This window comes from Anopheles arabiensis, chromosome 3 (genome assembly GCF_016920715.1).
Source record: "Anopheles arabiensis isolate DONGOLA chromosome 3, AaraD3, whole genome shotgun sequence".
Classification (NCBI taxonomy): domain Eukaryota; kingdom Metazoa; phylum Arthropoda; class Insecta; order Diptera; family Culicidae; genus Anopheles; species Anopheles arabiensis.
The window spans coordinates 68,605,105-68,738,867 of NC_053518.1; the positions used below are offsets into that span (position 1 = coordinate 68,605,105).

Sequence of the window (133,763 nt, forward strand, 5' to 3'; positions counted from 1 at the left end):
CAGGAACAGCTTCGCATTGTCCGCGTATCGTAGGTGGATTTCAGGAGAGATCAACCGAGTTCTTCTTCTATTTGACGTTACGTCCTACGCGGACATGCCGGCCTATACAAGCTTTCGAGACTTTATTCATTACCACGCAGCCGGATAGTCAATCCTTGCTACGGGGGGGACGGTCCATTCTAGGCTTGAACCCATGACGGGAGTGTTATGGAGTCGTTCGAGTTGACGGGACGACGGGACAAACGGGACCGCCCCTGTTACATCATTCAATCGAGTTACATCATTCAGAAAAATGGCGAGCAGCACCGGCCCGAGGTTACTCCCTTGCGGCACCCCCGAAGAAGCAGCAATACGGTGCGATGTATGGGGTCCCATTTTCACGCAGTATGAACGACCGGCAAGGTATGAGCGCATTCAGGACTCTAATGACTCTAGTTACAGCTTCTAGGAAATAAAACAGCCCCAAATTGCCTTTTTCCGAGGCAGCATTTGCTATTTATTGCATTAGACTCTTTCTTCAAAATTGCATATCTTCAGGCGTATTGCACAGAAGTTCATCATCATTCAGCTCTTATCATTATCGTAGTTGAGAGCTTTATTTGATTTCATTTAACAATCAAATACATTAGAAACACATTTGTATTTTGCACATGGATTGTCTTGTTTAGTATTTACATGTGTATCAAGTTTCGCATTAAACTTTACGTTATTTTGTGATGTGATATTTCTTTCAAAAGTATTATACAACAGTTTACTATGTCATTTTTATATTTTCGCTTTATTTTTAACTACTAAAACAGCTCGTTTAAATACTCCCGAATAAAACAGTCGTGCGGCTGGTCGCTGTTTGCCCCGTATGTACAACGAACCGTTGCGAACAGCTTTACTAACTACAAATGCCGTGCTTTAAATATATCATTTAAAACAGTAACCCTACGCACCAAACAACCCCAACGATTGGTAATTGCATCTACTCTAGCCATACACGTACACAAAAATCCCTACTGCCATTCGACCATCCCACCGAAGCACTGAGATCATACGCCGTATCAGTGGGGACAGGTAGGAAGATTCACTGGGAAAAACACGTTCAGCTCTATCAGGCTCGACACGGTCAGGAAGCCGATGTACATCGACAGACAGGTGAGGCCCACTTTCCAGTCGAGCTTGAAGCGATTGCACCAGAACGCCAGGTACAGGCCGCACAGTGTCGACAGGAGCGAAATGGCCGAGTAGGTGAGCCCGGACGAGTTAAGCGCAACCCACCGTTCGCCTGGGACGGCCGGGAAGGCAAGTGACTTAATCAACCAGGGCAACCCCAGGCACAGCAGTATGTCGAACGTGTTCGAGCCGATCGAGTTGCTGATGCCCATCTCACCGTGGCCCTGGTTCGTGACGATAATGCTGGACACCGCCTCCGGTACGCTGGTGCCCGCCGCCAGGAACGTCAGGCCCATCACCGAGTCCGGTATGTCGATCGTGTCACCTTGAAAGTAGCGAAAGAACGGTTGATTATCTTTGAAAAGGTGGTTACCCTGCATCCGACCAGCTCGTGGCGGTAGTGACCCTGCCAGCTTACCGACGACGGTGATGAGGAACGCGACAAAGTAGGACGTGATGCCAATCCAGAAGATGCAGGCAAAGAAGGTGACCAGGCGCAGCCGGGGATAGCGCCGACAGTCGGGGATGGTCGCCCACAATACCAGCGTGATGGGCCAGCGGCACACGAACGCCGTCAAGCTGTCGTCCCGATGGTTCCACGGTGAGGTCGCCAGTTCTGGGGGGCGCGTAAACATCGAAAGTAACAGGCGAACTTTTGTTAATCGAAAGAAAGCGCTCTTGGTCGAGTTGGTCGGAGGTCACAGAGTGACGACACCACTTACCGTACTCCTCGAAGCTGTCATCGCTAGCGTCACTGTCGCAGGCATGCTGACCGTTCGTGCCGTTCTTGGCCGCTCCAGGGGCTGACTTTGCGCCCGCTCCATTCGAAAGCAGGGGCGAAATTTCCGTCACCTCCGTGTACGGGCGTATGTAGGATTTCCGGCGGAACGTTTTCGACATGAAGCGGTTGATCGTATCGTTGCAGTACATCGCTATCGGAATAGAGGAAGGATGAAGTGGGCATAATAAAATACTACTTGGAGTATTTGATGTCTAAACTATTATACATTTTAGTTGATTGAGAGTTAAAGTTCATTAGAAAATCATCAAAACAAAGTTATGGATCATCAATAGACCAAGTAAAGCAATACTTGATGCTGTGTCAAAGTAGATTTACCTGTGTGTCTCCTCATCCATTTGTCTACGTCAATTCTGTGACCGTTCATACGTCACTGGCGTTGTACCAATATTTGTATAAGATATAGATCGTCAAAGCTCGGCTCTATTTCGTGTCCGATTGTTGGCTTTTGAACTTATGGCTGGAATATTCCATTCACAAATGCTACTTCCATCACTTCCAGATGATAAAGTTCACCGCCAGCAATCACGAAAATGCTTCCCGTCTTTGGAAAAGTACGAGAGATAATTTAATCTCCCGTGTTCCGTGTTCATCCTCACAAAAATAGACTTCTTATTCCAACATGTCGGTCAGTGTCCGAATTATTGCTCAAAAGAACGGTGCTTACAGATGTGGCTTATATCAAGTTCAGTGCCATTTCAACTCTTACTCTCCATTTCAACTCTGCGCTTCGCGGTGGCAACTGAAAGATTAAGATATTTATCCTAGCCAACCCCACATGTCCGAGCCAGCTTGCTTACATTGTTGCGTTCAGCTAGAGGGCACAATAAATTGTTCGGTCCGCCTTATCGGCCACATCAAGTGCACCGTTGGATGGTGGATGGTTACCGCAACCTACATTACGCAGTTAACAGGTGCAGTGTTGGGCAAACAGCAATGTTAAAGAACCAACTGGGCGCTCACCTCGCGTTCCAATTCGGCAACCTCCCTAGCCTCAACCGAGCATTAGATAGCATTTTTTGGCCCGCGGGGCATTGAGCTTGACAATGGCGGTGCATAAAACCCCTGGAGCGATAACGTACAGATCTGGCAAGATATTGCAACTTTATGGCAAGTTTCGGAAGTTTGGGAGATAAGGGAGCTGATATCATTGCATTGGCACTCAACTCATCTCAGGAGAACGGAACTGGGAGGAAACTAGTGAAGAGCTACTCCCCAAGGAGCTTAGATATTCTATTGTACATCAGGTTTAATCGTTTAATGATGGAATAGCACTCACCGGTAATGTAAAACACGTAAGCAGACACCAGTACAGTGGCCTCGTACCACATCACTTTGCCATCATACAGGACTCCAATTAAACCCATCACCGCTATTCCGTACATCATGGAATCGCGCGTTACGGGCCACCATCTTAGCTGTACGACCTACAAATGTATCAAGTGGGGACGATTAATTCTAGAGATCTATGACATTCTAACGGAAGCCAACAAATCGACACCTCACCTGACCACCTAAAAGTCCACAAACGGCTGGCACGGCCAGAATGTTAAAGACGGCCGATCCTACCACAGCACCCACGCCCAGATCGCCCTTCGTCACGAACGTGCCCACGCAGTTGATGAAAAGTTCCGGGCTGGAGGAGGCCGCCGCCATAAACGTAGCACCTGCCACATCTTCCTTTACCTGCAGTTCTACGTAGAGAAAATCAATTATTACGTCTTCCATTACGACCCAGCAACTAGCCGGATGCTTGAATTACTTTTGCACATCAACTCGATCGCCGGGACAAAGTAATCATCGCACACGATGGCAAGCAGCCAGAAGCAGTAGCAGGCGATCACTATGTGCACCAATATCCAACCATGTCGGCGATCCTCGCGCGTAAACCCATCCGAAGGAAACTCAAAGATGGCGGCCGGAGTACAATTACGCTCAGTTGCTGCAGGTTCGGTCGCATTGTCGACTCCATCCACGGTCGACTCTTCCGTGGTGGAGCTAAACTCGGATGGAAGTGTTCCGTTAAGCAAATCCAACAGTTCCACCTCGCTCTGTGGTATGGTTAGCAGCCTTCGACCACCGGCTGCGCCAACCGAGCGCAAGCCATCGCTCGTTCGTTTGCTGTCTGTTGGCGCTAAAGCAAGATTGAGCACATGTAACGACCCTAGACACAGCACAAACAACACACGCAGCACAAACGCTATGCGCACGCGTCGATTGCGGATGCCACAGAACGAACTATCGCTTGAGGTTTTAGTCCCAGCTTTGACCATCTCACGTGCCGACACTCGAACTCGAGTTTGCTTCTGCCGAATATCCCAAAGGCAATAACTTCGCTTCACTTGTCGTTCGTGCTGGGATCACTGCTAAGATTACTGTATGTGCCTACACAACTCCTACGATTGCACTGTGCACCGTATCCTTGGGATCGCACCGCTCTTCCACACACAACCACTGCCAGTCTATGAAGAAAGTCAACCTGCCCGTTCCGGGGCGCTTTTATAGTTGTACCGCTCAATACATTGTCCACCATGGCTGCCCGATGCGACAGCATCCGTCCTGCTCGTTTGGCATCGGATTCTGCGCTTGGAGCAGACGCCGTGGGTCAAGATGCGGATGTTGTCAGATCGGTAAGCAGAGCCCGCTCGCCTCTGTGCATTGTTTGCAGGGTGGATGAGTATAAGTGTGTATGTGTGTGTATGTCGTGACCGTCATAAATCAACAACCATCCGTCGCAGCCCGGTTACTGCACCGCCGTGCAGCGTCGTTGTCCCTTTTCCATTTCAGCTGATCGTCACAGTTTGTGCGCGCGGCAGAGATAAGCGACAGGTTGTGCACCAAATGCGTCTTCGTTGGTTGCGATGATGCTACTGTATTGTCAATTCAGTGCCGAACTCTTTTATTTGGACACTTGATAAAGATCTTTGGCAAAATCACAATCATTTCACATCTGTTCAGCTCCTATGGATAACTTTTGAATTAGTGACAAAGCTTCACCAGGAAGTTAGATGCACTTGGCCGCAACGCTCATTTGGTTCCGCACATGTGCATTTGTTGATGTCTTGGAGTGATGTGAGTGCGGCTTCGCACAGTGCCTTCATGATCAATATTTGCTCGGCAGTGATAGAGCTTTTCAGTTCGTGCAGGTTACTTGGACGCTCGCGTGGAATGGAAAAGAGAATGTGATGGGAATTGCAGCGCCTTAGCAAGCCAAAGTTAAAGTACGGCAACGTGGTAGACAGTTGGGACCTTCCTTACTAAATGGATGCTGTTCTAGCCAGTAATCCACACGTGTGTAAACCAACTAAGTGACTTTGGGAGGAATGTTTTAAGCTACCACGTTCAACTATTCCATTTCGGGAGTCTGTAGGACTCATTTTAGATATTTGCTGTTGATACTGAATGATATTATTAAACCCACAGGAAAGTAAAACCAGCATGATCTGTACCTTAGCAACGTAACATGTATTTCTGTATATTCATAATTCACTACTACGTTTTGAAACACGCACAAACACTCTTTGTTAGTTTCATCTTGGTTTGCTTGTTTTGTCTGTTGATGTCTGTAATATGCAGTTTATTTTTTTCTCTTCTTAAGAGATCGTACACGACTAACAAGTGGAAAACGGAAACGTTGTTTTTTTGGAGTTAGAGCTTACCACCTCCCAGAAGGTACACTTGATCGCATGGAATCGCATTCGCGGGATGGAGGTTAAATATTTACAACAGATCAACGGTTATCGCTCCAGCACATGAGACACATCATCGACATCATCATCTCGTTTGCGGCAAACGAGGTTAGGGATTTTCGAGAAGCTCAAGTGCGCCAACAGTACGTGACGCGGTACACGTGCCCAACTAAGTCCAGCTTTGAGAAAAGAAGTTTGTGTTGGTAAAAGGTATGCTTGGCATCTACTGTCATAACCACACTATGGTGTGTTGATGCACAAAACTGATTTCTATGTGTTTGTAATTGTTTTCTTGCAGTAACTTTCGAAAATCAAATGATTTACTCTACAAATTTTAGTGATTGTGGTATCCTGTGTCACCTGTTTTGATAGATGCTTTACTTATAATTGCTTACAATTTACAAATATTCTTTTGTTGTTGTTCCTTTTCTTCTATTTTCTTGTGTGACGCTGTTAGTCATATCCCTGCTTTCCTGACAACAACATCCAAATATCCAACTCGAATAAACAACTAACGACGGTTTGACTTTATGGTTAAGTTGTTTTGTCGTATGAAAAGGGGAATGCTTACGCCAGCTGTGTGTTTTTTGTTAGTTGTGAAGAAAATACTGTGGATAACTTTAATGCTACTGGGTGATCCACAGTGTTGAGATGTGTTTGAGGCACCCGATATCTCTGGAATGTATAACCTGTTAACTGACCATTCGACAGCTTACTGCAGAGATTAACGTTGTCATAGGTAAACTAGAGAGCTTATAATACGCTGGCTGGGTTGGTAGATACATGGACAACAATGCATACAGCTTGATCTACATACCCGTCAGAGGGTTTTCACCTCTCAAGATGTGTATTCTTCCACTCCAAGAGGAGTGGAATCCAAAAAAATATGTTTGGACCTTAGCAAACCTTCGCTATGCTACCCGGTGCTAGTTCCGAATGCCACCAAAGGTTTGCACGCCCAATACCGCCCTCGATTCGATTCCCTAATCGCACAACTGCCCGCTCCTGGGCAGCACAACTTCTTGCAGAACTGCCACACCACAAACACATCCCAGCATCTACGCTGGCTCACCGTCCACAGGTCGGCAGGTTGACGCGGAAGAACACATTCAGCTCGATCAGGCTGGCCAGGATGAGGAATACCGCGTACATGATGAGGCAGGCGTTGCCGACCCGTCGGTCCAGCTTGAACTTGTTCAGCGAAAAGGCGATGTACAGCATTAGCAGCGTGGAGAGGAGCGAGATGGCCGAATACTCCAGCCCGGCCGAGTTGATGCCGACCCAGTGGTGGCCCGGTTCGATCGGTGAGAAGGCCGCCTTGATGAACCAGGGCAACCCCAGGCACAGCAGTATGTCGAACGTGTTCGAACCGATCGAGTTGCTGATGCCCATCGAACCGTGACCTGAAGGGTAAAAGGAGGGTTGGATCATTTCAGTTCGTGTGCTGCTCAGCCCAAAGGGATACTAACCTTGCTTTGCTACTATCACACTGGAAACGGCCTCCGGCACGCTCGTACCGGCGGCCAGAAACGTGATGCCCATTACGGAGTCCGGTATCTTGAGCGTATCGCCTGTGTGTGGAAAGCAGAAGTAGATCCGGAGGATTAGTTTATCGGATGTAGGTGGGAATCGGGGATGGTTGGGCACGGAAGGGGGCGACCCGCATGCCCATCATTATCTGATAAGTATATTCTTTTTGATGAGGATGTTTGACCTGTGTGTTGGTGTAGGTACTGAGCGATACTAGCAGCGTTATCGACCACGTTTTTCGAACGTGTAGATGATAGGCAAAACGGTCAAATTAAACTTTTTCTGCAATGATTGTACATGTTTGTCTCACTACGCCCTACGGACTATTACAGCACACTATCTATTTCGCGGGGGGTTAAGACCTGCTAATGCGCAATATGTTGATAATATTATTGTTTTATGTTGCAATGTATCTATTGGTTGCGCATTTTCATATTTTCTTAACTCATTCTAAAGTCGAAAGGTTAGTCGTTATTTTTGACTGTCATTTACTTTATCGTACAGGGGTTTTGCGCTGCTCTAGGTTGCTCCAAGATGGATCTGAAGTTTTCACGATATTGCGATCAAATGCGTAGACGGTCTCTTCTTTGTATTGTATTGTATTGTATTGTAGTATATGGAATTGATTTTTGAGCAAGTAATTGGCCGAGCGAAGTGGCCTTATTGCTTTATTAACCTGTAACTTAAATCTTCGCTTAGAGCTTCGTTAAAATTGTACCAAACAGTTCTGATTGCATGTAATGTAATGTAGAAGCAGTGGCGGATTATGGGTGTCGGGGGCCCTAGGCGGTTAGACGAGTTGAGGCCCCCTATAGGGGGTTGATACTGGCACTGAACTTGCTGTAGGGAGATTGAACAGTAAACTTGAAATGCCGTCGGGGGCCCCTTCGATAATCAGTCACAGGTCCCAAAATTTTTGCTTCGGGAAGGTGGGGGGGGGGTGTATACGGCAAAACTATACGGCCATACGGCATACTATGGACTAGCGCTCTACGGGGCCCCTAAATCGGCGCGGCCCCAGGCGACCGCCTAGTCCGCCTACCATTAGATCCGCCACTCTGTAGAAGCTAAGACCAAATTACTCATATTTAATTAGTAGTTTAACTTAAAATGGAAAAATATCGACTTGCACAGATATTCGAAGTGATATCTGGGGAATCCATTCCGTATCATAATGCAGTCAATTATGTTAATTTTCAATTTGTATGGCTACTTGTTTTTAATTTTGGGTGACTTTTTGACAACATCATAAAATTAAATTGATAATATCAATTTTTATTTAAAAAAAACTTCTTGTATAATTTATACCATTATTATTGCCATTAAATGTAATCGAAACCAAGAAGATTTTACACATATAAGCAATTTGTAGGAGACACCGGTAAAAAGTGGGCTGACCTCAAAGTATATAGGGTTTCTACGATTTTTTCCTCGTTTCCCATTGATTTTTGGTTCGTTCTCACGATTTATTGATATCGTCCCATTGGACATCAATACAATTAAACCAAAAAGTTTCTGGGGGATGCCCAGAATAGATGGAAAATTGTGGGAGCACACAAAAAAATATAAGGAAGCAGCCAAACATTTTCGGGATGCTACCAAAAAACTATTGGCAACCCTGTAAGCTAACAAAAGGAAACCATGAACATATCCCATAATGTCACAGAGATTATGGCAACTGTATTAGGCGAGGCAAGGAACCCTGTAATTGAGAGTCATTTATAAATTGCCATTGTCCAAAAAACCTAGAAGGTATTTTTTAACTGATTTGGCAACTTATTCAGTTATCCTGACCGTGATTTCCAATGTGACACCCTTTTTCTTTTATGTACACTCTTATACCTATATAACACCAAGTAGTTTTGGCTGGAATATTCCACAAAAACATCCCCACCTTCGTAAAAAAAGCTTCAAAAACCTACCAATGATCGTAATCATCCACGCGACGACGTACGACAGCGAGCCAATCCACACGATGCACATGATGAACGTCAGCGGGAACCAGTTCCGGAAGCGTGGCGTCTCGCAGTTCGGTATGGTGAACATGAACAGCAGATGGATCGGCCAGGTAATGATCCACGAGAACTGCGTGAACGCACTCTTGCCGAGCGGGTACTTTAGCAGCTTAAACTCATCCTCATCATCCTTCTCTGGCGCACTTTCCCCATCGTTGCCGTTAGCTCCGCCCTCAACGTTGCCATCGACTTCCGCACCAGTCCCACCACTTTCCAGCGCTCTAACAACGGCCTCCGCCACCGGACCGGTCGTGCCGTGCCCATTCTCACCGTTCCACTCCTTCGGCGGTAGCGTACCGGCCACCGTTTCCTTCACACCATTCACGCCGGTGTCCTGCTCCTGGACCGGCGGTGTGGCTGGACTTGGCGGTGGCGGTGGCCGCTCGGGCACATCGCCCACCTCACCCTCGGCTGGGGCCGGGTCGACCGACGATGGGCCGGCGCTTGGCTTGTGTGTTTCGAGATCGGTCGTGGCGGTTGCCGTCCCGCCCGGCGGCGCACGCAAGTCGATCGATGTAAATGGCTTAATTTGCATTTCTACGTCCACCCCGCCAGCTGGTGACGTCAATTCCGCGGGTGCATCGATATGGGCCACATTCTTCAAGTTGCCGTTCTGCTGGAAGTGTCCGATGCGCAGCGGTGTGCGCGCCTCAATTGCCTCTAAATTGATTGGTTCGTTGTGGTCGTCGTCATCATCGTCGTCGTTATACGTTATGCGGAGTTGATCATGTTGGACAGCAAGTAGGAAGATCAGTGGAAGAAAAGATGTACAAGATTTATTACTGACGGTCTCCGAAAAGAAAAAGATAGTTGTGATCAGGGTGCTATTTTGGCATGTACAACCCAAATCGAAATAGCTGGTAACACTACCTTGCGTTCGGCTAGAATCCGACTTGAGGCTACTGGAGGTATCGTGGGATCTTCGCTTTCGGGCGTGCTTCAAACCACCTGTGTTGCATGTAGAGGTGTGTATAAGCGAGGAAAGACAGGGTGAAGTGCATCAATTATGAATCCATAGGCCATTACCAGGTTTTAGTAACTATTGGATATTTACGATCTCTAATCTCTTGAACATAACTATCATGCAAACCATCACCATTTCACAATTCTACCTAGTATCTGATTGGTATTCAATCTCAAAATAAAATAAGATGTGTGAATGATTGTTACAGAAGAATATTTTATCATGAAACTGGATATATCATATTCTTGAATTCTAATATCTTGATGTTGGATATTTTGAAAAGCTATTTCAAACTCAATAATTCTTAATACCTGGTAGAACTGTGTGATATTCTCCTAAATGTTAGGCATCTATAATAAGTGTACACTTATGTGTAGTCTTTTTAAGAACTCTGTAGTGCAGTACAACACCGAAAGTACATTATGGCATTACCTCTGGCACACTTTTGGAACGACTTGTCATAGTACATCACAGCGATGTACACAATATACAGCAACACCAATATCAGTGCCTCGTACCACTCGACTCGCTCGTCATGGATGATGCAAATCAGGATGGCCACCGTAATGCCGTACGCCAAACAGTCCCTCGTCAGCGGCCACCAGTCCAGTGGCACTACCTGTCAACAAGACATCGGCAGCATGCAAATTTAATTAATTTGATTTGAAGTGAAAGAAGCGTGAAGAAATTAGCGTTAGGAGTTACCATGCCGGCACCGATGCCACAGCAGGCCGCCACGGCCAGGATATTGAAGACGGCAGAGCCCACGATGGTGCCGACGCCGATGTCACCTTCGGTGATGAACGTGCCAATCACGTTCACGAACAGTTCTGGGGCGGAGGTGGCCGCTGCCATAAACGTGGCACCGGCTACATCGTTGGACATGTTTAACGCTGTTGGGAGGTGAAACAAGAAAAAGCGAATCCTGTTACAATCAGTCGATTAGTGGTGTGATGGGCGTGCGTGTGTGTGCATATTGGTTTCGATTTAATTAAAACTCATGCAGAATCCCGCTAAGCGAGGCAAATAGTCAACTAGCAAGCCCAGCAGGGACGCTGTTTGCCGTTTAAGGTTGAGCGCACCTTGCGCAAGATTCACCGCACTTACCTTGGCAAATCTTCTCGACGGCAGGTACAAAATACTTATCACAAACTACGGCCAAAGCTACAAATAAATATAAACTAGCGATTGCATGTAACACTACTGCCCCATTCTGGCGCTGCTCCTCGGTGAACAGGTCCCGGGGAAAGTCATCGATGGCGGGTTGTGTGCAGTTCATCCCTGTGGAAGGCATGCAAGAAGGCATACACACACTTAATGTGAATAGCAAAACGAGCCTGAGTTTCTGGTGAATGGTGATAATATCTCTTGTTAAACTGATACTATAATTAAGCCATTGCGCGTTGTCAAAGTGTTTTACAAGCAAACAAATTGAGGACCACACATCTTCGCACGTTAACCTCTAGTCGGTTCGTTTGTTCACTTTACGACAGTGATAGTTCCGGGCGGCTTCTCATGATCATTACAGACGAGCAGAGGTACTACTCCTACTTTCTAGAGCATTGGGCAAGTGATTTAATTAGTCAGTACCGAGGCAAGCTTCTTCAACTCCATAACTCAACGCCATAACATATGGTAGAGCACGTCACTATGCCACTAAACCACACATACCAACAATATCTATCAGTGTCTTCACTAACATAATGTCCGTAGATTTAATTGAAACAAATAGTAATCGTACGGTGGCAGCTTCGCTTCATCCTAAACCCTTTCCATCTATGTTTCTTCCGTTGCACCGTCGAATTGTCAGCCTTGATCGTTTTAATTTTCGTTCCACTTAGCGTAGCGCCAGCTGACGCAAATCTCTTAGCTACACGTCATATGATCGAGGCAGTTAAAGAAAAGGGGACTTCTTCATCACCGTTAATTAACTGCTTCGCAAACGTACGGGGCGTTTTGCTGCTGACCTTTATATTAGTGGCATAAGCCGCTGGACGTCACATCGCTTGTTAGTGTGCTTCTAGATCAGTATCTATCTATTGATCGTATTTCACATGAAGAGGCCGAGGATTTCTATTAATTCTGTGTTGCCAGAATGGATATTGTTCACAAAAACGAAGAAACTAACATTTGCAGACATGACAAGAGCTTTTATGTCCCCAAAAAGGAACATTTGTTAACAGTGACATCAATCATACAAGAAGATTTCCCGCAAATAGCCTAGAATTTCCTAGTACTACTTCATTACAATGATTCAACCACTCTCTTAAACGCTTTATACCTACAGGCAAAACGGCCAAGTGATTCGTGTGACCATATTTGATTGGTACATCTGCAATGCACTGGTGGATTGTCACACATGTCCATCATGCTTTAATTGTTATGATTGTTGCAGTGCCAGATGCAAATGCGAATTGCGACTAGTCCCGTCAGATGACATTAGTTACTGCATATATCTTATGGACTCCGACGAAGAAGGAAGGGCTACAACACGATACTCACAGCGGTTGTTCTCATCAAGCATCAAGATTTACCTAATTTAATTTTCATTGTTGATGATAATTCATATCGTAATGACCGTAAATTCAGGGCCAGATTAAGCAGTACGCAAACTAAGCGGCGTGTGGCACCCCGACATTCAACACTTCAGAAAGGTCTACATTCGTGTGACCGCTTAGGGCCTCCACTCGTGTTAACTCAACTTTGGCGCAACTTTGTAAATCAAAATAATTTGGTTACATCTGAGACTTTCAAAAGCAAATTATTGCTCTCCTGCTGTTGTATGTATCATTTCACTGGTCTTTTGTATAATTATAGTGACTACAGACTGCCCTTAAAACACTTATATATCCCTCTTGCTAATCACTATTTCACCTGAAGCGTATGATTTATACGTGATTATTTTCTTAAGATGTGATCAAAAACACTACTAACACCGGATAGCAACCCGTAGTAAATCATCTACTAGTAACAAATCAAACAAAGGCCATCATTACATCGCAAAAATTATCCCTGAACTGTCAACACCATGATACGTGGCTTCCTGTGCTGTGTTTGTTTTACGCTCATCTTGCGCCTTCGATTAAATCTGGTACGGTGGTAAATGTACATTGGCTCAAAAATTTTCCTGTCAAGATTTGTCTTCAAGATTGCTACCGTTCCGAAAGGCAACATATAAATCAAAGTACTATTTGCCAAAGGTACAGATGTTAGATTCTAGCACTATAGTTGCTAGATGTTAGATTCCATTGTTGCTGTTGAGATTATTATATCATTTCAGCTAACAGCATTAATCCATAAAAGTTTACTAAAAAGTGTTTACTAAATTTTTATTAGAATATTTACACAGTCTTCTTATAACTAATCACAAACCAAAGCAATATTAGTTCTAAGACTGTTCACCACGTTTGAAAATCGTCGTAATTTTTTGTCGTTCTTCTGGAACTACCTGTTTGTTTACTATCCACCAGAACCTAACAACAATTCACCGTAATTGAGAAGCGCAACGACCTTTCTGTTGTTAGTGTATTTCTGGTTGGTGGTTGGTTGGTTGGTGATGTTGTTGTTGTTGAACCTCACCCTCGCTTTTATGTATCATATCGTACCCGTAGCTCATATTGCACCAATTCAATCAATCTCGTGTCGAACGAAAACAGCAAAGCCGGTTTGTTTACGACCCTCGAAAACGGGGTGCGTTTTGTTGACAAAAGGCCAATGACGCCGTAATGTTGTGTACGATGGCATTTTACGGAAAAAAAACATGAGCCTGCCGAGACAATATGCGAAGTATATGTGTTAAATGCACTATGATTTTTGCCGAATCTTACCGAATCGCATTCTTCTCGATCTTACAATCTGTATAATGTCCCACGAACTTAAAAGTTGTGCGAATAACAATCATATTCATTTGGTGAACGTTTTGTGAAATGAAAATGTTAAGCCAAAACAGTGTAAATCACGCCTGATCACATTTATCACACTATATTAGCAAGTTTCATGGCCTCCCAGAAACGATCATTTCAAATAAATGGTTGTATCTAGCTATTTTGCGTCGCTTCTGATGTTATTTTGGGCAGAATATGTTTTCAAATTAGAGTTCCTTTAAGGTAGATCACTTTGGGATCTCGTTTTGGATATGCTTATTTTTAATAACTTCCATACGTAAGTAAAAGTAAAGGCTACAGAATACATTAAGTTCATTCTAGAAATAAATATTTTAACCATAACAATACATAAACCTTAACACTTTTTTTAAATATAATTTCTAATAGTTTGTTGATGCAGAATTAACTGTTTCCTCCTAAAGGTCGCTTTAGACCTCACGTGAAAGTTATCGTTAAATTTTGTTTTTTTCTGCTATATTTTATTAAATATTAATCAGAATATGACTTATCATACACAAAGAAGAAAGGATATTGAAGCTTCACGGTAAAACAATAATAGTCAGCGGGGAATCACAATGCATTTAATTCAATATTTTAATATATTTTACAGTCTAAATAGTTGGGGAATTAAATATCCTTTCTTTTGATGTATAATGAGCCATAATCTGATTAAAATTGAATAAAATACAGCAGAAAAACAAAATATCACGGTCAGTTTCATTGGAAGTGTAATCCGGGCTTAATTTAGCGTGAGAATCTAAAGCAGCAAGGGAAATTTTCCTCAACCGTATGAATCATTTTGTACAAAAAAACAACAATTCCGTAAGATTTGGTGTATAAATCAATCAATTAAAACGTAACCTTCACACACTTCCCCGAGCATTTCCGGGCAAAAACATGAAGTGCAACAATGTTGCCCATCTTCCCGCACATGCAACATTGTAGTGCCGTACAGGAAACGACGAAGGAGGGGAGGGAGAGAGCAAACCCCTAAACCTAGCGCCAGTAAATAAATTACGAAAAGCTTCACCGGTGGAAAACAAAACAGGGGGAGTTTGAGTCATTGTCAAACACGAACCGATGCGACAACAATCGTACACACACCCCGTTCGGATCGGTGTTGCTGTTTAATCAGATGATTGATCTGCCACATACTGCCGCATATAAGCGTGCATACAATGGAGGGTGTGTGACGTGACGAAAAACAGGAACAAGAGCACACGTGTACAACAGGAGCAATAGTAGAAGTAGTTGTAGCAATTGTAGTAGAAGAAGTGCATATTATAAATACAAAGAATGTAAAAATGGCACGAGATTCAACGCCACAAAAAAAGATGTTCAACCAATGTGTTTCAGGGTGAAAATTGAAGGAGCAAATATGATCGACCTACAAATATTAGTAATAAAAACACACTTGTCGATAGGAAGTAAACGTCATCAATATACGCTCTAATGGCAATTTAAACCAAACGAGAAAAAAAAACCTTTTTCTCTCGCCACGCAGTGTGCAGTTGGCATGGTTGTGGACTCATTGATTTTGATCGTGGGATCTTCCCATACTACGGCGCAAGGTCGCTCCGACAACCAACAACAACGATGACGACAACAACGTCACAGCATCCCCCGCCAGTGGCTCCCCATCGTTGCGCTATCGATCCGAAACGATCGCTTGGGAATGGAAGGCGACGCCCCAAACAGAAATTGACGGGGAGTGTTAGAGGGAAGCGGTGGCGCATTGCACTACAGGACGGCATTAATTATACGGTGTGCACCCGCGTAAAGTTCCGCACACACCACTGTCCTTCTCTTTTTATCTTATTCTGACTCTCTCACTCTTTCTCGTTCTAGCCCGTTTGCCTACCTCACACAGCTGACAGCGTTCGCAGGGCGGTAGCTTCCCCTAATCGGAGCGGGCCAATCAGCAGATTATTGAATGCTAATTGTCAGTGTTGCAAGCGACCACCTTTCTGTACAGGGGTGTGGTGCGAAGGGGATGGGAAGTTGTTTTTTATTGCTTTTAAGGGGGGAGTCAACACAACCCGATCGTGAGTTTGTGTTGACCAGCGAACGATCTGATCGGAAGTTTGACAGTAACAAAACGTGTAAAAAAAACACACACACACACACATACGGAACACTTCCCTTTTTGAAGGTGGGATGCTACCAGTGTATTGATAACCGGCATGCTAAATGTGTCTATTTGTCGGTACGGTAAACTGTTAACAGCCAGCGCCACACAGCTTCCACACGCGGCCTGACAGGCGTGCAGGGTGCGATACGATAAGGTCAAACAAATTTGTCGTACATCCATGGTCGCTCGCGGAGGCCGGGAGCCGGTGGTTTTGTGTTAGAATCGCGTGGAAGCCAGTTTTTGCCAGTTGCCAGTTGCGTTTTATTTTTGGGTTTTCAATTATTTTTTTTAAATTTAAGTTTTTTGTATAAATTGAATAATATGTATAATATTGTTGTATGTTTGACTATTTCTCAACATAATTATTGCACAAGACCCAATTATTGCACACTACGTTTTAATTGTTGTTTTTCCACATATTTATAAAACATTGCTGAAAGCTAGCTTTTTTTTCTTAGATTTTGAGCATTTCTACCACAAATTGCACTATTTTTTAAAGAGTTTTTTTTCTATTTTTTACCAAATAGAATGAATTGTTTAGTTAAATCGCTAAGAATTATGCCTCACAAAATTTTAAGGTTTATTTCGACATGTGAAACACTTTAACTGTATATTTTGATGGCGATCAAACAAATATAGTTTATTGTCACGATTTGGTAGCAAACATTTTTAATGTTTGTAAAAAAAACACTTATTTAATTTATTTAACTATTTAATAATTAGAACAAAGAAAGTGCTTCCAAGGCCAAAGAAAGTCGCATCATTTTGACAGTGTTTTGTTTACCGTTTGGCGTGCGACAGTAGGTACAAGTTTGCTACCCATTTTGCGGAATTCCGGTTTGTACAAAGGACATACGTGTAATGTAACAGCGTTGCGAATTGTCCTAAACACTATTCGATAGTAAAACATCCAGTTTTAGGCTCTTTTTCGTAAGTTTCATTATACTGGAAAGTGTGCAAAAATCAGGTTTAAAGAGTGCAATAATAGAATTTTGAGTTTTTTTCTTATATTTGCAATAAATAGTTTAAAAATCAGCATTTCTTGACATTATTCATATTTTTTGCCTAAAATAAAATATAAAAACTATTTTTTTATAATAAAATGATGTATACTTGACACCCGTAACAAGAATATTGTGGTTTTGTCTATGTCAAAACATATGAAATACGTTGGATGTTCCCTTAAGTATCCAACAGTTGCTCTAATTAAGCAATAACAGATTCAATCAATTCATAAGTATTCCACACAACAGTTTAAAAATCATTACAATGTTTATAAACCCTTGTTTCAAAAGCATATTACTAATACAAAATTTGTTGAATTCTTGAGAATCTCTTGTCAATTTTTAGATTTTAAATTGCAACAATGTAGATTTTTTTTCAATTCATCAATTTTTATGAATAACGAACAATTGTTCTCTTAATTTTTTTTTGTTGTTGTATAGATTGTTGAGATAATTAAAATGGTATATTTTTTTATTCGAAAGTATAGAGCAAAATTGCTTTTCCAATTAGAGTGTGTGAAAATTTTCATCATTTTGTAATACTTTTCGATGTGATTACAGTAATTTGTAAAAAATCAATTATTTTTACTTTTTGAAACAAAAATAGCTTTACTCAAATTCCAACTCTCAACCCATTTTGCTGGTTATTCGGAATATATATTATTTGTTGTTTCAAGCAATTTATAAGCTACCAGGCGTCTCCATGCAATTCCTGTTTCCTGAAGTACGTGATACTTGATAGCGTTTCAAAAATCTTTGCCGATCACAAACAGTGATCAAGTTATTACACTTTCTCTCTCACACACAAACACAAACACCACGGTCCAAATATGCCACAATGACGCTTCCGAGAATTCACCCCCTCCGAGCAAATGGCAAAAGCATTTGTAAGATCGTAAAATTAACATCGACCCGCTCGAAGGGGTGTTGATGGCTGATTCAACTACTGCTACACGTTAAGGTTGTCCAATACGGTGCCCGAAACGGAGCTGGAAAGCCAAACCCCCGTTTGGGCGCAACCCAATCGAGCACGCTCTCTCGGGGGTCGCTCGGAGGATAGATGTTTAACGAAATTAATTGAATCTTATTGTGAAGAAATTGTGGAGCATTATTTATCAAATAAAACTGCCGCTCGGGCTCAGGTCGCCCGCTCACGCCCGCCACCGAAGGGTGTTCGGCAAATGGTCCGACCGGCGACCAGGCCTGATCGTTTTCCGGCTTGTCAAGCTTCTTGGGCCGAGCTTAATATAGCAATATGGGGAGCGGGAGGTGTACATTTGTATTTTGATTCGTGGAGAATCACGACAGGGGCAGCACGAGCAGCAAATTTGCATACATTCTTCGGTTTTGCTTTGTGGGGTTCGTTTCTTGCGTCGGAAGATCGAAAGACACCTTTTCTTGGAACAGCATAATAAACTGATGTACTGAGAGGGTTTCCTTTTAAATATGCACTTTTCCATACAATGTCTGCAACTTAACAATACCTTAAATAGGTACCACATTTAAATTGATACTAATTTTACCAAAACAATATTAATTGTTTTCTGGGTTTTTTTTTTCACCAAACACTTGATCACTCTTTGACATTGTTACATCCACACAAGCTCATTTGTCACTAGTTTTTGGGTGCTTTCAACAGCTTGTTCAACAACTATATTTGTCTTCACTTAACTTTTCGTAATAGTCAACTCTCATCCAACTCCAATTCCAATTTAACACACACACACGCTTGCGCTTGGTTCACCTGGAGTCGTTTGCGGGTTGTCGCTTCTTCACCAAACATACCCAAGCATCTAGCAACTATCTTCCGACGGTCGACCACATCAAACGAGAAGCGTTACACAATGGTCGTCAATTCAGGACGACAGGGCAAATTGAACCGGAGAAGAAATGTAGACACACACAGACACACACTCGCACACAGCCACAACTCAGGCACAACTGAGCGGACGAACGAACACTATGGAAGGCAGCTGTTACAGTTCCACAGGTTTCGGATGGGAGCATCCGGAGACATCCACGAGCGATGGCGATCGTTCCAAAGTCACTTGAAGTCGCTCGGATATAGATCAATTTGTGGAACTAATCATGTGGAGGCATATTTTAAAACTATTTTGGCAAGCATTAAAGATCTTATTAAGCGTTCTTCGTTTGCATTAAAGTACACAGCATCTCCAAAGTTCATGTAATATCATCTGTTCTGTTCATTTTCCGTACGATTCTCTTTTACTACCTTCGAACGGATATGCAGCATTGTGCAAAAGGGCACCACAATCACACACACTTTCTCTCACAAACACACACACAGACACGCGTCTTCACATGGTCTTTGCAAAGGTGGGTCCAATCTTCAATTCTTATTGTGGTCCAGCAGCGTTGTGTGCGTGAGCGTTTTCGATTCCGACCGCAGCGACGACGACGGCGGGTTTGGTTAGGACGGGTTGGTTTGTGACCACTTTATTCTTCAATCTTCCCATTTTCTTAAATTAAGTGCCATATTCTTCTCTATGATTATCCATAATGCCCCTTATCCGTCCACCGGGAGGGTTTTATCCGATACGATCGTCCGGCGAAGTCAAGCTGCTGCTGCTGCGGCAACAACCAGCGAGCGCTGGTGCTCGCCGGTGCAAACTTGGTGCTGGCCTCCCGCCTCCCCTACCCCACACACTCACTCAATTTCGTGTGCCACCGAAGCCGCCCGGGAGCTTCACTTTGCGTTCATGATTTGAATTTCGTGTGCCATCCCCCTTGCCCTTGCCGTCCCATGCCGCGGAGTGGATTTCGAAACATCCGTCATTCCCTTGCCGTTTCGCAAATGAGAGCTGCTCCGTCAGTTGAAGCAAGGCATCGATTATAGATCACGCAGGATAACTTCGAAAGGATTGCTTATTAAACTATTGATCAGAATTGTTGGAATGCTTTGAGGAAGCTAGAAAACAAAACTTGCTATTGTTTCACCAAACTAATAATCACTCTTATAGTTAGCACATATAGAGAGGCACAACACATAACGACAACACAAAACGATCGCACGATCGAATCTAGCGCGCAACATAAAACACTTTAACAGCAACGATCGTGTAAATTAGCTCGACTCTTCTCCTACTCCTAAACGGCTAAAAAGGCAAAGTGTATCCGTGTATCGCTAACCATTGCTACGCGCCAGCCCCCAGTAGTCCGATTCGTCCATGTTGATTAAATCACAGTCAAATTCCAACTGACCAACCGAATCCGTTTTGCGCTTATGTATAGCTCGCGCTGCAAAAAGTGTGACCAACGGGGGCCAGGCCAGGCGAATCGACGAAACCGACCCGCCATCCTCTCCCTCACCCCCTCTACACCTCTATGTATATCCGTATACATACCACCGGTCGGTCGGTCCATTCGCGTCGCGCTGCGGTGACACACACAGCGCTGTCAATGGCGTAATGACAGCCGGGCGCAACGGTACCGTCCGCCGCAGCTAAACTTTCATCGCGGGAGCGAACCGACGGGATCGAGCGAGGGGGAGGGGTCGAATACGGTGAACTTTAACACGCACATCGCAGCACAGCATCACATGGGCGCGGGCACAACACACCGACGAATTCCGGCACCGCATGCTGTGCTGTGTCCCACTGTGCGCGTCCGATTTGCGAGCGTGTTGATCATCGGTGCGCTCTCCCGCACACAGCGAAGACCGATCGGCTAGCACGTATGTATATATATATTGGAGATTGTTGTCAATTGTATTGTGTGCTCCCAGCATTCATCATCTGCCACCTCCACCTACCTATTGTGTATATTGTCGGAGCGCGACGGTTGGGCGCACGTTTGGAACGAGAATAGATCGGCTGTTGCTGCAGCGGACGGATGGCGTACTGATACCGCGTATCGGGCATACGAGCGGTACGAGAGCACTTGAGAGCGCGATCAGGTTCGGGAGCGAACCCCTACGCATTAGTGCGCTCGTTCTTTTAATCAATCAATAATGCGGGCTAGAACGCCAGCCAGGTTGTACACGATCAAGCCACGGTTGATCGCTTGAAGACGCGCGCACAGTGCTTGCAAAATATGTGGTCGGTTTGTGTGTGTGTGTGTGTATGTGTATGTGTGTGTATGTATGTGTTTTAAGGGTTAAATAAATTTTGACGAAGGTGTTTAGCAGTTCGAAGGAGACGCATGATGTTTCACGATGTCGCGAGTCGCGCAAACTGCATTCAGCGAGATTTCTGTTTCCCTACACTTCTAATGCCAGTGTTCGAGAATTATATTCGTGATAAATAAGTACAGAAACAAATTAATTGATTAAATAAAAAATAAATAAATAAATAAATAAATAAATAAATAAAAATAAAAAAATAAATAAATAAATAAATAAATACATAAATAAAAACATAAATAAAAACATAAATAAATAAATAAATAAATAAGTAGATAAATAAATAAATAAATAAATAAATAAATAAATAAATACATAAATAAATAAATACATCAATAATTAAATAAATCAATCAATCAATCAATCAATTAATCAACCAATAAGTTAAAAGATAAATAAATGGAAAATTATAGTAATTCTATACTTATTGGATCTATTGCGAGTTGGTACAAAAAACACAAGAAACAAATATATAAATAAAAAACAAATAAATAAACAAATAAATAAATAAATAAATAAATAAATAAACGAGTAAATCAATCAATCAATCAATCAATAAAAGGATAAATAAATGAAAAATTATAGTAATTCTATACTTAATGGATCTATTGCGAGTTGGTAGAAAAAGTCCGTTTAATTAACCGAAAAATCGTCAAAAAATAAAATTTCCTTACTAGCCGAATTTATTGCATTTGTTTGCAAACGCATAGAGCAGGCGTCGGCAACATTTTCATGAAAAAGGCCAAGTATGAGGAGGCTTTTGTTCAAATTTATGAAAGATACTCGTATTTCCTGATATATTATGCAACGAAGATAGAAAGATAGGAATAAAAGCAATTTTCACATTAAGCTTACGACTATTAAGCTTAAACGACAGGAACTAAATGTTCATACAAAAAATACTAAATTACTCTATAGATGTCACTTTTTACTAATCGTTTCATTTCTATCTTTTTTCTGAAAATATGTTTCGTCTACCTTCAACCGATCTTAGCCTTATCAACGCAAGGCTTGTCCATCTACCATTTTACTATTTTCTGAATCATCCAGTCGTTTACCGTTTGCTAAACGGAGTCTTTAATTCCTTTTAGCCTGAGAGGTTAAGTTGTTTAAACCACGATTAGGAGTCGTTGAGTGCAGTGTTCGGCAAAATGCGGCTTACGAGCCACATGCGGCTCTTTGATATCGAGACGGCCGCTCTTAACAGTTAATTCACAGAACTTTCACACATGTTTGCTCTTGGTTAACAATTAAGCTCTTCACGTGAAACTCTACGAACACTATGGTAGAATTTTGACTCTTTTGGTCGTAACGTTTACCGATAGTTGGTTTAGTGCATCTCTGGCGCTTCTGCAGACTTTGCCGACCCCTGGCTTAGAGCATCATTTGATTGCTCTCGGCGCCATGCCAACCACTGGTCTTCAGATAAAACCGTTGATGCAATGGGGCAAGTCAATTTCATATAAGCAGAGTGTCTAAAGCTGTTTACAGGACAGTAGTGCAGAGTGATACATTTTTGAACCGCCCATACAAAAGGCTGGAGCCTGTTACATTCATAAGAATAGAACCAACCTCCAACTTTTCAAGGACTAAAATAAGTCACTTATAATTTTGCAAATCACTATACAAATTCTACTAAATTTCCTACGCTATTTCCTATGCATTTTGCTTTGCCTGTCGGCTGGAAGAGGAATTGTATCGGTTCAAAACTCGGATCAGGTCTAAATATCGTTCCAAATCAGATTCCGGAACAGTTACAGGTACTGTTCCTAAAAATAAATGAAATCTGGAGCTATTTCTGGATCAGTAAGGGTTCATGATCGATTCCAGGACCGATATGGGTTCATAATCGGTTCATGTACCGGTATGACCAGTATTGGTTCCTGGACCAGTATGGGTTCATGATCGGTTCCTGGACCAGTATGGGTTTAGCATCAGTTCCAGGTTATTTATGGGTTTACTTTCAGTCCCAGGGCAGATATGTATTCATGAGTGGTTTCAGGATCGGAATGGATTCAGTTCCAGGATCGGTATGGATTTATGATCGAATCCAAGACCGGTATGAGATCATGATCGATTCTAGGGCAGGTATGGGTTCAAGATCAGTTCCAGGACCGAGATGGGTTCATGACAGGTTCCAAGAACGGTATAGGTTCATGATTAGTTCTAGGATTAGGATGGAATCATTATCGGTTCCAGGGCAGGTATGGGTTCATGATAGGTTCCAGGAACAGTATGGGTTCATAATCAGTTCATGGACCGGTATGACCAGTATTGATTGCTGGACCAGTATGGGGTCTTAATAGGTCATGTGCGGTTTGAACCAGAATAGATGAGATATTGATGTCAGAACCAGTATAGGTTTGATTTTGGTCTTACGTCTCTTAAGGGGTCACCATTAATTTCGGCGTACTCTGTACATTAAAGCGGATTTTAGAAATTTAGTTGCGCAGCCCTGTAATCTGGCCACATTAACTGGTATTTATCAAAATTTATATAAATTCCCTGCTTTGGAACACTAGTCAACCCATTGTTTAATAATTAATATGCGTGAAATTATTAATAATATCTTCCAATCATTCACATAGGTCCTATTTATTACTTAAATGTTCAATTTATCACAACGAATAAGAAATGAAACTGAAACTAACGATCCAAAATGTCTCATCACATCCAACGGTTTCGGTTTTGCCTATCGCGCTACACACCTTGACATTATCGAGCAGTTTGAAATCCTGCGAACTGCTCGACAAGCTGCTCGACCGCTCCGGTTGTTTGACGTTTCCCGTTTGTCGCGCGTGTATTCCGTGTTTCTGTCGGGCGCATAAAATTTAGTCTGTTATTTACCTCGTTTCGCAAAGAAACGCGCATTACCACAATGAACTTCTCGTTCGGAACGCCCACCACTACAACAGCCACGACCGGTGGGTTTTCTCTCGGCGCCGCTGCCACCAGCACTGCACCGACTGGAGGGTTCTCCTTCGGCACAACGCCAACCTTCGGTTCCACCGGTGGTACGGGTGCTGCGGCACCGACCCTGTCCTTAAACCCAGCAGGAGCAGCCACATCAACCGCACCGGCCGCCGGAGGTTTAGGAACACTTTCCTTCGGAGCATCACTTGGCGGAACTGCTGCTGGCACTGCTGCCACTCCCTCGCTGGCTGCTTCCGGGGCACAACAAACGGCAGGCGCAACGACAGCCACACTGCCAACGTTTGGCTCGCTGGGAGGAACCCCACAGCTCGGCACACCGTCGGCTACAGCAAGCTCGCTCGCTCCGGCCAATGCGAATCAACCGGCCGCCGGTACGACAACGGGCATTAACCCGCTCGGTGCAGCTCTTGCCGCACCGGCCACAACGACAGCCACCGCCGCCGCCGCTGCCCCTCTATCGTTGGGTGGATTCGGCCTGTCCAAACCGGCGGAACAGAACACACTGTCGCTCGGTGCGTCTGGCACGGCGACAACAACGCCGGCTGCCACTACCACCAACTCGGCAGCGTCCACCGCCGGCACCAGCATCGGCCTAGCGGCCAGCCTTACCACCAACACGCAAACGACCCAGTCCGCCGCCGTCGCCGCCAACCAGCAGCTCAAGTTCTTCCAGCTGGAAGAGTTCATCAACAAGTGGACGCTCGAGCTGGAGGAGCAGGAGAAGCTGTTCACCAACCAGGCGACGCAGGTGAACGCCTGGGACAACATGCTGCTCGCGAACGGCGAAAAGATCGTCGCCCTCAACGAGGCGGTCATGAAGGTGAAGGCGGAGCAGAACGCGATGGAGCAGGAGCTGGAGTTCATCACCGCGCAGCACACCGAGCTGGAGGAGTGCATCGTGCCGCTCGAGCAGGAGCTGTCGCGCATCGGCCAGATCGATCTCGAGCGCGGCCAGACGTACTCGATGGCGGAAACGCTCGACTCGCAGCTGAAGCAGATGTACGAGGACCTGAAGGAGGTGATCGAGCATCTGAACGACGCGAACAAGTACACCGACCCGAACGATCCGCTCGTGCAGATTGGCAAGATACTGAACGCGCACATGAACTCGCTGCAGTGGATCGAGTCGTCCTCGACCGCGATCACCAACCGGCTGGAGGAGATCAACAAGATGCACGAAACGCTGCGCAAGGATAATGAGCGATCGTTCCGCCTGACGTACTACGATCAGTAGTGAGGCTGTGGATCATGTTCTTTAGGGTTAAATGAACTTAAAATGAATTGTATTCCAATTGGACCGGTAACATTGTGTTAGGTTTTTTTTTTAATATCTTTCTCTTTATCTATCTTTAAAATATTTCATTATTTAATCCCTAACAACGACAATAATATGCATTGTTACAGTGTTTGCCACGATTTATTGATCAGTTTCTATGATTTTTTGGTGCGTTCGTACGATTTTTTGATCGTGTTCCATAGATTTTTGGTTCGTTCCCATAATTTATTGGTATTTTCCAATTGGATATCAATACAATTGGACCAACAAATTCTGGGAAACGGCAAAAAATCGTAGTAACGCACCAAAAAATATGGGAACCTACCAAAAATAGATGGGAACCAATCGATAATTCGCGGGAAACCCTGTATATCCCAGCTGAACGTTGTAAGGATGGGATAGGCATCCTAGACCTGTAGAGATTCGATTTCCTTTACTAGACTGATATAGATATCGTGTAGCAGTTTCGGAATAAATTCCTAGCACGCGATAGGTTCAGTTCCTGGAGCAAATTAAGCCCAGTCAAATACCTGTGCACCCTTTTAATCGCTCCAAATTAAATAGTTTTCATATTAAACAATACTAATAACCTTAACCCCATTAAACTTAACTCCGAATGACTCCGAAAGACTCCGGACGATTCCGGGCGATTCCGAACAACTCCGGAGTCGACTCCGGATTTTTGTCAACTTTATCCATTACTGACACTTACATCTACATTGCATTGTGGTTATTGTTCCGCAGGGGCATCAACCTCTTCCTGCTTCCGTACCCGATCGTGCTCCTTCGCGTGTACCCGCAAATCCGCTATCGCATGAAACGATGCATCGCACCGGTCGCACGGGTACGGTTTGCCGTGCGTTTTCATATGCTTCAGCATGCAGTTCTTCTGCGCAAAGCCACGGGCACAGTAGCCACATTTGTGCGGCTTTTCACCGGTGTGCGTTCGCATGTGTATTTTCACATGGTACGCCGACGCGAACCTAAAGAGAGGGAAAAGTGAAGCAAAGTTGGTAAAGAAGATGCGGTTTTTTTTTAATAGAAGCAACCCGATTCCTTAGTACCTCATCTTGCAAACTTCGCAGGCATAGTGACGCTCTCCTGAAAGCGCAAAGTGGAACATTACTTGTGGGTTGTGAATCGTGTTTGCACATCGAAAACAGTAAGCGATGCACCTACCTGTGTGGATGACCTTATGCTTCACCAGTGAGTAGTGCCGGTTAAACTGTGATCCGCACGTGTCGCAGCTGAATGCTTTCGTTTTTGTATGGGTGGCCAAATGTACCGTCAGATAGCCTGCACGATGGAAAAAAAATCATTTTGATCACATTTTTTGAAAAGTTCCTTAAACTGCAGTTCCCCCTTTCCATTTACCCTTCGTGCTAAACCGGCTTGGACACATGCTGCATGCCCAGGGTTTCTCGCCGGTGTGGCGCTGCTCGTGCTGGCGCAGGTTGCTTCGATCGCTAAACTCTTTGCCACACTGCGAGCACAGGAACCCGGTCCCGTGCGTGTGCGTCCGCATGTGGTTCTTCAGCAGCTGCTCCGACTGAAAGCCTTTATCACACAGCGCGCAAAAGAACGATCGCCCCGTCGCGTGACAGTACTGGTGATGCTCGAAGGCCACCTTGGTCATGAACACTTTCGGGCAGAGGTTGCAGCGCAAAATTTGATCCGCATGCTCGCTGTGCAGGTGCTGCGTAAGTTCCGCCGGTGCGGCAAACGCTGGTCGATTGCACAGTAGGCAGCGCAATTGAACGGGATTCAGTTTTGGTTGTTCCGTTGTTTCCAACAGCACGTCGGCAGTGTCGTCCTGCTTTCTTTTCGTCGTTTTTGCTTGCTTTACGTTTCTTTTCGTTGTCGCACGTGTTCGTGCATGTTTTGCTCTACTCGTTTCGTGCTTTACCTTGGCAGCAGGTATCGTTACAGTTTCCCCCTCGGAACACGTCGGATGATCTCCCTGTTCCGAGGCAACATGTTCAGCGGCATCTTCATCAATAAGGCTAGGAACCAACTCCACTATCTCACTTTCGCCTTCACTTTCCACCTTACGGTGTGGGCCGATTTCTTCCGTCGTTATCTCAACCACCGTTGTAGTGTGAGGTTTGCCACCTACCGACACTTCCTCCGTTTCGTACGCCAGCGGGACAATCAGTTTGCCCTCGGAACTATCCGCCCCGCCACTACCACCACCACCACCAGCACCGGTAATGTTCACGATGAACGTTGCGTTTTTCTTACGCGCTAAACAGTCGCGCAGCAGATCGCCACTCCTCACGCACTGCTCGTACAGCCCGTACGCCTCGAGCACTTTGGCTTTGCAACTGCCGCACACTTTCGTGGGAAAGGACATAAACTCGTCCACCTTTACCTGCTCCGCGTTGAACACCGAGGGAACTAGCTTTTCCATCATCGCGTGCATGCTGAGTGTGCCGGCACTGTACGCCACTTCGTAGATGCAATGCTCCTCCGTGCTGAGGACGGCACAGATGCGACAGAACGTTAGCTGTATCGTCATGGTTTGGTCTTGGGGCTGTTCCTTCTCCATCGTAGCTGGAGGCGGCGGCAGAGAAAGTTTTGCGACACTGTGGTGGGTAAGGCGAAGCAGCTGCGCTACAGCTGTGGGTTGTTTACATTCCGGAATGCATCATAACAGACTCAAGGTGTATAGATATTCAGCGGTAGCAACGATGTGTGATTATCGTGACTTTTAACCCTTCAAGCATCGTATCAACAGGTACATCTTAGGGAATTTACTAATCACAATACAAAATTCTACTAAATTTCCTACTAATTCCAGGACTGGTAAGGATTCATGAGTATTTGCAGTACCGGTATAGGGTTTTGATCGGTCCGGTATGGGTTCAGTATCATTTCCAGTACTTGTATGGGTTCATGATAGATTCCACGGCCGGTATGGATTCAGCATCAGTTCCAGGTCCTTTATGGGTTTACTTTCAGTTCCTGGTATGGATTCATGAGTAGTTCCAGTATTGATAAGGGTTTATGACCGGTACCAGGAACGGTATGGTCAGTAGTTCCAGTACCCGTATGGGTTCATGAAAGATTCCAGGAATGATATGAGTATAGCATCAGTTCCAGGTCCTGTATGGGTTCATGATAGATTCCAGGACCGGTATGGGTTCATGATAGGTTCTACAGCCTGTATGGGTACATCATCAGTTCTAAGACCGATATGAACAGTATTGGTTCCTGGATCGGTTTGGTATCAGTATCAGTTCCTGGACTTGCATAGACTTAGCGCCGGTCCTTTAGGCATCAGGTCATGTGCAATTCTTTAACCGGAAAAGGTGATGTATTGGTGTCAGGACCAGTTTAGGTTGGTTTTGGTCTGTAGGACCAAAGGACGGCTTCCACTGTAGTTTACTACAAAGTACTTTAGATGAAAACTCTTTAAACAAATAATTATGGACAACAAATAGTTTGGAAAAAATAGAAATTATTTCTTTACTCTTATCTCTCGTCTTTTAATAATAAAAAAAAAGTGTAATCCTAATACAACAACACTTTGTATCTTAACATACACCATCAACTCTCATACGTAAAAGTAATTTACTTGCACATTTCCTTTCCTTTGAAGCTTCTCTACGCAAAGTGGCAAATCAATTCTGGCTTTAAAAAAAGTGAAATAAAGTATAGAGAGATCTTCACTTTATAATTCACCGTTTCCCTGGGTACCATATATCATAATGCCTCCTAATGCTACCGATCTTCTCGCCAAAACCTCTCTACATCGTTTGATTGTGCCCAGCCGCCCGTACCTCCTGCTTAACCGGCCGACCACTGTTTCTTTCCTTTTCGTACCGAATTTTCAGTATATTCGTGCTGGTAAACCGTATCGTACCCTTGTCCTCCTCACCGGACAGTGCATCCTTGCCGCCCGGCAGATAGTGGTCCTTGTAGTGGTTGCGCAGGTCGGTGAGCAGCCGGAACGATGCTTCACACCGATCGCACTGGTACGGATTTTCACCCACGTGCGTTTTCATGTGCTTCACCATGTCGTTGCTTTGCGTGAAGCTGCGCTCACAGTACGTACACTTGAACGGTTTCTCGCCGGTGTGTGTAAGCATGTGCCGTTTAACGTGGTGGCTCGAGGTGAATCTAAAATAAAGGGAAAAGAATGTTAGCACACCAATAGTAGGTGGAGACTCTATCACACACTTACCGCATACTGCAAACCTCACAGGTAAAGTGACGATCTCCTGCAAAGATTGAGCGGATGGGACAATATTCAATAGATTGTAATAGTGCATCAAACAGCGCTACAGCAATCGTACCTGTGTGGATTAGTTGATGCTTCACCAGCGAATAGTGTCGGCTAAATTGTGACCCACACGTGTCGCAGCTGAAAAACTTGGCTTTCGTGTGGGTGTGCATATGTCTGTCCAGGTAACCTGAAAAGGAAGCAAGTAGCTCCTGTTGAATCCGTTTTTGGACGAATGAACACGCCATGTCTACTTACTCTTCATACTGAAACGACTCGGGCACAGATTACATTGCCACGGCTTCTCACCCGTGTGCCGTATCAGGTGCTGGCGTAGATTGCTCCGATTACTAAACTCCTGCCCACAGTGCGAGCACAGGAACCCGGTCCCGTGCGTATGCGTCCGCATGTGGTTCTTCAGCAGCTGCTCCGTCTGAAAGCCTTTGTCGCAAAACATGCAGAAAAACGAACGCCCCGTCGCGTGACAGTACTGGTGATGCTCGAAGGCCGCCTTGGTCATGAACACCTTCGGGCACTGCTTGCAGCAATGTATCTGGTCCGGATGTTCCTTCAGCAGATGGTCGGTGTGCTCCTTCGGCGAGGTGTAGGTCGGTGCATCGCACAGCAGACAGCGGTACAGGTCGACCTTCGTTTTCGGTTCCTCCGTATCGTTGTCACTTTCCTCCTTTGGTTGCTTTGGCTTCCTGCCAGGTCCCTTCTTTCCACGCGTTCGTTGCTCGTTGCTTTTTCCGGTAGCCGAACTGTTGCGCTTAGCGCTTGCGTTTCGTGCCGATCGCGATTTGCGTGCCACTTTTTCGCTCCCCACCAAGCTGCTGAGCGGTTTTTCGTCCTGTTCCTCCGAATCACAGCCAAAGTCATCGGTCGGCGATGGGGTACGCGGTTCCACCAAATCTGGCTTTTGTTTCTTGCCCGATTTTGGCTCTTTCGAGATTTGTTTTCTAACCCGCCGGCCGGTGGCAGTGCCGACGCTACTCTCCGTGCTCTGATCCAGCACGATCGGTTCGTCGTGATCGACAAAGTCCGACACTGTCTCCTCCACCGTCGTTTCGATCGCATAGTCCTGCTTCAGCTCATCGTCGTACGTGTTTTCAATGACCAGCGCACCCGGTTTGCGCGACAAGCATTCGCGCAGCAGATCGCCACTCCGCATGCACTGCTCGTACAGTGCGTACGCCTCCAGCACCTTGGCCCGGCAGTCTTCGCACACCTTCCGCGGCCAGCACATGTACTCGTCCACCTTCATCTGCTCCGGGTTGAACACCGAGGGAACCAGCTTTTCCATCATCGCGTGCATGCTAAGCGTACCGTCCTTGTAGATCGTTTCGTAGATGCAGTACTGTTCGACGCTGACCGTCGCACAGATACGGCAGGTCGTCGGTTTTAGGTTTAAAATCAAAAACTCTTCCTCCATTTCTGTTAGCTAACAATGCGCGGGGCCTGGCAGACGACGACGATGCGTGGATTTACAAAATAAACAAATTGTTCGCTTGTTGTGACATCTTCCCCATCGCTGTCAAGGTTGGCATAGTGCACAAGGTGTTGAGAGGGGTTAGATATGACAGCAGTTGCATATGAATGTCGCTATTGTTTTCAAATTGACCGTTGAGAACGGTGCACTGCAGATTCCAAGATTGCAATTATCCCAACGTGTTTTGTTTAGTTTATTGAGTAGACCGTTATTGGGAGCTCCGAATTAGTGATGGGACGAATAAAGTTTTCGTCGGAATCGATTCCGGCTAGCTTCAAAGTTTCATAGAATCGGTTCCAGATAGTAGGTCCGGAATCAGTTTCCGAAATCGGCTCCGAAAATAGTTTCCAAAATCGGCTTCGGAATCGAAATCGGCTCCGGAATTGGCTCCGGAATCGCAATTGGCTCCGAAATCAAAATCAGCTTCAAAACGGGGTCGGTTTCGGCACCTTCACCAGGCGTTTGGGTCCAATGACGCTATGTATCAATAGCCGCAAATAATCAAAATTCACTTGTAAACGATCCATTCTTAATGCGATTACCAGACTAATTTCGCTTCTGAAACTGCTTATTTAAATTAAAAGACTGATTTTCATTCCAGAGCTAATTCCATTTCTATAGTAAATCTTGATTAGGTGTCAAATTGCGATTCCTACGTCGTTTCCGATCCCGGAGCCAATTCTGATTCCGGAGACGATTTCGACCCCGGAATAGATTCCTGAGTCGACTCCGAAATCAGCTCCTGAGTCAACTCAGGAATTGCTCAAGAAATAGCTCCAGAATCGGCACCGGAATCGACGCTGGAAGGGGAATCGATTCCAGCATCAGAATCAGCTCTGGCATTAATTGCGAAAACGGAATTGGAATCAGATAGGTCCGATTCCGCGCTCCCACCACTACATTCTAGAGTACATCTTGAGTCGGTGGCAAAATGCGATTCCTAGCTCGATTCCGATTCCGGAGACAATTTTGATTCCGGAGACGATTTCGATCCCGGAATATATTCCGGAGCCGATTCTGGAGACGACTCCGGAATCGCCTCCAGAGTCAACTCCGGAATCGATTCCAGCAACAAAATTGACTCTGGAATTGATTGCGAACACGGAATCGGAATCAGATAGATCCGATTGCGAGCTCCCACCACTACTCCAAATCATGCCTCTCTTCTTGACTTCTTCTGCTATTGGGCGTAACGTCCTACGAGGACATGCCGGCCTATACAGGCTTTCGAGACTTTATTCAGTACCACGCAGTCGGATAGTCAGTCAGTCGTTGATAACGGGCATGTTATTCGAGTTGACGACTGTTTCAAGGGACCGCCTCTCTTCTTGGCATATGACCTATGGACACAACAATCTTACATTAATCGACCACATTACTTTATTTTATCATGTACCAGATGATAAAAACCACCAGTTAAGTTCTCGCCTATAATTTACCATTTTAAACTATCTAAAATAAGGGGCAGTTAAGTTTGTAGATCGGCACCTACACAACCGCATGAACTGGTGGGAACCGATCCGTTATCATCACCGCTTCAAGCTGCACCTCGTGAGCCATTCACAGATAGGATCTGGATCCGCCTATCCCGCTTATCAACGGCCGTCACTGTGGAACAAGTGGTCGCTTCTGTAAAGCGTCGCTTAGCCACCGATGACGTTATAGCGTATTGCCTGCTGAGAAGAGGGGTTAGTGTGGACAGCATGAATTGGCTTTCATTCAAAGTGAGGGTCCCGGCTATCCTTCGAGATGCGGCACTCACACCATCCACCTGGCCCGTCGGTATCGGTGTACGTGAGTTTTTTCAATCCCGTCAACACGACCACCAAACCTCATCTCCTATAGCCACCCGAAACCGCTTTACTACACGCACACCAGCTACTAGTACTGAACACCGCTACACCACACGCACACCAACAACGACTCACCGTTTAGCCGCACGCACGTCTACTCCACCTGATCCTGAAACAACATCATCACAACAGTGTCACCCCCCGGTGAATGATACCTTGGAAGCACCCAACTCAACACTTGTTTCTGGACCGCCCCAAAACCACCGTGCTTCATCTCCGCACCTACACCAGTCTACAATCGATCGCTTTTTTCTCAACTAGACGAAGTTCCGCTCATTGCACGCAACAAACACGCCAAGCCTCATGCTCTGACAACGCAGCTCAATTGACTTACCGTTTACCCGCTTTATCCAACCGCCACAATGACAACGCTACCGCTGAGTATTTAAGCTGCTATTATCAAAACGTTAGAGGTTTGCGTACTAAAACAAAAGAATTTCACTTAGCTGTATCGGAGGCTGACTTCGATCTCATCGCACTCACGGAAACTTGGCTTGTTGACAACATTCCATCTGCTCTTCTCTTCAACAACAACTTCTCTGTTTACCGCTGTGATCGCTCTCTCAGCGGCTCTAGCTCTCGCGGTGGTGGTGTTTTGCTAGCCGTTTCTAACGCATACGAGTCGATAGAATTACCTTCCCGTGATCGTTCTCTCGAGTATATTTGTGTGCGCGTCGCCTGTAATAACGCACATCTGTACGTCATGGTAGTATACATTCCACCGCAGCTTAGCTCCGAGATACCGACTCTTCGCTCTCTACATGGTTGTATCAGCAGCTTCACTCTCACACTGAAGCCTTCGGATCTGCTGTTTGTTATTGGCGATTTCAATCAGCCTAGCATAAGCTGGTCCACAGCTGATCCTTCGTCCTCGCCAGCATACTCATCAATCACGCACTATGAACCAACTGCGCGCTCACTGGCCAACAACACCTTTGTGGATGGATTTAAATTTAACGGATTAGTGCAACTTAATCACATCAATAATTCGCACGGACGCATGCTTGACCTGCTCTACGCTAACAATGCTGCAGCTAAATTGTGTTCGCCTGTCTTTCCAAGTGTTGTTCCGCTTGTACCTCTTGACTCCTACCATCCGGCGTTAGACTTCAATATACGTATTAACTCGTCGACCCGACGCAATTCGACGACTCGACAAAACTCGACGACAACCGCATTTTATCGTTATAACTTTGCTAAAGCTGACTATGTGAAACTGAACGACATGATATCAATGTTTAACAATAGCTTTCATTGTTCCAATTTTATTTCACTTGACGAAGCAGTATGTTCATTCTCGTCCTTCATGCTGCAAGCCTTTGTTGTATGCGTCCCAGTTCAGCGTCCTAAACCTAACCCCCCCTGGGCGGACCGCACACTCAAACGACTCAAACGTGTAAAAAGAGCTGCTTATCGTCACTACCAAACGCGCCGCTGCCAAAGATCTCGCTCGATCTACTTTGACACGCACTCTTTATACTGCAGCTATAACAGGTTTCGATATCGCAGATATTTGAGTAAAATTCAACGTAACCTCTGCAGGTGGCCTGACTCGTTTTGGCGCTTCTACAACAGCAAAACAAAATCCACGCATACACCGAAATCCATTACGTACAAAGGAGCAACAAGTGCCAACACTAATGAAATGTGCAATCTCTTCGCGGATCGCTTCGCAGATTGCTTTTCACCGGCCATGAATGATACCGATACCATTGATGCTGCTCCCGTCAACACTCCGGCTGGAGCAATTAACATGAGCACTCCTTTCATCGACAGTGAGATCGTTTTATCTGCCCTAGCGCAACTAAAGCCTTCCTTCGCTCCTGGACCCGACGGAATTCCTTCTACCGTGCTGAAACGCTGTCAAACGACAGTAGCACCTATCCTTGCAAAATTGTTCAATGCATCGCTAGCCAATGGCTACTTTCCCAAAGCATGGAGGAAATCTTGGATGGTTCCTATTTACAAAAAGGGCGACAGGACAGATGCCATCAACTACCGGGGTATTACATCCTTGTGTGCCATTGCCAAGGTGTTCGAACTAGTGATATACAAAAATCTGCTACATGCATGCCGCAGCTACCTAAGTCCGTATCAACATGGATTCGTGCCAAAAAGTCGACTACCACGAACCTGGTTGAATTTGTAACCTATTGCACTAGTCAAATTGATGCCGGAGCTCAAGTCGATGCAATTTATACCGATCTAAAAGCAGCATTCGACTCTCTTCCGCACGCAATTCTTCTCGCTAAACTCGATAAGCTAGGAGTTCCCAGCCCGCTCGTACAGTGGCTTAAGTCGTACCTAATTAATCGCACATACATCGTGAAAATTGATAAGCACATGTCCAAAGAAATAGTCAGCAGCTCGGGTGTGCCACAAGGAAGCAACATTGGCCCGCTTCTCTTCATATTGTTTATCAACGATGTTACCCTCGCTTTACCTCCCGACAGTATCAGTCTGTTTGCCGACGACGCAAAAATTTTTGCGCCTATTAACAACACAGGTGATTGTTCATTCCTGCAAGACTGCATCGAAATTTTCTGTTCGTGGTGCAAGCGTAATGGACTGACTATCTGCATCGAGAAATGCTACTGTGTGTCTTTTAGTCGATGCAGGAGCCCAGTGACTGGGACCTACTTCATGGACGGCACTGCAGTTAATCGACAGAATCATGCCAAAGACCTGGGCGTTCTGCTTGACTCTAGTTTGAACTTTAAACAGCATATCGATGACGTTGTAGCCAGAGGAAATCAATTACTTGGCGTGGTTATCCGGACAACTAATGAATTCCGCAACCCCATGTGCATCAAAGCTGTGTACAACTGTATCGTTCGTTCGGTTCTGGAATATTCGTGCGTAGTCTGGAGCCCAACTACCGCTTCTTCAATTGCTCGAATTGAGGCGATTCAACGTAAGCTCACGAGATATGCCCTACGCCTACTTCCCTGGCAGGATCGCAATAATCTTCCTCCGTATGCTGCGCGGTGCCGTCTTCTAGGCCTTGAACCTCTTTCGGTTAGAAGACGCAATGCACAGTGTTCTTTCATCGCTGGATTGCTAAATGGCTCTATCGACTCATCGCCATTGTTGCATCGAGTCGATATCTATGCACCATCCCGAACACTTAGGTCTAGAGAAACTCTACGGCTCGCTCAACCCCGTTCCAGTGCTGGTCGGTCAGACCCTATGTTCCGCATGTCGGCTGTCTTCAACACTGTCTCGGATTGCTTCGACTTCGACATCTCAACTCAGTGCTGAACGTCTCCGGCTTTGCCGTGGCCGCAGTGAATTGCGATGCAAATCTTGTTTTTGCTATGTATTTTTTTTTATTGAACTGTTACATCTTAATTAGGCCATACGGCCCGTTGAAGATTAATAAATAATAATAATAATAATCTATTTATGGTAATCCAAAAATCCGACTTTTCCTCACTGCTGCTGATTCATTTCCTTCTTGTACCTTAGCTGCAGAATGTCCTGGCTGGTAAACCGCATCCCTTTCGCATCTTCCTCGGTGGATGAGCCAGCCCCTAGCTCACCGGGCTGCTTATGCTCCTTGTAGTGGTTACGTAGGTCCACCAGGAGGCGGAACGAGGCATCGCACCGATCGCACTGGTACGGATTGCTGCCGACGTGCGTTTTCATGTGCTTCACCATGTCGTTGCTCTGTGCGAAGCTGCGCTCACAGTACGTACATTTGTAGGGCTTTTCGCCCGTGTGGGTCCGCATGTGCCGCTTTACCATGTAGCTGTTGGTGAATCTGTGAAAAATGAATGTTCAAATAATGAAACATTTCTTTGTGGAAATCTCAGCTGACCAGTCACAAACCTCATTTTGCAAATTTCACACCCAAACGGCCGTTCACCTGGGGAGGAAAAATGGACAATTTTTTAGTTACTTTTCCATTTACCAAACACAATCCCTCCCAGCTTACCTGTGTGTATCAATTTATGCTTGATTAACGAGTAATGTTTATTAAACTGTGATCCACAAGTGTCACAGCTAAATGCTTTAATTCGTGTGTGCGTATTCTGATGGCTCTTTAGTCCTCCTAAAACAACGAAAAAGTATTAAAAAGAAGCATAACGGTTAAGATAATCCGTAGTGAGGAAACTGTAATCTTTGCATGATCCTTACCTTTCGTGCTAAACCGACAGGGGCACAGCGGGCACGCCCACGGCCTCTCGCCCGAATGCATTATCATGTGCTGGCGCAGGTTGTTCTTCACATTAAACTCCTTGCCGCACAGCGAGCACAGATAGTCGGACCGCTGCGTATGCGTGCGTATATGGCTCTTGAGCAGCAGTGCCGTTTGAAAGCCCCTGTCGCAGAACGGACAAAAGTGTGACCGGCCCGTCGCATGGCAGTACTGGTGCTGCTCGAAGGCGGCCTGCGCTGCAAACACTTTCGGACATTGCTCGCACGCCCGTATCTGGTCCGGATGCGCCGCCTTCAGATGGTCGGTCAGTGCGTCCGGCCCGGTGAACGCCGGAACATCGCACAGCACACATTTGTAGAGATCTTTTTTCGTTTCGAGCTTCTCCTCTTGCGGGAGCGCTTCTTCTGCTGTCGTATCGTTCAATATTTCGATACTTTTCTTGCAATTTGGTTCGGTATCGTCATCCGATCGGGAGGTGGTGCTGTTGTCTAGAGTGGCGTTGCCTTTTTCACGCGTCGTTGTACGCCTGCCATCATTTATCTTGCTCTTTTCTTCTGGCAGTTTGTCCTCGACACTTTCAAGCGCTTTCATTTGAGTTAAGACCACTTGCCTCCGATTCCCCTGTCTCGTCCGTGCTGGAGCTTGAGTTTCAGCAACAACTCGCTCATTACTTGCCGAGGGCTGTATGCGTTTGTGTTTCCTCTTCGTTGCTGCAGCATTTCTACGCTTTTCATGCACCTTTTGCTTCGCTATGACGATTTCTGGGCGATGCAGCACTTGACCTTCTTCGAGCGACTCGTCGGAATTATCCTCCAGTGGGTTGCAGTTCGTCACAGTATCCACAATTCCCGGCTCCAGCTCAGATATAACAACTGCCTCCTCCACCAACACATCGGGCGTGTAATCCCCCTTGACCGTAATCATTACTTCATCGCACATCGTCGCATCCTCCTGCTCGTTGCACAACCTTTCCAGCTGCTCTGCACTTTGCCCACATTGCACGTACAAAGCGTACGCCTGTAACACTTTCTCGCCACAGTCCTGGCAGATTTTGGCCGGCCAGTTTGTGGTATGATCGTTGAAGATGGTCGGAAAGAGGATTTCCAGCATGCAGTGCAAGCTTAAAGATTCGCCCGGATCGCATGGTTCCTGCATGCAGTGGTTCATCTTCCAGGGCGTGACACAGATGCGGCAGAAGGTTGAGCGAAGCGATAGCTCGACTGAATTGTTTTCCTCGTCCATGGTGTGGTACACAGTGAACAATTGTGTAAATTGCTACAAAATAAAATCCTTCAGAATGGTTCAATTTACAAAAAAATTAGCTACATTGCACCTTTCCCGTACGAACACACAGAATTCCAATGTTTACATGTCATCAGCACGGGCAATTTCCAAAACAACACATTATCAAGGTTGATTTAGTTAAGGTATAACGAATAGTAATTGAGTGAAGGTATGACGAATAGCTGAACAAGTCTTGTTTTATTCATATTTCAAAATGGAACCCGACTTCCGTTGTTCGATGGATCATACATTTTGTGTAGGACATGTTAGCAGTGATTCGTGCTCAATTTAGAGTTCAGTTTCATGAATCTCTCGATGAAATTCATACATATGAATTATCAGGATGAGTGATTCGATTCTTGAATTCACTGATTCAGATTCATGAATTTGAATCTCGGTTGCAAAGATTCATGAATCTCCAAATATTCTTGAATCTCCAAATATTCTTGAATCACCAAAGATTGATGAATCTCGAAAGATTCATGAATATCAAAAGATTCATCTCTCCAATGATTCATCAACCCCATGAGAATGATACATCTAAAAAATTCATAGAGCTTAAGCTTCTCATTATTACTCTTTTTGAAGCAACAACCTACATGGTCATTCCAGCCTATACATGCTTTCGGGACTTCTTGGCAAGTCCACGCAGTCAGATAGTTTGTTTTGCTACGGGGAGACGGTCCATGCGCGGCTTAAATCCGCGACGGATTTATCATGTTATTTGGTGAGATCGCGCAAATTAATTATTTTGCAAATGATACATCCCTAAAGATTCATGAATCCCTCGATATATATGAATTTTAATGGATTTATTAATCTTTTAGGTTCATGAATCTTTGAAAATTCTTATAACTTTCGAGATTCATAAATCCTTGGAGATTCATGAATTTTTGAAGAGTCAATTCGAGATTCGAATCACTCATCACTGAAGATTCATATGAATGAATTTCATCGAAAGAGTCATGAAATCCAACACTAATGACCACTTAGGTTGTCATGCGAAGAAGAAGAATAATAAAAGCTCAAGATCTATGAATCCTTGGAGATTTCTGAATCACTAGATATTCGTAAATCTTTCGAGATTCATAAATCTGTCGACATTCGTGAATCTTTTGAGATTGGCAAATCTTTCCAACCGACATTCTGAATCTGAATCAAATTTACACAATACTGGTTCAATTTTTGTAAAATATAACCCGATATCATTATGGAAGCAATTGTTTAATAGAAACTTTGAGCCTCGCTACAACATTCGCCGTTATGCGGGTTTCATATCATTATTGGATACAAAATATATATTTCATACGATACAGGCGCGTTAGAATTACTGGCGGCATAGGTAGTCCTATACCTAATACGAGACTATTACACCATAATAAAAACAATAAAATAAAATAAAAAAAGTTACATTACCTAGAAAAATCACCTACAAACGCCTCTTCCCTATAAAGAATACAATTTAGCTTGCTCTATTCTTCCAGTTTGCAATTGATTCTGTAGCACTTTTTGCTCGCAATACGCAGACAACATCTTTCTCAATATCTCTCTTCAGTTGCGATTTCTGCCGGCTCAAGTTGTATCGTATTTATTCTCCTAAAAGTATGTGGTTAGTGCAAGTGTAAGCTCCGTAAAGCGCAAACTAGTACCGCGACTGCGTATATGCTATATCCCCAATTCCCCCTCATTATTACACACCCGTGTAAACTGCTACAGACCTGCTCCGCTCTGCTCAATCGTCACCACCGCTGCCCTCATACTTTTGGCTGTACTGGCCCATCTCTTTTTGGTATCGCAGCTTCAAGATTTCCGTGCTGGTAAAGCGTATATCCTTATCGTCCACGACCGGCGACGGCCCGATACCGTTCTCGCTCTCCACGTAGTGCTCCTGGTAGTGGTTGCGCAGGTCCTTCAGCAGCCGGAAGGACGCGTCACACCGATCGCACTGGTACGGATGGTCGCCGACGTGCGTTTTCATGTGCTTCACCAGCACGTTGCTTTGCGCGAAGCTGCGCTCACAGTACGTACATTTGTAGGGCTTTTCCCCGGTGTGCGTTAGCATGTGCCGTTTCACGTGGTACGGCGAGACAAACCTGTGAAGTGTGAGTGGCCCGTTAGGAGAAGTTTACAAATGCAGTTGGAAATGAATATGTTCTTACCTCATGGGACAAAGCTCACAGACAAATGGGCGTTCTCCTACGAAAAAAGAGGGCAAAACACACACTACTCGTTAGCAAACAAAAACACTTAACAATCGCTTTCTTTATGCAGTTTTCCTGTTACCTGTGTGAATGATCTGATGCTTCACCATCGAGTAGTGTTTGTTAAACTGCGAGCCACAGATTGGGCAGGTATAGATCTTCGTTTTTGTGTGCGTACGCATATGCACGTGCAGGCAGGCTGGAAACAAACACACACAGCAATAAATAATTACTTGTTCCCCTGCACTCACCACCTCTTCTCTTCCCGCACCTACCTTTCGTATTGAACCGACAGGGGCACAGACGGCACGGCCACGATTTGCTGTCCGTATGGAATGTCATATGCTTCTGCAGGCTGCTCTTGGTGGTGAACCCCTTGCCGCAGTACGAGCACAGGAACTTGGGACCGCGCGTGTGCGACTTGGTGTGGCTCGTCAGCAGCCCCTCCGTCTGGAAGCCCTTGTCGCAGAAGTCGCAGAAGAACGACCGACCGGTCGCGTGACAGTACTGGTGGTGCTGGAACGTTTGCTCGCTGACGAACACCTTCGGGCACTTGTCGCACGGCCGTATCTGGGCCGGATGTTCCGCCTTCAGATGCTCCGTCAGCTCGCCGGGCGTCTCGTAGGTTGGCCCCGAGCACAGCTGGCACCGGTACAGCTCCGTCTTGGATTCGAGCTTTCCCTCCGCGCCCGGCTCGACCTTTGGCTTACGCTCGCGCTTCTTCCTTTCCTTCGGCACCTTCTCGTCGGTCGGCTTCGCTTTCGGTGCGCCTCTCGCTTTCTTGGCCCTGCCGGCGGACGACGGTGGTGTCCATTCCGGCTCTGCGCTGTTGCTTTCCTCGGCAAACTCTAACTCCTCCTCTTCGAGCATTTCCACCTCCGGTTGCTGCTCCTCCTGCAGTTGCTCCTGTGGGTCCTCCAGCTCCTTCTTGATTTCCATCACCTCCGCAGGTGCGGTGTGCGCTTTCTTCGTCCTCGAGCCCTTCGGTGCGGGTTCGCTTTTACGCGCCTTCGCCGTACGTCGGCGCGATGAGGCGGGCAGTGGTTCGAGCTCCGGCTCGAGCTCCGTTTCCGGGATGAGATCGCACTCCAGGAACTCTTGCGCCTGCTCGTCCACCACACAGTCCACCGGCACGATCTCTTCGTCTGCGTGCATTTCCTCCTTGGCGGAACGTTTCTGCAGCCGGCCGCGGCTATCGAGACAGGTCTCGTACAGCTCGTGCGCTTCCTGCACCTTGCGCTTGCACTCCCGGCACACCACCATCGGCCAGTTCATGGTGTAGTCGTGCTGCACCTGCTCCTCGTTGAACACGCCCGGGAACAGCTTCTCCAGCACGATCTGCAGGCTCTGGGACCCATTTTCCTCCAGCGGTTCGTGCATGCGGCACGCGTCCGCCGCCTCCGTCTCTAGCACGCAGATGCGGCAGCACGCCGTTGCGTCGGTCGATGGCCATACCACGTCCACGTCCATCGCGGATCAATTGCACTTGCACTTGCGAACGGGGAATAAACGAAATGGGGCAAAGTGCTTGTTTTTTTTACCCCACAGATGAGCTTAGCGATTTGCCCACACAGCCCAAGCGAGGCGTCTTTCTCTTTCTTTTTTTTTTGTTGTATTGTGCGCTGTCAAACGAACGCGTCGAAACGTCATTTTAAGCGAACGAGGTCGTTACATGCAAGGTGTGCTGCATTCAAATGGGACGTTTTCCCAATTGCTCACAAACAAACTGCTTCTTTTTGAATTGAGAGAAATAAAAATGTATAAAATGCATTTATAAATAAGTGATTAAAAAAAAGTATTTGCGTTCTTATTTCTGGGCGATAATTTATGCGGAACAACATTTTGTTATATTTTTCAAAATATACAATCATTTGTTACGCGATTCAATTAGTAAAATGCCTCTTTTTGGGACTGTGAAAAGCTGTCGAACTCATAAAATAATTGCAGCTTTCCCACTGCTCCGGACGAAAACGAAACTGGAACATGGGTTTGGCTTCATCTATAAACTATTGGTGGCGACTCTTTTTTCCCTCCCTACTCCATTGCAGGAAACTCGGTCGCCTCTGCCATAACTTTCCGCTGGCCAGCGCTTTCCTCGTACCGCTGCTCGCTGTACTGGCCCATCTCTTTCTCGTATCGCATCTTCAAAATGCTTGTGCTTGTGAACCGTATCGCTTTCCCCTCGTCCGCGGACGAACCGGCCCCTTTATCGACCGGCGTGCACGTCTCCTTGTAGTGGTTGCGCAGATCGGTGAGCAGCCGGAACGATGCTTCACACCGATCGCACTGGTACGGGTTTTCGCCCACGTGCGTTTTCATGTGCTTCACCATGTCGTTGCTTTGCGCGAAGCTGCGCTCACAGTACGTGCATTTGAACGGCTTTTCACCGGTGTGCGTAAGCATGTGCCGCTTCACGTGGTAGGTCGAGACGAATCTGTAAGAGAGGGAAGGATAATTTTTAGTCCTTTGCACTGCGATGGTTAGCATGTCAAATCAAAACCGTACCTCATCGGGCAGAGATCGCAACTGTACGGACGTTCACCTGGAAATAGAGATGATATTTTAATAATAATTCACAAACACACACACTCATCACACTCGTTCATGCCTACCTGTATGGATTAGCTGGTGCTTGATCAGGGAGTATCGTGTGTGGAACTGTGAGCCACAAATATCGCAACTGAACGGTCTTAGCTTCGAGTGTGTTCTCTGGTGTAAGTTTAATGCACCTGCGCAAAAGAAAAACGAACAAAACATGTCAAGAACATATCATGCTGCACAAGATTCACCCCCTGAAACATACCCTTCGTACAGAACCGGCTCGGGCACTGCGTACAGGCCCACGGTTTCACGCCCGTGTGGCGCACCAGATGCTGCCGCAGGTTGCTCTTGTTGTTGAACTTCTTCCCACACAGCGAGCACAAAAACTCGGCCATCTCCGTGTGCGACTTGGTATGGCTTTTCAGCAGATTCTCCGTCTGGAAACCCTTGTCGCAGAACATGCAGAAGTAGGAGCGCAGCGTCGCATGGCAGTACTGGTGATGCTGGTACGCTGCCTCCGTCATGAACACCTTCGGACACTTGTCGCACGTGCGTATCAGGTCCGGATGTTCCGCCTTCAGATGCTCCGTCAGCTCGGTGGGCGACCCATACGTGTGCCCCTCGCACAGCTGACAGTTGTACACGTCCACCTTAGACTCTAGCTCAACGCCACTGCCACCCTGATCCGACAAATATTCGGCCGCTTCCACCTTGATCGTTGCGCTTTGCTTCCGTTCCTTCCTGCCTTCCGTGCTGCTTTCATCGCCTTCAGCTGGTTCGGATTTAATTTTGGGCTTCCGACCCCGTTTCTTTGCCACCGGTGGTTCGACGGTTTGTTCTGCCGTGGAGTCATCCAGCTGATCGGTACTTTCTGCCCGAATTTTGGGCTTTCGACCCCGTTTCTTTGCCACCGGTGGTTCGATTGCTTGTTCCGTGGTGGATTCATGCAGCTGATCGGTACTATCTGCCCGAACTTTGGGCTTTCGACCCCGTTTCTTTGCCACTGGTTGGGAGGTTTGTTCTCCCGTGAATTCATCCAGCAGAACGATATCTTCTTCCAGCACCATTTGCTCCTCTTCCGTGACGCTCTCGTTGGTCCGGTCCTGTTTACTCATTCGCTTCGGTCGCTTGTCCTCCTCCAAGAGCACGGTGGTGGTCTGTGGTAGTGGCCGGGTTCGTGGTCTGCCTCTTTTCCGCGGTACACTTTCCTCGTCCAACGCTTCCAACGGCCGCAAGGCGGGTGGTTCCTCCTCCCTCGACAGTGCTGTCTCGCCATCGTCAAAGCTACACTCGATCAGCACCTCGTACGGTGCACAGGATTGTTCCGCCTTCTCATCGTCCGTGCAGGACCGTGGAGCTTCCCCTAGATAGCGCTGCAGCCGCTCTTCGCTCTCTATCAGCAGCAGGTACAGCCCGTACGCGATCATGATCTTGTGCTTGCAGCTATCGCACGCTTTCGTTGGCAAGTGTTGCTGGGTGGTTTGTGAATCTTTCCCTTCCGGACTGGCAAACATGGGAAACATTGCCTCCAGCATCATGTTAAGGCTTACCGAATGGTCGGCGTCTATCATCTCGTCCATGCCGTGTATCGCCTCCGGCTCGGACACGCAGACCCGGCACCACTCCGGCTCGAGCGCCGCTGTGGAAGGATATTCCTCATCCTTCATGTCCATCGCGGGCGGTTGGGAACAATTTCTTTACAATTTACACTAAAATTTTGTTTATCGCTGTTGTTGTTTACGAGCCGATGCTAGCAAACTCGTCCACTTGTTTGTCGTCGGTCTATAAACAAACGTCATCGCGGTAACAAGCTGTTGCCAAGGTACATACAGGGTTGCAGGGCTGTCAAACCCGAAGCAGAAAGTGTGAGCATAAAGAGCATCGGAAATAAAGTAATTATGAGTTTATCTTTAATGTTTACGATATGATTGCACGGGATTATACAAGAATTGAGAGTGTAGAATTGTAGTGTTTTTGTTCGAGATAAAAAAAACATCATACTCTGAGTTACGATAAATATTAGATGTCATTTCCAGCACCCGGATTAACAAATACCCGGACAAACGGAATTCCACCATAGTATTTTTAATGATTGCGACTAAAAATTTACATATTAGATATCTTTCTCTTTAAAATTCGCTTGAAATGGAAAGCTATTGGCTCAGGAAGCTTAAGTTGTGTTTCAGGTCTAGTTCCTTCGGCCCTCAGGTGCTAGACGAGGATAGATTCGTGATCAATTTCAGCATTAGATTCAGATTTGATTCAGGTTTCGGACGAGCTTTGGGATCAGTTCCCGGGTCGGGATAGTTCACGGTTCATCAGTTCTGAGATCCAGGACTTAGATGTAGCACCGAAGTGTGGGCCCAAGATGTTATCAGTTTAAATTATGGTTCTACCTATACCAGCAAATTATATTTCGACTTGTTAATTTGACCTAGTTACAGGGCAACGCAACAAAAAAAAAACTTGGATGTGTAATGTAATGAATTTCGGAAAAGGGTTTTTTGAACTGAATTGATAGGTGCCCACTGCAATCCACAGGGCACATCCAAAGAGAATAATGCTGAACCATTACAGGAAGTGAAACTAATTCTAAACCCATACCAGTTCTGAGAGTGATCCTGAACCCATATTGGTCCTAAAACTGTACCCGAATCAATATCGGTCCTGATTTGGCCTGGAACTAATTCTGTCACTACTGTCCATATTAATTCTGGAGTTGATATCATTTCTGAAACATAATCGTTATCTCATACCGATGCTAGGATTGATCCAGAACTAGAGGTGGGCATTTCGGTTCTTTTAAGTGAACGTGAGTGAACCGAGTGGTTCATTGATGTGACCGTGAACGAGATTTCGGTTCATTCGCTCTTCGCAAACAGCAATACCTGTAAAATCTGTGAATCGGTAGAACTACAGTTTAATCCGTTGGTCTGATCGCATGAAAAGCAAGCCAATATTGACAATATTGATTGATTGATCTATCATTTGATCCTAGAAAGCGTTTTACACAAATAGATCAAAATCGACCATTTCTTGCTTTTTCTCTAAATTTGCGAATGTCGGATGTTTTTCTGTTCACTATTTCCAAATGATCATGAATCTTTGCACTCTTTTTCATGATTTTATTTTAAATTTCCATCTATCAAAATTACACACAGAACGTTTCCTATACCTACATTAGCAGAAGGGAGAGAGCAAATCGTTATGAATGTGCTCTACTTCATTTGCTCTCACTGAAAATGATAGGGGCACTCATCAAAAGTGAGTGACTCTCAGCTCAGTTACCTTGTGCCACTTCTGTTCTGCCTCACAAGGTGGGAACAGAATTGGAACCAAATTTTGCCCGTTTTGTATGGAAAAAGTTGTTCTGTGTAGGGAACGTGTCACAATTGTATCAATCCCCATACAGATTCTAAAACGGATCCTCAAACGAAACCGTTGCTAGAACTGATACTGGACTTTTTCCAATTCGAGAACAGTAGTACCTGGACCTTGTCTCAGTAAAGGAACGAATCGCGAAACTGCCCCGGCCATGGCCATACATTTAGAAACAATTTCAATACAAAAAGAAAACACCGCAACGCGAATAATTAAATCTCTAAATCTTATATTTATTTTACTTTAATTTCCCATTCCAACTTTGCCATTCTATCATTTTTCTTTACATTCCTATTTTGTTCTAACCGTTTTGGATCATTTAGTTGTGTGTTCACTGGTTGTTGTTTCTCTCTCCCTCTTTTTCTCTTTAACGCACGCAGAGTTAGTTCCTTCTTTGCCACAATGTGCTGAGAGACGTCGCTTGTTAACACCGCCGTGCGTTTTTTTTGCGTTACGTGCGCCTTCCTTCACTTGCCTTTAATCTCTTGTTTCCCCTCTAGTGTGTATTTTTGCGCCATATGTGGGGTGGGTGAGGGGTGTCGGTTAAATATCTTATTACAAGTACAATAATAAATATAATAATAAATTAATGATGCTTATGAAATTTTCTCCACACCTGCCAGTGCACACACAGTGCAGGTGTGGGTGTGTGTGTTTGTGTTTGCATTGTGATTTGATCTGATTGTAGATAGATGTAATGGGGGGGGCGGTTTTTTACTAGTTGCACTAATTCGACTGTTACATTCGGTTTGCTTGTATTTGCATGTATGCTTCTTACATGTGTGGTATTTTTGTTTGCTTTAACGGATAAACTAAGTTTTGTTTCGAGTTATTACAAAGCGGCAAAACGGATCCATACGGACCTTTTTTCGTTTTGTTTTGTTTTACTTTTCTTCACAATCATTACATGTGGGCGGGCTGCTCTAGGAGGATGTGTCATAATCATCATTCATCATTTACTTGCTCTAGCTTTCTCTCTCTCTCTCTCTACTCTATTACGCATACTATAGAATAATCCTTTCCCTTTGCATCATCATCATCATCATCATCGTTAGTTTGCTTGCTTTTGCATTCACACCACCATCGATTCGGAGCAAAGTGCGTTAAAAAAAACAATAAACGTAAGCTAATTGCACCTGCAACGTGTCTCATTGTTGGCCGTCGCTTTTATTTTAGGAAGCGGTTGTCGCGAAGAAAGCGCATGAAGGAAGGCGGGGCAACATATTTAAAAAGAAATCAGATAAGACTAAACCTGGCATGATACAATTAAACAAACAAAAAAAAACATGGTACAGTAGTAATGGTAGCCGAAAATACTTTCCAATAGCACGTGAATGCCACGTGGCGTGATAATGATTGGCGGTTCGGGGGGGAGGGGAAGGCGCAAACATCGGAAGAAAGTACTACCACTGAGTAACTAGTATAAAACACCGTGTGTTGGGGGTTCGCGAGTTTTTTTTTTGCTTCATCTACAGTATGGGGTGCAATAATGATAAAGATGCTGCTCAAACCATACACAACTAATCCTACACAGTTTTGTATAAGTTAGCATAAAACTTGTAATAAAATAAGCATAAAATAGGTTTCCACTCACACCGGCAGACACACCGGGGACCGATGGGCGAGACCCGCCGGGCAGCGAATGCGGCAAAAAAAAAGATTGATATGATATGATAAAGTAAAACTAATTCATAAAACATCCACTGCTCTATCTCTCTCTCTCTCTCTTGCTCAGTTCATGTACACGCGTTTGGAGGGTTCTAAGAAATTTTTAAAAATAATAATAATTAAACGCTTAACGAGAGGCGCCATCGCGGCGAAAAGGATTTGCCGGAACTCAGTCAGACACACAAATCATGTTGTTGTTCTTTTTCTTGTTGTTGCTTTGCAAAGCGGTTGAAAACTAAAACGAGAACAACGCGTGCAGTTTGCTACTAATACGCTACTAGGAGCAGCAACAATGCGCATGCCTAAACCACGTTCCTGTGGCGCAATCTAGTACACTACGCTGGCTTCATTGCTAACATCAGCACGCAACAGACGGACACTGTGATGCTGCTGCTGCTGCTGCTGCCGTGGAAACAAATGCATCTTCCTTCCTCCACAAGGCTGCATATATCTCATGCATGCTTGTTGCTTGTACGGCATTTCTACGCATTCATTTTTTCCCTTATTTAGTGCATATGTGTATGTGTGTTTTTTTTTTGCGCGCTTTATGAAAACACCACACATGCACAATGCATTTACACTTACAGTACTAATTACTCTTCCATGTTACAGGAATAAATCTATCGGTGATGTGTTGCTGCTCCCCTCTCCTAAACCAATGTTTCCAAAGAGCAGGTGTAAGAATGCACTGTTTCGACTTCCTCTTTCTACCTTTCTCTCTCTGTCTCTCTTTACAATTTCATGCATAACAATACAACTATAAGTAGGAATATGCTTATCCAATTTGAACTACTACTTTTCCTTGTTTGTTTGCAGTTGCAATTTTGCCGTTTTTTTTGTGTTGCTTTGTCATTTTTTTTTCAAATTTGTTTTTTTTCTCCTTCCTTTTTTCTTCTTGCTTACTGGGCCTCGTTCTATTTACGCACGCTTTCTTGCTTCATTGTTGTTTTCGTTTCGTTTTTTTTCTACATCTGAGTGTTTTGTTTTGTTGCTTGATACACGTACATGTTCTTTTTTTCTTTATGTCTGTTGTTTTGATTTGTTTCTCTTACAAACTACATGCTCTCTGTCTCTCTCGCTCGCTCGCTCGCTCTCCTCTACACGGTGTGTCTCGTTTCCCATATGACAGTTTATAGGCGATTTATATTCCTGCAAATGTTATTACTGTATGTTTTGTTTGTTTCCTCTGCTTTTCTACTATATGTATATGTATATATATTTATATATATGTATATGTATATATGTATATGTATATAATTTCTATCTTGATTTTGCTTATACAATACTTTTCTTTTTTGTTTCACTTTTCTTCCCTATCGACTAAACTTACACGAGCTTCGGCGCATATGTGTTGAGTATGTGTGAGTGTGTGTGTGTGTGTGTTGTAAAAAGATACATTATAGCTGCTATAATTTGTATTGTTTTAGCCACCACCGCTCGTTCTGCCGCTATCTCCCACCAAACGATCGGCGGTTTTTGTTTGTTTGTTTTTTAGCGTAAATTGTTAGCATTGCTTCAGTATATATATTATATTACTTTGTAGAGTGGTGTTCTATATTCCGGTTTCACTATTGAATGCAAACATGGTTGTCTACTTTTTGTGCGCTGTTGAAACTGTGGAATGAAAGCAAGAAATAAAAAAAAGAAGCTCGTTATTTTAGGTCATGTTTACCCCTCTATCGCTCTTTCCTTTTCCCTCGTTCGTGGGATGCTACTTACGTTTTCTTGCAGAAGCTGCACTTGAAGGCTCCATTACTGGCTTCTAGATAAGGACACAAAGACACAAGATAAGGAACACCCATTAAGATCACATTTGCAAATGCACCAATACACACAACCACACACACGCACAGTTGCTTCAACACTTACTCAAGTAATGTTCCTCTCGGTGAGTTTCGTAAGATTTCTTATAGCTAAACGTAGCCGGACACTTGTCACACTGGAACGGCTTCTCGCCTCGGTGCAACGTGTGCACGTGTGACGTTAGCAGAGCTGTTAGAAAGGACAAACAAGAAAAGAAAATGGTACAAATCACATAAAAACAATAATTACAAACAGTGCTGCAAAATATCATGAGCATCACGTGATGTTCACCAACGAAAACAATGAACATGTCCGTGGTAGCTTGATGCTCATTGCTGATACTCAATGAAAGTGCGCCATGACATGCCGAACACGACATGCGAATGCTTGTGTCCAACGCGATACTCTGACTGACAAGCTGAGCATAATGCCGGCGCATGCATAATGATTTTTTCTGCCTCTGAACAGTGCTGCCTAATGACACTGTTCTAAACATCAACAGTCATGACTGAAACGAAGCTTAAATCAGCTCACGTACACAACTGAGATGATCAGTGGTGAGACTCACACAGTTAGTGGATCAATCACATGCTGGGCGAGATTTTTTTTAGCACCCAACTCTTGATCACCCACTTCGTCATGACATTCTTGGCGTGTGGTCCCAAGTGAAAAAATGAGCATGCTTCCTCGCTCTGTCTGCTTTGATTGTATGTCGGGTCAAACAGAGAGAAAACATGCTCATTGGGTTTCTAGGAACCACTTACACGCACCGCACATCTCTCATGACTAACGTGATGATTACCGACACAAAATGTCACGACCAAGTGACTGACCAAAAGTTGGTTGCACACAATGTCACCAAGCATGTGATGATCGCAACAACTGTTGCTAAGTCTCACCTCTGATCATCACAGTACAGCTCGTGACGCTGACACGATTTTGTTTTAGCCGAAATTTATCATGCCTATATCAGTAACACTTTGCAGAATTGATCACAGTAAAAAAAAATCATGACATAGTTACTGACCAAGCGTTGGTCGCAAAAATGTCACGAAGCCTGCATTGGTCAAACCAATCGTTTTGAGTATCACCATTGATTATCACAATTGAGTACGTGACGCTGATATGGATTTTGTTCCAGTCAGATTTTTTTTATGACGTTGACGTTTTTTATGATTTTGCAGTACTGATTACAAAAAAAAAGAAAAAAAAAAATGATGTCAAAAAGCTCTGTCCACCACACTTACGTTTCGAGTCGAACGATTCGCCGCAAAAGTTGCAATCGAACGTTTGCGGTTCCGCCGGCGCCAGCAGCTCCTCCGCCATCTTTTCGTGCTGCTGCCGGATGTGCCGCTGCAGGTGGCCGACGTACTCGAAGCGATAGTGGCAGATGCGGCACTCGTGCGGCTTCTCCTTCGAATGGTGCAGCTGCTTGTGCTGGTTGAGATTGCACGGGTAGAGGAACTCCTTCTTGCACAGCTCGCAGACAATCTTGCCCTTCGCCGATGAGGACGACTGCGACGAGGAGGAAGCGGAGGGGGTCGCCTGCAGTCGGGCGGACAGGGCGGCCGTGGCCGCGAGCCGCGACCGGTGCGTCGCCATCAGGTTCATGTGCCGCTGGAAGCTGGCCATCGTCGACGCGGACGACTGTTCGCCCTCGTCCTCCTCCTCGTCGTCCTCGCCAGCGCCACCGTCCCCATCGTTCGTGTCCGTCACGTCGTCCTCGTTTTCCTCGTCATCGTCTTCCTCCTCTTCGCCGGCATCATCGCCACCGTCACCATTGTTCTGACCCGACTTGCCAGAGCGGCGCTTTTGCTGTTGCTGTTGCTGCTGCTGTTGTTGCTGCTGATATCGCATGCCAAAATCTTTATCGAGAATGTTATCCTCCAGCACGAGCTCCAGATTGGAGCCGTCGAACAGTGGATCACCGCCGCTACCGTCCTCGCCATCGTCCTGCTGATAGTCGCCGTCCGTGCTGCCACCCTCCGCCCGGCTGTTGCTGCCACCCTCGCCGCCCATACTGCTGTGATCTTCGCCGCCGAGCGCCCCGGCCGACGAGCCACCCTCGCCGCCCATCGAATCGTTGAACATATTCTCGTGCAGCAGATTGAACGCGCTGATACCGAACGGCACCTCCAGATCCATCGCCTCGCTGCCGATGTGCGTCATCATGTGCGTCTTCAGCTCGTGCGCCGTCGGGAACGTGCCGGCGCAGAACCGGCACACCAGCTTGTCCGCCCCCGTCGTCGGCGTGCCGGGCTGCGCCTCACCCGGCGGAGACGGGGCCGCCGTCGAGGCCGGTATGACGCGGCGCAGTTTCCGCCCGCCGAGATGTATCCGCATGTGCATGGCCAGCGAACGCGCCTTGATGAACTTGAGTGAGCACATCGGGCACTGGTGGGCCGACCCACTCTCCGACCGGGGCGAGGACGTGGTCGGCGCGATAATCACGTCGTCCGTCACCATGCCGCCGTACTTTGGCACGCTGCCGCTGCCCTGGCTGCTGCTGCTGGCCTCGCCCCCATAGCCGCCACCGCGCGCACCCCGCAGCGGGGTGGACGTAAGGTACGGGCTCGGGAAGTCCTGGTCCTCCTTCGCCTCGTTCGGATGGTGGTTGGCCCGGTGCCGCACCAGGTGGCCCTTGAACTCGAACCGATAGTGGCAGGTGCGGCACTCGAACGGTTTCTCCCGCGCGTGGTGCAGCAGATGGTGCTGCTTCAGCTGGCAGCTGAACTTGAACACCTTGTGGCACAGCTTGCACTGCCGATCGGTCGGCGCGATGCCGGCGTCCGCCGCCGAAGCGACCGCCGCCGCCGTACGGTTCTTCACCTCGTTGATGCGCTCGATGTGGGTCTGCAGATGCACCACCAGCTCGTTCTGCCGGTTAAACACCAGCGCGCACACGACGCACTTGAACTTCTTCGCCGTCCAGGACCGCCCGCTGCCGCCCGTCGTACCGTCGTCGGCCGCGCTCGAGCCATCCATTGCCGAGCCGGACTGATCGCCGTCGCCACCATCGTCTTGGGCGGTTCCGGCGGCACCACCACCACGTCCCCGACCGTTCGTCGCTTCCTCTTCCGTGCCGCCGGCCATCAGCACGAGCGGCTGCAGCAGGTGCGAGTTGTCCAGCTGATCGTCCTGATCCGCGTCCTGCTGCTGCTGCTGCTGGTCGAGCAGCTGACGGGGCGGTTCGCGCAGATGCGTCAGCTCGTGGCGCTTCAGGTTCAGCTTGTGCACGAAGCTGTAGTGGCAGATCTTGCACTCGTACGGCTTGCCCGGCTGATGGTGCAGCATCGTGTGCTGGTGCAGCTGGCTGCGGTACATGAACGTCTTTTTGCACAGATCGCACTGGATCAGGCTGCGGCCGCCGGTTCGCCGGCGCCTCGTTGGCGGCTGCTGCGCCATCCCTCCGTATCCCAGGTGGACGCCCGGGCGCGGACCACGCTGATGGGTGCGCATATGCTCGTGGAAGAGCAGCTCATTGTCGAAGATCTGCAAAGCACAGGCAAAAGAAAAATCATCAAATCGTGTCCGGACTGCCACCACCACCACCACCACCACCAAGTTATGCTTACCTGTCCACACACCGTACACTTGCTCATCTTGGGTTGGTCGCCGATCGCGTCCGGTCCCAGATCGGGCAGTATCGCCACACCGTCGCCCTGTTTCGCGATCGACCGGTGCGTCTGCAGATGCCAGTCGAGCGTTTTCTTCTTGAGGAAGCGGCCCGAGCACAGCTTACACTTGAAGATGAGCGTAAAGCCCCCGCCGACGGCGCTGGCCGCACTTTTCTGCTCCCCGTTCTCCTCCTCCCCGCCGTCCCCGCCAGCCACGACACGCTCCTCCTCCTCGCCCTCGGCGCCATTGTCACGCTTCTCTTCGGTCTTGACCGCAGCGTTGCCGTCGCCGTCCTGTGACGCAGTAGCTGCAGCCGCAGCCGCATCCAGCACATTGCCCAGCTTCTGCAGCACGTCCGCCGACACGCCCGCCTCCACCATCTCCATCTTCATGCCCGGGTGGGCTTCGGCCGCGTGCGCCTCGTACAGTTCGCGCGATTCGTACTCGTTGCTGCAGACGCGGCACAGGTAGCACACCTCGGAGTGTTGCAGCTGCGCCGCCTCCAGATTGTGCGTCTTCATGTGCCCGTTCAGCACGCTCTCGCGCGTGAACGACTCCGAGCAGATCGGGCAGGTGTGCGTGCCGCGGCCGCTGGTCGACCCGGGCTGGCCCGGCGACCCGTACATCGGGCTGCCCCCGTCCGACCAGCGCCCGTGCATGGCCGCCATGTGCTGGCTGAGCAGCTTGCGGCGCGTGAACGTTTCCGAGCACTTGGTGCAGCGGTACGTGGTCGGCTGGGTCGGATTGCAGCCCAGCTCGTGCCGCAGCATGTGCGCCGTGTAGCTGTACTTCATCGCGAACCGGTAGAAGCAGATGTGGCACTCGAACGGCCGGCCCTTGGGCGAATGGACGCGCTTGTGCCGGCGGAACTGCGACACCGTGTTGATCACCTTGCCGCACACCTGGCACGTGAACATCTGCTCGCCCGTGTCCGGATTGAACGAGATCTCGTCCGGATCGATCGGCATCTCCTCGGTCGTCGTGTCGTCGTCCTCCTCGGCCGCCTGCGGCTTGGCGCGTTTGGGGCGCTTCTCTCCGCCCGCGTTCTGCGACCCACCGTACTCCTCCTCCTCGTCGTCTTCCTCGCCACTGTAGTCGTCCTCGTCGGCACCACCAGCACCCTCCGCACCGTCGCCGCCCTCGCCGTCACCCGTTTCACTGTACGGCCGCTTGCTGGCGGCGCGCTTCATCGCCGCCACGTGCGTCTCCAGATGCGTGGCCAGCGACTGTTTTGTCACGAAGCGCGACTGGCACAGCTTGCACTTGTACACCAGCGAGCAGCCCTCCGGTGGTTTTTCCGCTCCTTTGGTTTCCTCCTCGCCCGCCGCTTCCTCCTGCTGCTGCTGCTGCTGTTGTTGCTTCACACCATCATCAGCGTTGTTTTGCTCGTTTTGCTCATCGTCCGCTTCCTCCTCCTCCTCCTCTTCCTCCCCTTCCTGCTCTCCTTCCTTCTTAACATCGCCCTGCTGCGAGCCGGTGCTCTCGCTTTCGGCCGCCGGCGGCTGCACCTTTTCCTTTGCCGCTGCTGCCGCCGCCTCCGCCAGCTCCGCCTCCGTGTGCGTGCTGCTCGTGTGACCCTCCAGGGCGGCCCGGTCGCTAAACTCGGCCAAACAGACGCCACACATGTACGCCACGTCGCTGTTTTGCGCCAAAAACGCGTCCGGATGCTGCTCGTGCAGGTGCTCGTTCAGCAGCACCTCGCGCGCAAACGTCACCGCACAGACGGAGCAGCCGTACTCGCGCTTCACCGCCGCACTACCGGCCGCAGCGTCCTCTCCCTTGCCGCCGCTCTCCTCCTGCTTGCCGCCGCTGCTGTTGCGCAATCGCTTCTGCTCCTTGTGCTCCTTCAGGTGGATCAGGAAGCTGGACTGGTTCGCGAACCGGCACTGACAGATCGGGCACTCCAGCCCGCGATGCTTGTCCGCGTGTACCGACAGCATGTGGCGCTTCTGCAGCGCGATCGCCGGGAACGTCATGTCGCAGTAGTAGCAGTCGAAGCCGCGCGCCCCCTTCCTCCGCTCCACGCTGCCGTCCAGCGACGAGTCGAACGAATCGACCGCACCGGCATCGGCCGCGCCCTGGGTCGCCGCCGCCGCCGCCGGGCCACCGGCCAGCGGCATCAGATCGCCCGCCGCAATGTGCGTGCGCATGTGCACGATCAGCCACCGCTCGGTCAGGAAGGTGTAGTGGCACTTGCGGCACTTGAACGGCTTGCTCGGATCGTGCTGGCTGATGTAGTGGTTCTTGTAGTAGCTGTGGTACTTGAACTCGCGCATACACTTGGTGCACTGGTGGCTACCGTTCGGCAGCACGCGGTGGAATGCGTTGTAGTCGTAGTTGGCGGCCGAACGGGCGGCGCCGCCCGCGGCGGACTGCTTCATCCGTCCGTCGTGCAGCTGGCGCAGCGCTTCCGGCCCGTTCGCCACCTGGTGCAGCTGCGACTGGTGGCGCTGATATTTGCCCCATCTTCCGTGCGATGGCTGCTGCTGGTGCTGGAAGCGGGACTGCAAGGCCGCGATGGTGGAGTTTCTGCCCGCGACGGCGCTGGCCGAATGCAACGGGTACTGCCGGTCGTACAGATATGTGTCGTCGTGATCGTTCACGCGCATCGAGCCACGCTTCGGCATGCCTAAAAGTAGAAGCGGAAGTTGGGGTTGAAAAAAAAAAAACAAACAAATCAGCAGTTTGAAAAGGGAGTGGGGGGAGACATGACGTACTGTCGTGCAGCAAAACAAAAAAAAATCGCACTTACGTGCGCCATTTTCTACGACACGCGTACGCTACTCGTTCCGTGTGTTCTGTGACGATTTCTTCGTGACGTTGTAATTTGTCTGCGCAGTTTGTCGCGTTCGGTAATGTATTCCTTCGCTTCCTATGCCCTGCTGCTGCTTCTTCTTCTTCTTCCTACTTATTGAATTTGCATTCGGCGTTCCGTTTTCAAAACAACATTTAAATTTCCATCGTTTTTGTTTTTTTGCTTCACGCAGCAAAAAAGGGCGTGCAACAGTAGTGAAACAAACCTCCTCCCTAAGGGTGGAGAAGAAAATAAGTACTGCACGCTTCAGTTTCAAATTAATTTCAGTTTGTACGCAAATTCAAATAAAACGGTAACATTTAGAGCATCGTGACGTCACAAACCACACGTCGAAGAAACAGAGTCAAACATCCGGTTTGGTGTAAAGGAAAAAAAGCAAAACGAAACAACCAAACCCCAACCGAACAAACACGACCACAGAGAGCCGGAATGTGACCTCAATCCATAAAAAACGAGCTGCAAGCGCCCAGCGTGAAGCGCGAACCGTCGAAAAAAAAGGCCCCGATCGATAATTGCTGCTCAATTATCTAATTAACATACTTCACACAGATTACTTTCCCCCCCAACCTCGACTTCGGCGAGACGCGACCCTTCGGACGCGCCCGGAAAGAAAAGAAAAAAGAAAGAAACACTTACCGCCACGGTAGTAGTCATCCTCGTCGTCGTGGTCCCCCCCGAGCGCATCGACACCGTTGTTGTCCAGCTTTTCCTTCTTGATGCGGCGCATCTCGCCCCCGCCGCCGGCCGCACTGGACGCGAGCAGCAGCTTCTCCTGGTACTTGCGGCGCAGCATCTCGTCGTTGCGCAGGCACATGTCGTACAGCTCGTACGCGGCCAGCAGCTTCGTCTTGCACGGGGCGCATATCCGGTCCGGCATGCCGGCGTTGCTGCCGAGATGTAGCGGGTGGCAGACGGCGACCAGGATCGAGTACAGGCTGCGCGACTGGTACTCCGGCACGACCGTGCAGTAGAGCGACTCCATCGGGCGCACCTCGCCGTCCTCGCCGGCCGGCTTCTCGTCGCACAGGCAGACGCGGCACACGTGCGCCACCGGCGGGATCCGCTGCTGCTCGTCGCCCTTCTCGTCGCCCGTACCGCTGGCCCCGCCCAGGCCGCCGCCGCCACCCTCGCTCATCTCGATTTCCGGCAGCAGCGGTTCCAGCTCGAGCTCAATCGACTCGCTGTGCTTGGGCGGCCGGCCCGGGCGATGCAGCCCGGACAGGTGGTGGCCACCGCGCCGCCCCCGCCTTCCGGACAGGCGGCGCCGGCTCCCATTGTCGTCGTCGTCCTCCATCTCCACCTCCTCGTCGTCGTTCTCCTCCTCGAGCGGTTCGTCCATCTCGACCAGCAAACTCTCCACCGGCGGCAGGTTCTGCATCAGCGACAGCCCATCCATATCGTCCTCCTCCTCCTCCTCTTCCTCCCCGCCCTCCTCGTCCTCCTCCTCGTCCTCCTCCTCGTCGTCCTCTTCCTCGTCCTGCTCGTTGTCGTCGGTGCGCTGGCCCAGCCCGAGCGGATGAGGCGACACGACGTTGCCGCGCGTCTGCCGCATCCCGTCGTACGAGTTCTCCTCGTTCGGCTCGACAAAGCGCACGTGCTTGACGGAGCGCTTGCGGGGCTGGTCGGACTGGGGCAGCACCATCGCCGGGGTCAACTGCTGCTGCTGCTGCTGCTGCTGCTGCTGCTGCTGGCCATCGCCACCCTGGGACAGCATGCTGTTGATGTTTGGCTTCGTGTCCGCCAGCAACTTCCCGTCCAACACCGAGTGCAGGTCGTTGCTGGTGAGCGAATCGGACGGAAGGCCCTCCTCGAGGGCGGCTTCCCCATCGCCGGAACCTTCGTTGGCGGCTAGCCGGGCCGCGGCCCGATTGTTCGCGGTGGACGAGCGTGTGATGCGTTCGTTTGGCGGTTCCGATCGGGCGACGGGTGCTTGGCCACCGTTGCCGCTGAGGGTAAGGGAGAGAGATTGTTGTTGCTGTTGTTGCTGCTGTTGCTGCTGGACATTGTCGCTTTGGTCGACACCCGGGAAGCTAAACTCCGACTCGAGCGACACCTCCATCGGTCCCGACCCTTGCAGCCCGTACATCTGCGTTGCCCTCGGCTGCTGCTGCTGCTGGGTAATGACCGGCATCTGGTTGGCCACCTTGAGCGCCTCATTGTTCAGCACCATCTCGGAGGGTTTCGAGCAGGAGGCCACTATCTGTCCACCGACGGCGGACGCATCGACCAGGCACGGGCTGGACGACGGTAGCGAGACGGCCGCCGAGAACGGCGATCTGGAAGCGCCGGACGAAAAGTCGGAATGCATCTGGGGAAGCTGCTGCTGCTGCTGCTGCTGAGCCCGCCGATGCTCCGGTACCATCTGTTGCTGCTGCTGCTGCTGCTGCTGGGCAACGAGCGAGCTGGCTGTCACCACGACGGTCGTTTGCATGGCGCCCATATCGCTCAGCCGCTGCATGCCGCTGGGCGACCCCTGCTGCTGCAGATAGGACGCCACGTGGGTCGGTGTACCGGCCGCATGGCCGTACGCATTGCCCCCGCCCATGCCGGGTACACCCGGGGGGGAGGCCGCGTTCGGGCTGGCCACCATCGGGCCGACCGTCCGACCGCCGCCGCCCCCAATGCCGCCCGTTGCGTAAGCGCCCCCGCCCGTCGCCTCCACCGCGACAAAGTGGCCCATCGCGGTGCCCACCACGGACTGGCCGTGGGCGGCCAGCTGATCGTGGAAGTACCCGGCGCCGGAGCCGCCCGCCGACCCGTCCACCACACGGCCGGCGGCATACTGTGCCACGCCGGCCGTCGCTATCATGCGCCGCTGGCCCGCCTCATTGCCGTACCCGCCGTGCGTGACGAAGGTGACGCCGACGTCCGCCGCCCCCTGATGGTGATGGTGCCCGCCGAGCCCGGGCGTCATCGGCGAGCCGACGGTGGTGACGACGGTCCCGCCCCCTCCGGCAATGACGCGCTCCGTTGCCAGGCTGTCGCCCCATTCCATCGGCAGCTGTCCGCGTAGTGTGCTGCCAGCGCTGTACTTGTCCTGCATGCAGGAGGTGGCAGTCTGGCGGGTGAAATGTTGCTGCTGCTGTTGCTGCTGTTGATACTGCTGCTGCTGCTGCTGTTGATGATGGTAGTGCTGCTGTTGCTGCTGTTGCTGCTGCTGCTGCTGCTGTTGGTGGTACTGTGGCAGAAGGTGCTGCTGCTCCTGAAAAACCGCCTGCTGCTGCTGCTGCTGCTGGAACAGCTGCTGCTGCTGGTGGTTGAGATACTGCGGTGGCACTTGTCCCGTACCGACAAAGCCACTGCTGTCCTGCTGAGGTTCCAGTACGAATGCTTTCGATTTCAGCTCCTCGGGATGCATTATGCCATCGTTGTCGTGCCGGGGCCGTGTGCTGGGGTTTTTGGTTGGTTGGCTGGCTGGCGCACGGCACGGAATCGACGGGTACCGATCGAAAACCGCGGTGTCTCTGTGTGTGTATGTGTGATTATCCTGTGCGTACAATCAATACGGCGGATTGATGGCTGCCATATGCCGCCGATTCCAACTGCTGCTGCTACCGCTAGCACACACTTCGCGACACACAATTACACTCGTGCGCGCACACACACACACACACGGTATGTGGCCCTTTTTTGCTTGAGAAGGGTGGGCGCAATGATGGCGGCGGCTCGCGGGCTGTGCGTGTGCACATACGAGGCCTCCCCCTTCGACAAGGTACGGTCGTTTCCGCGAGCGAGAGCGTTTTTCACACCCGCGGGCCGTCTCTTTTCCGACGTTTTCCGACCACCGAAACACCACACTTTTCCACCTTTATTTTCACACACACACACACTCCCTTCCCACCACCAAAAACCGCCCGCAAACACACACACACACACGGGGGGGAAGAGGTGCTGCTGCTGCTACTGCTGCTGCGTTTTCAGTGAAATGTGAAGATGCTGCTGCGATTTTTCGATGCACTTTTTTTGTTCGATGTCAAACGCACCGCAACACACGCACACACACACACGCGCGCAGCGACACTCGTGTACGCACACATGCACACACGGGTAAACGGCTGCTGCTGCTGCTGCTGCTGTTGGTGGTGTGTGGTGCTTCAATTGCACAAACAATCTTCCATCTTGATCCGCACCCGTGTATTATTGCAACGCATCGCTCGCTCTCTTTCACTCGCACACACACTCTCTCTCGCTCCCCGTTCTGTCGCACTCTCCGTCGCGCTTGTCTTCTTTGCACTCACACTCACACTTTCTCACTCTTTCCTTCTCGCTCTGGCTCACTCAGCTCGAGGTGTCGTCGGCGCTGGTTGCGCCCTCTCGTCGCTGGGCTTGTGTGTTCTTCTTGCAAGGGGGATAATAGCGCCGTCGGCAAAGCTGGTCCTACAGAATACGCATTTTTTTAGAACTTTCACACAAACCTACACACACGCACTCGCGGGCGCGTACGCACGCACGCACACACCTTCGCCCGTCCGGGAGTGCAAGGAATTCACACATTGGAATGGACGGGGAACTGGTGGTGCTGGTGGTGGAGAAGGAAGAAGAAGGAGAAGAAGGAGACTGTGGCTGGTGGCGAAAAGCGCAATCACACTCCTGTATTTTTTTTCTTTCTTCTTCCCTCCCCCCCCGCTCCCCTCAGCCCTGCTGGAAGAAACAATTACACACACACACACACACACCGACTGGCCCCGTCCACCAACCAGTACTACAAAACGCGAAAAGGCGAATAGGGAAATGGGGGTAATGGGGGATGGCCACTGTGAGACGGAGGCTTGACCGATTTCGCTACAACGCCATGGAACCACACCACGGGCGGCTCTCGCACATACACCCAAAAAAAAATGACAGGGAAGCGCTCGCGGTTTTCGCTTTACTGCTGCTGCTGCTGCTCCTGCCGCGACTGCTACTGGCTGTGTGAGCTTTAGTTGCTCGATTTAACACACTGCCCCTTTCTTCTTCTTGCGCACACACTCCTTCGCTGCCACACACCTAGAACCCACACACAACGTGTGGTTGTGATGGCGCTCGCTCGCTCGCTATGTGTCGGTCTGCTTCGCCTTCTTCGCCTTCTTCTTCCTCCTCTTGCTCCTCTTCGCCAGCGTTCGCTGAGCCGTCCCTTTTTGTCTCGCGGCTCCCACTGCCCCCCCTCACCCTTACCTTTATTCCCAGCGGCAGCTCACTGTCCTCTTTTCGTTTCCCCGTTTAAAAGCGCGACAGTACGCGAGCACACACACACACACACACACACTCGCACACGCATGCACACTCGCGCACGCACTTATGTGTCGTCCATACGGGAAGAAGAAACGGACCGACCGACCGTTCCCCCGCGGAGAAAGGAGAGCGCGAGAGCGCGGGGGGTGCGAACACCGCAAATGACCGAGGCGCACACACACACACACATACACACACACCACGGAAAACTATTGTTCCAAGCGCGCGTGTAACCTTCAATTAGATGGTGATAGAAAATGGCCCCCGCAGCATCCGCGGCAAGAGGTAATTGAGCGCGCGCGGCAAGCCCACCCAACTAAAGCCGAAACTAGCCAAGCGGTGATTGAGAATTAATACAACAAACAAGAAAAACCCACCACACGGGAAAACGGGTATGTCGCCCTAAACTTGTGCTGAACTGAATCTTCTTCTCCGCCGATCGTCGCGGCGACGGGATTCGACGTCGCCTTTTTTTACTTCTCTCTCTCTCACTCGGTTTCGCCTGTATGTCCCGTCCGTGTCCGTGTAAGTGTGTGCGTGTGTGTGAGCCGTGTGCGCTAAAGATGCACTTTTCGCCACTTCCTGCTCGTAGTTTTCTTCGCCGCTACACTTTTTTACGCTTTCCGTCCCGCTTTCGCCTGCAAAGGATGGCCCGCAAAAGGGGTACGCGGAACGGGCGCCAGGTTGGGCAAATGAGGTGCGTAACGAAAGTATGGCGTGTACGCGCACATGACAGTAGCGAAACGTTCGGGGGGCGGTGGAGGAGTTAAACGTGCGTTTGAAAAAGACGTTGGTACGTTTAGAAATGTGTCAATTTTAGAAAATTATGGCAAAAATGCAAACAAAAGTATGTTTTCAACTGGGTGCTAAGTACTTGGCTTATAATAGTAATTTGAATCTGAATTAATTTATTATATTTTGTTCATTTTGCTATCATTTGACAAGTTGCTTTCCCGTCGGTAGTTTTGAGTTCATGAAGCAAAGACTACATAATCTTTATAAACCAGGTGGTCTCGTCCCATGTAATTTGGTACCTAATTTTTGAATAAAAAAAGCTCATTTTGCCGTTCTGTAGAAAAATGACTTCAAAGTTTGTTATAAAAACATACTATGAGACTCCAAGTACCACATATCCACTAAACGATCACTAAACGGCTTCTTAACGGCTCAAGCTTTCAACCTAAACGGAATATAAAAATACTTCGTTTAGCAGAAAGCAAACGACTGATGCATTTTAAAAATATTTAGAAAGCTAGTGGCACCATCTGTTGGTGGGATGGCTACACAGTGGAGCTATCCTCACGTTGAAAGCTTTCTCCTTTGCTCTACAACTAAAACGGCGATACGATTGTTTAAATACTAAATTCCAAGATATTCAACCAGCACTGAAGCAAGTGAGATTTGAGTAATGGTCTTTGGTGTTGATATCCACGTATCTGACTACACGACCATACATATAGATCTTTGTTCGGAAAGTTAGAAGGCTATATAGTTGATTAGATGAAACTTGTCGAAACACATTCCAGGACAGCAATATAATGATCAGTTTTAATATGCCATCTATTGTGCAAACCAATGAAGCTAGGGAGCTTTCGTTTTTTTATATGATTTGACATTCGTTTTTCCAGTCGTTTAAGCTTAATCTAATCGGCGCTTGGGTGGTCAGAACCTCGTCGCATGCGATTTGACTTTAGGCTAAAATACACGGACCGAAATTTGGCGGCAGCGGAATTCCGCCTGCTGAAAAATGTATAGACATGGCAGTTCAAAAAAGTTGCCGTTGACAGTTTGTACATGTGTTTGAAAGCAGGCGTATATTTTTATCTATATTTATATTTTATATTTTTATTTTAGGCGTGTATCCGTTCCGTATATTTTTGGCCTTAAATTTCAAATGTTTAAAATCACCTCATATAATGATTATCCGAGAAGCAAAAAAACATCAAAAAAGAGGTTATACAGGTAGAAAATTGAGAAAACTAATTTCTTGCCGCATGCGGCAAGATTCTGACCATTACCAAAATCGTAGAAACCCAGCAAGTGAACCAAACATCAATCAAATATCACGTAATAGAACCAACGAGTAGGATCTTCACAAATTTCGATGGAATTGCAATTAAATCATGCATTTGAAAGTTATACACGTCCAAAGTTGAGCATGTTCTCGTATGCTCTACATGTCTGGAAAATGAAGATACATTTTTGCTTGACACCGAAAGGGTTAATTATTCGAACTTGTTCGCTCTGTTGTTCGAAAATGGCGTTCAAATTGTGTAGAATCGCTCCGACCGTGCGGCGAGTGTTGAATCAAATCATGAAAATACACAAATAAGTGGATTTCAGTACACTTAAACACTGAAGTGTCCCTTGCATCATGAAGATCTGCAAACGAAAATGCGAGAAATCAGAGCACATTCTCAAAACCCGTCCATCACGGCTCGACACACATTTAGCCGGGCACAGTGGAATAGAATGCCGTTACCAAACGGTCATAATCGACAGTGGAGCTCCAAAATGCGGCCACAGCGTAGCTGTCAGAGCGCACAGCAAATGTCAAATGCGCTTTTGTTGTAGTTGTCAGAATCCAGGCAGCGAAGCTACAACAGTGCCGAGCTCGTTCGCTTGATGCACTGATTGCATATTACATCCCCTGGAGCGACACTTGCTGGACGCATTCCTGTGTTCCGCAACCTTATCAAGTCTGCGCACATACAAACACATACACACATACAGTAAAGCGAAAACAGTGTTGCCGTGGTAGTGTTAGGTGTTCGCTTTGCTTTGTTGTTGTTGTTTACGGGGAGGCCCCAGGGCACCGCTGCAGGCGAGGGATGGAGGAACCGCCGCCGCCACCGCCACCACCCGCACCACCGTCGCCACACGGGACGAAAAGTGAACCGATGACAGCGGCCGCACCGAACGAAGCCACACAACGGTCGGCCGTTGCCGTCGGTGGCAGGATGGTGGTAGTGTGCCGGATCTGTCTCTCCACCCGTCCGCGCATGATATCCATCCACAGCCCGGTGCCGGAGTACGACCAGAAGACGCTGTACGCCATGCTGCTGTCCGTGTGCTTGCCTCTGAACCAGCGCGAAACGGTGCAGGGCTTGCCGGAGCAGATCTGCCGCAACTGCCAGTGGAAGCTGCTGTCGGCGTACGATCTGTACGAGACGACGCTGGCCAGCGACGAGCAGCTGCGCGCCGAAACGTCCCGGAAACCACCGACCGGGAAGGTGACGCTGGCCGGCGAGGTGTTGCAGCCGGCGGAAGCACCGCCAGCGGACGGCGGTTTGATCCGTGTGAAGGAAGAAACGCCCGACGACGGGTACGAGGAGCACGGGTACGGACCGGGCGGTAGGGCCGAAGAGGAGGACGTCCCGGGCGCGGTGTACGACGCGAGCGGGGAGATGAGCATGCTCAGCATTCAACCCGACATAAGCCTGCTGACGGAGGAGGGTGGCCGTGAGCCGGGCGAGGAGGAGGAGGGAGACGACGCAAACCTGCTGGAGGAGTCGAAAGCGGACCTGCCCGATCCGATGGAAGCGTTCGTGGACGAGCACTACCAGCAGGACGAGGACAGTGGCAACCACGTGTGCGGCCTGTGCAAGCAGGACTTTGCGTACAAGAGCCAGTGCCGGATGCACATCGCGCAAAAGCACAACCCGGCCAAACCGTTCAAGTGCGACGTGTGCTACTGCACGCTTACCAGCCATCTGCGCCTGGTGCGGCACAAGATCGTGACGCACGGCGCCGGCCAGATCAAGCGAGAGGACGTGATCGAGGCGCAGAACGACAGCACCGGCGAGATGACGTACACATGCCCGATCTGCCGCAAGGTGTTCAACTCGTCCGTGCGCTTCAAGCGCCACCGGAACGTGCACGTGGTGCACAATCGGCCGTTCAAGTGTGAGGTGTGCCTGTACCGGTTCGCCACCAAGCCGCAGCTGACCCAACACGCCAAGGTGCACGACGAGAAGAGCGTGTCGCCGGGCAGCTCGGAGGTGGGCGAGTACCCGTGCGACCGCTGCGAGGAGGTGTTCGTGGCGAAGCGCGCCCTCACGATGCACCTGAAAAAGGCGCACCAGGTGTTCCGGGTGCCGGGCGGGGCGCGGCCGGACGAGCAGCGCGAACGCAGCGAGTACGTGTGCATCATCTGCAAGGCGACGTTTGCGCGCGAAACCGTCCTCAACACGCACATGAAGATGCACGAGCTGCTAGCGGCGGAGAAGGAGAAGGAGCGGCGGCTCGATCTCGAGCGGCTGGTCAAGCAGGAGCTGCAGCAGCAGATGCAGCAGAGCGTGCCACCACTGCCGCCCCTCTCGCCGGAGCAAATCGATCAGCCGTCCTGCGTGCTCGATCCGGTGGCGCTCGGGCTGGTGCCGGTGGCAAAGGCGCAAGGCGGAGCGGCATCCGGCACGGACAATAACAACAGCAGCACGAGCATCAACAACAACAGTCCACCCGGCGGCTCCGGTGGTCCGAGCGGGCTGAAGCGGAAACTGTCCCTACCGCCGGCACCGCCGAGCGACATGGCGTACGTGTGTCCGGTGTGCGACACCGAGTTCGATGAGCGGGAAGCGCTGAAGAAGCACCAGAAGGAGCAGCACACCCGGCTGCAGGTTGGCATCGTGTCGTCGAGGATGGGTGAGTCCGGCACGCCGACCGGTGGGGGGGGACATTCGCAGCCGAGGATGATGCCACGGTTGACCGCCCTGCCCGGGATGAAAATGCGCCTACTGGATGGGAAGCGGATAATGGATAAAAAGCGACGCCTACTGCCCGACCCAACCGGTATGCATACTGTGTACTTGTAGAGTAGAGCAGGCGACATTTTATGCACTTCCTTTTTAACTTTAATTGTTCTTTCTCCTGTTCTCATATTTCCGCTTGTTAGCTTCATCATTTTTATTTTATTATGTACCCGTTTCTTCTTTTCATCTTATATAACACAATTTGAACCTTTTTTTTGGCTTTGCTTCCTTTTAACCTTTCTCTCATCCTCTCATTTTGCTTCTCGGCTCTCACTTGTCTAGTTTTAGTTCCATCAAGCTTCTAATTTGTGTTGATGTTATTGATTTACCATTAGCTTTAGTATAAAAATAAGTTCGACACACACACTCAAAACACAATGACGGGCTTAAAAAACGTTTTGAGGTAAAATTACATTACCCCCCCGAGAAAGGTGGTTGGCCGCTCAAGCCCAACCTGCGACTGCGATAAAGCTGAGTTTACAGAAAACAAAAAATAAGCACAAACCACCCTTGCGATACACAGATTTCATCATCGTCATCATCATCATATTTTCCCTCCCCGCGCATTTGTAGCTTGTATGTCTCTTTGTAGGTGGTGTGTGTGTGTATGATATATTTGTTGGGAAAAGTATTAACAGAGAAATGTTGTTTCCCAATCTCCGGAAACAAGCTCGTTTTCCCATATTTTTCCCCACCGCCAACCGAAACATTCCACTGAAATCGATAGATTTTAGCAAGTTTTATGCAATTTTTAAAAGCAGGGCACAACATACACACACTCTCTGTCGCTCTCTGTCCTCCCTTTTGCTGTGTGTAGAACTTGTCCACAAGACCACTTTGTCTCTGGCAGACACAGACACGCGCACATAAGTTTATGTTCATATTAAGAGGGGTGAGTGAGGTGGCGCTTGAATGGGCATAAAAACAAGCATCAAACACCACCCAGCGAAATTGATAAGACATTAAAGGAATAGAGAGGGAGAGAGAGAGAGAGAGCGATTGTGAGTGAGAGGGAGTGTTGCCACTATCTATTTCTGTGTTACCTGATAAAATGTATTGCTTTTTAACCATTTCTTTAACGTATTGCTGTGCCATCTTGCATTTGCCTGTTTGCTTTCCCTGCTTATATTAGATTCTCATAATCGTCTTCGTGCAATTTTCGGTCTCAAATTACGAGAGTCATCGTCATTGCCTTCATCCCCCCGGGTGTGCGCACGTTGTTAGTGACGGTGGTGGTCGTGTGGTGCGATTGGCTTTTGTTGCGACCGATGGGTTTTCTATTACATTCTTCGCTATCTTCTGCTAACGCTAGCAACAAACCTCGTCGGGGCAGGCCATGCTCGGTGTGCGCTTCCCTTGCACAAGTACACCAAAAGAGAACAAAACTATATAGATACAAATTCCATTTTGTGAGTGTGTTTGTGTTTGTATGTGTCTTTTTTTGCTTCTGTCTGTTTTTTTCTCAGTTTTTCTCTTTTTTTTCTTTTTATACTATTTGCATTTCCTGTTGACAGTGCGGGTTTTGTCGATTTGTCATATTGTATTGTTCAACAGTCTATGTTTTAATCTGTTTTTTCTCTTCTTCTTTTCCTTTGTTCTCCTTTCGATCGATCGATGGTGTGTGTGTGTTCGCTGTAGTGGTGTCGATTTTTCCCACTTTATTCATTAGCTTTAGCGAATGGTTTTACAACCACTTACGCGAGTACATCGAACACAGCGCCATTCTCTTTGTTTGCAATTAATAATCGATATCGTCGTTGCTTAATGCTTATGTGTTCGTTACTTATCGTTTATTAACTTTTCTTTTATATTGTTTTTTGTTAGGGGAAAGAGCGTTGTATTGTATTTTATTTCTATTGAATAGCTTTCTATTTATCTTTCGGCTAATCGCCTCGTTGCCACCTTCTCTTACACACTTTTCTTACCCAAAGTTTTCCAACCTTTTGTGACTCCCCCCATAGCACCTCTGCGCCATGCTGGAGGCGGGTTACATACTCTCCTACGAAACTTAAAACCAGTTTTATGCAGTCGTAGTTTCACCCCTCTTCCGGAGGGTTTGGTGCGCTGGTTTCACGTCCCTCTTCCTTCCGGCCATGGCCTATAGCGTGTGTTTTGCTACAACATAAAAAAAGAAAACAGCTAGTAGCTTTGTTTTACGTACCACCACCTCCACCACCACCCTCGCGTTCGGTTCGGGCATCCCAATCTACCTTCCAACCCTTCGACCCGCGGTTCAGTTTCCTTTAGGGGGTACATTTTTCCGTTGTGATGGTGATCGTGGTGGAATGGGTTTTCCCGGATAAAAGAGGCAGGACGATAGAAAGAGAGAGAGAGAGAGAGAGAGAGAGAAGTTATGGGAAATTGTTCAAAGTAAATAAATAGCTCGGTATCCTTTTTTTTCTCGTACTTCGTTGCTCAACTTAATATGTGACCGATGCTGCTGCTGCTACTGCTGCTCTATAGCCATTCATGTTCGTCGTTAGTTGTTTATTCTCGTATTGATTTTTGCTCCACTCTTATTGAGGGCTAATGCATTATGTCGCACTTCCGGGTGTAGGCTGTACGTTAGTGTTCGTTGTGGTATGTTTTCTTTTGTTGTTTTAAACGTTGTTAATTAAGCAACGTATTTGTTTTTTTACTTCTCTGTTTTGTCTCTTTTTTATCATTATTTTTCAGATAGTTTAGTTAGTTATTTTTTAAATTTATATTTTTAGGTTTACGCATATAGAGCTAAAATTTAGAAGTTTAGTTTCTTCTTGTAAAATTAATGATTATTGTGAATGTTTGACTTGTTTGAATTTTTTAATACATTTGCATACTTTTTATGCAAGTTGGTCGAAAGGTTATATTGGTTATATCTATTTATTATAACATGTCTTCAAACTTTGTGTTGATATCTGTGTTTTATCCTTATTTTCTTATATGGATTAAATGCAATTCAAGCTTATATTTTAATTTTTTTGTTAGTTTTTTTAAAATAAATTTTGTTTATTGCTAATTTCAACAAAGTAATGAAACTTATTTTTGCCTCTTTATCTATTGCTTGTTCTTTTGTTATAGTTAAATTGTTAGTTTGTTTGTTCTGTTCTTTTTATTTTTGTATGTCTAGGTACTGTTTTTTATAGTTTGTATTAAAGAAGTAAAAAGATTACTTACTTACGTTTGTACTTATCTGGCGCTACAACCGCATTGCGGTCTTGGCCTGTCTCCGAACTGCTGTGGAGTGCCTGAAACTGCTCACTCGAGATAATAATATTTTCATTTTTTTTTAAATATTTTTCCATTTTTATAATTTATTCTAACCTATGCTTTCATTTCACAGTGTGTCTAATGTCTTTTTCTATTTTTTTGTATATGTTTTTTATTCAGTTTGCGCTACCTCATTTATGTTATGTATGTATTATTTATTACTATTACTTATTATTTTTTATCTATTGTTTGTTTATTTGTTCTAGCTAAATGGTTAAGTTGCTTTGTTCTGTTCTGCTCTTATTTCGTTTGTGTCCCTATCATGTTTTTACAGTTTGGTTATAATGTTGTTAAGAGGTTTATAGTTCGTAACAATTTATTATTTAAATTTATATAATTTATTTTAGCATGCTTTTTTATAATTGTAATGTAAATTGTTTCATTTAATTTTAATATTTTTACAATTTATATTTGCATAGTTTTTCATTCCATAATTTTTCTCATTTCTTTTCATATTTTTTGTAACATTTTTTTACCATTTTGCACTGGAAAATTAATTTACTCCTCTTTTACTCTACAAAAGAGCGACTATTATATCACATATGATATATTTTATGTTCATTTTTTAATTGTTCAATTTTTCCAAATTTTAGATGATGACGTAGAGCTAATAGAGCACGACGATTCGCTAGACAACGACGGCCACAGCACTGGCGGCCTAATACCGATAGATGATAGCCCGCGGGGCCTTGAACGGCGGCAGACCGCATCCGGTGCTACCGCGTCATCGCCCACTGAAGAACCGTCCCAGTTCCAGTGCGACCTCTGCCATAAAAAGTTCCCCTACAACTGCTACCTAACGATGCACATGCGCAAAAATCACGACAAATCTAAACCGTACGGCTGCAAGGTGTGCCATTACCGTTTCGGGTACCGCGGTACGCTGCTGCGCCACCAGCTGATCCACTCGTCCCAGCGCGTCCAGCCCGGCAGCCACGGTTCAATCATCTTCAAGTGCCGCATCTGTTCGGCCAAATTTCTCGAGCTAAGGCAGCTGAATATGCATCTGAAAGGGCACCGGAAGGTGCCGGAAGAGCCAGAGCCCAACCAGCAGGTGCAGCTGATTCGCTGCAACGAGTGTCCGCAAATCTTTAGCAACCCGAACCAGCTCGCCCGGCACATGGTGAAGGAGCATCAGCAGGAGCAGCAAGAGAGCGAGGACGACGAGCTATACAATTCCGACCGATTATTTCAGCACCAGCAGCAAGCCGACCTGGCCATGTATCCGTCCTCTTCGTCGTTAAGAGGTGACGGTGGTGGTCGTACCACCACGAACGATCTCAAGCATAATTCCGAACAGTCGAAAGACGGCTACGGCGCTGCACTCATAAACGACGATGTATCGATTATCAAGCTGGAGCCAAACTTTGATTAAGCGTGGGAGATGTAGATGTGTTTTATTTTTCTAGGGGAATTCTACAACTTACTTCCTTTGTTTTCTCGCCCTCCGCGGATAGGGGCGAAGACTTTTAAACATAGGCAGGAAGGGATTTTTTTAGTGATAAGGTTGTGGTAGGTACGCAGGTAGGTACGAAGCACGATGGAATTAAATGGTGAAAACAAAAACCCGTCTGTACAATCTTAACCAAATAAACTGGAAACCAATCATCGAACTACAATGGAATATGAGCTGCGATAGCGACCATAGAGCGCACTTGTCTATGTTGTTTGGCCAGCCAAAGAGTATTTTAACGAGTGTATAGAGCGTTTAAATTGATGCAGTTTAGTAGGAAACTAATTAAGAAGTAAAAATGCTCTACTGAAATAAATGAAACATGTATGCATTATACGCGCAATAGACTTTGTTTTAGTACTCTATTGAGTGTGATCAAAGAAAAACGATAAAAAATCCAATTAGCGTCATGTGCTGTTTATCCGGGTAGCTTTTATCCGGCTGTCCGTTAATCTGTGCAGTTAGAGAGCGGTACTTGTTGCGACGCAATGCGTTGCGATTTTGCCAAAATGTATGGGATTTGACAGACGCATGCGTTAACGACGCACGACGCAGCGTGAAAGTAGAAAAATTTCTATTTCGACGCACGTCGTGATGCGTCTGTCAAAATGGTTTAACCATATCGGGTGAAAATCGACATTTTTTCACGTTAAATTGTTTCGAGCGCAATTGGACGTGTAATTGGACTACTAAATAATTTTATTAACAAAACAAAATAAATGTAGAGAAAGTAATTTCGTAATTGCTGCAAAACAGGTGTGTGCGGGTCAGTATGGAATATGCAATAAAAAAGAGAAAACATGCTTTGCACTGTTTTGAGCAGAACTTGAAATGATTTTACAGTTGTAATTTAACATTATAATCACATCAGAACCTATAAATAAGAGGCATTATTGCTGTTAATGTTTTTCTTTGTAAAATGTGTTGACATATCCATGCAGAACGCAGCGAACAGATACCAGCCTGCGTCACGCAATGCGTTGCGATACGCTGCGTCGAAACAAGTACCAAGCCCTTAATAAATGACAGCTCAATACAAAGGTGCCATTGCGTTCTGAGCAAGGATAATGTATTTAGAAGGTTGATTTTTATCGCTTTTGCTGGGCGACATTGTGGGGGACATCTGTCACTCTCTGCATACAAATTTCATTACCCCGCACCAGCCCTCCCCGGTTTTTATACCGGAGCCCCAGGAAGAGAAATGTCAAGTCGAGAAATGTCATTTTGCTCTGAACAACTTCACCTTGTCATTCATTACACCTTGGTTCTGAGGAGGATATTTGAAAATACGGTTATCAGAGTCATAATCAGAAACACTATAAATCATGGCAAATTTCAAATATTCTCATTGGAAAAACATGCAGTTAATAAAAACTGGGTGATTTTTTTTTAAGCATACAGGATTTTCCAACAGAATGAATAACGTTTGCCATTGATCTTAACATCTTTTATTTCGATGTCAATATTTTCCTTGGCTTACTTATGAAAGCATTCATATTCTCAACCCATTTTCATTCGATGTCAACATTGGCTGCTTAAGCAATTTTGGCTATTTGGGGGGAATATTTAGTAATTTGATGTGATTGAGTGAGATTTTTTTAGTAAACTATGTGAAATACAAGAGCTTTTAGAGGTTTAAAATAAACATGTACATACAAAAACACAAATCGTGTTGTTTATTTCATTAGGCGCAAGACCATGGGAGTGACAAAATGCTGACAATTTTTTCAAAACGTGAGCTTTTGTCACTTTTTTGAGCCTTTGTCAAATTTTCAAAATTTTCTTGTGTATATTTTTAGTGCGGCCACGAGAAAAGCTCATTTTTGCAGTTGACAAGCAGTGTTTAATCGTAGAGTTGGCAACCGGTATACCCGGGTATTCCACACGTTTTTATGCAAAAAATAACGATTTTCATAGGTAAACAATGCTTTCTATATTTTAATGCTGTAAGCAAGTAATGCCGACCATATATTCTCTTCTATTTCATTTATTCATTAAGTTTTTTTCATTTTATTATAAAACTAACGGTCAAATTGAAATTTGGAATCGCTTGAATTTGACTCGAAAATAAGCACAATACGAAAAGAGGAAGAAGAGAAACGTCATCCTCCATACAAAATGTATGGAATTCCCGGGTATTTTGGTTGCCAACTTACGTGGTAAAGTTAAAAAAAATCAAAATAAAATACTTACAGGCTGTTTAAAATTACAATTTATGCACCAAAAAATCATAAATTAAAAGTTAAAGGATAAAGTTAATTAAAGGCTACGGAAAATTTCAGGTCAATAAAAGCAATGAATCAAAAGCTATTGCAGTTTAAAGTAGAAAAAAATACCCGGGTATCCGGTTGCCAACTTAAAGGTTAAATGTTGAATTTTTTTTCAACATTTTGTCACCTCCGTGGCCACGCGCCAATTGATGACGCCTTGCTTGAAAATAAAACACAAAGAAAAATAATCCTTGGCGCCGTGGCACAAGGAAGCTGCTTAAGCGCTATTTAGCAGGACCGCCTGGAACTTTGATGCTGTTTATCTACTGAAAAAGGTGAATTAAAGCAGCGATCTTTAGCATGCCAAAATTAGCTGCCTAAACAAATGTGGCTTTTTGGGTAGTGGTGGGAGCTCGGAATCCGGAGCCCCCTGATTCCGTTACCGGAGCAAATTTCGATTCCGAAGTCGATTCCGATTCTGCAGTGCTGCAGTGCGGTGCTGATTTCGATCCCGGAAACGATTCCGGAGCCGACTCCAGAATCGGAATTGATTCCAGCATCGGATTCGGTCCCGGAATTGTTTCCGAACACGGAATCGGGCAGGTCCCGCGCCCCGATGAGCCCGGTAAACGGTGCTTTACTGTAATTTAAATCTAGCTTATTTTTCTTTTAATTTCATATTCGAGGCGAATATTCAAGAGCTATTTCAAAGAATCACCTCGAACCGCTCAAACGAATGCTATCAACACATCGGTGATGTGAGATCATCTTTCCTCTCCTGATCTCCTGTTTTTCTCGTGTGTCGCCGATTCCGTCGCAAACTCCATCTCCGCCAACGGTTATGTCGCAATGTGAGAAGGGTTGTTTGTACAGCTTGTCGCTTCAAAATAAGTGTTCACAATTGTTCCCCATCGTGCTGGTACAATATCATCATCACCACACGACGCAGAGCTAGTAAATTCACTCTGTCCGCACAAATAATGTGAAAATAGTTTCGTAAATTACACATCAACGTTTCGATATTTGCTGCAAAACAGTTCGTTTACACGGTGCCGTGCGTGCTGCATCGCACGTTCCCTGTGCCCGCACTACTACAACCGCACACGCACGCACACACACAAGCCCACAGCGCAAAACATCGTCAAACGTCAAACCTGAAAGCAGCGAACGGCATACAGCCCTCAGCAGGCGCAGCAGGCCGAAACGGCGAACGAAGAAAACGGTGCGTGCACCTTCAGCGTGAAAACAACAGTTTTAGTGGCGACCAGTGGAAAAAACGGCGATAAAATTGTACCGCAAAATACAGGTAAGATCGGTGTTGTTGTTTTTTACCCGTTCGGAAGAAAAATGGTTGCTTCCAGCAGGGCTCCACATCGGCGCATCGAAACGGAACCCTTGCGGCCCAGAAACTCGATCCCCTCGGCGACACTAGAATCAACATTGATTTTCCGAACCCACCCTCGCACCCCGTTCCCACGCCGCGTGTTTCGGTGTGTGGGTTAACGAAAGTGTGAAAATGACGACGAAAAGTTCTGCGGAAAAATCACACCGACTGTCGTGCCTCCTCGCCGCAAATACAAGATGGAAGGGTCGATAAGGTAACCACCGTCTCTGTCACCACCACCACCACCAATAGCACCAAGGCCTTCTCACTGTCGGCCCCTTTTCAGCGCATATAATTTGATCGTGTTTACCTCCCCGTTTTATGCCGTTCCCTTTGCCCAAGGTGTGTGCGTAATGCACCGGATCATACTGCGTAGTGCATTTTAGAATGGTTTACAGCGGCCGACTAGCATAAAGGTGTACGCATACGTTCGTTGACCGTTTGTCACAAACAAAGCGAAAGCGAACGAACGAGGTGTAAGAAGAGATGCAGTTTTCACACCCCAAACTCCACCGAGAATCGTCATTTTCCACCCCGCTCATGCAGGGCCATGCTGCTCCGAGTTCTTTTCCAACCCACTGCGTGCCGTGTCTGTGTGCGTGCGTGCCTGGCATGTCCGTCAAAAACACCTCACCTCCACGCGAGCCCCCCCCCCTCCCCCGCCCAGGTCCCAGGTCAGCTGCTATGACAGGACGGTGTTGTTGCCGTATGTTGTTGCCATTCGCTCCCTACCACCGAGCATGCAGGGGAATTGCTTCTGGAAAATTCATTCGAACCACCAGCGCGCACATACACACTGTCAGGTTGGGCGGCAGCAGCGCAAGAGAGCGTCACGGAACGCGCCGCCATCGATCGGCAAGATTTGCACCTTTTGCTGCTCCTCGGGAAAATTCCGCCCAAAAAGAAAAGTGCTTAAGCATGAGTGAAAAGAAAAAAGACAAAATTTGTGAAACGGGCATGCGAACATCGGGAAGGAAAAACGCTGCAGAAAGCAAACGGCTCCTGTGATTGTGCGCCACTATGCCAGGTCGGAAAAACCGTATTGAACTGACATTAAGGGGGGATGATGCTGATGTCTACATACCGCCAAGATGGGATGCTGTGTGTGTGTGTATGTGCTGTTTAGTTTGAAACGGTGCGCACAATAGAAGGGAGAAAAGTGTGGCCCGTGGTGGTAGTAGAGTGCCTCTGTTTAGTTCGTCCATCCTTCCGTTCCGTCCTTGACCGACATTGGACCGAGTTGCAGGTTGCAGGTGCAGATCTCTGGATGCACAGAACGCACAAAGCAAAGTGCAGCCAGAAGCAAGCGCAAATTGAAAGAAGCCATATCGCGGCAGACAGCGGAAGCAAAAGCACCCGTTTTCGAAAATGTTCTAGAAGCATTGCTTCCTGCGCGTCGCCAGAGACACAACGGTAGCGCGGCCTGCGTGCGTAATTAGAAGTGTGTGTGTGTGTGTGCTGGTGTGTGGAGTTGGTTGGCGCCGTGTGCTGTGTGCCCTCAAAATGAATAAGATTGGTCGCAATTAATTAAAAGTTAAAGAAAAATAGTTTTAAAAGTGCATCGAGCAACGCGCCATCAGTCGAAAAGTTGGTTGCGTTGAACGGAAAAGAAAGAAGCTGGTGGTGGTGGTGGCCTTTTTTATTGGCGGCCAGCATCAGACGGCCAGATGGGTGACGAATGGTCGCGTGCGAGAGGGGGTGGTGGTAGATGCGCCAAGCGGTCCCGTTTCGATCAGCAGTTCGATGCCGAGTTCGGCCCTTCGGCAGTGACCAGCACGACAAGGTAACTGAAGTGTTAATTTCTGTTTTTTACTAAATCGATCTTTCTCTTTTCCCTTTTTTACACGCGGTCCCTGTTCCTGTGTTCCGTCTGGTTTGGTTTTTGGTTGTGATTCGGTGGACACGCGCGCGGTCTCCTTGCATTTCCCGGGGGAAACAGCGAGAACATTTCGAAAAGGCAACCGAATTGTGACAGCAATAGAACACACAACCGTACCTCCACCTGACAGTGTGTGTATGTGACAAACAGTTGTGTTGAACCTGTATCGGTGTGTGTGGTTCGTCTTCGATTTGGTGTGAAACAATTGAAAGCGTTTGAAGTGACAGTTGACAAATCCGGACTGCGCGAGAGACACATTTACCGCTTCAGTGTGATCAGCCCGTGCGTGTTACCAAGGAAACTGTGTACCACAAAGGGAAAAGAAAACCTCCCCAGCAGCAGCTACAAACGTCAATGATATCGGCACCCGTGTTTGGTGGTACAGCATCCTCGTCCGGCAATCGAGCGGCAACGACCGGCGGCACCGAAAGCATGGAGGTGGACATGTTTGTGTCGGACGTGATGGTCGGTGTGATGGATGCGATGGGCGGTGGTAGCGGTGGTGCTGTCGCCTCCACCAGCTCCGAGTGGCCCCGGTCGCCCCGCGTCGATGAGGCCGGCAGCAGCTGGCTGAACAAACCACCGATGGAAAGGTGCTGCCCACGAACCCTTCCCTTATTTTTGATCTTTTTCACCCGTTTCAACACTTTCTCATGCTCTCTCTTGCGTCGTTTGAGTGTGTTCACAAGTTACAGTGTTTGCACGTCGTCAGATGTAGAATTACAAATTTGCAAGAATACTCCACCCCACCATTCATTGGAAAGGCATCATGTTTCCAACACGATTCTAATTGTAACGCTCTTTTACGACCAGGTTCATCGATATCCTAGACCAGCTGGACACGAAGGTGGAATCGCTGCGCAAGGAGGCAATGGTGCTGCGCGACAAGAAGGACTTTTTGGCGATGTCGGTGGATCTGCTCAAGAACAACGAATACCTGTCCGGACTAAATGAGAGTAAGTATGTGTGTGTGGGTGTTTCAACTTAAAATACAAAATATTATCAGCTTGCGCTCGTTTTCAAGACCGATAAGGGAAGCAAGTGCAATAGCGCGGGACCCAATCGGCATGGGGGGGATGATTGCCCAGTCCTAGTTTATTTCGCACTCGTCACCGAAAGAAAAAGAAAAAAAAACATACCTTCGAGAACGTTTGAGCACATACGAGAACATTCCACAGACGGCCCCCGACACAGATGTTGTCGAATGTTTTCTTTTCTTTGTTTTTTTTTGGGTGCGATTTGTCGCATCATCCGCTGATATGGTGTGCTGGGGGGAGGATGTTATGATTATCGCAAACAATCCCCCCCCCATTCGGATTCGGGTATGTTCGATGCTTTTATGTGTGCGTGTTTGTGTACGATGACGACGACGACGAAGACGCATGCTCTCCGCTAATGTTGAGCTAGGTCAGGGAAGACGCGCATTTCTATTTTTTGGCATCATCCTCATCACAAACGAATGTTGCTGTAGGTGAGCAAAAAGAGATGCGTCACAAAAACATGCTCAAAATTGTAATTTCCGATAGAAACATGGGCGAAATATTTTTAAATTACGCGGAAGAGCGTTAATGTGCAGACGATGATGTGTGTTGCTTGAAATTCTTAATTTTAAATTAATCCCCTTTACCACCCTTGGTTGGACAGGAAAAAAGATGGTGTTTCAAACCAAAATGTGAACAAAGACACATTTCAAGCACAAAGAAGGAAAAGGGGTCCCACCGTCAACATTTCGGGTGCGTGCCAATTTTTCACCTCTCTCAGGGGAAGAAGAGATTTCCTAAAATAAATAAACCCACGCACGGATTGGGTGGGACGAAGCAATATCCATATTTTGACCAGCTTTGGTACCATCCAGCTCGCTATAACCGGTTTTGTTTTTTCGGTTCGGTTTGAGTTCAGGTTTGTGAAACGTTTGTGGAAGCTCTCACCGTAAAAGGTGCGTTATTGGAAGATTTGCTTTTAATCGGTATAAATTTTGAATCGGTTATGAGTGGGCTTTGCGCACTTCATCTGCTGCGTAGGACTAAAAACAATTTTGGAATTCTAACCTTCAATCGTTTTGATTGACTAATTACTCATTTCATTTTTTTTCAATTTCCTCTCCTTTTTAGATGAGCGTGAAGAGATTGACTGTTACGTGCAGCGGATCAGCAGCCGGCTTGGGACGGTCGAGCTGAACGTGTGCACGGTGCGCGACCAGGCGCAGGAAGATTCGCTGCACCACGTCAACAGCCTGATCGATCTGATCATCGCGAGCGCCGACCCGGTAATTTCGCGCCAAAAGTGCCAACAGTATCTGAACGCGTGCAGCACCACCGACACGAGCGTGTACACGGACGTCGACCCGCACACGGTCTGTACGGACAAAAAGTTCGAGAGCGTCCTGCTCGGCTGCACGCTCGACGATCAGAAGACGATCAAGAAGCGGCTGCAGGCGCTGCTGGTCTACCTGACCCAGCAAACGATCGTCCACTGAAGGAACAAGAAGAAGGGACATGCTGGGACCGTGACCGAAACGCAAATTGGGAGGGGGGAAGGAGGATAAGAAACACAGCAGCGCATGGGCGCATAGCATATGGTACAACGGCTTGGAATTCCGGTCAGGCATACCTCGTTAGAGTGGGAAAGATAGTGCGAAGGACGAGGGGGTTAAAGGTGTTCCAAAGGTAGGAAAAGGGAGGACGCACATGGTGTTCGTTACCGCATTGGCGAGGGATAGCCTGCGTGTGTACCATGTGCCTGCGACCGGGAAGCGCACGGGGTCTAATTAAGCAGTTTAGACGGAGCCATCGGAAGCTCTGGTAAATCAAACATAATTCATAACAAAAGCTTATGCAATCGCAGCACAAAAAACATGCAGTAAAATAAGGAAACAGAAGGGATGAATCAATTCGCTTGATTGGACCGGACGCACAGAGCGAACTTACGGTGGTAGAATACCTGCTGCTTCTAGCAGTTGTCCGCTCCTGCTTTGTTAGATTCCGGGGCACCTTTCTTTTAAAGTGACGTACATTGGATGCGTCACACACGAAGGCCCGCTGTTGCGCCGCTGCTAGATTCCCCCCCATCTATGTTGGAATGGAGAACGGGGGAGTATGGGTGTTGTAATTGTTTCTGCGCGCGTTTAATTCTGTACTTTTTGTAATTTTTCATAATTTTCCACTATTTTAGCCATTATCTGTAGCAATGAAAAGAAAATGCGGCGTTGCGAATTGTAACACGGCGATGATGAAAATGATTGCGTTTCCACGATCCGATGAATTCTCCTCTTCAATTCTGTATTAAATTAGCAGTTCTTTTTTAATCATCTCGGTCTAAACTATTCCTTCATTGATCGATACACATCTTCCGTGCCAGTGAGTTTAACGTTCTTTCAGTGAGAAGCATTTGCGAAGAATGGCAAGGTTTTAGGTGGAACATGAACCGTTTTTCCCATACCATACCAGTTTAGACGAAGAAAGGAACGGAAATAGTACATGAATAGACTGAACAAAGAATGGTTTTGTTGCACTTTTAAATGACGATAAGAAATCTCACCCTTCCCTTTAAAGCATTGTTTTAAAAAAAAGTTGTTTGTACAAGCATGGTCTAGTTTTCAAAGATAGTTTAAAATTGAAGAAATTTTTGGTTTTTCGCTAGTACTTAGGGATTTTCAATGGAAGGAAAAAATACATCACAAAACCGCCGGAAGGAAATCAGTTCTGATTACACAGAAAAACACTCACTGCCCCTTCATGCTGACCGCGCGAGGAAAAGGCTTAAACTCTGTCGCCGAAAAAGCTTCTCCTCAGAGCGCAGAGAAGAAGCTGTACAAACGCTTAAGGTCAGTAATGATGTTGTTTGAACTGGATTGTTCCGGATGTACACACATCCGCTGTCAACTTCCGGAAGGAAGCATCTTCCGTTTTGGGCAGCTGTCGGAATGTATTCTAGACGACAGAAAGGGATAAACCGGTTTCTGCAACTGGAAAATAATAAACTCATATGCAAAATACACAAAATATTAAAAAAAAATAATGTAAAAAATGGTTTCCATTGCTTTTTAGATGAATTAACACTCTTTATTCCGCAGACACTTCACGCACGCTCCTTCCTAACGCTAACTAAACCAACCTTATAACCTAACTGCCACCCTTGGAGTACCGTTTCCAGAACTTTTTCACATCGTCGTGCCCGTTCTTCGTGACCACCATCGTGCGGATGCGCTCGTTCTGCCAGATCATCACGCCGATCGATTGGGCGTAATCGCGCAGCGTGATAAAGTCGGCCTGCGACAGGAACTGATTGTACACGACGCCCTCGGTGTAGGTGAACCGGTTCCGTTCGTTCTCCCACAGCTTTATCTGATCGACGACCGTGGGCGGCAGGGAGGATTTGCTGTTGATCGCCTGCTCCACCGTCAGCATCGTCGGGTGGGCATGCTGCTCCAGGTAGCTGATGATCTGCTCCGCCGTAATGCCGCCCCGGAACGCTTGCCGGACGGAATCGCGCGACAGCACACCGACCACCAGGTTGGGAAACCGGTACAGCAGCTCGGTGAACAGGCCGAGCAGGGCCACCTGCAGGTTCGAGTCGGTGTACGCGTACACGCGATAGTTCGTCTCGACGATGATGTAGCCCTTGTCCTTGGTCGCGTTCGATTCCTGGTCCTGGGCGAGCGTCGTGGCGTGGGTAGCGTTCTTCGAGGTGATGTTGTGCGCCAGGCGCGTCGGATAGAACCGGCCCTCCTTGCGCTTCCGCTGGTACACCAGCCCGAACTCGCGCAAATGCTGCAGGAAGGTAAGCAGGCCCGGACTGAGCCCCTCGGAGCTGTAATCCCGGCCGAGCGTGCTGAAGCTAAGCTGGAACAGCATCGACAGACACTCGGGCAGGTTGAGGCCGCGCGCCTCGCACGTATCGAGATACTGCAGCATAAAGTGCCACACCTGGGCCTGCGTGTCGAGCAGCAGAAACTGGAAGCCCTGCCGGGTGATGACCGGGCTGCCGTCCGACTCGTCCCGCTTCATCAGATTGGCGTGCAGCAGGATGCGCACCGCGTCCGGCGAGATGCCCTCCCCCTCCATGCCCTTGGAGCTACCGGCACCAACCATATAGTGCAGCACGCAGCGCCACCGGGACATGGCGTACGTGTCCAGGAAGTCGATGTCGCGCGACTTCTGGTCCGGATCGAGCGCGTTCGACATCGACCAGGGCCGGCCGCCGCCCAGCAGTGCGATCTTGAGGTTCTTCTTGAACGTTGGGCACAGCTCCCAGGCGGCCAGCCCGCCCGGATAGGCCGCGCTCCGCCATACGCCCAGCTCGGTCAGCACCTGCGAGACGGATGTGTTTTCTCTGGAAATGGTATAGGGGGGGAGTGGGTTAGTGAACTGTGCGAGCTGTATCTTCTCCATCGAACCTGTACTCACTTTGCGTAGACCTGTGTTGCCCACGAGGACACGACCGCTTGTGGAATCGGTTGCTCGACGAACAGAATTCTTATAACGAACTGGCGCGCTATTTCTGGCAGCTCGCTGCAAAAGTTGGTGCATTAGAGAACAGGTTTTTTTTTAAAGATAAAAGCGATACCGCATCTCCATGGAAGCTTACCGATACACGGCGAGACAGATGGCGGGGTAGTTGTACAGCTTTTCCAGCACCTCGGGCGGTCGCGATTTCAGATACTCTTCCAAATCTTTGCATTCTAAATTAGCCGGTTTGGTGATGAGCGACGAGCCGGACGAGGACGATCCTTTGCTGGTGGTGCCGCTGTTACCTTGGCTGCTCTTAGCCTCCGACATGTTTGCCGGTACGCGGGAGGGTGCGGAAGTCAATTTGTTCTCACGGATGCAGGCAGCCGCGGGTGAGCTACAGCATTTGCGAAAAACTAGTTTTGAGGCCGGCAGGATTTCACGGACAAGTTGGTTGGCTCGAGGCCGGAGCAAGCCGCACCGTAAATAAAACACCAAGGACTGCCAGGAGCATTTATTTGGCTTGGTTGACATTTGGATGGAAGCGCTGACAGCTGTATATTGACGGATGGATGGGAATGGACATATTCCGCAAGGGAATTTTACATTTTTTAATCCTTCTTATAGCCCTTCAAACGATTAAACAATTCAAAACTAACAAAAACGAATTTTCATAACCAATTTTATTGCCAATGTTCGTAATTTTATAAGATTCTCAAAATTCAAAGAACGTATGTTCCGCTGGGCGCGCGCATCCGACGGTTTGTTTGGGTCTCGCTGTCAACGGGATGTAAACAAACGCCGCGAGCCGTTGCTATTTTGAATCGCGCCGAGCGCGCAGTGCGTGTCGTGCGTGTTGTGCATTAAAATTCCACTCTTTCTCCGTCCCAAAATGTGTTCATTGTAGTTACGCTGTCTGTTCAAGTAGAAAAATAAGTGTGCCAGTAGCGAAACAAGCCGAAACACGATGGATATTGAAGCCCGGCACAGTGAGCTGCGGACGCGGCTAGATGTGCTTGGGTTTGGGCATCCGCTGCCGCTCAGCGCGATCGGGATCGTTTCCGCAATACTGGACGATCTGATCCAAACGTCGGAAAAGCTGAAATGTGCCAACCAAAGGATAGAACAGCTGCACCAGGTACGGGCACAATCACAGCAACCATCGGCAGGTGTTTCGGCAACGCTCAAACCGCAGTCATTAGAGGCAGACCTGCAAGGTCCTGCGTCCCTCTACCATTGCCTTTATTAACAGTTTTATTTTGTACTGTTTATTTACCTCATTTGCGCACCAGGAAAAGTCCGCCTGGGAGCTGGGCGTGGAGCCGTACAAGTGTGACAACTCGCGGCTGCTGGCCGAATGTAACGCGCTGCACCTGGAGCTGATCAAGCAGCAGGATAAGCACATCCTGGCGAACACGGAGCTGCGATCGCGCGTACGATCGCTGCAGGCGGACAAGAAGCAGCTCGAGGAGAAATGTCTCGCGGCCGAGTGTAAGATTCGGGAGCTGCAAACGGGCTCGAGCGAGAGTGTGAAATCGCGCAAGGACACTGCCAACAAGCGTGAGTATTGGTCGTTTTGTGTGTGTTGTGGGAGGGTTACCACTCCCCCGCCCTATAGTATCGATTAATGACGATTGTGTGTGCGCCATTGCGTGTGCGTCAACAGTGGAAATGGGGGCTGGGGGAGAATATGATTAACTGCGTGTGAAAAGTAGCACCTTGTTCGTTGTTCCAGTGTGGTTGGTCCCTCCGGGGAAGTGTTAGTGGTTGGTTGCTTTTCCGCACCTAATAAAACCCTCCGTTTTCGTCCATTTTTTCCCCCCAGAGCGCAAACCCTTCATTTCGACTGTTCGGGCGGGCACGTTTTACCAGCCGCCCAAGTGCTGCGAACAGGGCGGGATGCAGCAGCCGGGAGGTATGCCACCGACCTGCCGCTGTCCGTGCAACCAGATGAAGCAGGTCGACGTGCTGCACGAGGTGGAACGGTTGCGTGTGGAGACGCAAAACCAGCAGGGAGTCATCGATGCGCTCAAGAATCAGGTTGGTGGTGGAAATGAGTTATTTTATTGAATTTAATTTGCGGCCACGGGTGCGACAAACTTGTAGCGGGTTTATTACTGCATCTATTTTAGAAGAAAAAATCAAAATCCGTGCCCTCGGTGGCGGCCCTTTCGTACTCCTCGAAGCGTTGGATGTAGTCATCGTCCATGTCGTGGCGGTAGGAACCAACCGTACCGCTGCGTATGAACCTACCAAGGAAAAACATAAAAAAGAAATATTCTCTCTTTATTCACACACACACCCAATCGATCGATTTCGCGAGCATTTACTGGAAGTTCGTTTTCGAGAGCTGCTTACGCTCCTCACTGTGGGTGGTGTTCCTGGCCCATTCCAGCAGATCGTCCATGTTGCACGATTTGTTGTCTAAAATGGTGGGAAAATAACCTTTGTAACGCTTTTATGAAATAGTGTTCAACACCATACTTCTCATCGACTCCACGGAAAGATGCTTTTCCAGCTCGTCCACCTCGCGCTCGGTGTACCGCTTGCCCAGGAAGCTGCTAACCCGCCCAATCACTGCCCGCAAGTCGCGCTTCATCTGTTCGTACGTTAGGAAGAGACAGTTCGAACCAGCCGGCTGCTTGCTCCATTCCCAGTACGACCGCACATGCTCACTGAACGGTGCGTAGATGAGACTATCGTTAAGAAAGGCGTCAAAAAAGTGCTCCCTCGGACCGTCATAGCCCACGATGTTGCGATAGTGATGGTAGAAGGAGGTGGCCGCATCCTTCGGGTTGCGCGAGACGTAGATAATTTTCGGCCGCACCGTACGAATCGCGTCCGGGAGTAGCATCACCGGCAGATGGCACTTAATGTGGCGCGGGCGGGGTAAATCTTGCACCCGACCGACCGAATCACCATCCATTAGCGAAAGGGCACCGGAGAGCCTTTAAAGAGTGGTTTGTTTAGAGATGTCAAAATCTAAAGCTGGAAAGAAGAACTATCAATCCCCACCCGCTTAACACTCACTCCAGAAAAGGGAAGCGTTCCTCGAGCGTTAGCTTGCCTGCGCGCGCATAATCGAGCCCGTTGTTCAGCAGCCAAACCATTTCCTGGGTCCAGGTGGTGCCACACTTGGGGTACGTGATGACCCACACATCGTCCTCGTAGACGGCCATCTGCTGGATGGGGCTTACCAGCGGCAGGAACTTCTCGATCATGATGCACCACTGGTCGGCACGCGTCAACCGGTAGTGCTTCTCCGTGCCCGGGCAATCGATCCGATCGGTGTACTGGTTGCTGTACTTTTCGTACCGTATCATCGTTGCAGAGGCTGTTGGTCGGTCTGCAGCTAACGTTAAACTAACGCAACGCAGCTTTGCGATCGATCCGCTGGGGGGTCAGTTGCATTCCAATCACTGGTGGCAAAAACTATCTCTCCTTCGTTCTCTCTATGGCTTGCAGTCTTTTCTGCGGAAGGCAAGAAGATTGCAAACGGGGCGAGCATCTAGGTACGCGCAGATAATTGACTTCTTGAGGCATGGACCTAGGGCAACGCCATGCACGATGACGGGGTGGGCATGCGCAACCGATAAGTAGCGCAAGTTTAACGACCACGGGGATGGGAGATAGCGAAAGCGAAAGGATGAAGAAGGATAGGGTGAGTGTTGTTGGTGCACGGTAGCGGCAAACTGGTTCATCTGGTTTCTTGTGGCAAGCTTTCTTTGGCTCGATCTATGTAGTACTGTTTATGAATCGGGGACGATTAAAGCATTACTGGTAGAGTTGGCTATTCGTAGTCGAACTTGAAATCGCTTCCAGCCGTTTGTTCTGCCACAAACTGGTCGAACCGTTCGCTGTACTCCTCCGGCATCTCGTTACGATAATCGCCCACAATGCCTTTGCGCATGAATCTGTTTAGACAAAAAGAAGGGCAAGGGTTTAAATAACTCGAAAGGAAGGTGCCGTTTTGCGGCACAATTACACTCACTCAAACGGTGCACCTTCACGTTGGTTTGACTTGAGGGTGTTCTGTACCATGTCGTGTTTGTTGGTGGCAGGGTTTTCTGAAACACAGTTAAAAAAAGGGGAAATACGTTGAAGGTACCTCAATTTGGCGGTTAGAATGTGCTACTTACTTTTCATTTCGCTGAACGATAAATGCACTGCCAGCTCGTCCAGCTGGGTGTCGGTGTAGGATTTGTTCAGGAATTGGCACACCTTTGGTAGAAGGCCCCGCAAATCCTGTTAACAAAAAGACAATTAACTATGAATTGCAAAGAGATTGCTTGACACACGTACCCTTTTCATGCTTTCGTACGTGAGAAAGAGCACATTGGGTTCGTCCTTTAACGCCCAAAAGCTCAGCACGTGCTGTATCATCGGACAGAACGTTATGCGATCGTTCAGCAGATCGTCAAAAAATGCTCCCCTATCCCCCCGGTAGCCGACCAGCGTCTGGCAGTGGTGAAAGTACGAGACGGCCACATCCTTCGGGTTGCGGGCGACGTAAACGATGCGCGGCCTTACCGTCCACAGCTGGCGCGGCAGCAGCGGCAGTAGCAGATGGGATTTGATTTGCCGAGGACGCTCCCTGTTGGCGGCGAGGGCGATCGTATCAACATCGTAACGATCCGCAATTGCACCGAATCTGGTGGTTGGTGGTGGATAAACAAGCAAACTAATGAATATCCTTTTTTTAGACTTTAAATGCAGTCAGCATACTCCAGAAAAGTAGAGCGTGTGTTCAGCTTAACATTGCGCGCCGTCTCGTAATCTAGATCGTGATTGATCAGCCAAACCATCTCCTCCGTCCAGGTGGTGCCACTTTTGGGAAAGGTCACAATCCACACATCATCCTCGTACACGCGGAAGTCGCGCACCTGCTCGGCGTAGTTGCGATACTTGCTGGACACAAACATTGCGGCCGGTGGTACGTTGTGACACCCGGCCAGCGGGTAGTCCGTTAGGTCGGTCAGCTGTACGAGCGTGTTGCGGAAATCGTACCCACGTTCCGCTGAATCGCTCGGTACGTCGGTAAATGTAAATGATGCCATCTGTTTTCTCGTATGGTCCTGGTGTGCACGCAACTCGATCGCCGTTGCAAGACTGTGATATGATGGCGCAGAATGTAGGCATTACCGAGATCGTATGTGGGCGATAGTTGGTGGTGGTTTACATTGGCGGCAGCAAACCCCACAAACATTGATAACGGACGCGTTCTGTTGACGCGGTACTACTGTGCATCATGAATCACTGAAGCAAACGTTGCACAGCTAAGTGTATTTGAAGGAAAAACTTGGGGTTTTGATTGTGTGCTTTATTTAATTTACATAATCGCACACACTGTACAGGATCGTATGCACTTTCAGTTCGAATGGCAGCACCTAACTGTTCTCCACTATTACATGGCGTCAATCATTGCAAGGGGTAATGTGTTTACTTTACATATTAGACACGTCCAAAGTTGGCAATGTTTCACGTGTCGCGCTGCTTGTGAGTGTTTGCCAATTTCTTTCGCTTATTGAATTTTCGTATTTTCATGCAAAACGTGTAATCAAACTTGAGCGCTTATTTATTGACAGTTTAGAATAGTGTTGGGATTGATGAATCTTTCGATGAGATTCATTCATATGAATCTTCAGTAATGGGTGAATCGAATCTCGAGTCGAATCTTCAAAGATTCATGAATCTCTACAAATTCACGAATCTTCAAAGATTCATGAACCTCTACAGATTCACCAATCTTGACAGATTCATGAATCTCTACAAACTAACGAATCTCCAAGGATTCATAAATATTCAAAGATTCATGAAGCTATAAATATTAATGAATCTCTTAATATTCATGAATCATTAGTGATGTATGATTGTCAAAATATTGTATTTGCACGATCCCCCCTAACAACATGCCCGTCATGGATTCGAGCCTGCATCGATCGTCTCCCCATAGCAAAACAAACTATCCGATCGCATGGTACTTTCCAAAGAGTCTCGAAAGCCTGTATAGGCTGTCATGACAACGTAGGTTGTTACACAAAAAGGAAGAATAATGGGAAGCTAAAGTTCTATGAATCATTGGAGATTCACGAATGCCTTGAGATTCGTGAATCTTTCGAGTTTTATGAATCTTTTTTGGATATTCATGTAGATTTGTAGATTCATGAGTCTTTGGAGATTCATGAATCTTTAGGATTGAGTTTCAGATTCATTGAATCAACTCAAAGATTCATTCACATTCATGAATCTGAATCAGATGTACCCAACACTAGTTTAGAGTATTATAAATCGTACTTGAAATCACTACCGGCAAGCTGCTGCTCGATGAAGCGATCGAACTTCTCGATGTACTCTTCCGACAACTCATTGCGAAAATCTCCAACAATTCCTTTTCGCATAAACCTAAAAAAAAAAACAAAAATAGAACCGGTGTATTAGTAAAATCTGGCATGTTTTTGGTTGGGGGGGTTTCGACGCACTCAAATTGTTCCCCTTCGCGGCCATTCATTTTCATCGCACTTCGTACCATCTGGTCGTTGTTTGTCGATGGATTTTCTGCAAAAAAAAAGAAAGATGGGAATTATACAGAGTGTCATCTCTTTGCTTACTTTTCAAATACAAACTCTTCATCTGATCGAACGATAAATGCACGGCCAACGCATCCAGCTGCTCGTCGGTGAAGCTTTTCCCGAAAAAGGTACACACTTTGGGCAAAACGCTTCGCAGATCCTGTTGTGTTAATACGTCATGTTAACAGTTTGTATGATTAATAATACCACAATATTTGAAACTCGTCCACACCTACCCGCTTCATGCTTTCATACGTCAGAAACAGTACGTTGGGTTCCTCTTTCAGCGTCCAAAAATCGAGCGCATGCCTAATCTGGGGACAAAACATTACCCGATCCTCGAGCAGCCCATCGAGGAACGCTTCCTTGGTGCCCCGGTAGCCCATAATCATCCGATAGTGGTGCAGGTAGGACACGGCCACGTCCTTCGGGTTGCGGGCGACGTACACGATGCGCGGCTTTACCGTCCACAGCTGGCGGGGCAGTAGCGCCATCGGCAGGTGGGATTTAATGTGCCGCGGACGCTTCATGCTGGCTGCTACCGTCACCGTATCGACCGGTATCTTGTCTGCAATGGCTCCGATTCTGTAACACACGCACAAAATATAGTGTACGACTGGTGTGAATATTCAAAAAGGAAAAAAAACTTGGAGCTTTAGATGGTCGCGATCATACTCCAGAAAATGGGATCGTGTGTTGAGATTGACGTCACGGGCTGTTTGATAGTCCAGGTCGTGAGCGATCAGCCAGACCATCTCCTGCGTCCAGGTGGTGCCACACTTTGGGTACGTCACGATCCACACGTCATCGTCGTACACGCGGAAGTCGCGAACCTGGTCGGCGTAGTTGCGAAACTTGGCCGGCACAATCGCTGCAGGTGGTGTATTGCCGCCGGCCGAGGCCAACGGGTAATCGGTGAGATCGTTCAGCTGTATTTGAACGAAGGAGGACGCACCCGGGCAGGCCAGATCCGTCTCGATATCGGTGATGGTGAACGCACTGGCCATTGCTTTGGTTGGTATGACTGTTGTATTTGGTTGTAAGGTCAGACAGAAACTGAAATCCTTTTTATGTGCTCAAACACCGTCCAGCAGTGTAAAGCAGCGGGACTAGAGCAATCACTACTTCTGCGCAATGGTCAGTTCTTGCGGTAACTATCCATGTGTTCTGCAAAGGTCCAAGGTCCAAAAGTGAAAGGAAACCGCAACAGACGTGGGACGATGGCGGTTGTCTGCTGTTTATTACACACACTGTAACGAGAGAGGTATTTGATCGATGAAGACCGTAGGCCGTAGTCTGGGGAATGGAAGTAAGAAAGCGAAAAAGAAGTAAACCGATGTCAACAAACCGCAAACGATAAGGGCTTATAGCAGGGCGGTGTGGCATATTACTGTTTGTTTTCTTGTTATAAAATTTGCGATAAGAGTGGCTAAGTGCATGGGCGTTGCATCAGCGGTGACCGGTTCTTATCAATACGGAAGTAAAGTGGTTACGGTTTGTGTGCGATGCAGCGCGTGTGTTTGAAAAGTCATCAGACATGTAATAGGCCTTTTTTGTGGATTTTTTTAGGTTTAATGTGATTTATTTAATAACCAAACATTGCCAATTATAATTTAGAATTGATTTTTTACATATGTTTATCCCTTCAAAGTCATTGAAACAGGATCGCATATTTGCTATCCTTGGGGACCCTGTCCAACGTCCAGCGATCGAGCGCCTCGATCAGCTCGCCCGACAGCTCCCGCTTCCAGCCGTCCGTCTCACCGCGCCGGATGAACTGCATGTCGTTGTCGTTCACCCGGTCCGGCCGGTTCGTTTGCTGGAGATTGTACTCGACCCACTGTCTGCGATTGACGGCCGTATTTTGACGCATCTGGCCAAAGTCGAGATGGTGGGCGAGCGCTGCCAGCTGCTCCTCCGTGTACGATTTGTCGAAAAAGCGGCAAACCTGCCGAATGGCACCGGGCAGATCACGCTTCATGTCCTCGAAGCACAGCGACAGCATGTTCGGGTAGCGCAGCTCACTGTACTCGATCAGATGCTTGTGGTACGGTGAATAGTACACCAGCTCGTTCATCATCGAGCGCACGAACTGGTCCAGAGAGCCTCGGTAGCAGTGCAGGGAGACGGAATGGTGGTAGTAGGAGACGGCAACCGATTTGGGATTCCGGCGCACGTACACAAGCTTGGGGCGAACGGTCCACAGTGCGTTCGGTAGGAAGGCTGGCGGCAGGTGTGTTTTGATGAAGCGCGGCGAGGACATTGCGAGTGCATCGCGCAACGGATTGAACGGTTCCGGAAGGTCGCGCAGTCCGGAGAGGCTGTGGAAGAGGAGGTCGATCGATTGAAATGCTTCGGCGGAGGGATCGTGTCGGTGGAGGTAGACTTGCTCAATGAAGGGAAAGCGTGCATCAAGCGGGACGTCTTTCGCTTGCTGGAAGTCGAGCCCATTGCAGACGAGCCAGATCAGTTCCTGGGTCCAGGTGGTGCCGCTCTTGGGGTACGTTACTATCCACACGTCATCCGGTCGTACCTCCATGTCCTTGATCGTTTGTCCTATCTGCTCGAAGCGCCGCGACAGGCAGACCGGGTCCGGCGTCCAGTTGGGAAGGTTGATCGGTACGTTGGCGTAGTCGTTGCAGCGCACGAGCACGTAGTCTTCCTCGTTACGTTCGCGACAGGTAGCCTTAAAGACGGGATCTTCGATGTCGATGTACTCGAACGTCATCGTGGACAATTTGCGGCCGAATGGTTGTGGTTACAAAGTGGATGTTACACTGTTGAACGGAAGGAAACGAATGACGCCAACTTGCAGGGGATGATATTTACCGAGCAAACGGGGAAGGGTCTTGTTTTTAACGCGTTCTCTCTATCTACTGCTTTCGTATCACAACCTTCAGCGGCATGATCGTTGTATGGGTGCGAGCGATTCCAGTTACGGGGTTGAGGGTGGCATGTCGCTGTAGCGTCCAGTGCTGCCAGATTGAGTGCCATTTATTTGCATGATTTTTTACTTCATTTCTTTTCAAAACTTTTCATTTTGTTTTATTATTTTCATCGTTTACTACATTACAAAGCACGTGGTTATCGTCATCCCAGCTATCACTTAATAACTGGATAGTGAATTGCTTACGCAGAAGAAACTATCGGATTAGGAATCCTATTTCCTATACTGATTGAATCCAATTGGATACCTATTTGAATCGAAAATCGCTTCCTTCAAGATGTTTCGTGATGTATTCCTCAAACCGTTTGATGTACTCTTCAGACAATTCTTCAGTATGTGAACCGATCTTTCCTTTGCGCATAAATCTGTGAAGTCATTAGAAATTATTGTAGTTCATTACAAGCAATTGAATTAAAGCATACAAACACACTTACTGAAAATTCTCCACCTTTTTGCCGGAGAGTGATTCTACCAGCTCCAAAACGCATGAGTTGTTTGCAGATTTGTTGTCTAAAATGAAAAATAGTGTTACTTATCTAAAAAAAAAGTCTGGGTACTTTTCGTAACTCTTACTCTTCATAACGTCGAACGAGAGATGATTTTCCAATGTGGCCAGCTGTTGGTCGGAGTACGTTTTACCAAAGTATCTGCAAACACGACGTAGTACATCACCCATGTTCTGGAAGTGGAAAACATTTTTGTTAAAATAGTTATTTGCTTCTTCATTGGAAACCACTTGTTACCGTTTTCATCTCTTCAAAGTGAAGGAACAATATGTTCATCTCTCGCCGAACGTTCCAATAGTCGAGCGTATGCGGTATCTGCGGTCCGAACAGTACCTGATCGGTTAGGAGGGCATCGAGAAAGTCCGGCATTGGCCCACGATAACCGTGCAGATGGCGATAGTGGTGGAAAAAGCTTACGGAAGCATCCTTCGGATTGCGGGCACAGTAGATGAGCTTCGGCCGTACGGTCCAGATCTGTTTGGGCAGTAGTGCGATCGGCAGATGGCACTGGATGTGTCGCGGACGGGTTGCCTTTTCCACCTGCTCGATCGTATCCCCGGGGTAGTTTAGCACGAAAGCAGAAAATCTGTGGTACATATTGGGGAGAGACTTAATAAGATTCTAATTGTTCTTCCATTTAGCCACGGGACGTGTCGTACTCGAGGAATACCGAACGATCGAGCAGGTTCACCTCTGACGCTGTCCGGTAGTCGAGATCGTGGCTGATCAGCCACACCATCTCCTGCGTCCAGGTGGTCCCACACTTGGGGAAGCTCAATATCCAAACGTCATCCTCGTACACCGTCAAGTGGTGAATGCGTTCTGCTTGCGTAACAAACTTCGGCGTAAGTACGCAGTGCGTTGGTTTGCGAGGCTTTTCGCCGGTCGGAAGATAGCTGCCATCGTTCAGGTGCAGCTCGACCGTGCTGCCGTGCATCGGTGCCTCCACAGCTTTGGCCAAAGGCGTCTCCAAAGGTTTGACCGTGAACATACTAACTATTTCCTGAGAATTGAGCTCGAACAAACGTTTTCTTGTGATGATCGCACTGTCGCTTCTGCGCAACTAACATAGACTGGTTCAGTGCAGTTTTGCTGCGCGAATGAGTTGAATGCAGGAGACACTAACCTCCAAACCTGTTCTGTGTGTTTTTGGGTGACCTTGAAGCAACGCGATGCAACAAATTCCTCCGATGTTTTGCCATTCTCAAAAAAGTATAAACAAAAAAACAAAACGCTCTCTTGTGTTGGAGCCAAAGTCTCTGTATCAAATTGGTGTCGTAGGTAGAAGGAGCTTTCTTTTAAGACAATATTTGTCGCAACAATGTGATTACTTTTTACTCATGGAATTTAAAGCTGCTTCCTCGTAACTGGCGTCCAATGTAGGCGTTCAGCTTTTCTATGTATTCGCTGGACAGTTCTTCCCGGTGGGAGCCTACCATTCCTTTTCTCATGAACCTGGGGACAAGTGGGGAAGAAATTGCTTGTTGATTCTAATCAGATTTAACTTTTAATCAGATACCGTTGCTTTTGGAACAAAACTCACTGAAAGCTGTCCTTGTTGTCGTCCGTTGCCGAAATAGATTTCATCAGCTTCAACAGTATAGAATTATTGGCAGAATCATTAGCTAAAAGGGAGGAAAAGAGGGTCGTACATGATGAAATGAGGTTTGTTCTTTAGTTTTTTAAAGAGCGATTTTCACTTGCTTTTCATGACCTCAAACGATAGGTGCTGCTCCAGACGCTGTAGTTCTTCCTGCGAGTATGATTTTCCAAGAAATGCACTTGCTCGCTGCAGCACCGCAGCCATATTCTGTTGTTGAGTGGAAATTAAATTATGATTCAAACATTGAGCGACCTAACGACTCCCATCTTACCCGCTTCATCTCTTCGAAATGCAAGAACAGAACGTTCGGTTCGTTGCGTAGCGCCCAAAAGTCTAGCGTGTGCGGTATCTGTGGCTGAAACATAACGAGATCGTGCAGTATTGCCTCGAAAAAGGTATCCTTGGGCCCGGTGTACCCGTGCATATGGCGGTAATGATGGTAGAAACTGGTCACCATGTCTTTTGGATTCCGCGCACAGTACACTATCCGCGGCCGAATGGTCCACAGTTGCTGCGGCAGCAGTGCCATTGGCAGGTGGCTTTTAATGTGCCGCGGACGCTGCATCTGCTCCACCAGCGCGATCGTGTTTTGGTCGAACCCGGGCACTAGAGCAGAGAATCTAGAGGACATTTAGTGAAGCGATCAGAAATGTTAGGACTCAAGCAACACGAACGAAGCTTACTCGATAAAAATGGATCGATGAATTAGATTGATCTCTGCGGCGCGTTGATAGTCCAGCGCGTTATCGAGCAGCCATATCATTTCCTGGGTCCAGGTAGTGCCACATTTCGGTGCCGTTACGATCCACAAGTCGTCCTCGTACACGGTGAGGTTCCGGATCCGCTCGGCGAACAGTTTGTAGTGTTCATTCAGCACGCAGTGAGCCGGTGCAGCCCCTGTTCGGCTTCCATCGCCTTTGGGAAGGTTGGACGAGTCGTTTAGATGCACTTCTACCAGTGGACCGTTGGTTGGTACCTGGACCGCTCGCGCTAGCTCGGTTGTGAGTGGTTTGTACGTGAATGTAGCCATCCTCTTGGACCTACTACGGGCACTGCATCAACTAAGGTCCGGCCCTTGCTAAGGCCGTTGTATAAATAGCGAATGTTTAGCCAAAGTTGCAAGTCGATTTATCAGGTAGTAAACAACTGATAAGGCGCTAGGCTAGGAAATGCGTGGCTAGACTAATAGCGGGGTGTTAGAATGCAAAAGTGCAGTTGGAGACCGGGTTTCTCTCGTTCCAGGTTACGAGATTCATTGAATTTAATTAATGTTTTCAAACTCTGTGCCGGGCTGGAACTTTGTTGCCTTCCCCGGTGGGTTTTATTGTTCCGCCTTCAAGCTTTATATTCCTGCCTTCTTCCCCTTGAGTCATTGGATTGTTTTTATAATAGATGTGTTTACTGTTGTGTCTGTTTTCGTTGCAGGTAAATTCCCGCGACAGGGAAATTCAACGTCTCGGTGCACTGTTTGCCGGAGGGCGGCCAGCAGCAGCGCTTGCGAAAGATTGTTGCTACCGCGATGTGAACGAGCTCGGCCATGACGTTGCCACGCTGCAGCAGGAGAAGCTGTCCCTGCAGCAGACGCTTACCGAGGCGCAGCAAACGCAGGAACGCACCGCCCGCAAGCTGAGCCGGCTGTCCGAGAAGAACCAGCAGCTGGAGAAGGAGCTGCGCGAGTTCGAAAGCGCCGCCATAAAGCTAGAGTCGGAGGCGAATCGGAAAATGCTCGAGCATGATCGCAAAAACTCGGACCTGCAGGTAAAGCTGCAGCAGTCGCAGGTTCGCGTGCGGGAGCTCGAATCGCTCCTGGAGCTGTGCGGTCCCGGTGCGGGCAAGGTACGGCCGCCCTCCGATAGCTCCATATCCTCCTCCACCTGTCCGTCGGATGCAATGCTACAAACGGCACTGCAGCAAGCGACGGACGAGAAACGTCTGCTGTACAAACAGCTGAACGAACTGAAGGATCGCGAACAGTCGCTGCTGGCGGATTTTGAAAAGGTGAAAGCCAAGTACACGCGGTTGAAGCAAAAACACGCCACCCTGGAACAAACACAGCATCACCAGCCCGTTAGCAGCAGTGCCGAAAGTCAGGTGGAGCTACAATCCTTACAGTATCGCTGTAGCGAGCTGGAGGAGAAGCTGCGCCACACCAAGCAAGAGCGCGATCGGTACAGCTCGGACGCAGAGCGGCAGCGCACGGTCGTTAGTCAGCTGAAGCGGGAAAGCGTCGAAAAGGATCACGAGCTAGCGGAGCTTAAGAATGAGCTACATTCCCTGCGCAAGTCTAACCGACCATCGACTGCCAGCCAGGGTGGCGGGGGGCGATTGCGTACGGCCGATTCACACGGTTCTGGCCAGTCGTCACTTTCCGTGCAGGCGGCCATACACCGTATCGAGCGGGAGCGGGACGCGGCCAAGAGTGAGGTCCGCCAGCTCGAGCAGGAGCGGGATGCACTGCGGGAAAAGCTAAAGCTGTCCACCCGCAGCCAGCAGGATGCGGTGGCCAAACACGAGAATGCAATCGCCGAGTACAGTAGCAGGGTAGCGACGCTGGAGGCGGAAAAGCGTGACCTCCAGGGCGGACAGGCTGCCGCCCAGATGAAGGTGAAGCTGCTGAAGGAGGAGTCCCGCGAGCTGCAGGCCCGGGTGAAGGAGCTGGAGGAGAGTTACAGCAAGCTGAAGCTGTCCTACTCACAGATGAAGTAAGATTGTCGACTGAGGTACCTATTGGGGAAGCAATGATCACTAATTTAAATCAAATTTTGCAGGATTCTTCACGAGCAAACCGAGCGTGCCCTTGCGCAGCATCAGCAACGTCTGCTAAGCACCGAAACGCAGCTTGGAACGGCAGAGAGCAAGCTACAGCGGGTGGACAGTACCGTGGAGGATGCGCAGAACGAAGTTGGTCGGCTGAAGGGCGAGATCAGCTTGTTGCGAGCATCGAATGCATCTCTTGTGCGGGAAAAGGATAAGCTTTTAGTAAGTACGGGAGAAGCCTCCCGAAGGGCGCCTGTGAAAATACCGTAATCTTGACTTACACTGCCTTATTTTAGATGGATTTGGACAAAAAGACCGAAAACTTGTACGCTGCCGAAGCGGAAATTGCTGAGCTGAAGGCGAAACGGAAAGAGCTGAAATCCACGATCGATCGGATGCAGCAAAAGCTTGAGTAAGTGGGCACAGTAGAGTAGGTAGTTTTATTGGTTTTATTAGAAGTATTTATTTAGTCTTTCTACTACTACACACATGACTTACATTCTATTCAGTCTACTTGCGAAACGTACATGTAGCTTTCGTTTGCACTCTTCTTGTGCAGTTTTTTCGTTTTTTGTTGTTGTGAGAACTGGGATTGTATTTGCATTTACAATATGGAAGAAAACGCTCTTGATAGCCTCGTGTTTCGCAAACTGGTCAATTTATATCTTTTCTGCACTCTTTAACTACTTCGACAAACTGGTGCTATGTGTTTTAGTTCGGTGAATTCGGTGAACCTTTTTACAGATGTAATAATTATCCTTACCCGTACACACTTAAATAGGAAAGTGAGGCATAGTGAGTAATCGATTTACAGTGAGACGACCCTCTTGGTAAATGGATTTGTCCAGTTTGTTGTCCTATGGCACACTTGGTTGGATCAAATCCGTCGGGCACGCCCGTAAGCGAAGCAGGAAAAGTGAGCGTGTGTGTGCGAAGGTTGCCTACAGTAAAGCTGATGTTATTTAAGCCAGTGAGGATAAATGGTGCCTTCTAGAAATGTGCTTTGGAAGCTCTACTGATTGAGCGCATTGAGCTGGCTGATGCTGCTGTGTGATGCACAAGACGTTTATGAAAATGAGATATGAAGGAAATGGCAGAAGCTCTTCACTGCGCAATGGAAGGTTTAGCCTCAGGCGTTTACTGTCCCCGTCGTTTGTGGTCGGCGTGGGTGGGTGATGCTGTTCAGTACTCGTCCGGGTCGGATGTGCCAAAGCCAAGCAAGCTCATGAACCACCTGCCATAAGCAATGGGTGAATCGAGATGACAAGATTGTGAAAAGAAGAAAGTAAAGGCCAATGAGAATGAGGTGTTAGAAACACACAGAAACTCACAAATGTACACGCAAGGGGGAGGGATGGGTTGTGGTGTAGTAGACAGGATGGGGTATAAGGAGATGACTCGTTAGGACAGTGGAAGTGTTAGGTTGCCGGGTGCGCGGGAGTGTAGATGGCGCCGTTCGTTCAAGTACCTGGCAATGCCGACGCTGGGCGCCTGGCACCCGATCACTCCGTTGGCCAGCGGCTGCTCGTACGGCGTGTAGCCCGGCCGGCAGACGCACGCCGCCGACCGGATGCGCGTCGGTATCTTCTTCGGCTCCAGCCACTGGCCCGGGCCGCACGGTCCCCGCGTGTACAGCTTGAAGCACTGCCGGTTGACCTCGACCATGTCGGGCGTGCTGTCGCAGGCGCTCTGCGGTATCTGGTCCGCCTCGTCCGTGCACGATTGGTCCAGGTTCGAGATGACGCCCGCGCAGCCGCACATCCCATTGTACGAGATGCCGTCCAGCGACGGTCGGGAGGTAAAGTCAAAGATGACCACCTGGTGCAGGCTGCACGGTCCCTGCGCACCGATGCGGTAGCACGTTTTCTCCTGCGGAAAGTACAGCCGGCCCTTTTCGCACGGATTGGGCGTGCACACGTTCGGCTCGGTTACGAACGAACCGAACTCGCACGGTCCCTGGGTGTAGAGCTTGTAGCAGTAGCCGTCCTTCCACTGGACGTACCCGTCCTTGCAGCGGCACTCCGCCTTCAGCCCGCTGCTCGGCCCGTCCGCGTGGCGCTTGCTGTCCGCGACGATGAACGTGTGCCCGAACGGGCACGGCCCTATCGTGCCCAGCTCGTAGCACTGGTTGGTTTCGTTGTGGTAGTGGGGCAACCGCTCGTGGCAGGCGCACTTGCGCGAGGGAAGAAACAGCTCACCCGTACCGAGGCAGGGCCCTTTGGTGAAAAACTCATGGCAAGTTTCGGTATCCTCGTGGAAGTAATTGCTCAGATCGCCCTCATTTTCGCACTGTTGTTGTTGTTGTGTTGAGAAGAGAGGGAAGATGCACTTTAATGAAGGGAATTGTTTCGAATTACGCTTGAAATGGGAGCTTACCTTGCAGCGTGCGATTCCGTTGTTATCTAGACTGATAAGCTTCCCCTTCGGGCAGGGTCCTTTGGTGTGTATCTGGTAGCATTTGTTGTCCTGCGGCCAGTAGATCATACCGCTGTCACAGATTTCCGTCGACTTGCAGACACCCCAGCGTTGTTTCGGTCTGTAAGAAATGAATTGGAATATGTGAGCAGTTAGAGCTATAAGGTGACGCAGAATTGAGGACCAGTTTGCCCAGCTTACATGGCACTCCTTCCCGCCGAATCGGCGATCGGTGCAAAGTACTGGCCAAAGTCGCACGGACCGCGCTCGAACAGTTTGTGGCACTTTTTGGTGAGGGGCGACTGGGCGGTACCGGGCGGGCAGCGACACTCGGCGGTCGAGCCGAGCCCGGTCGAGCCGGCCCCGACCGGGCTGAGCTCCATCGTGTCCGGGCACGGGTAGCCGAGCTGGAAGATCTTGAAGCAGCGCTTGAGCGGCGGCCAGTAGAGCAGCTGCCAGCCGCCCGGCTGGCTAGCGCAGGGGTTCTTGTTCGGGTCGCTCCATGGCGGCGGCACGATGGCGGCTAGCGTCGTCGCTTGCAGGTTGTAGAATGTCAGCAGGATACACATCCATACGGATGCATGCCTCATCACAGTGCTGGTTTGGGAAGGGGAAGGTTGGAAAATGAATGAAAATTTGGTATTACTACTCAGAGAATTACTTAAGGCCGGGGGACATTGTCCGTACTCGCTAGTGTAATTTTTGATTTTCACTAGCGCATCTGGCGGCGGCTGACCGAAGCACTTTGCTAAACAATTTAAGGCCGCTTCAGAAAATATGTTATTTTACCATGTTTTTTTACTCAAACTGAACTGTAAAAACTTTGTAATTGATAAGTGAATATGTTGTGCAAATATTTCAGCCATTTTAGCATCAAAAATGATGAAAATAATACTTTATTTAGAGATCTGGCACGACCATTCGCTCGATGATCAAAAAGAGCTTCCACTAGCCGCCGCCAGATGCGCTAGTGAAAATTGAAATTACACTAGCGAGTACGGACAATGTCCCTCGGCCTTAAAAGCCTAATTTGCTCTAAAGACTGAGAGAGGATTCAAATGCCCATCCTCAAGCTCTATCTCGCAGCAAGCAAAAGGATTGGTTGTTAAGTGCCATTTGTAAAGTGATAAGATGTTTCCCCCTTGCTTGACGCGGAGCGCAGCACCAGTTTCAGCATCGATTTGTGATTTTGGAAGGTTCATTTAAGCTAATATCGCTGATTGGTACCACATTGCCGCCGGGTGATGATGCATAAATTTCCATCCATTGGAACACGCTCAGCATGCGTCTTAACGCGCGCTGCCTCCGATATCGTGCTGTGTTATTGGCCATCACCCGCTCGATCGCGCTCGAGAGTTCCATATAAGGTGGCGCTACGCGGCGGTGGCCGCACAGCAAAACAAACATCTGTTGATCTCAATTTTGGACAGAAGTAGTTTTTAAATACCGGTTTTTTGTGTTTTTTGTTTGCTTATACACGATTGTGGTACACGATTCGTCCCGCAGGAAAGTGAATGTGTTGTTGGGTCGGTGACCATTGCCCAATAGCAATCCCGCGTGCCATTTCGCACGGCTGGTGGTGGCCTACATTTCGAATCTTGCACTATCGAGCCCTGCTCCCCAGGAGGGGTTTTCCCGTTGGTCCAGATGCATGCTCCCACAAAAACAGCACAATGCTGTGCGTAATATTTACGAATTTCGGTGCACGGTTGTCGCTTTTTATCTGCGCTAATTCGCACCACCCTCCCCCAGGTCATGCCAAACGGGTTAACTCAGTTTGTTTGCCATTTTGTACGCTGTTGTCATCTGCTCCAGTTATTATGCAATTTGAGTGGCTGGGAGATGTGGGGTTTTGTTTGGCGTTTTTCATCCCATTTTTGTTTCATCTCGTCGTCTGCCTCCGTGTTCCGATGCTTAAACGCTTAAACGAGCCTGCTGCGCATGGAGTGAACGGCGAAAGTGGCTGTGGCGCAGGCGTATCGTTTATTACCGGTAGTAAACTGCGACAGCGCAGTTTCAAGGCCATGGGTTCGGAAGCCGTTAAACTGTCCGTCAGTTCCACACCCGGTCATGCAGGTTTTTGCTGCGCGACGATCGATGACCGTGTGTGTGTCATAAATAAATCATGAGGGTGTTTCATGTGATGCTGCCGGCACATTATGCGCCTCAATGCTCGTAAGTGAGTTGTTTTCGTAATTACTTTTACCACCAACCACAGCAATATAGAACAGAATGCAATTTAATCTTTTTATTTTCGTTTTAGTGTCGTTTCGTGTACAAAAAGGCTAAAAAAAGGAACACTTGAGCAGTTCCACGTCAGTGTTACGTTTTTGGTGGTAACGACAGGATATGTTATAACCACATGGAAACACTAGACTTTTGGTGGCTGGCTGTAACGGGGTGTGGTGATTGTTTCTTTACCACCCCAAACACTGTTCCGCTGTCAAACGCACTAATATCGTTGTCATTGTTATTGGCGCGTTTGCTTAGGTACTGTGTGTGTGTGTGTTGTGGTAGCATGGACACGATCCGCTTGTCGCTAATAGTGACTGCTAAATCTACGACTGCTGACAACTTGATTACAGTGCTCTGCTCCAACGAGCGATGACGTAAAACGGGCATTGCACGCACAGCATTAGTTAGGACCAGATCTAACAGCTCTCAGTGCCAAATCAGTGCGTTTGCCTACGCCTTTAGGTAGATTTTTTTGATGTCTAAAAGGGCAAACAACTTTTGGAGCAAGCGCTGAAAGCGCTATGATAAATTGAAAAATAAAATCTTCATCATCATATCATGCCCAATGGTTCAAATGTAACCCGGAAGTTGTAGTTACCGTCCTCCCCAAACGATTGCGAACAATTGCGCGTTAGCAAAGGCTGTCAATACTCACACAATCAAAGCCGGTTCGAGGCTTCCAAGATGTATTATCTGTGAGGAGTCCGGAAGGTGGTACACCACCGGTTTGGTTTTCGGTTGTTACATCATTTCAACCACAAAGGGAACATCTTAACGAGCTATACCCTATCGGGCTAGTCTCCCAGTGGGATAGGGCAGTCGGTTTGAAGATCGCATGGATCGATCTCTTGTTCGAGTACCTTGTTTAAGATGGTGATCATCATCATCATCACCATCGAATGTGATGTGTCCGTTCATTTTATAACGCTGTGAAGAAAGACAACACTTTACACGCGCGCAGTGGTTGAATGTTTTCTTTTATGACCTAGCGGTTTGTCGATCTTCTCCTCCCCGTACGGGTACAATCAACGACCATTTCTGAGGCTTGTGAGGTGTAGCGTTTAAAAACCTCCTCCCCATCATCGGAGCGCACGGCACTCGTCAAAGACACGAATCGTTGTCCAAAACCGATCCCACATGACATCGATCGGCAGCGATGGTGGTACATCGTTTTCCATCGCGTCTAGGGGGAGGCCTCCGGCGTGACCTACAAATCTTGGCACCAATTGAAGAGTGCGGCGGCGATAAAAAGGTTACGCAATCCGGCGGTGCTTGCTGCCGGTGGCTATATGGTGTGGCTCTTAGTTTCGAAATTATTGTCATCATCATTCCAGACCAGAGTAAAGCTGCACGGGGGCGAAAGATCGTGTGATGATAGAAATGTGCAGAAAGGCGCTCCTGTCTGGGGAGCCGAGTTTTCCCACTGATTAGTCGCACACCTGATGCAACTGAAGGTGAATGAGCTTGGAAGTCGTCACCCCGGGAGCTCCGAACAAACAGTTTTGGGAACTAGTTAGTACGTTCCCAGACAAACAATGGACTCTTTTCCATTGCTCTCTTATCCTACCGTTCACAGCAAGGTAGGCTGGCACGTGCCGTTGGCATTTAAAAAGCAACACAAAACTGGGAGCGATGTGGAAAAAATTCTTTTTTCTGTGGAAGTAATTCTTCAACTCCAATGACCCAGATCTTGCTTTAACCGTGATGGTAATGCTCTCTTAATCTCGCAGGAGAAGTAGAACTGCTCCAAAAGCAATCATCTCTACTTTCCGAACGGCCTTGGAGGCAATGGGGGATTTTTTTACGATTATAAAAAGTGGGTGGTCTAAGGCATGGAATCCAAGTGAGAGGGCGCTCAAGCACTCAACAATTAAAAAGCAGCTTATGCAGATTAGACAATTCTATAAATTACGTCCAGCGTAACGATTTCGCGACTGGTTTTTGATGAGATTTATTGCATGACGATCGTGTCCCACACTTCAAATGCCCCACGGGCGCACACCGACAATTAGCGAACGTCGCTCGTGGGAAAGCAGCTCCGCGAGGAGACATTTCGCAATTCTTAGATGTAGTTTTGTAGCTTAAATAAGATAAAAAAGTATATTAAAAACGCATGTTTTTTTGCTGTTTTATAGCAGAGTATCGTCGTCACTTCCTTAAGTTGTATGTTGTTCCTTTTCGGGGAAGGGCGAGAACAAAACCACATCAATAACTAAACCATTCGGCTTAGTCTGCTAATGACTTCAAACGCGTTAATATCGCGCTCCATGGACACGACGCCGCTGCAAGTGATTATTAAAACCGCAAATTATTTACACCAGCGTGGAGCGCCAGCCAGCATGGCGGGTGCCTCGCTATCGCAGATATTATTAGATCCGGTGGTCAGTCAATGATGGTTTTCCGGTTATGCTTTTCTGCGCTCAGATTACAATAATGGTTTAGTCATCGTTTGTTTGGTTGATGTAATAGCCGTTCCATCGGTTGCTGCACACATTTGGGTGCGATTAAGGGGAAATTAATGCTGTACTTTCTCCAAACAAAAATGTTTGTTCCTTCTACTCTTCGCACATCGCCGATTTGTGTGCCAATACACAACAATCGGTGTCACGTTTAGAACTCTCACTTTAATAGGCACTCGTTTTTTTCGATGGATTGACTTTTGTTACGGTTGATTGTGTCACCCACCTGCACCGGGGAAAAAGGGGGGTGTGCACTGTATAGGGCGTTTGTTTGATTTACGGTCTCAAACGACATTTGTATCGTCTCTTGGGGTGAGATAATCGTCACGGATCGCCTCTCTAGACGAGAAGGCAAAAAAAACGTCGCTTTTCCTTTCCTTTTTTGCATTGGCATCTGTCTCCCTGAACCGCTGTGACATTTTAAAGGGCGCAAAATGAGTTTGGTGGACCTTGGTGTGTGCCTGTGAGAGACACAATGGATATGGCATGACCGTAGAGACCGTGTGACTGATGGGAAGATGTTTTAAGCGGTGTCTCGCTTGAATTTGCAATACACGCGGACTCCTCCGGAATGGGGCGGAAAGAAGCGGAAAGCGTGAGGGAAATGAGACGCAGCAGCTGACAAGGCTACGGTGCTGGTAGTGCTTGGGTGTCCATGACGGTGTTAGATGATGTCAGAGCACCACGGAAAGGTACGATTCTTTGATGTCTTGGTTTTCCCATGCAGCTGCAGGAAGAATTATGCCTTTGAGAGTCTCTCAATTCCGTTTCCGTTTTGCCGGTATAGTTTATGATTTAAATGGAATGGTATTTTTTGTGTGTCCGCTGATATCCGTTGATATCGAGGCAATGAGGTACGGGAGTGAGGTCAACCAGTAAACACGCGCCACATGGGGTGCGAGCGAAAGCTGCGCGTTTGGCAGTAAATCTTTAATTTGCTTCACCTCGCTACTGCCCGAAGGATAGTTGAATGCTGTGGTCTTGTTTGTTTGGTATGTGTGTGTAGAAAAAATAGACCACATCGAGGAAGTAGTAGCGTTTTGTGTAAAAAACACACATATGTGCTCTTTTTCCCGTACCCTCATTTCTACATTTGTTTGTCCAAAGTGCAATGAAGCAGACAGAAGCGGGGTGTATGTGATTATTTAATTCCCTGTGCTTTTTAAGCCTCCGGGTAATCAATAATTTACCACATGTACAGTGTGATAATCCAGCTCGAGCGGAAGAAGGGGGTTTAATCTGGTAAACCGTACCTGTTTTCCACAGCTGTTCACTGTTGCTCACCTAGTTTCCTCGGTGCAGCGGGGGAAAGGAAGCTATAAAACCCTCCAAACGCGTACAGGTATCGTACACAGTAGTGCGCCTGCCAGCTTCCCTGGAGAGCGAGAGAGGAACCGGTGCCTTCCAGCGCCTTCCCGCACTGACATACAAACCAAAAAAAACGGGGGTAGTTCACTGGACGGAATTTGCAATTTGTGGCACAGGGTTTGAACTTTCAAATTGCCAAAGAAATGGTACACGTTGTGCTACACCGAGCTAGGAAGGGAACGTGGGTTACGTCAGCGCGCACCCCGTTCCTTGTGGGAGAGCCTTCTCTAGGAAAGCTTTTGCAGCTGTTTTGCTTTGTCGCTTAATAGCCTTTTTCCAAAGCACAGTTTATAGTGCTTCCTCAGCATCGTGGCCATGGAAAAACGTTGTGCGGTGAGGTGCCAAAGTCTACTGCGCACCGATTGCACGTGTGGCCAATTGTGGCGATTGAAAATGTCACTCCCGCAGTGGCACTTTTCCAAAGAAAAAGCTTGCATTCTCCTACTCTCTCTCTCTCTCTCTCTCTCTCTCTCTCTCGCCCTAGAAGAGCTTCCCCGTCTTTGGGGTTCATTGGGGGGATGAAACAAGTTTCGTTTCGGTTGCATATTCCAAATCGACCTAGTGTGTACACACGAGCCTGATGCCGCCGGTCTGGTGCAATTACATAATCGTAAAGGCACACACAGCCACACACACACATACACATGCATTCATTGGAGAAAATTGTAAACGAGGCGGCTAGCGAAGGAGTGCCGCCAACTCAACTCTTTGGACGGAGAAAGCAACATACAAGCAATGATGATAGCAACAAATCTGAAACATGTGCGCGCGCTTCTTGTGCAGTCAAATGTGTTTGCAAACAAAAGAAATAATACGAAAGACTGCATGCGCGCGACGGTAAGCGACGAACGTTTTATGCTAATCAGCAAATGCAGAAAAAGGTGTCAAATCGAACGGGAAAATGGGCTGCGATTCTTTGGCAGCGATTCTTCGATTGACATATTTTATACCGCCACGCCATGAGGAAAGTGCAACGACTCAAAAGTGGGATATAGGATAGGATATGACGCGGCGTGATGGTACGTTTTAATGCTACAGCATTTCACGATGCACGATGTATGGTAATGCGATCACTTGATCACGGTTTTTCGGTGTGGGCTTTGCCCTTTGGTTTGATTCGTTCTCCAATCGTACGATTGAAGCTCTATTGTCGTACACCAGGGCTAGAGACAGCTCTGATTGAAAGACACGGTACCACGGTTAAATAATGTAACCGTAAACCGGTTCTCGTTGAAAACGAATTCAGACGACTCGATCGTCGTCATCTCGTTTTCATGCTTCACAGTTGCATTGGAAGATGATTGAAGACGTGTCTCCGATTGGGAACGGGTGGGGATTTGTTGCAAAGAATTGACATACACACACACAACAAAAGGTTCGTCGCTTGATGCTTCGCTTTGGTTTTTCTTCGGGCGATTCGATTCGCAAAACTATCTTCACTCTCCCTCTCGCGTGCCTTCAATGCTGACATCGAATCAGAGCTTCAGCTTATTGAATATTGTTACCATTTTGGTGTTATTGCTTTCTTCCGTTTACCGCTCTTCATTTTGCATCATTGTTCGTGTGTTGCATTGCATAAAAATCACGATTGATGATTGCATCTCGAGAAGTAAAGGAAGAAGAGTTTTTTTTTGCCGAAGATCGTTTGTAGTATCGGTGCGGTCTGTGCGGTTCTCCCGTGTTCCCTCTTGGTTGCCAATTATTATGAGGCCTTGGTTTTACCGGTACAATGGAAACAAAAAATGAGGTAGAGGTTGGCAAATGCAACACCAGCAGCGTGGTTCCGAATCGAATTTCGTTCCGAAAATGATTTTGGTTGCTTTGGGGTTGCCGGGCTGCATAAAGCCTCCTGACCATGGTCATGGATGGCGGTTACGAAATCAGTCAAAGAAAAGTGTAAAAGGGGAAGGGGGGAACGGCTAGAGAGAAAAAGTGTCTGTCCGTCAAAGCTGCAGAGTGTTCGGAGTGATCGGAAATTGCTCAAATGCATGTTGTGGGGGCAGTAAAAAAGGAAAGAAAAGCCTTTACATCCGTTTGGTAATTGCGATGGAAGATGGGTTTTGACGATGGGGGAACGGAGGGATGGGAATGTTTAATGTAATTTCTATCGATCGCAATAATTATTAGCGGAGATGATACTGTCTGTGAGTGTTCAGGCAAAATGTAAGCAAAAAAGGGTCTGAAATTGGTTGTGAGTAAGATGACTGTGATAAGGGTGAGTTGTCAAGACTAAAGGTGAGAACAAATCCAATTGAAAAGATGGGAAATCGCATTAAATAATGTTAGGTACGATTTTTGCTGCTACGATGTGTATGTCGCATGTGAGACTTGAACTAAGGACCGCCAGTGTATGAGATCACGAACTTACCCTCTGCACCGAATTGATGCTATCGACAGTGAGACTTTCCATATCATACTGTATCGTCTGTTGCATTTGTGCCAATTATAACGCTTTAGTGACCTTTCTATCTGCACACGTTTCTGTGCGGGGCAATGACAATGAATCTTTCACTTGTGCGTGCGAAAATTATGCATGCATGCCCTGCAAATTACAGCAGGTGGTTTAATAGTCAAGGCTATCAATGTATGCGGTGCTGCGCGTTACGTATGCTGGTAGCGTTGGATGAATGCTACAGAAGAAATACAAACAATACCTTCACAACTCATACACTAGCGCATCACGCATGTGATACCTTTTGCTTACCGTGTAGTGTAATGTATGTTTAGTGTCTCTCATTGTCAAACAGATGTTAGATGTTGCTGGCGGCTTATGGTGACAAAAAACGTGTGCTTCCACAGCCGGCTAAACAAGGGCACCGGCGTGCCGCCAACACGGTCATTCCCCGTTGACAGACTAGTTTGCGCAATACGGGGCAGACGGCGTGATGTGTCGTTGTGATGGTACCAAGGTACCTTAATAGTGAGGGTGTTTATTTTGATTGTCAAGTTTGTACGTTTTATTTCCTTGGCTGTTGTATCGGGCACGGATATTAGGTGGGAGAAATTTTAAATTACAACCCATGTCAGGGTACGGTAAATCATGCACGCGATTGGTGAAGGTTGCATTTGTGGGTTTTTGTTTGTTAATGTTTCGTGTCTGCCTAAGAACTGAAGGTTAGGGGCGATTGCACTGAAAGATCGCAGGAGCGACAGTTCAAGGAAGAAGCATGAACTATTACAACATCACTGCGAATGGTGTGATGAAATCATCGAGAAAGTGTGTTATCCGCAAGGATTTCCGTTCAAGGTAAAACGAGGTTGTTGTGTTGTGAGTAAATGAGCAATAAATTTGTTAATACCAATATAAAACACGTCTCAGGTTGCTTCTCAAACTATCCAAAAGCTATTTAAAGTGGCAAACAAATCCACAAAAAAACGAACACCATAATTGCTGCCATGTTGTTGAATGATTTAATTTGGAATGCGCACAAACTGTGCCACTGTGCATTGCAGCATAATGTTTGTTGTTGTTCAAATGTACCGTACATAGTTGGGCGGCTTTTTCAATTAATGCTTCGAAATAATACGGCCTTGTTCATTAACGAATCGGTCGTGCTGTCGGTGCTGCTACCAGTTTAGCGCCGCATCGAAAGGAAAATGAAATGAAACGAAACGGTAGCATTAGCAATGGCGGTTTCTGTTTGCCTGACGCTAAGTGAAATAGAAATTAAAAATTCGTTTTACACCGCATGATGATGGCGGATTCTTCATTATGGACAGTTTCTTCAATCGAACCTTGTTTTGTGTGTGGGTAAAGCTGCACCTATCAAGCGAGCAAGGGGGAAGGTTGCAGAAGAGAGAGAGAGGGTTACAAATTTGTTTGTTTGTTTTGTTCAGCCCGCTGTGCAACTAGCTCTCATTAACAACAAATGTTGCATTGCACGCAGATGCATTGCGGCAACGGACATGTTTGAGCATACAAGCCTCTCCTCCCGCCTGAACATACTTCACCATCACCACCACCACGGGCGTGTCTCTCGGCAAGCTGCTGTATTAAAGCTTTCCCAATGTGTGTGCGCTGAACAACACCGATCCGATCGTGGCGGAATCGTTCATCATTTGAGAGGTAGAGGAGGATCGTCAATAATTTTCTTCATCGCTCGTGTTGCGGCACCACCAGCATCAGTTTCTTAAACGATACGTGTCTGATGAGGCGCACATTATGTGGGGGAAAGCCATACATTTGGCAAGCACGTGTCTAGCGTTTCGTTTTCCTAGACATTGCACGTGTGCAGCTCGAGCAGAACCTCGCGTTTATGTGCAACTGCTATGGCGGCTAATCGTTTCTCTGATACACGAAACCGGGCGAATCTTGCCACAGATGAAAGTAATTATGTCGAGTGGGCTTGCATGTTTGGCGTTTTTTTGTTTTGGAGTGGTTCTCGATTTTTGCAATCGTGTTCGATTTGGAAAGTGAAGTGTGAAAAGTGAGCAAGTCAGCAGCAATCCTTTTATTTTCAACGTTTCGTCTGGTGCTGTTGAAATGGCAGCTCGATTTCTAAACAGATTGAAAGTGATTGTATATCGCTGTGAGCGATAGGGGAGTTTGTGTTCTGATCGTTAAAGAGCTTTTTCATGGCAAACAATTTGTCACTTAAAGGCATGCAATTTGTTTGCTCTAACGCTAATAGAGAAAGAAAGAACTCCAATACTCAACCAAGTGGATGCAAGTATACCAAGGTGATAATTAATGCTAATCAATTCTAGCCATCGGACTTTACTTGGACTTTCCAGTGACTGTTTTGCCTCTCTCCATTGGCGAGAGGGGGCAGTTCCATGTGCCAAGTGCGCGAGATCGGCGAGCCGCATCGTTCTAGCCGTGCGGTGTTTTACCTTTGCGCGACACGGCACTCGTTGGGACGTTGGCGTAAAAAGGAGTTTATTTACAATCCCAGCCCTGTCGACGTCTTGTCATGTCGTCGACACTTGCTTCGCTTAGGTCTTTGAACCGTTTGCTTTGTTTGCACAAGCGCGCACTGTCTGTGGCACGTTTCCGGAGGTGTGTTAGAATGGGTTTCCGACGACACAGGGCCCTCTTCCCCCGGGTGTGAGTGTGTCAGCTTAATGGATGGTAATGAAATGCTTCATTTGAAGCCCGTTTGCTACGTGTGAGTCATGTGCCACAAAAAAACGAGGTGATCAATCGCCATAATTAATCAAAAGACTTGGACTACGAAAGATAAAGCGACGAACCTTGGGCAGAAGATAGGGAACAAGTGATGCTTAAAAAAGGCTAAGAGAATAAGACCAACCAGCTGTACTTACGTATTTATTATAGCACATGAAACATGCAAAAGAAGCACCGACAATCCTGCGCGCTGCGTTTGTTGCTTCCGTTTGACACCGCAAATGCTCTCCGGTTGGTGATTTATATTTTATATTTTTTTAGATGAACATTAAACAATGTGGCGAACTTGTTACACTAAAGCATCTACTATCACATGCTTTGGTTGCACTTTGCCTAATTAGCGGTACAAGAAACGATCGCTTCTTTGATCACTTGATCACGGGTGTACGGGTTTCTTGCGCACGGTGAACGTATTGACCGTGACGTTTCAATCGCTGCTCGATCACACTTTGCAGAGCACACACGCATAAGAAGTTGAATGAAACGGAATCTTAACCGTTGCCAGATTTACGCTGTACCCTTACACCTCGTGTTCCGTTCACAGTTGGGCGTACACACAAGCACACACAAGCACACACACACACAACAGGTAGTCGGTCGATGCAAAGAACCATACACCGAAAGGCACGTACACTACCCTAGGCACACAGAAGACACTGGATGGTCAGAATGCAGGGCTATAAGACCAAGATGATTCCTTGTGGGGTGTGAGGTTGAAAGGGATCATCACCACACTACGATGCGGCGGCGGCAGCGGGTACGCTCTGTTAGGCTGTTGAAAACCTGTTTAAGGATAACTTCATGATCTTCAGCCGTCGTTAGGCGTGTTTGGATAGAACTTTTCTCTTTGTTACAGCCGCGCAGAGGATCGAGGATCAAATTTTGACGTATAAAACTGTTTAAAAATTCTGCAACTAATCCAACAAACGATCACAACGGTTGGACGAGCCACAATCACGCAATGTATCCGTTGCTGGTTACCACTTTGGCACCAAAACCAACCGACACCCCAAAAACGTGCACGATCGCAACGGACGCAAGGCACAAGCGAGACTGCGAGATCCGTGGCAGAGCGCAGCGTACGATCGGCCCGCTGCTTCTCGTCGGGCGGTTGGTGTTTCTTCGGTGGTGGTAAACGTCATCGTCGAAGCACACTCGTCGGGAGTTGTGCCCGCTTCGTCGTCGCGTTTGTAGCATCTATTGTGAAAGACGGTATCAAAGCGAACCTGCCGATGAGAGAGAGAGGGCGAGAATGAGAAAATGAATTTATGTTTGTAAAACCGCATATGTTTCAAGGGCGGAAGGAGAAGGAGAGAGAGCATAAAGATCGGACACAAAGGTTTGATGGATGTACGGGAATAAACAAGGTTGAGGATAGATGAGCAAAAATATGAAGTACAGTCGGACGGGGGAGATGAAGGAAATTCTCGTGCCGAAGAAGCTGTCTAGACGAGCAGACAGAGTCGGAAGAAAGACAAGCAGAACGAAACATAAGAGTCAGCCGCAGATGCTACTACGAGAGTAGCAGACACGACGCTGAGAGTAAAAGTTAAAAGGAATTTTTTACGTTTTTTTTTCTTGATTGGAGATACGATCGAAAACTGATTTTACAGTTACGATCAATCGCCTTTGAAGCCCGCTTGAGAACGATCCAATAGAATTGTTGTATCAAACGGGATAAAAGATTATAGACAGGGTTAGAAGATCGGCATATCTGCTCTGTATCTCATTCGCGTTTATATTTCCATTCATTACGTTTGGTGGCGACCCTTCAGAGAGCTTCAAAATTTCGCCTAAAACTCTAATGCGTGCTTTCTGTGATGTAACCGTATTTACGCTTCGCTTGTCGTTGGATTAGGTTTTGCAGGAAGAACATTTCACAAGGGAGAGATGATTTAACGTTACTTCCGATGCCGCCAAAGCGCGCGATAATCGGCGATTGCGAAGTTAATCGATTTCCCCTGTCCATTTTTGGCGGTCCTCTCTTGAGCCGTTTGTTATGTCGCGTGAGTTTGTTGCGTTTTGGGTGAGATCTGCAAGAGCCATGAAATGTGTGTAGAAGTAGTTTTCTAACAGAGATGCTGATGGTGAAATCTTTGAATTCAAACTCTTTTTTCAGTATCTTTTTTCACATGTATCTCTCGGGTTATTTTTTACAATATTCAAGTACAGCAATCTCATTGTCATTTTCTTTAATTTCGTAGTGTCCTCTCTTCTTCAAATAGCATTTCTCTGTTATTTAAATGTTTAATCGTTATTCAGCAAACTGTTTAATTCATTCGAAAATTAACCCTTCGCATCTTTGTTTGTTTGTCCATTCGCAGCAACGTTAGCACGGACAACATCCACAAAGAGAGCACGCTGCGAAGCGTTTCGACCGAGACAGACACGCTTAAGCAACAGATGGCGACACTGAAGCGCAAAAACGACAACGCTTCGACAGAGAATGGGTGAGTATCTTCGCTAACGTGGACTACTTTCAGGAACAGTTCATATAAAAAAATTAAAACAAAAATATGAATTTAAAATTACAATTTGTACCTTTGCAAAACGATTTAGTGCATGTTTTTCTCTTTCAAGATATAAGAAATCAATTATATATTCATTTTTTATGCACCATATTCCACTAAATACAAATTAAAGTGACACAATTTACCATACACGGATAATCAGCTGTGTCCGACGCCGGGACTGATAACTAATCAAATAAAGCTCCATTTAATTTGATCTCTTTTTGCCGACCAAAACTGCAGACCACAATATGATTTCATATTGCACGAGGCTTTTGGTCTTTCCCAGGACCCATCCCAACCACGCCATACTCACTGTGGCTTCAATGTCGAAAAGGCATAAAGGGGTGTTGATACATTCGCCAGGTCTTTGCCTTTGCCGAGCGACATTGTTGCTGCACGTTATTCCTCTAACGCGCTTCAACACCAACTCCATTTTCTCCTTCGTTTGATTTCATATTCTATCGGTGTCGGCGCACCCGTGTGCTCGTGTCCCTCGCCCGTCCCAAAAACTCAGACGCCTGTCGAACGAGTTAACTGACGCTCTGGCCGAACTGACGCTAACGAAGCGGCAACTTAAGGATTCCCAGCAGGAAGTCGAACGGATGAAAACGCAATTACGCGAATATGTGCAGGAGATGCAGCGGGCCGAGGAGCTCCTGCTCGAGAAGGTAATTAAATTCTATCATTCCCACAGGGAGGGGCAGCGGCGAAGGATAAACGGAAGCCCTTCGGTTCTTTGGGAAAAGTGGAAAACAACAAACGATTAAAGAGCAACGCAAAACGAAACGAAGCGCAAAACATTTGGTAAACTTTTTGAAACGGCAGGTGCAATGAACCTAATTAGCAATCCTATGCGATTTGTTTGAGACAGCCGGAGAAATGCATTTTGTTTTTGCTCCTCTAAGTCTTTGTGAAAAATGTAGTTTTTTGTGTGGCGAATGCTTCATAATTTAAATCTTTATTTCGCTACAGGAACGTGAACGAGAAAGTATGCTTGAGCGGTTCAAATCACTTTCCGAAGGCGTCAATGTGCTTGAGACGAGTAATCACACACTGGAAGCAGAAACGAGTGAAGCGAGGTAAGTCTGGAGGTAGAATTAAGCGAAGTAATAATCATAATCAGTTAGCAAGAAGTAGATTTTACCTTACTTTAAAGTGCGAAATAATTTTAAGCATTTTTCGTAAGGGATTTCATTAGAGTAATGTTTGCTGTGAGAATTATTATCCAATAGATCGTATAAACATCGGTTGAACATAGATTTATAGCTACACATTTCAGTAGACTAAGTAGTGTTGTGATGTTGTGTTTGCCTCCCAGGATACACAGTTCTCATTAAGTTGTAGAGTGATAGGGGTGTTAGAATGTACTTTATCCTTCAACCACAAGGAAACGTTATTTGTCGTAGTCTTTGGGAGAAAAATCACATCGTTTGCGGTATAGTTTTCGGGTATAGAAGAAAGAAAAATAAATCCAGGATAGAGACCAGCATCTAGCCGGAAGCCGAAAGCAGCATCCCGCAAAACGATTCATGAGAGTATCGTAAATTGCAAAATAACTTTGAATTAACTTTTAACCTTCATTATTTTGGCTGCCTAGCCCGAACGGTGTTGTGGACTGGCTGACCTAACCAAAACCCGGGAATGGTGTGTTGTTGGTTTGTGTGCCGTAGGTATAGACGCATGTATCGAAGATAATTAGATTTTTGCCCTTCCTACCACTAGATTATCGCTCCGCTGCAAAGTACACAGTAGTATGATGTGGGGATCTTTGTTTGGGGATTGCCCTCCCCAGTGCCATTTAGAGTGCATCCTTTTTTATATATATTGTATTAAACATTCCTAAAAGGAAACTGCTGCAGGAAGCGGAAGAGCGCATTGCCACGCTGGAGGAGCTGACGAACGAGCGGGAGCAAAACATACGCGAGTGCGAGCATCAGATAAACGAGCTGTCCGCCAGCCTGGCGGCGGCCGAGTCGGAGCTGGAAGCACTGCGAGAGGAGAACAAAGCGCTCGCCCTCGATCTGGAAGCTACCAAGGAGCTGTGCGGCAAGCTCGATCTGCAGAAGGACAAGCTGCAGGCCGAGCTGGAGGAGCACTCCAACATACGCGAACAGTTGGCGCGCGAAAAGGGTACGCTGCAGCGGGAACTAACGCTAACGCGCACCGGCGATCGGGCCGCCGTGGACGGGCTGCAGGAGCTGCTGACCGCTAGCAGGGCCGACCTGGAGCAGCACCGACTGGCACTGGCCCAGCAGCAGCAGGAGACGGAAAAGCTGCGGGCCGAGGTGGACGCGCTGCGCAGCAGGATGGCCGACGAGCAGGACAAGGCACGGCGCAGTGAAGCGTTGGCCAGCGAGTACGGTGTGCAGCTGCAGGAGCTGAGGCGGCAGCTAACGGACGAACGGTTTGCGCTGATGCGATCGCGTGCGAGTGAGTCGCGAACGGAGCGCGAAGATATCCACCCCGAGGATGAAGGCGACGATGGGGACGATGACGACTGCAACAGGTATTCGACGATGTAATGGTGTGGCTGCTGTTGGGGACAACTCTAGTGTGTAAGCTTTTTTTATGCCCTTTTATATTCAAAACCGAAACGCGGAACGAACGGGCTAGAATTAGACGATACCTAGACGTGGCTAATAAAGCTAGAGCGAAGCGTTCGAAAGAGGCGTTGGTTGGTGTGGAAATTGGGAAAGAAAAACAGAGCGTGCAAACGATGGCAACCCAAACGCTACCGGCAGGAAGGAAACAGAAACGTGATTCGAGTGTTCGCACTAGAGCCACCCAAAAGACTGGTAAATTGCTGCATTCTACGCCTCCGGGGGTCCTTGATCCTTGGGATATTCACTGTGGTGGATCACTGCTTTACTTCTAGAGCCGAAAATGGTTGCACCTAGCGGGTGGAAAATAACGAATTACAAACGTTTCGCATCTAAAGCACGGACTAAACCCGGTGGCCCTAAGCCGACCGACACTGACCAAAGTCAAGGTTACAGTGACGATGGTTGCTCAAACACGTCCATCTCACTGGATGGATTTTCTGCTGCATCCGATGCCTTTACCTCGTTGTCGTACGACATAATCGATCAGGTAAGAGGTACGGCTCTAAAGAGACGCTCTTGTTAAATTGCTGAGTTTGTTTAAAAAAAAGGATCATTTACCCACTGCTAAGGCTTCCGTTGTTTCAGTTCAGCACAAAAAAGGCCGACTGCAGAACGGACAAGAAGAGAAATGTGACCCATTTGCTGCTGTTAATCGTTTTCCATTAATTACTATCGACGTATGGTATATAATATTATTTCCGACTTTTCCCGACTTTTCCAGCCGAACGCGCAGGACACGGGTGTGGTGGCCGGTGTGGCCGGTGCATCCGGCATCGTTAAGAGCCAAATGGATGGGACCGGGTCAACGGTAGTCATCTATAAAACGGATGCCGGTGAACGGTTGGTGCTAAAGCACTCCCCCCGACCAGCCGTCCAGCAGCCCGAACAACGGAGCAGTGGCACGAACCCACCCCAAAGCCCATTTGTTCGTCTTCCCGGGACGGCCATCGAAGAAGCGGTGCAGTCGCAGCAACACAGCAGCGTGCTGGCGGCTGGCAGGGTAATGATTATTGATGAACCTTCCGCTGGTGCAGTTGCTGCAACCGGGCAGCAGCAGCAGCAGCAGCCCGTTACCATCGATTGTAACACGACCGTAACCGCAACGACGTCGCCGGGTGCCGAAACGACGCGGGTGGTGGACACGTGGGCGAAAATATTGCTCCAACAGTCGGCAGGCGAAGGTAATTAGGCGGCCCACCTCTCGTTGAAGGTGATTAAAAATAGGATGTTTTTAACGAAAATGTATGTTTGTTTGATTTCAGGATCTTCGACCGGGGGTAAGTCCGTTGCTGACGATGGTGTGCTTGTACCGGTGATGCCGTCCGCAAACGACGTTAGTGTGGAACGGTCGGACCGAACCACTACGCACAACTATCATCTGCGGTTTCATGTGAAGATGCCAGTGCCGAGCAGCAAACCGCCATGAAGGGTGGGCGATCATTGGGAAAATTATATTTATATTTTTTTATTGTTTATTTTTATTATTAGACTGTCCTTCGGTTAGGCTAAATTTGTGCTTTTTTGTATGTATTTACCAATCCTATTTGGTGATATTATTTTGTTGCATCTGATTAATGAACGATATTGGCTCAAACACGAATTGAGTCGTTTACTCGTTTGGGATATTTATTTCGCTATCGTTTTGTTTCAAATGGTGATGTATGTTGTGTTTGATGAGACGTTTCTAATTGATGTGCAAGTGCGCTCGGGCATGAAATGTCCATTGTGATGAAATTGAATTAGGTTATGCTTCTTTTGCTTTAGTAAGCGTGTTAAAATGATAATGATGGCTTCTGCTAAATGAACCTTGCCCGAATGTGTAATGTACTACCATTATGTGGCTATGCATAACAAGCTTCTCATTAAGAACAAACGGAACAGACAGATGTTGGATATATATACGGAATTAAGTTAAAAATTTTAGGCACAAAACTAGGTGTAATCGCTATGTGTCGTACTGTGTGGATTGTGGCAATCGTTGCGGGCATCGCGTATGTCCACCAGCTAGAAGCGTCGGTGCGCATTACCAACTACACGGACGAGTGGGATCCAAAGTATCTGGATGTGGATTTGCGCGTCCGTCGGCTGGACCAAACTACTTCGATCGATTTTGATTTGGATCTTAAGCAGGAGCTCGACAAGAATGTTGAGGTAAGTTGGTGCTCACAGCGTGAATTCTTAGTATAACATAGTTACTACTTACAGTACGATGTGCGTTTATGCAAAAGGGTAGCCGGTAAATATCATCAGATGATGTACACGGGCAAGCAGCAGCTTTGCGGCAAGGAGCTGCGCCGGTCGCGCAATCTGCTCGACCGATACATTGCTTCGGAGCTGGTGAAACACTCGAACCTGACGACCCGGTGCCCTATCAAGACTGGGCACTACGAGGTGCGGAACTTTGAAATCGACGATCGCCATCTGATGATGAGCGTGGTACCGTCGGGCGAGTTTCTGATCGAGGTCGGTGTGTATCATCGCGGCAAGGAGATCAAAATGAATCGCTGGTTTGTGACGGCAACGTAAATTTGCCCGGATGCTGCCGTTTAAGCAGCAATTTCACGCTAACGGTAAGACTATTAATTCGCATTTAGTGTAAATGCTATCGTGTTTCCTCTGTGGGGTGTATAAAGCCATGTTTTGGGAGGTAAAAAAAAAATGATGAATTTAGTGATATTGTCCGAAATGGTATGGTCCAAATTCTTTTTCACTTTTTAAATCATTTTACTCCACAGCCGGAAACCATTCTACAGTATTACTCGTCTTAATCCTCCGTACCAGTTGGAGCGAAAAAATTTCTCATTCTTCGGTCCAATGTAGCAGTTCACGGTGAAACCGAAGTTCGTCTCTGGCAAAAACGGTGGCAGCTTGACGCGATTTAACGTTACGTTTTTGAAAACATAGCGCTCCGGTTGGATGGGACAGCCGGTGGGCACTTTGCCATGCTGCCGCAAGTCATCTATCACTAATGCACCGAACCGATCGACGCTTGGTCGCTGCAGAAACCCGCAAAAGTCGTACGTTTTGTTGTAAATCCATTTTTCGGAATTCATAATGCGTACAAAGTATCCAACATTCATCTAGACAAAAATTGGGAAAATTGGCAAAAGCAAAGCGTTACGCGTTTTCTTTTCGGGGGATTAGTGGGCGTGATCTGCGCTTACTCGGAGCTTATCAAGCGGAGAAAGAACGTGGACCTCCAGATCCATGGTAAAGTTTTGATGCGAACCATGATGATGGATAGTGACACTGGTGTTAATGTAGTTAGATTTGCCCTCTACCTTTGCCCGGGTCAGTACCGGTACCAACTGGAAAGACGGGCTGGAGTAAGTTTACGTGGCTGGCTGTTTATGTTGCCCGTACCACTTACCCATTGCGTTAATGCCGCACAGTTCCCTCCGAGTACGGCGAAAATGCAACAGTATATTCCACAGCTGAAACGCCTTCCGAACATTACAATGTCTGTAGCGCGTGTAATGGAAGAAAGCCGCCAGGAAGATCGTTCAACTCATACTGGCATGTGGTTGGTAATGCACTTATTAAATAGTCAGTGCAGCTTAATTTGATATTCCAATTAAAATCATTGAATATAATTGATGTTATCGACTCCAAGTAATTAAGTCGCGCGTAGGTACGGACGGTTAGGGTGGAATCGTTACCAACTGGAAGAGCTAGTTCTCGGTGGAAATGGCAGGCAAAAGGATCGTGTTTTTGATGGTGCTTTGCTGGCTACTATTTAGCCCACATGTTGCGTCTAAGGTTTTGAGCATACTTTTATGACAAAAGAAATACACTTGCTGCCATTTTTTAATACTAATTATCTACTTTTAATTTTTCTAACGTTCTATATGTTTAGTTGGTTGTTTATATGAAAAAGGCAGATGTTACCCAAAATCTCAAAACGGTCAATACATCTGTCACATTTCGGAAGTGTGGTTCGTCGACTATAAAGAATACTGTTGATTTCCGTATTGAAGTGCTAGAACCAATTCTAGACATACTGGTAAGGGTAACAAAACTGCTATACGTAACAAACTGATAATACTTACTACTTACCCGGTCTCGTCCTCGCCAGGTGTCTACCATATACTACGTACCTAACCTGGTTGGCAAGCATGAGAAAGCGTTCTACAATCGAACAATAAACTTTTGCACCTACTTACGGAAGCCCTTTACCGATCGGGTACTGAAGATCATCTATGAACATTTAGATCAGCGTGGAAATCTTCCCAAGCGATGCCCTGTAGCTACGGGAACGTACACCTTCAAAACGTGCTTTGACGGTATCCATGTGCCGAGCTTTTTTCCCGAAAGTAGCTTTCGCGTTGACGTATACTTCCGTCGACCTAACAGCGCACCGTTCTTTCAGAGCAGTTGGTTTGGCGAGATGCGCAAAGAATCCTGAATATAGATGCATGGCAAGGGGGTCGCCCTCAATTCTTTCTACGCCAGCAGTGCGCCCTCTATTGCAATCTGATGGTACTATACGAATAAATCTACTATCGTGTTACATACGTTAGTAAGTAGTATTTTCAAGCATATACATATATTCATTTATTGTTCGTTTGCTGGTTTACTTAAAAGCGCTTCAGCGACCCGTACGCTTTCACGTTGACAAACTGGTTTCTTGCCGAACCGGTAGTCCCGCTCACCTCGACCACAAAGTCCGACTCCAACAGAAAGGACGGTATTTGCGTTTTTTTGAGCGATACGTTGGAGTAAACGTACAGACCGGGAGCAATCGGACAGCGGTCGGGTGCGCGCCCGTAGCGCCGGATCTCGAAGTAGACCAGCGAGATGATACTTTTACTACTACTACTTTTACTACTTTTGTGGATTCTGCAACAGATCGCAGAAGCTTACCGTGGTGTCTATGATGGGCTGGCTGATGCGTCCATTCTTAGTGCTGATGGTAAGCTTTCCATTCAGCTTTGTTGTGTCCATATTGAAAAGAGAGTAGTAGAGTAGTGGAGAAACGTTATGTGTCAGCTGCAAACGGTTAGGATCCTAGTGCTTACCCAAGCTTCGGAGACGGAGTGATAGTTTTGGATCGACACCGTAAACTCGGGAATGCGTCGTCGGCCTTGGGGACCTTCCGTTAGCAGCGTGATGCTGCTGTTCGATAATTGTGCATTAAATGTCGAATCGATACGTGCAATTACGGGTACGAGTTTTGCGATACTTGTTGAAGAAAGGAACACCACAAGTATCACAAGTAGTTTGGTAAAGTTCCCGCAAGAGGACATTGTAGAAAGATCTGGTTGTCTTTGCAGCAATGGAATCGATTATAAAGCTTCTGGTATCATAATCGGCCTATAATGAGGTTTCTAGTTTCATGTTACTTCAGTAATTATGGCTGCAATTAAGTTGTGTTTGTGTTTTTTTTTTATTGAATCCAAGGACGGGCGATGCCTTTTGAACTAATCTAAACAATCTGATGTTATTGCGTTGCACGAAACCTATAGCTTTTAATTCGGGTTGTTTAGTTATGTGTTTGCAGATTGTGGTCTATTTGTGTTTAGGCTTGATCAAGAACAGTAACACTACAAAGACTCTTGCTGTTATTAAAAAAAGATTAAAACTTTGAATTTATCAGTGGAAGTTCAGAGCAGTTCTGATAAGGATATAGTTTGCAACTTTGCTTTCATTATATACTCAACTGATAGTTTATTGTTGTGTTAGTAAAACGGTTGCTAAACTTACACACTACCTACTGTAGGTAGTTTCATACAGATACGCATGAGCAATTATTCAGCAAATGGATTCCACTGGTTAACAGCGCATGCTGGAGGTACACTTGACACGCTTCAACGATCCGTGCCAGCGGGAATCGTACACTATTTCATTTCCTACACCCACAAATACGTGCATGATGTAGCTAGCTACCGGTATAAATGGTGGCAGCCGCATCGCTGCCGTCGATATGCCACAGAACTTGTACAGGCCCGGACCGATCGGGCAGTTGGGTATGTTTCCATTCCGCTTCACCTCGCGGTGCAGTATTTGACCGATCCGATGCAGTCCCGGGTTCTTGAGAAACTCGCAAAAATCGAACGTTGTGTTTTGCAGCGGAGTCTGCAACGTTCCAGTAGCTAGGTCGATCCACACGACGAAGTTCATCTGGTGGAATGAAAGAAAGCGGTTGAATAATCTAACACACACACTGTGCATTGGAGTAGCGAGTAGAGTGGTTCACCTACCCAAGGATCGGGAAGTGGTCGTGTGACTGTAATGGCGAGATCGACCTTACTCTCCGTCGATGTGTTGTGGATGGTGGCGGAAGAGTTAAGATACTTAAAGTTATCCTGTAGCTGAACGCTCGTCACGATCGGTATCACTTTGTACGTGTTGCGGCTGGATGTGGAGATGATCAGACAGTTTAGTGAGAACAGTAGGATTACCGCCCTTTGAAATGAAAACATCGTGAAAGCGTGAGAGGAAATTGGAACAACAAAGTACGGCAATGTAATTGTAACGTCACGGTGCGGACGTGGTATAAAACAAACTGAACAAAAGGTTTCGTATTTATTGGTCTTGTTTTTTGTGGGCTGCTGGGAAAGAGGGCAGTAATAGGTCAATTAATTGTAATTGAAATGAATGTGCCATCGGTTTGGAAACGCGAAAGAGCGGCTGGTACGAACAAGTGTGTCTATGACGTTGATGAGGAAGGTTCTAGAACTTTAAGTGATTAGACTGCTGAGGCGGTACGTCCAATCCAGTAGCTAATCTTCAAAAAGTATGTCCTCAAAATATGGAACCCCTTTCTCAAGATGTATAAGCGTTACACTTTATTTGCAGTTTTCAGAATGAAATGGAAATGCAGGATATGCATAACATTTAAAGTTTTAAAGACGTCTGGCGTGTCATTAGTGCTTTTTAGTGGCAACATTGTTTTCTTGTCCTTGTGTGTATCGTGCACAGTCATTGAGTCAGTATCAAGAAATCCTGCTGGAGGTGTACATCGTTTTATGTTAGCATCAAACGTTTCATCCCGGTAACATCATTAGCATGATTCCGAACAACCAACCTGCAGCATGTCCTAGCATCGAACAGCTCTGGTACATTTTATTCGCTTGATCGTTCCGTACAGCCGGCTATCGTAGATCATCTCGCTAGCTAAGCCGACGGATATTTGTAGCATAAAATCTGCCTCCGGAAAAAAGTTCGGCAATCGTATGCCACTCATCGGTATGCCGTAAAACGCGTACAGATTGACAGTGATAGGGCATTTGCGGGGCATGTTTCCATTGCGTTTGACCTCACGATGTATGATTTGACCCAGCGGATGTACGCTCGGGTTCTTGAGAAACTCGCAAAAGTCGATGGTTTGGTTGTACAGTGGGGCCTGCAACGTACCGGAGATGACATTGACCCAAAGCACAAAGATCATCTGACGGAGAATGTATGTTAATGTGAGATAATCGCGGGTTAGATAATAGAAGACGAATTAGTAGCGGTTTACTTACGTGCAGATCGGATATAGGTCTCTTAACGTCTAGGATAACATCCACCTTGGACTCGGTTGGTGTGTTATGCGGCACGGTGCTAGCGTTCAGGTACTTTGGGTTAGACTGTGTGATCACGTTTTTAACGATCGGTATGGTTTTTAACGACCGAAGGCCCGCTACCGGCTGGAGGATCGTTATAAGAAGTAGGCAACATAGAAGGCACGTCCGCAATTGAAAGGATGCCATCGGGGTGCTTCTAAACTGCCTGCGTAAACGATGCCCTCTGCGTAATTTCACCTTAAACCACAGTATTTATACGTTGGTAATGGAGCAAGGTAATGAGTTTAATTAGTGTGCTAGTGATGGGATCTTTTTAGATCGATTATAAAACGACTAAGATGAAACTTAATGACTAGCACAAGCATGGACTTTTGTAAATGAATCGACCGAATGGAGAAATTAAAAGTAATTCTTGGAATTAATTAGGCTAGGGCGGCGCGATTCGGAAGTCCAAATAATAGAGGGTATCGAAATAATAGAAACACTGGAGAAACTCACGGCAAAGCGTTGTTATGCGATAATAATTAACGGAGGTTTGAGAATTGGTTATTGATTTGAAAGTTACGTTACGCATGAAACTTTGACGTCTTGATAGGACGAATGTTTTAGAGAGTGTGTAGTGTGTAATATTGATTCACAGCCAACGATTTGCTCTCTGTATGAAAGTTATCTGCGATGGCGTGTGTGCTCCAACTGAGTGTAATGCTAAGCTAAAATCAAGAGCATTCTGACAGCTGAATAATGTCAAAGTACACTTTGACGCTTAGTAGACTAGTCACTGGAAGTACTCAAAATACAACTTCAGCATAAGCAATTTCTTTCCTATGATGTGAAAGAATTCACAAACTTTTACACATTGCAAGCACACTTTAATACCTTACTTTGAGCCCGTCTAACAGTGCATTTATCAGTATCGGGACGTACCACCAGTATACAACGACAGCAGAACCGTCCCGCCTACGAACAGCGCGCCGTTTTGGTACACTTAATCCGTTTGAGCGAACCAAACCATCGCGAATCGTACGTGCTTTCCTTTCCTTCGCCAATCGTAATGTCTAGAATGAAGTCTGCTTCCGGGAAGAAATTTGGCAAACGCATCGCACTCACCCGTACGCCAGGGTACGCGTACAGGGCGGGCGGTATCGGACATTTGTTCGGTATGTAGCCGGTGCGTCTCATTTCGCGGTGAAAGATCTGCGCCAACCGGTGGCTGGTTGGGTTGCCCAGGAACTTGCAGAAGCTAAACGTGCGATTGTTAAGCGGTGCCTGCAGCGCACCTTTGCCAACATCGAATATAAGGGCGATTCTGAGCTACATGAAGTGGGTGGTTGGGAACGGTTAGCAGAAGAAACATAAGGAGGAGACGAATTCTTTACGAAAGCGCGTACTTACCCATGGATCGAACATGGTCTTCATTAGCTTAGCCTCGGTGGTGAACGTACTCTCCGTGTCAGAGTTATTAATGCTGCCGCTAGCGATCATGTACTTCATGTCACCGATGACGCTGGTTTTCGTTAGGAACGGCACCACAATGAACCCGCTCGTCTGTGCCGATACGAATATGGCTCCATTCAGTAGAAAAAGTGTGGAAATAATCCGCTTAAAATATGAAGTCATTCAGCGGGCAGTTGGAAAGAGTAAAGCAATTGTAGCACAGACTACAACAACACACGATAGTGATTGAGAATAAAAGAGATCTGCAATGGGGGCTTTCAAAACGTTACATTAGGTTTTATAACCCTACGGCTGGGGCGGAAATAATTGTGAGCGAATGTGAATTGAGATTATTAGTGAATTGCACTCAGACCGATGGGGGTTTAAAGCGTATCAAGTTGAATTTGGTGGTATTATGTTCATGTTTTTGTATATTATTTTCCAACTCAAGTAGTTGGTTGACATCAACAAACTTTTTTGACAGATGTGTTAAAAATATCATAGACGTTTGACGGTTGGTGGGTTGATACTTCAGCTGTTGGTGTTAGGGTATCATAGTAGCCTACATTGTTGTTAGTTGTAGCGATCGAATGGTAGAATCAAGCTAAAGGCATACGAAATAAATTCATTCGCATTTATTTATATCATAAACACATGTTTTGCAATACCAAGAGCAAAGTTTCCGAAAGTTAGTGATCTTTTTCGTTGCTGCAAACCGTCGAGCATCATTCGAATTCGAGCGTTCTACTAGCAACGTATCGTTTTGGTGCATTGCATCCGTTTCACCGATCCGTGCCATCGGGAATCGTAAGTGTGCACGTCTCCGACGCCGATCGTGAAATCCAGGATGAAATCCGCCTCCGGAAAGAAGGGCGGCAACCGCATGGCACTTGCGCGGACACCACGAAACGAGTACACGCCCGGCGGAATCGGACACCTGTTCGGTATGTAGCCGGCCCGTTTCAGCTCCCGGTGAAATATCTGCGCCAGCCGGTTGACGTTCGGATTGCCGATGAACTTGCAGAAGCTAAACGTGCGATTGTTGAGCGGAGCCTGAAATGCACCCTTGCCAATGTCGAACAGCAGTGCTATCCTGGACTGTTGCGTAGATGGGCAAAACATAGGGAGAGCTGGGTGAGTAAACCAACCACTCACTCACTACGTCAGCGTAAAGTACTTACCCATGGATCGGTTAGTGTTTGCAACACCGTTACCTCCGTATTGTACCGGCTTTCGGTGGCCGTATTATTTAAGCTACCGGTAGCGATCATGTACTTCATATCACCAATCACGTTTACCTTCGTCAGGAAGGGCACTATGATGAAGCCACTGGTCTGCGGAGACACGACCAGTATCCACTCGAGCAGAAGCAGTGCAGGCAAAATCCATCTGCAAGTGAACGACATCTCCAAAGCTGTTGAAATTGGAGTAATGTTGCAAGACTGTCCTTGCTGGAATTGTGACAGGGTTTGATACCAGTAATCAAATGCCATAATATTGCATCTCTTGCAATTCAACTGAGATTATCAAATGAAACATATGCTGTTTTCTTTTCATTCCATTTGAGAATTTGAATTTAATTGAGTGCATTGTGTCTAGCAGGATAATTAGTTAAATCACAGACCATTGGTTCTGCTTTTATTGAGGGATCTCGCTAAAGTGTACTGAGATCGCTTTCAGTACACTTGACTCTCTGGAATTGTAGATAAAGTTGTTTCTCTTGCAACAGACAACCATTTTCAAAATATAAAAATATATGTACTCAAGGTATGGAACCTTTTACAAGATGTAAAAGCGTTGCATTTTATTTGCAAATTTTCCAATGACGCAAAGAAGCAACTAGCAACTGTTTTTTTTATGCTGTAGGTGGCTATTAGCGAGAATTGTTTGAGGACGGAACACTTAAAGCTTAGTGTTAGAACGTGTTAGAAAACCTATATATTCCCCGTGGAGTGTGCTGATATTAGCGTGTCTGTTGGAGACAGTTATCTTGTCCCTGTGCTTATCGTGCACAATCGGTGAGCAAACCTTAGTGAAGGTACACAGCGTTATATGTTAGCATCAAACGTTTCATCCCGGTAACATCATTAGCATGACACCGAACAATCAATTGCAACAAATCCTAGCATCGACCAGCTCTAACAATCAATATTAAATCTGGTCAGTAGTTATTATTCATTCATAATCATCATCAATATTACCCTATGTGAGCGTAATTTCACCTTGATCCACAGTATTTGATACATTGTGTAAGCTTAGAAATAATATCGATATTCGTAGCTTTGTATTATGATCCCACTGACAAAAGTACACACCTACGCTAATTCGTGATCTTTTAGATCCGTTATAAAACAAATTAAGTTGTCTGGTGAATGGACTTGCCTAAGCACGGTATTTTGTAATTAAATTGAATCAATTGAGCGAATGAATGCTGATGAGCTTTTGCAGAAATTCTTAGAATCAATTAAGGTATGTCGCACCGACTTCTGTTCGATAGCAGAATAATCAAATAATAAAAACGCTGAAAGTGCTAAAATGTTGTAGTGATGTAGACATCTTGATGGGTTTACCAAAAATTGTGCGAAACAATGTGTGCGCGGTGTTTAACATTGATTTTATGGCAACAATAATGAAAGTATTGCACTGTGGCAACTGTATGTAAGTTATCTTCGATGGCTGTAAAGCTTCAAATGAGTGTTATGCGTAAAATCAAGTGTTTTGCAGATGATAGTTCAGAAGACGACTTCATGGTGAGGAATTATGTTAAAGTTAAAATTAAAAAAAGCACACTGTCTCACGTTACACCGATGACAATGTCACGACGTGAAAGGCGAAAGAGTAGCCAAAATCAGCACAGTTAAAACATTTCACGCGAAACAATTATGTAGGTATCCGTTTGTGTCCAACTGTTATCTTGTATGGTGGGATGAAATTCGATGAAATGCTACGTGCAATGCACATTTTTTGCCGTAAAACAGATTGATTACATATAGCCTTCTCATCGAATATCATCGCATTTTGGATGGACGGATCCACACCTCACGGTTCGGTGTGTCCAGACGCACGAAATGCTTTATTTGCTGCAAACATTTCAAATCATAACCCGAAGTCTAATTACACTACATAAATTTTACCAAAAAAAAAAAACATATGATTAGTTGACAGAGATCAACACTAGCAACGCATGGTTTTCGTACACTTGACTCTTTTGAACGAACCAAACCATCTGGAATCGTAGGTAAAGTGGTCCCCCTTTCCGATCGTGAGATCGAGAATGAAATCCGCCTCCCCGAAGAAGGCCGGCAAATGCATCGCACTCACACGGACGCCACGGTACGCATAGTGACGGGGTGGTATCGGACACTTGTTCGGCGCGTACCCGGCACGCTTCAGCTCGCGAAGCACTACCTGCACCAATCGGTTAACGTTCGGATTTTCCAGGAACCTGCACAGGCTAAAGGTACGATTGTTGAGCGGAGCTTGCAGTGCACCATTACCAACATCGAACAACAGCGCGATCCGTAACTTTATTTCGAAGGAAAGGCAAGGCAAACATTGATACAGTGCGAGCACAATAGCTCACGGCAGGCGGGTACACTTACCCATGGGTCGTCAATTGTCTTTAGCACCGTTACCTCTGAGTTGATGCGACTCTCCGTGGCTGTGTTTAGTAAGGTGGCGTTCGCCGCCATGAAGTACAATGTACATGAAGTACAATGTCGCCTATAACGTCCAGCTTCTTGACGAAGGGTACCACAACGTACTTATCCGCCTGGACGATAGGCGCAATAAGTATTGCTCCAGTAGTCAGTAGACATAGTAGGGCAAGGATCCATCTGCATGTCAGCAACATTGTACAGGTCGGAGAAGAAACAACCAAATATCTAAAGGAACACGCTTAATATACTAACGGGCAAAGGCCGAAATGAAGCTGCTGCAAATGAAGTAATCAAAATAAAATAAAATTATTTTGGATTTGAATTTAATTGCTTCACATTCGGCGGGTAATTAATACAAACGTACAAGAGATTATCTTTATTTTAATTGTATCATCATAATTATCATAAAGATTTAAAGAAAAATCTGACTCATATTATTAGGCTCGGATGTTGCTTTTTAATTTACGGCTACGGAAATTAATAACGACTGTTTGCGAAAAGCCGTGGGGATGGTATATTTTTTTCTACTCTATTATCCAAAAATCCTGAAATCGTTCCAGGTGCACTTACAAAAGCATTGTAAATATTTATTTGCCTCAAACATTAATATCAAAATGCAACTCACCCCATAATCTAGTGATATACTAAATTATACTACAACAACTTAATCCCCAACATGTATGATCGTTAGACAGATTGGCCTAGCACTAGCAGCGCATCGCTTTAGTACACTTGATTCTTTTCGATGCTCCAAACCATCTGGAATCGTAGGTAACGTCGTTCCCTATCCCAATCGTGAGATCGAAAATGAAACCCGCCTCTCCGAAAAAGGGCGGCAGACGCATCGCACTCACACGGACGCCACGGTACGCGTAGAGGCGGGGTAGTAGCGGACACTTGTTCGGCATGTAGCCCGCACGCTTCAGCTCCCGGTGCACTATCTGCACCAGCCGGTTGAGGTTCGGATTCGCCAGGAACTTGCACAGGCTAAAGATACGATTGTTGAGCGGAGGCTGCAGTAGTGCCCCTTTGCCAACATCGATCTGCAGCCCGATTCGTAACTTTATTTAGCGGGAAAGGAAGCAAACATTGATACAGTGGCAGTCGATGAAATGTAGCACGCAAGGTGCACCTCCGCTTACCCATGGGTCGTGCATCGTTTTAAGCACTGTTACCTCCGTGTTGATGCGACTCTCAGTGGCTGTGTTTTGTAAGCTGGCGTTTGTTACCATGTACTTCAAGTCCGATATAACGTCCAGCTTACTTAAGTAGGGTATGAGAATGTAGTTGTCCGCCCCGACGAATGGCGAGAGTGCCGCTCCAGTCAATAGATACAATGAGAAAATGCATCTACACGCCGGTAACATCAGACAGGTTGGGAGGGAAACAACCAAAATCTACAACGGACAAAACAACTATAAAGTGTAAAGAGTGTGATAGTAAAGAAAGAACAATGGCACTTGCACGTGGTAAATGTGAAATTAATTGTCGCTTAAATACATGGCACGTGGAATTTTGAGGAAGTGTGTACTAATACATCATCGGTGATTGAGTTGTTTTGACGTATTTTCTAATGATTTTGCGAGTTTTCATTTCGAGGACCAACCACCAGACGACAAGTAAAATCGCGCTGCAGGATAGATGACATTTCATGGATGACAGAATACCGTAAAATGCTACCGCAAACGATATCGAAATAAAGGTTTAACTAAGCGCTTTTTAAGTAATAATGAGCGTTAAATGTGAAACTAATTGATACTATTAGTTTTATCAATATAAATAAGTTTTTCCCTGATGAAGCTGATATGTTTGTTTGTCGCTCACTGTAAAACCGTGTTTAATAACAGATCGCATCAGAGGTAATCCTCTTCAAATCCAACAGATTTAGGTATATGATAGACTCATTACCATTACTCATTACTCAGAGTGGATCCTGTGGTACAGTCGTCAACTCGTCATTGGTTCAAGCCACATATGAGACGTACGTAAGATAGACTATGCTATGCTATGCATGATCAAAAATAAGCAACAAAGGTTTAAGACATACGGCAATTAACAGCATAACACTACCATGCAGTGGCGGATTTAGGGTGTCGGGAGCCCTAAGCGGTAAAACGAGTTGAGGTCCCTTGTTGATGTCGAACGATGGGAGTATTGCTGTCCATCATTGATTCAAACTCAGCGTAATGGTTTGTAATGAGGGTACATTACCCCCTGATTCCTCGACTACTGGCCTCCTAAAGTTTGTTTATTTATTCATTGATTAATAATTTAATTAATTAATTTAGTTATTCCACACCTAATCCCTAACATATTCCCCTAACATCTGCCGTAATCCGGTGTCACCAAAATTGAAAATTACTAAAATATTCTCTTTAAATGCGTTGGTCGTTAAATTAAAATCAAAGTGATTAGACCATGTATTGAATTGCCTTGTCATAGCTAGTAACGGCTCATTGTATCCATATAAGGTACGCCTGCTCTCACCAACAAGCAAGTAACGAGAGTGAAGAGGTCTCGAAGTCACGTAGATGTTGTTCTTCTCGAATAAACAACGTCTGATTCCTTTTTTTTTTTTTTTAGCAACAAATTAACATTGGTTTACCTTAAAACGATGTTCGAGCGTCTGTAGACCAAGCGGAAGGCAACGTGAGCGATAACCTATCATGGTTGTAAGTCCTTTGAATTGGTCGCATATTAAAGCAAGTCTTGGAAACTTCCGTTGTATTGCCTCTATTGTGTTAATCATTAAGAAAAACAACGACATAAGACTTAAGACATGACTAAATTATCGGAATTGTTGAAAGATAAACGTCGTTGTCTACGTGTAAACAGAAATTTAAACTAGAGTATAGTTTAACGCCTAGATCACAAACTTTCTGATGACGATCTAAGACACTGCCTAACAACGAATAAGTATACTTGATCGTTTTTTCAATTCTATGAAACGATTTAATAAAAAAAATATCAAGGGCTAGCTCTAGATCATGATTTGACACCAAGTACCAAACACCAATTATTAGTCTCTTCGTCCGTGGGGCTCCTATTGGGCACAGAAGTTGTCGATGAGACTACTGTACACAGTGTTGTATATGCTGGAATTACCATCCACGGGGCCCTTAAATTGACGGGGCCCTCCGCGGCCGCTACCGTTAAATCCGCCACTGCTACCATGATAGCTCAATGTTGATATTTCGACTCTCGACTGAATTGTGGTTACTTACCTCTAGCACAGCCTCTTGAAACAGGACAACTGTTTGCTATGAACTTCCCAACGTCGATCCCTGTGGGGAGTTGGAAGCTTCTTTATTATCTATTCCCGATTCCATCTATATAGGTTCATCAGTTCGCACCAGTTCAGCAACGGCTAGTTGAGGTACATTTGATGCCGTTAATGAACCCATACCAGCGGCTGTCAAACGTACGTATATTAGCGCTTCCTAGCAAACCGTTGATGTCCAGCATGAAGTCTGCCCTGCCAAAAAATGCTGGCAAACGCATTTGTCCGGTGGTAACGTTGCTAAACTTGTAGACATCGACCGCTATTGGGCAACCGAGCGGCATGTTTCCGTGGCGTTTCATCTCCCGATAGACGATCTGCACCAGTCGGTGCGTTTCCGGGCTGCGTATGATGGTGCACACGTTGATCGTTTGGTTGTAGAAAGGTGCCTGAATCGCACCAGCTCCTAAATTAAGCCAGAGGACAATGGATATCTGTGGTAAAGGGAGAGAAATGCGGTGCACGTTAGTGCGGTCAAATTTCACCGAGTCAGGCCAAATTTTACACGAGGGTTTGCAAGTGGCTGGATCACATCCATGTCAAGATCGATGAGGTTCTCATTTGACGAGGATTTCACTTGTGCCGTAATGTTTAGGTATTTTAAATTACTCGTCATTTGTACGCGTGTAATAAAAGGTATCAGCTTGTACCCAGGCAGGGCCACGATCATAGAGGCTGCATTGAGCACTAGGAGTAGATATAACAGACTGCGATGAAACAAAGACATTGGATTGGTTCGAAATTACACTATGGTTTGACGGTACTACTTTAATTCGCAAGGGGTAGTCGTTCGACCAGATTATCGGGTAGTTCTAACTGTAATCTCTGGTCAATTACGAGTCCTTCAGTGATGATTGATTTCAGCAATAACATTTCTGCAGTAGTTATTATCAAAATGGCGGAAGTTAAGGCTAATTAGCAGATGATAATACAACAAAAAGGATTTGTAAAATTTATGAAATTGTGTAGAAGATGATAATCAAACACATTCACACTTGTCTCAAAGCTTTTTGCTTTCGAACTCTCAATCTATCATCTCTCGCTCTGATCTGGATGACGTGGTCTAATACCGTTGAAGATGAATTCGGTACGAGAAATACCATGTATTTGCGCTGCCTACAAGAGCTGAATTTCTAACGCCAAATCCAACAATGTTTGCTTATCGATTTCTATTGGTAGACCATTTTATTTATTCGTTTCTTAGTTTCTAGTTTCGTTGCACGTGGTTTGTGAGAGCTATTGATTTATAGCCTACCATCGGGCGTTCGAGCAATCAGCACCGACTCGCAGAGCTGCATTTGACACCGCGAATGTGCCCGTAGCAGCGTCCCTCAAACGTGCGAACCTTACCCATACCGATAAGCCCGACTGCTTCCACCATAAAGTCCGCACGGCCAAAAAACGCCGGCAGTCGGACCTGGGCCGTGTGTATATCACGATATTTGTACAGACCGACCGGGATGGGACATCCGCTGGGTACGTTCCCATGCTTTTTCATAACCCGATACACGATTTGCAGAAGACGATGCTTATCGGGATGTCTCAGCAGGCTGCAGATGTTGATGGTTTGATTATAGAAAGGTGTCTGAAACGCGCCAGACGCTATATCGAGGAACAGGACAACGATTGCCTGGTGGTAGAGGAAGAGTACGTAGAGTATATAACGATCGTCAGTAGGGATGTTTACGAATATTACCCGAGGATTGTGAAGCGGTTGAATCACGTTCATATCGATATCGATGAGATTTTCCTCCTCTGTGGTGGTAACCGTTATTGTTATGTTCATGTACTTTGGATTATCGGTTAGTTGCACGTGTGTTATGAAGGGTGTAAGCCTGTATCCGCTGAGGGATACGATCACTCTTACTGCATCAAGAGCTACGAGCAGATTGAGCAGCAGTCTTCGATAGTAGAAATACATTGGACTGGTAACTACGAACAAACATGTACTATATACATAATATTGTGAATATAGCTTTATCGGCATTGGGTCTATCGGTGATGCTTAAATGCAGAGAAGTATTGCCTAAATGTGCGATCAGTACAGTTGATAAGCTTGACGATTAATTCAATAGTGCGTGAAGGGTAATAAGAACAACTATATCTATTTGCAATCCTGTCCGGCCGTAAAACGCTTGCTGTATCAACTGGGCAGTGATCATACCAAAGTTCATGTTGAGACCGATTGGAATGGAACATTCGCAGGATACCTTGACATGTTCATCAATCCAGATAGAAACTATTGGTTGTGTAGCATGGAAGAGATAGGTGTGTGATCATCACCGAGATGTACAAAAAATGTAGGCTCATGTATACATTTTATTGTGGATCTTCAAGATCAAGATCTATCAAATTCGCATTAGATTTTTAGTTACTATAAGCACAATCTTCAAGTACTTTGGATGTCATATGATAGGGTCAGGCAACTTTAAGCACAATAATCAAGTACTTTGGATGCGATATGATAGGCAGCCACTTTCCCAAACTCGATCGAATTCGGGAATGATCGTAGCGATTGTCAAATTGACATAAAATGGTAGATTCCTTGGATGATTTTTAAACATTTTGCTATATTGTACGCATAACTGAGCAGGATACTCTTGAAATAAATTAAAGCAACCGTTGTA

At 47.0% G+C, this 133,763-nt stretch overlaps 20 protein-coding genes across 44 annotated transcripts; 6 read left to right on the plus strand and 14 right to left on the minus strand.

The window, feature by feature from the left end:
• Positions 1–757: 757 nt before the first annotated feature.
• Positions 758–4,441, minus strand: LOC120902812 (sodium/potassium/calcium exchanger 3-like). 2 transcript variants are annotated; one of them, XM_040311826.1, is made up of 6 exons: positions 3,723–4,441; positions 3,467–3,654; positions 3,240–3,387; positions 1,884–2,093; positions 1,580–1,777; positions 758–1,486 (listed from the first exon to the last, which is right to left on the minus strand). In XM_040311826.1, exons 1-6 carry the CDS (start codon positions 4,231–4,233, stop codon positions 1,050–1,052), a joined length of 1,692 nt encoding a protein of 563 aa, XP_040167760.1. In that variant the 5' UTR covers positions 4,234–4,441; the 3' UTR covers positions 758–1,049. The 2 variants fall into 2 exon arrangements, with proteins under 2 accessions (XP_040167760.1, XP_040167759.1); XM_040311825.1 differs by having other exon boundaries at positions 758–1,516.
• A 961-nt stretch (positions 4,442–5,402) lies between these two features.
• Positions 5,403–26,377, minus strand: LOC120900579 (sodium/potassium/calcium exchanger 4). Of its 8 annotated transcripts, none has more exons than XM_040307741.1 (8): positions 26,241–26,377; positions 11,266–11,439; positions 10,864–11,051; positions 10,591–10,777; positions 10,065–10,142; positions 9,102–9,854; positions 7,119–7,220; positions 5,403–7,052 (listed from the first exon to the last, which is right to left on the minus strand). In XM_040307741.1, the coding sequence occupies exons 1-8, from the start codon at positions 26,251–26,253 to the stop codon at positions 6,718–6,720; spliced, it is 1,830 nt and encodes a 609-aa protein (XP_040163675.1). In that variant the 5' UTR covers positions 26,254–26,377; the 3' UTR covers positions 5,403–6,717. The 8 variants fall into 8 exon arrangements, with proteins under 8 accessions (XP_040163675.1, XP_040163674.1, XP_040163671.1 ...); XM_040307740.1 differs by lacking the exon at positions 26,241–26,377 and adding an exon at positions 20,543–20,759; XM_040307737.1 differs by lacking the exon at positions 26,241–26,377 and adding an exon at positions 20,328–20,423.
• On the plus strand, positions 24,072–25,580 carry LOC120900581 (nuclear pore glycoprotein p62). Its single transcript, XM_040307747.1, has one exon. The coding sequence runs from the start codon at positions 24,197–24,199 to the stop codon at positions 25,484–25,486; it is 1,290 nt and encodes a 429-aa protein (XP_040163681.1). The 5' UTR covers positions 24,072–24,196; the 3' UTR covers positions 25,487–25,580.
• Positions 26,026–31,289, minus strand: LOC120901160. The gene is made up of 8 exons (XM_040308870.1): positions 30,012–31,289; positions 29,827–29,943; positions 29,715–29,751; positions 29,281–29,650; positions 26,903–28,172; positions 26,708–26,824; positions 26,593–26,629; positions 26,026–26,511 (listed from the first exon to the last, which is right to left on the minus strand). Exons 1-8 carry the CDS (start codon positions 31,183–31,185, stop codon positions 26,259–26,261), a joined length of 3,375 nt encoding a protein of 1,124 aa, XP_040164804.1. The 5' UTR covers positions 31,186–31,289; the 3' UTR covers positions 26,026–26,258.
• A 1,323-nt stretch (positions 31,290–32,612) lies between these two features.
• On the minus strand, positions 32,613–38,621 carry LOC120900580 (zinc finger protein 27-like). Its single transcript, XM_040307746.1, has 6 exons — positions 38,591–38,621; positions 37,236–38,532; positions 37,033–37,149; positions 36,927–36,963; positions 36,496–36,858; positions 32,613–32,725 (listed from the first exon to the last, which is right to left on the minus strand). The coding sequence occupies exons 2-5, from the start codon at positions 38,497–38,499 to the stop codon at positions 36,528–36,530; spliced, it is 1,749 nt and encodes a 582-aa protein (XP_040163680.1). The 5' UTR covers positions 38,500–38,532; positions 38,591–38,621; the 3' UTR covers positions 32,613–32,725; positions 36,496–36,527.
• A 1,184-nt stretch (positions 38,622–39,805) lies between these two features.
• Positions 39,806–45,067, minus strand: LOC120901161. Its single transcript, XM_040308871.1, has 8 exons — positions 43,546–45,067; positions 43,355–43,471; positions 43,248–43,284; positions 42,781–43,176; positions 41,018–42,219; positions 40,825–40,941; positions 40,701–40,737; positions 39,806–40,634 (listed from the first exon to the last, which is right to left on the minus strand). The coding sequence occupies exons 1-8, from the start codon at positions 44,954–44,956 to the stop codon at positions 40,274–40,276; spliced, it is 3,678 nt and encodes a 1,225-aa protein (XP_040164805.1). The 5' UTR covers positions 44,957–45,067; the 3' UTR covers positions 39,806–40,273.
• Positions 45,068–46,876: 1,809 nt separating this feature from the next.
• On the minus strand, positions 46,877–62,422 carry LOC120900577. 7 transcript variants are annotated; one of them, XM_040307729.1, is made up of 7 exons: positions 62,157–62,422; positions 57,205–60,945; positions 53,711–56,382; positions 51,383–53,627; positions 50,202–50,324; positions 50,052–50,094; positions 46,877–49,946 (listed from the first exon to the last, which is right to left on the minus strand). In XM_040307729.1, exons 2-7 carry the CDS (start codon positions 59,924–59,926, stop codon positions 49,901–49,903), a joined length of 7,851 nt encoding a protein of 2,616 aa, XP_040163663.1. In that variant the 5' UTR covers positions 59,927–60,945; positions 62,157–62,422; the 3' UTR covers positions 46,877–49,900. The 7 variants fall into 7 exon arrangements, with proteins under 7 accessions (XP_040163663.1, XP_040163669.1, XP_040163665.1 ...); XM_040307735.1 differs by lacking the exon at positions 62,157–62,422 and adding an exon at positions 62,014–62,148; XM_040307731.1 differs by lacking the exon at positions 62,157–62,422 and adding an exon at positions 61,723–62,007.
• Positions 62,423–64,047: 1,625 nt separating this feature from the next.
• Positions 64,048–71,575, plus strand: LOC120902542 (zinc finger protein 423-like). The gene is made up of 2 exons (XM_040311374.1): positions 64,048–66,570; positions 70,373–71,575. Exons 1-2 carry the CDS (start codon positions 64,611–64,613, stop codon positions 71,152–71,154), a joined length of 2,742 nt encoding a protein of 913 aa, XP_040167308.1. The 5' UTR covers positions 64,048–64,610; the 3' UTR covers positions 71,155–71,575.
• Positions 71,576–74,430: 2,855 nt separating this feature from the next.
• LOC120901294 (BAG family molecular chaperone regulator 2) lies at positions 74,431–80,195 on the plus strand. Of its 5 annotated transcripts, none has more exons than XM_040309086.1 (4): positions 74,431–74,748; positions 76,766–77,298; positions 77,519–77,661; positions 78,817–80,195. In XM_040309086.1, the coding sequence occupies exons 2-4, from the start codon at positions 77,060–77,062 to the stop codon at positions 79,179–79,181; spliced, it is 747 nt and encodes a 248-aa protein (XP_040165020.1). In that variant the 5' UTR covers positions 74,431–74,748; positions 76,766–77,059; the 3' UTR covers positions 79,182–80,195. The 5 variants fall into 5 exon arrangements, with proteins under 5 accessions (XP_040165020.1, XP_040165024.1, XP_040165021.1 ...); XM_040309087.1 differs by lacking the exon at positions 74,431–74,748 and adding an exon at positions 75,537–76,079; XM_040309089.1 differs by lacking the exon at positions 74,431–74,748 and adding an exon at positions 75,537–75,853.
• Positions 80,196–80,734: 539 nt separating this feature from the next.
• On the minus strand, positions 80,735–82,665 carry LOC120901295 (general transcription factor IIH subunit 4). The gene is made up of 3 exons (XM_040309091.1): positions 82,292–82,665; positions 82,111–82,215; positions 80,735–82,036 (listed from the first exon to the last, which is right to left on the minus strand). Exons 1-3 carry the CDS (start codon positions 82,480–82,482, stop codon positions 80,827–80,829), a joined length of 1,506 nt encoding a protein of 501 aa, XP_040165025.1. The 5' UTR covers positions 82,483–82,665; the 3' UTR covers positions 80,735–80,826.
• Positions 82,666–82,946: 281 nt separating this feature from the next.
• On the plus strand, positions 82,947–116,785 carry LOC120899602 (testis-specific gene 10 protein). Of its 4 annotated transcripts, none has more exons than XM_040305637.1 (14): positions 82,947–83,290; positions 83,445–83,712; positions 83,978–84,192; positions 95,203–96,479; positions 96,546–96,756; positions 96,831–96,946; positions 112,464–112,589; positions 113,167–113,320; positions 113,625–113,731; positions 114,499–115,158; positions 115,266–115,447; positions 115,528–115,742; positions 115,977–116,436; positions 116,518–116,785. In XM_040305637.1, the coding sequence occupies exons 1-14, from the start codon at positions 83,120–83,122 to the stop codon at positions 116,679–116,681; spliced, it is 4,326 nt and encodes a 1,441-aa protein (XP_040161571.1). In that variant the 5' UTR covers positions 82,947–83,119; the 3' UTR covers positions 116,682–116,785. The 4 variants fall into 4 exon arrangements, with proteins under 4 accessions (XP_040161571.1, XP_040161573.1, XP_040161574.1 ...); XM_040305639.1 differs by having other exon boundaries at positions 115,272–115,447; XM_040305640.1 differs by lacking the exon at positions 116,518–116,785 and having other exon boundaries at positions 82,948–83,290; positions 115,528–115,749; positions 115,977–116,148.
• Positions 84,243–85,504, minus strand: LOC120899609 (luciferin sulfotransferase-like). Its single transcript, XM_040305650.1, has 4 exons — positions 85,183–85,504; positions 84,637–85,100; positions 84,483–84,576; positions 84,243–84,401 (listed from the first exon to the last, which is right to left on the minus strand). The coding sequence occupies exons 1-4, from the start codon at positions 85,473–85,475 to the stop codon at positions 84,281–84,283; spliced, it is 972 nt and encodes a 323-aa protein (XP_040161584.1). The 5' UTR covers positions 85,476–85,504; the 3' UTR covers positions 84,243–84,280.
• LOC120899606 (luciferin sulfotransferase-like) lies at positions 85,917–87,486 on the minus strand. The gene is made up of 5 exons (XM_040305646.1): positions 86,878–87,486; positions 86,455–86,803; positions 86,292–86,397; positions 86,144–86,219; positions 85,917–86,066 (listed from the first exon to the last, which is right to left on the minus strand). Exons 1-5 carry the CDS (start codon positions 87,207–87,209, stop codon positions 85,943–85,945), a joined length of 987 nt encoding a protein of 328 aa, XP_040161580.1. The 5' UTR covers positions 87,210–87,486; the 3' UTR covers positions 85,917–85,942.
• Positions 87,707–89,950, minus strand: LOC120899607 (luciferin sulfotransferase-like). The gene is made up of 5 exons (XM_040305648.1): positions 89,397–89,950; positions 88,958–89,306; positions 88,776–88,881; positions 88,632–88,707; positions 87,707–88,554 (listed from the first exon to the last, which is right to left on the minus strand). Exons 1-5 carry the CDS (start codon positions 89,726–89,728, stop codon positions 88,434–88,436), a joined length of 984 nt encoding a protein of 327 aa, XP_040161582.1. The 5' UTR covers positions 89,729–89,950; the 3' UTR covers positions 87,707–88,433.
• LOC120899604 (luciferin sulfotransferase-like) lies at positions 90,278–91,568 on the minus strand. The gene is made up of 2 exons (XM_040305644.1): positions 91,112–91,568; positions 90,278–91,042 (listed from the first exon to the last, which is right to left on the minus strand). The coding sequence occupies exons 1-2, from the start codon at positions 91,447–91,449 to the stop codon at positions 90,373–90,375; spliced, it is 1,008 nt and encodes a 335-aa protein (XP_040161578.1). The 5' UTR covers positions 91,450–91,568; the 3' UTR covers positions 90,278–90,372.
• LOC120899608 (luciferin sulfotransferase-like) lies at positions 91,740–93,297 on the minus strand. Its single transcript, XM_040305649.1, has 5 exons — positions 92,834–93,297; positions 92,412–92,760; positions 92,242–92,347; positions 92,103–92,178; positions 91,740–92,033 (listed from the first exon to the last, which is right to left on the minus strand). Exons 1-5 carry the CDS (start codon positions 93,163–93,165, stop codon positions 91,916–91,918), a joined length of 981 nt encoding a protein of 326 aa, XP_040161583.1. The 5' UTR covers positions 93,166–93,297; the 3' UTR covers positions 91,740–91,915.
• Positions 93,412–94,855, minus strand: LOC120899605 (luciferin sulfotransferase-like). 2 transcript variants are annotated; one of them, XM_040305645.1, is made up of 5 exons: positions 94,461–94,855; positions 94,049–94,397; positions 93,879–93,984; positions 93,718–93,799; positions 93,412–93,629 (listed from the first exon to the last, which is right to left on the minus strand). In XM_040305645.1, the coding sequence occupies exons 1-5, from the start codon at positions 94,805–94,807 to the stop codon at positions 93,509–93,511; spliced, it is 1,005 nt and encodes a 334-aa protein (XP_040161579.1). In that variant the 5' UTR covers positions 94,808–94,855; the 3' UTR covers positions 93,412–93,508. The 2 variants fall into 2 exon arrangements, 1 of the variants encoding a protein (XP_040161579.1); XR_005739072.1 differs by having other exon boundaries at positions 93,615–93,629; positions 93,875–93,984.
• On the minus strand, positions 96,966–111,176 carry LOC120899603. Of its 2 annotated transcripts, XM_040305643.1 has the most exons (5): positions 110,277–111,176; positions 99,151–99,546; positions 98,911–99,070; positions 98,003–98,823; positions 96,966–97,768 (listed from the first exon to the last, which is right to left on the minus strand). In XM_040305643.1, the coding sequence occupies exons 2-5, from the start codon at positions 99,537–99,539 to the stop codon at positions 97,717–97,719; spliced, it is 1,422 nt and encodes a 473-aa protein (XP_040161577.1). In that variant the 5' UTR covers positions 99,540–99,546; positions 110,277–111,176; the 3' UTR covers positions 96,966–97,716. The 2 variants fall into 2 exon arrangements, with proteins under 2 accessions (XP_040161577.1, XP_040161576.1); XM_040305642.1 differs by having other exon boundaries at positions 96,966–98,823.
• A 168-nt stretch (positions 116,786–116,953) lies between the features above and the next one.
• Positions 116,954–118,438, plus strand: LOC120899610. Of its 2 annotated transcripts, XM_040305652.1 has the most exons (3): positions 116,954–117,406; positions 117,461–117,825; positions 117,991–118,438. In XM_040305652.1, exons 1-2 carry the CDS (start codon positions 117,203–117,205, stop codon positions 117,779–117,781), a joined length of 525 nt encoding a protein of 174 aa, XP_040161586.1. In that variant the 5' UTR covers positions 116,954–117,202; the 3' UTR covers positions 117,782–117,825; positions 117,991–118,438. The 2 variants fall into 2 exon arrangements, with proteins under 2 accessions (XP_040161586.1, XP_040161585.1); XM_040305651.1 differs by lacking the exon at positions 117,991–118,438 and having other exon boundaries at positions 117,461–117,892.
• Positions 118,439–118,578: 140 nt separating this feature from the next.
• LOC120899611 lies at positions 118,579–119,783 on the plus strand. The gene is made up of 2 exons (XM_040305653.1): positions 118,579–119,258; positions 119,331–119,783. Exons 1-2 carry the CDS (start codon positions 119,124–119,126, stop codon positions 119,658–119,660), a joined length of 465 nt encoding a protein of 154 aa, XP_040161587.1. The 5' UTR covers positions 118,579–119,123; the 3' UTR covers positions 119,661–119,783.
• Positions 119,784–133,763: the final 13,980 nt, after the last annotated feature.

What these genes read in the sequence shown, in the direction of transcription:
- LOC120902812 (XM_040311825.1), bottom strand. Translation starts at nt 4,233, where the DNA reads ATGGTCAAAGCTGGGACTAAAACCTCAAGCGATAGTTCGTTCTGTGGC. An exon ending in GATCGAGTTGATGTGCAAAA is followed by an intron (nt 3,655 to 3,722) that starts GTAATTCAAGCA and finishes TTCTCTACGTAG; the next exon opens with AACTGCAGGTAAAGGAAGAT. An exon ending in GTTCCTCATCACCGTCGTCG is followed by an intron (nt 1,517 to 1,579) that starts GTAAGCTGGCAG and finishes ACCTTTTCAAAG; the next exon opens with ATAATCAACCGTTCTTTCGC.
- LOC120900579 (XM_040307737.1), bottom strand. Translation starts at nt 20,367, where the DNA reads ATGGACGAATCGGACTACTGGGGGCTGGCGCGTAGCAATG. An exon ending in CGTCGAGAAGATTTGCCAAG is followed by an intron (nt 11,052 to 11,265) that starts GTAAGTGCGGTG and finishes ACCTCCCAACAG; the next exon opens with CGTTAAACATGTCCAACGAT. An exon ending in GTGGATGATTACGATCATTG is followed by an intron (nt 7,221 to 9,101) that starts GTAGGTTTTTGA and finishes TTCCACACACAG; the next exon opens with GCGATACGCTCAAGATACCG.
- LOC120900581 (XM_040307747.1), top strand. Translation starts at nt 24,197, where the DNA reads ATGAACTTCTCGTTCGGAACGCCCACCACTACAACAGCCACGACCGGT.
- LOC120901160 (XM_040308870.1), bottom strand. Translation starts at nt 31,185, where the DNA reads ATGGAGGAAGAGTTTTTGATTTTAAACCTAAAACCGACGACCTGCCGT. An exon ending in GAGTCGTTTCAGTATGAAGA is followed by an intron (nt 29,944 to 30,011) that starts GTAAGTAGACAT and finishes CTTCCTTTTCAG; the next exon opens with GTTACCTGGACAGACATATG. An exon ending in TGTGAGGTTTGCAGTATGCG is followed by an intron (nt 29,651 to 29,714) that starts GTAAGTGTGTGA and finishes CCTTTATTTTAG; the next exon opens with ATTCACCTCGAGCCACCACG.
- LOC120900580 (XM_040307746.1), bottom strand. Translation starts at nt 38,499, where the DNA reads ATGGACGAGGAAAACAATTCAGTCGAGCTATCGCTTCGCTCAACCTTC. An exon ending in CTGTCGGTTTAGCACGAAAG is followed by an intron (nt 37,150 to 37,235) that starts GTAAGGATCATG and finishes TCGTTGTTTTAG; the next exon opens with GAGGACTAAAGAGCCATCAG. An exon ending in TGTGAAATTTGCAAAATGAG is followed by an intron (nt 36,859 to 36,926) that starts GTTTGTGACTGG and finishes CATTTTTCACAG; the next exon opens with ATTCACCAACAGCTACATGG.
- LOC120901161 (XM_040308871.1), bottom strand. Translation starts at nt 44,956, where the DNA reads ATGGACATGAAGGATGAGGAATATCCTTCCACAGCGGCGCTCGAGCCG. An exon ending in GAGCCGGTTCTGTACGAAGG is followed by an intron (nt 43,472 to 43,545) that starts GTATGTTTCAGG and finishes TCTTTTGCGCAG; the next exon opens with GTGCATTAAACTTACACCAG. An exon ending in TGCGATCTCTGCCCGATGAG is followed by an intron (nt 43,177 to 43,247) that starts GTACGGTTTTGA and finishes CCTCTCTTACAG; the next exon opens with ATTCGTCTCGACCTACCACG.
- LOC120900577 (XM_040307729.1), bottom strand. Translation starts at nt 59,926, where the DNA reads ATGCATCCCGAGGAGCTGAAATCGAAAGCATTCGTACTGGAACCTCAG. An exon ending in GGATGACTACTACCGTGGCG is followed by an intron (nt 56,383 to 57,204) that starts GTAAGTGTTTCT and finishes TTCTACTTTTAG; the next exon opens with GCATGCCGAAGCGTGGCTCG. An exon ending in CGAATCGTTCGACTCGAAAC is followed by an intron (nt 50,325 to 51,382) that starts GTAAGTGTGGTG and finishes CCTTTCTAACAG; the next exon opens with CTCTGCTAACGTCACACGTG.
- LOC120902542 (XM_040311374.1), top strand. Translation starts at nt 64,611, where the DNA reads ATGGAGGAACCGCCGCCGCCACCGCCACCACCCGCACCACCGTCGCCA. An exon ending in CCTACTGCCCGACCCAACCG is followed by an intron (nt 66,571 to 70,372) that starts GTATGCATACTG and finishes TCCAAATTTTAG; the next exon opens with ATGATGACGTAGAGCTAATA.
- LOC120901294 (XM_040309086.1), top strand. Translation starts at nt 77,060, where the DNA reads ATGATATCGGCACCCGTGTTTGGTGGTACAGCATCCTCGTCCGGCAAT. An exon ending in AACAAACCACCGATGGAAAG is followed by an intron (nt 77,299 to 77,518) that starts GTGCTGCCCACG and finishes TTTTACGACCAG; the next exon opens with GTTCATCGATATCCTAGACC. An exon ending in CCTGTCCGGACTAAATGAGA is followed by an intron (nt 77,662 to 78,816) that starts GTAAGTATGTGT and finishes TCTCCTTTTTAG; the next exon opens with ATGAGCGTGAAGAGATTGAC.
- LOC120901295 (XM_040309091.1), bottom strand. Translation starts at nt 82,482, where the DNA reads ATGTCGGAGGCTAAGAGCAGCCAAGGTAACAGCGGCACCACCAGCAAA. An exon ending in ATCTGTCTCGCCGTGTATCG is followed by an intron (nt 82,216 to 82,291) that starts GTAAGCTTCCAT and finishes CAACTTTTGCAG; the next exon opens with CGAGCTGCCAGAAATAGCGC. An exon ending in GCAACACAGGTCTACGCAAA is followed by an intron (nt 82,037 to 82,110) that starts GTGAGTACAGGT and finishes TACCATTTCCAG; the next exon opens with AGAAAACACATCCGTCTCGC.
- LOC120899602 (XM_040305637.1), top strand. Translation starts at nt 83,120, where the DNA reads ATGGATATTGAAGCCCGGCACAGTGAGCTGCGGACGCGGCTAGATGTG. An exon ending in TCGATGCGCTCAAGAATCAG is followed by an intron (nt 84,193 to 95,202) that starts GTTGGTGGTGGA and finishes TTTTCGTTGCAG; the next exon opens with GTAAATTCCCGCGACAGGGA. An exon ending in AGGAGCTCCTGCTCGAGAAG is followed by an intron (nt 113,321 to 113,624) that starts GTAATTAAATTC and finishes ATTTCGCTACAG; the next exon opens with GAACGTGAACGAGAAAGTAT.
- LOC120899609 (XM_040305650.1), bottom strand. Translation starts at nt 85,475, where the DNA reads ATGATACGGTACGAAAAGTACAGCAACCAGTACACCGATCGGATCGAT. An exon ending in TTCCGTGGAGTCGATGAGAA is followed by an intron (nt 84,577 to 84,636) that starts GTATGGTGTTGA and finishes CCACCATTTTAG; the next exon opens with ACAACAAATCGTGCAACATG. An exon ending in CTCTCGAAAACGAACTTCCA is followed by an intron (nt 84,402 to 84,482) that starts GTAAATGCTCGC and finishes TTTCCTTGGTAG; the next exon opens with GTTCATACGCAGCGGTACGG.
- LOC120899606 (XM_040305646.1), bottom strand. Translation starts at nt 87,209, where the DNA reads ATGGCATCATTTACATTTACCGACGTACCGAGCGATTCAGCGGAACGT. An exon ending in ACACGCTCTACTTTTCTGGA is followed by an intron (nt 86,804 to 86,877) that starts GTATGCTGACTG and finishes ACCAACCACCAG; the next exon opens with ATTCGGTGCAATTGCGGATC. An exon ending in CGTGAAGGTGCACCGTTTGA is followed by an intron (nt 86,067 to 86,143) that starts GTGAGTGTAATT and finishes TTGTCTAAACAG; the next exon opens with ATTCATGCGCAAAGGCATTG.
- LOC120899607 (XM_040305648.1), bottom strand. Translation starts at nt 89,728, where the DNA reads ATGGCCAGTGCGTTCACCATCACCGATATCGAGACGGATCTGGCCTGC. An exon ending in CGTATGAAAGCATGAAGCGG is followed by an intron (nt 88,882 to 88,957) that starts GTAGGTGTGGAC and finishes TTAACACAACAG; the next exon opens with GATCTGCGAAGCGTTTTGCC. An exon ending in CGCGAAGGGGAACAATTTGA is followed by an intron (nt 88,555 to 88,631) that starts GTGCGTCGAAAC and finishes TTTTTTTTTTAG; the next exon opens with GTTTATGCGAAAAGGAATTG.
- LOC120899604 (XM_040305644.1), bottom strand. Translation starts at nt 91,449, where the DNA reads ATGACGTTCGAGTACATCGACATCGAAGATCCCGTCTTTAAGGCTACC. An exon ending in GCACGCTTTCCCTTCATTGA is followed by an intron (nt 91,043 to 91,111) that starts GCAAGTCTACCT and finishes CCTCTTCCACAG; the next exon opens with CCTCTCCGGACTGCGCGACC.
- LOC120899608 (XM_040305649.1), bottom strand. Translation starts at nt 93,165, where the DNA reads ATGTTCACGGTCAAACCTTTGGAGACGCCTTTGGCCAAAGCTGTGGAG. An exon ending in GATCGTTCGGTATTCCTCGA is followed by an intron (nt 92,761 to 92,833) that starts GTACGACACGTC and finishes TATGTACCACAG; the next exon opens with ATTTTCTGCTTTCGTGCTAA. An exon ending in AAAAAGGTGGAGAATTTTCA is followed by an intron (nt 92,034 to 92,102) that starts GTAAGTGTGTTT and finishes ATGACTTCACAG; the next exon opens with ATTTATGCGCAAAGGAAAGA.
- LOC120899605 (XM_040305645.1), bottom strand. Translation starts at nt 94,807, where the DNA reads ATGGCTACATTCACGTACAAACCACTCACAACCGAGCTAGCGCGAGCG. An exon ending in CATCGATCCATTTTTATCGA is followed by an intron (nt 94,398 to 94,460) that starts GTAAGCTTCGTT and finishes AATGTCCTCTAG; the next exon opens with ATTCTCTGCTCTAGTGCCCG. An exon ending in ATTTCGAAGAGATGAAGCGG is followed by an intron (nt 93,985 to 94,048) that starts GTAAGATGGGAG and finishes ACTCAACAACAG; the next exon opens with AATATGGCTGCGGTGCTGCA.
- LOC120899603 (XM_040305642.1), bottom strand. Translation starts at nt 99,539, where the DNA reads ATGAGGCATGCATCCGTATGGATGTGTATCCTGCTGACATTCTACAAC. An exon ending in TCGGCGGGAAGGAGTGCCAT is followed by an intron (nt 99,071 to 99,150) that starts GTAAGCTGGGCA and finishes CATTTCTTACAG; the next exon opens with ACCGAAACAACGCTGGGGTG. An exon ending in ACGGAATCGCACGCTGCAAG is followed by an intron (nt 98,824 to 98,910) that starts GTAAGCTCCCAT and finishes CAACAACAACAG; the next exon opens with TGCGAAAATGAGGGCGATCT.
- LOC120899610 (XM_040305652.1), top strand. Translation starts at nt 117,203, where the DNA reads ATGTGTCGTACTGTGTGGATTGTGGCAATCGTTGCGGGCATCGCGTAT. An exon ending in AGCTCGACAAGAATGTTGAG is followed by an intron (nt 117,407 to 117,460) that starts GTAAGTTGGTGC and finishes TACTACTTACAG; the next exon opens with TACGATGTGCGTTTATGCAA.
- LOC120899611 (XM_040305653.1), top strand. Translation starts at nt 119,124, where the DNA reads ATGAAAAAGGCAGATGTTACCCAAAATCTCAAAACGGTCAATACATCT. An exon ending in AACCAATTCTAGACATACTG is followed by an intron (nt 119,259 to 119,330) that starts GTAAGGGTAACA and finishes CGTCCTCGCCAG; the next exon opens with GTGTCTACCATATACTACGT.